This window comes from Diceros bicornis, chromosome 29 (assembly GCF_020826845.1).
Source record: "Diceros bicornis minor isolate mBicDic1 chromosome 29, mDicBic1.mat.cur, whole genome shotgun sequence".
In the NCBI taxonomy this organism is placed as follows: Eukaryota; Metazoa; Chordata; class Mammalia; order Perissodactyla; family Rhinocerotidae; genus Diceros; species Diceros bicornis.
Genome location: NC_080768.1, coordinates 28,396,976 through 28,541,154, shown reverse-complemented (window position 1 = coordinate 28,541,154; position 144,179 = coordinate 28,396,976). Strand labels below are relative to the sequence as shown.

Sequence of the window (144,179 nt, the reverse complement as noted above, 5' to 3'; positions counted from 1 at the left end):
TCGTCTTTGACCCATTGTTCAGGAATGTTGTTTAATTTCCTCATATTTTTGAATTTCTAAGTTTTCCTTTCTAAGTTTCCTGTTATTGATTTGTACTTTCATACCATTAAGGTCAGAAAAGACACTTGGTATAATTTCAGTCTTTTTAAATTTGCTGAGACTTGTTTCGTGACCTAACGTATAATTTATCCTGGAAAGTGTTCCAAGTGCGCTTGAGAAAAATGTGTACTCTGCTGCCGTTGGATAATGTGTTCTGTATATGTCTGTTAGGTACTTTTGGTCTAAAGTACAGTTCAAGTCCAATGTTTCCTTGTTGATTTTCTCTCTGAATGATTTATCCGTTGTTGAAATTGGGGTATTGACGCCCCCCACTATTATTGTATTGTTGTCTATTACTCCCTTCAGACCTGTTAGTATTTGCTTAATATATTTAGGTGCTCTGATTTTGTGTACATATATATTTATAGTTGTTATATTCTCTTGGCAAATTGACCCCTTTATCATTATGTAATGACCTTCTGTTCTCTTGTTCCGGTTTGGTTTTTTCTTTGTGTGTGTGTGAGGAAGATCAGCCCTGAGCTAACATCCATGCCAATCCTCCTCTTTTTTCTGAGGAAGACTGGCCCTGAGCTAACATCCATGCCTATCTTCCTCCACTCTATATGGGACGCCACCACAGCGTGGCCTGACAAGCGGTGCATCGATGCACGCCCGGGATCCGAACCTGGGCTGCCAGCAGCGGAGCATGTGCACTTAACCACTACGCCACAGGGCTGGCCCCCTCTTGTTACAGTTTTTTTGGCTTAGTCTGTTTTATCTGATTGTAAGTATAGCTACCCCTGCTCTCTTTTGGTTTCAATTTGTATGGAATGTGTTTTCATCTCTTCTCTTTGAGTGTGTGTGTGTCCTTGAAGCTAAAGTGAATCTCATATGCAGCATATAGTTGGGTTTTGCTTTTTTATCCATTCGCTCACTCAGCCTTTTGATTAGAGAATTTGGTCCATTTACATTTAAACTAGTTATTGATAGGTAAGGACTTACTATTGCCTTCTTGTTGATTATTTTCTAGCTGTTTTATAGTGGCTTTGTTCCTTTCTTCCTGTCTTCCTTTGTGAATTGGTGATTTTCTATAGTGATACACTTTGATTCCCTTCTCTGTATCTTGTGTGTACCTACTATAGTTTTTGTTTTGTGTACCCTGTGGCTTACTGGAAACATTACAGTAGTCCTCCTCTTATCCATGATTTCACTTTCGGTGGTTTCAGTTACCCACAGTCAACTGGTCCAAAATATTAAATGGAAAACTCAAGAAATAAACAATTTATAAGTTTTAAGTTGCACACCATTCTGAGTAGCATGATAAAATGTTATGCCATCCTGCTCCATCCTGCCTGGGACGTGAATCCATCCATTTGTCCAACATATCCATGCTGTACTATATAGGAAAAAACATAGTATATATAGAGTTCTGTACTGTCCATAGTTTCAGGCATCCACCAAGGGTTTTGGAACATAACCCCCATAGATAGGAGGAAAGTACTGTATATAGATATAGCAGTCTATTTTAAGCTTATGACAATTTAACTTTACATACAAAAACTCTGCCTTTTTATTCCCCCCACACACATTTTATCTTTTTATATCATACTTTACATCTTTTTATATTGTATATCCAATATAAAATACAATAATTAACAAATTATTGTAGCTATAGCTATTCTTAATACTTTTGTACTTTAGCCTTTATACTATAGTTGTGGTTAACACACTACCATATTACAGTGTAGAGTAATCCAAATCTGACTATATACTTACCTTTACCAGTGTGTTGTTTATTTTCATATGTTTTCATGTTACTTGTTACAGTCCTTTCATTTCAGCTTGAAGAACTCCTTTTAGCATTTCTTGTAAAGCAGATCTAGTGGTGATGAACTCCCTCAGCTTTTGTTTGTTTGGGAAAGTTTTCCTCTTGCCTTCATTTCTGAAGGACACCTTGGCTGGATAAAGTATTCTTGGTTGGCAGTTTCTTTCTTTCAGTACTTTGAATATATCATCCCATTCTCTCCTGGACTATAGGATCTCTGCTGAGAAATCTGCTTATAGCCTTGTATAAGAGGAAATTTTCTCTCACTGCTTTTAAAATTCTCTCTTTGTCTTTGATTTTAGACAGTTTTATTATGTCTTGGAGAAGATCATTTTACGTTGATATTCTGGGGTGACTTATTAGCTTCAAGCACTTGAGTGTCCAAATCTCTCCCCAGGTTTGGGAAGTGCTCAGCCATTATTTCTTTAAATACGCTTTCTACCTTTTCTCCCTCTCTCCCCCTTACAGCACTCCAATAATGTGTAGATTGTTTTCTTAATGGTGTCCCATAAGACCTGTAGGCTTTCTTCATTCCTTTTCATTCTTTTTTATTTTTGCTTTTCTGACTGTATAATTTCAAATGATCTGTCTTCAAGCTCACTTATTCTTCTGCTTGGTCTAGTCTGCTGTCAAAGCTCTCTATTGAATTCTTCAGTTCAGTCATTGTATTCTTCACCTCCGAAATTTGTGTTTTCATCTTTTTTCTGTTTTCTGCCTCTTTGTTGAAGTTATCATTTTGTTCTTGTGTTGTTTTTCTGATATCATTAAATTGTTTCTTTCCTTGTAGCTCCCTGAGCATCTTTAGAACAATTTTGAATTCTTAGTAGGGCAAATCCTGTATATCCATTTCTTTGGGGCCGGTTACTGGAAGTTTACTATACTCCTTTGGTGGAGTCATGTTTTCCTGATTCTTCATGATCATTGTAGCCTTGCATATGTGTCTATGCATTTGAAGAAGTAGTTACCTCTTCCAGTCTTTGTGGACTGACTTTGGTAAGGAAAGATCTTCACCTGCGATGGGGGCACACTGAAGTATGCTGTGATCCCTGGTTAGTGGTGCAGGACACCAAGTGCAGGGGCATGTGGTGGCTCTGGGTCTGGGGTGGGGTGTGGTGATTCATTGGATCAGGCCTTGGGGGGTGCACAGTGTTGACAATTGTGTGTTCTTTGATGAGCACTGCCAGCAGTCCACAGAAGCTTCAAAGGCTATAGAGATTCTTAGCAGCTCCTCCAGGTTTATCAGCTAGGGACCAGGGATTCAGCAGTAGTGGCCCAGGCTGGTGGTGTGCACACACTCGACTGTGGGGCCAGTTGCAGGTGCCTGTGTCAGGGGCCAGTTGCAAATATACATGTACTGGTGGGGGCCAGGGCAGACAGCAAGGGCTAGGTGCACTGGCAGCAGTGGGGGTCCTGGATGTTGGCGTGTGCTACTGTGGCTGCTAGATCTTGCCATGGACACATGGCAGTGAAGGCCAGTGACAGAGGTTAGGCTGGGGGTATGCAGGTGCATAGCTAGAGGGGCTAGCTGCAGGTGAGCCTAGTGGTGCAGGCCAGTGACAGAAGACAGGACCGGATCTGGGCCCACATGCAGCTGTGGAGGCTTGGCTATCATTGTGGTTTAACGTGGCTACAGGATCTTGCCATGGTGTACACACAGCAATTCAGGCCCATGACAGGCGTTAGGTTTACCTGGCAGTATGTCATTGCACAGCTGGCGGGGCTAGCCCTGAGCACTTGCAAGTTGGTGGGTGTCATCTGCAGGAGTCTAAGGTGATATGTTGCATTCGTGCAGCTGTAGAGGTATTAGCTGGCTGCTGGTGGGGGTCCCTGGCTCCCACAGGGGCCGAGTTGGGGGATAGGGAGTGGGGAGTGACTTCGGTGGCTGCTGTCAGCAAATGCAAATACATGTGGGGCAAAAGCTGGTGAAATTTCCAGGGATCTTCAGCAGCTGTGATGGCCATTAGTTTCTTCTGTGGTGAGAGCTACTAGAGTTGTTTGCAGAGCGAGTCACTGGGAACCATGGTTGTTCCTGCTGCATGGCTGATATTGGTAGCCCCTGCTTTTCTTCTTTGTTCTTAGCAGTCTTTATTTGTCAGCTTTGCTGGTCTCTGGATGTGGTGAAACCAAAGCAGGTCCTTCATGTGGTGCCCCTAAAGGCTGGGGAAGCTGCTCACTCACCCTGCTCTCACTTTCCCAGTGAGGGGAGATCTTTCTACCCTCTTGGTACTGAGCAGTGCCAACTTGGGGGGTAGGATGATGCAGGCAGATTGAAGTTGTTCATCCTTCCCTTTTTGTGTAGTTATTCTCAAATTTTTGGTGACACCATGTTGCTGAAGTTTCTTAAGTGGACTCCAGAGCTCTCCCAGAGCTGTTTTTGTTCATGGAGAGCTGTCTAATTGTTGATTTTTGTGAGGGGCCGGAGGCTGGGGTCTCCTACACCACCATCATTGTGATATCACTACCCTTGAATCAAAATTTTCTTTCTTATTTAAACTTTGTTGAATCCCAATTTCTCTGTCTATGCTTTATTTCATATATTGCACTTTCTGCCAGCTGAGCAATGATCACTTATCACCAGCAATCTGATGGACTTGAAAAGAGTTAGGTTCCCTTTCAAGCTCTCCAAAGCTAGTTGCTTCATTTTCTTTAACTATTTCCTAAAAAACATACTTAATTGGGTATTTTCATTCTCTCCTCTAGGCATCCCCAGTAGCTAAATAACCAGTAGCAGTACTAAATAGCATTCTTTTGTTTCTAGTTAAACTTTGAGATATGATACTTCCAGTGTTTCATGTACTCAACAAAAATTTATTCATTACATACTGTGTACACATTATCTTGGAACTTGTTCTGTATAATGTAATTAACTATGACATAGGCATTCTATTTGAGGCACTAACATGTAGTACTTGGTTTCAGTAGATAGACATGGTAGCACAGTTAAGTGTAAGTTTGTGCTCTTCCAAAAGATGTCCAAGACTCTGATCCTGTTTCTACCACTCATTCATTGTGCTATGTTAACATATATAACTTCTCTATCAATAAGAATTTTCTTCTCTAAGTCTTTTACATTTATTTACTTAATGTTTAATAAAATAGTGGTTAAAAAAATAATGACCAAATCACAACCAAGAGTATATCTACAAAAGTAACGAGTGCTGGATTGATTTTGAACTTTCCACTCCAGGTGTAAGGTTCAGGGGCTGACAAATTGTGACACTTATTTCTCAGTAGTATTGCTGCATTAAAAACATGAGAAAACATTTCTGGAAAATTATTTTTAACCCCTATGTAACTTGTATATTTAAGATAATATAAATGTCCCTTAGCATAGACTCTGATGGGTATTAATGTCTCTTGGTAATAGAGCACTTTGTATGTACTAGGTCTTCATATTCTTATCTGATTACATGTTACTATAAACACAAAAGACTATTTGGAGTCATGTTACATATTTTTTCTGAAATGGAAGTCTTGAGACTCAGAGCTTCTGTCATTTAACAACTTGACATAGATCCTAGTATCTGAATAACTTTCAAAAGTCAATCTTTTACAGAACTTTTTAGACCTAGAAATAGTTATAAAGGCTAATATTTTTATTGGTCATTTTTGTTATCTGAATCATATTTAATCCTAAATTTTTTTCAAATGTAATTCTGAAAACAAATATTTATCAGTATTATTACCAATATAAAACTTCAGAGAATATTCTCTACTTTAATTTATATAAGTTTTTGGAGCCCTGCATCAGATCTTTATTGTTACATTTTTTCGTTCTACTCAGTTCCTTAAGGGATATAATTAGCCAGTAAGATGACTAAGTAACACAAAGAATTATTTGGCCCAAGATGTCAGTACTGCCACTGTTGAGAAACCCTGCTGTCTAGGGTTTATATTATATATCTTTAATTTATCACAGTGTACCTTCACATAATGTTATATTCATGTGTAGCGTAAGAACCTTACAACAGCATACTTCGATTTCCTACCATCCTTTGTCCTGTGGTTGTTCGTGTTTGCGTGTGAGAATTCCTTCCAGGCATTGCTCAGAAAGTTAATGTTTTTTTAGATCTTAAGAAAAACCAATTGAGAAATTGGAACAACAGAAAAAAGTATTATAGTTCTTCTGTAAGAATTAAACCTTAACAATCAACATAGAGATCTTAGTGGTTCACAGAATCTGCTGATGTCAAGTTGAAAACAAGAGCAGGAAATGATGGCATGTGGAGTTGAAGGTTAAGGTTGACATTTCTGGGAACAGAGAGAAGTGGGTATGATCTAATCAGTTAGTCTTGCTTGTAACTGTTGCCATGTGTTTTGTGGCCCTGTCTACTGTTAATGGTGAGTCATTCTTGCAAATAAAATAAACATTAATATGCTGATGTGCATAGTATACTTATACAAATTCTATGAGTGGTGTTACAGGAAATAAAAAATAGTGATTTTTTTAGTGGTTTTCAAGAACAGTTTTCAAGAACAATTAATTTCTAGGTTATGTAGGCTCTCCATTGCTGATAATCGTTGGGAATCACACTTCTGTCCTAGTGACTGAACCTCTGTTGTATCGCCTGGGGTGGCAGTTGCTACTGTTGCTGCTACGGAGCAAGCCACCTAGAACTCCCTCTCTAATCTGCCAGTTTGGGGGTGAGAGGAATTTATGTTTTATATGTTTAAATGGTTATTTTTGTGGAATGTTGTTGACATTTCAAGAGTATCTCTACTTCAGATTATCTTTTCTAAGGATGATTCATAATTTTCTTACTGCTAAGATAGGAGTCTGTAATGAAATCCTAGCTTGCTTCTCCCAGCTGTTAAGGAGATGCATGAAAAATGAAGAATGTTCCTAATAATTGACCATATATGTGTGTATGTGTCTGTCTCTATATATATTTAAGAAAGATACATTCTTCCCTCCATAACACAAAGTAAGAACTTGTGCTCTGGAACCTAACAGATAAGAGTTGGCATATACAATTCCAACTCTATCACTTTACTACTTTGGCAAGTCTTCCCTTTCTGAACCTCATATTCTTCATTTTAAAAATATGTAAAACAACAGCAATAAGAAGAAGAATAGCAACTCAATTCTTGGGGAGTTGAGAACAAAATGACAAAATGCATTTAAGTCTTAACAATGCTGGGCACAATAGCAGCATTTGGGAGACGTTACCCCTTATCACTAGTCTATACAGAATGTAGTCCATAATCCTGGACGAGTGGTTATCTAACTACTTCTCACGTTCTTTCCTTTCCTTGAATGATTTTCAGCCTAACATGTTACCATAGGATAGTGACACCTCTAAATGTTGTCAATTCAGTCATGTGTCACTTAACAGGAATACATTCTGATAAATGCGTCATTAGGCGGTTTCGTCATTGTGTGAACATCATAGAGTGTACTTAAACAAACCTGTATGGTATTGCTTACTATACACCTCGGCTATGTGGTACTAATCTTGTGAGACCTCTGTCATATATGCAGTCCATCGTTGACCAAAATGTCATCATGCATTGCATGACTGTAATTGTCTTGTGTTCTAACTGTAGGAAGCTGAAATATTTATCTTCTCCTTGAAAATTCTGTTGATATTCTCATTTAACTACATGCTGTATGTTTTGCTTTAGGTCAGAGATGCGTGAGAGTGGAAGACATGGCAGAGAACTTGAAGAACATTTCTGCTTTTTAGCACTTCCTCAGAGACATGTGGCTGAGATATATCGGAATGGGATAAGTACCAAGGCATCTACATTGAAGATATTAGGAAATCCTCTTCTTGGAATTTATATATTTAGACATGTTGATGTTGCCTTGAATTATGCTCATAGTAGAAGCATTACTGTAGAAAGTATTATAATTTTTAAGGTAGGTAGCATAAAAAAATAACATATTCAGTTTGCTTTAAATTGACCTGAATATATTTTCTTTTCAGTAAGATTTATTAGTGTTTTTAAGTTGCAGTATATGAAATAAATGATAATTATCTATCCTCATTATCATCATTTGAAATTTCCCCATTTCTGACTCTACTTGGGTGTACAGCATAAAACAAGACTCCAAGTAAGCAAAGGCAGCCTTTATCATCCTTGTCTTCCCAATGTACATTTTTTTCTGTCCTAATTGACTGTCTTCTCTTTCTCTGTTTTATTCAGGCTGTGATTAATACCAGAGTGTTTTAAGTGTCTTTCTTCAAGTCATTGATTATAATAATTCCGGCTTAAGCTAAAGTTACTAAACTCTGTTTATTTTAGTTAATAGTATTATACAATGTTAATTTCTTAGTTTTCATAATTTTGCCTTGCTCTTATGTAAGATGTTAACATAAAGAAAAGCTGGGTACAGTTATACAGGACCTCTGAACTATTTTTATGACTTTTCTGAAACCTAAAATTACTCAAAATTGAAAAAAATAAGTCTTATACTTGAATGTTAAGCGTCAACAGATTTTTTGAGATATACTTTTTGGTTAATTGCAGCTTTGCCAGGACTACTGAAATCACGGTAGGCAGGATCCTCAGCTGTGTAACAGGATGTGTGTATATCCATGTAAAAACCAATGGTTCATTTGGTATAATTCCTTTATTTTTAGACTTCAAATATTATTAAATTCATAAAGCATAATTTATTTTAATATTAAAAAGTAATATATACTGATTTTAGAAAGTTTAAAACATAGTAAGAAGCTCCAAAAAGCCTATTAATAACCACAATTAAATTTTTTGTGTATCTATACTTAGTCTTCTGTTCATGTATATGGATATGCATGTATAACTATAATTAAAATATGTCCTTATTTTATATACTATATAACTTGCTTTTTTATTGATTATAAAATGAACATTGTCCATGTCATTAAATAAATATTCTTCTGTAATAACCTTTTGAATGACAGTATAGTATTCCACTATACAGCTCTACCATAAATTTGTATAACAAATTTTTTAATGTTGGGATATGTTATTTGGCTTTTTGTTTCTGTACTTTTAAATACTACTGTCATCATTCTTGTACGTATGTTTTTACACACACTTATGATTGTTTGCTAAGAATTAATTGGTTAATTCCTAGGTGTCAAATTAGGAATCAAAGGTATATACACTTTTACAACTTTTGATATGTAATGCCCACTTGTCCTGAGCAAAGTTATGCTATTTAACATTTCTATCCACAGCATGTGGGAATGTCTGTTCTCTCACACCCTCACTAACTCTGTATATTACACTTTTTTTTTTCAAATCTTTGCCAGTCTGGTAAGTGATAACTTCATTGTTGGTTCAGGGTTTTTTTGTTTGTTTTTTTTTTGGTTTTTTTGTGAGGAAGATCAGCCCTGAGCTAACATCCATGCTAATCCTCCTCTTTCTGCTGAGGAAGACCGGCCCTGAGCTAACATCTATTGCCAATCCTCCTCCTTTTTTTCCCCAAAGCCCCAGTAGATAGTTGTATGTCATAGTTGCACATCCTTCTAGTTGCTGTATGTGGGACGCGGCCTCAGCATGGCCAGAGAAGCGGTGCGTCGGTGTGCGCCCGGGATCCGAACCCCGGGCCGCCAGTAGCGGAGCACGCGCACTTAACTGCGAAGCCATGGGGCCAGCCCGTGTTGGTTCAGTTTTTTTTCCTTTTTCATAGCTGTTGCTGACTTGAAACATTCTGCATATATACATTGACAATATTTAGTGAATTGTGTATTAATATCCTTTGCCAGTTTCTTGTTTTTTTTTTCTTTTTTTTTCTAGTTGATTTTTGAGCATTATCAGTTCGTTAAAGCATATCTTGAGAGCTGGACTTTTCTCTGTATGGTGTTTCATCAATTAATGTTTTCATTTTTTTGAATAAACTTTTTATTTTGGAGTAAATTTAAATTTACAGAAAAGTTACAAAGATAGAATAGAAAGTTCCTATATTCAATTTATCCAGGTTTCCCCAGTGTTAACATTTCACATAACTGTAGCACATTTGTCAAAACTAAGTAACTAACATTGTATGTGTCAATTATATCTCAATAAAAAAATAAATAAAAATAAAAATAATAAAATGAAAAGAAACTAACATTGGTACAGTACTATTAACTAAACTACGAACTTTATTCAGCTTTTTACCAGTTTTTCCACTAATGTTTTTTCTCTTCCAGTATCCAAATGTAGGATACCAGATTACATTTAGTATTGTTTTTAATTTTGAATGAATGTATTAACATTTAAAAATTAACAGTATTAGAATTGCTGACTTGAAATAAAATGTGTACTTGTTTTCATAATTGCACTTTCTTCTACCTTGTCTTTTATCACTTAATTGTGTTCATGGTTTTCTTTTAATTTTATACTCACTTGTTTTTTTACAGAATATACATAATTTCTCTTATATACAGAAGTTTTGGAATATTTTACAGTGAAGTCTGTTTTTGGTTCATGGTTTCTTGGCACATATTTAGAAAAGAATTCTTTTTTTTTTTTTTTAAAGATTTTATTTATTTATTTATTTTCCCCCCAAAGCCCCAGTAGATAGTTGTATGTCGTAGCTGCACATCCTTCTAGTTGCTGTATGTGGGGCGCAGCCTCAGCATGGCCAGAGAAGCAGTGCATCGGTGCGCGCCTGGGATCCAAACCCGGGCCGCCAGCAGCGGAGCGCGTGCACTTAACCGCTAAGCCACGGGGCCGGCCCTAGAAAAGAATTCTCACTTTGAGATTAGATAAATATTTGCTGATATTTCTTTCTACAATGTTTGCATTACTTAAATATTTAACTTGTTTGGTATTTATTTTGTCTTATAGATTAAGAAAGGAATTTAATGTTTTTCAATTGTTCTGCACCATTTATTGAATAATCTGTTTTTCTTCACTTATTTCAAATGGTACTTTTAATATTATACTTTATTTTTATAGACACTTGGGCATATCTGTGCTTTTTATTTTGTTCAGATGTTTTCCCCCCCTCTGCCTTTTCTTGTGGAGGTACCATCCTTTTTAGAAGTATTTAGTATCTGGAAGTGTAACTCACCTGTCTTTCTCTATCCTTGACCCCAAATTTTTTTCAAAAATTTTTTTCAAAATTTTCTGGGCTATTCTTGTTTTGTTTAGCCTTCCAGGTAAATTTTTAGACTAAAGCTCATTTCTACAAATAGAGTTTCTGAAATTTTTATTGGAATTACTGTAATCTTCGAGTTTAATTTAGGGGTTTAGACTATAATTAAATCAATTTAGGAGTAGGACTGTGGTCTTAGAGTTTAATTTAATTAGACATAATTACAATAAGCCATCCCAGTCATTTATCTGGGACATGGATTATCTCTTCATTTGTATTTCTTCCTTTGAAAAAAGTTAGCCTTACTTTTCTGTTTGAGTATGAGAGTTTAAAGTGTTTTGGTGTATTTTTATATATCTTCTTTTTCCTTTTTTATTTTTTTAGGTTCTGTTTGGAAAAGTGAAGAAAATTCAGCCTTCAGTGGATAAAAACAAAGTTTCTTTGGATCCTTCTCCTAACTTTGATTGCCATATGTCAAGAAATATACCTTCTCTGAAAGATACTATTGAGCTACAAGCCTACAGTTCAGCAGTGTGTTAACTTTTTGGTTCATTTGACTACTTGAAGGTCACATGCTTCACATTGTATGATACAAGACATGCTTCACATTGTATGATGCAAGACTTAAAACAACTTCCCAAAATATTAAATGAAAGTCTTTTAATTCATTCAATATATGACCTTAAATAAATAATGAAAGCTGTTTTAATATTTTTGGGAATGTTAGTAAAAAAAAAGTTTCCAAATTTACATTTAACTTTGTTCAAGTACAGTGGCTGCTTTTATTTAGATGTTCCATAGATCAATTCCTCACTTGCAAAACATGCCAGCTTTTTTTTACACAAGGTTATTTTGAAATAATGTTGTTGACCCTTTCTACTTTGCAGGAGAAAAGGCTTATGTATTAGTCATTACCTGTGAAACAGTGATTTTCTGTCATATGTTGCTGAGACACTTAGTAGACCTTCAATCTTCTATAGGAGATTAAATTATATATAATACATATTATATATAATTATATATACAATTAAATGAAGATAAATCTAGATGTATATATGTGCTCCCACATGTAAAATGTGTTAAGCTATTGTTATTTTTCTAATTTTCCTACCAAATAAAATATAGTATAGTGCTTCACAGCATATGCAAAACATTGAACTTTTAATGGAAAAATACTTTTTTATTTAAAAACAAATTGTGTCTGCTTCTACTAATATTGGTAGCCTACCAAGGAAAAAATAAGTGGTGAGGAAAAAAAATTGCACACATCTTCAAAAACACAAGGGTTGTAGAAGGTGGGGAGAAGAGGGTATATGGAAGCAGGTGAATAAATAATATCATGCAGTTATATAGTTTTTTTAAAATATGAGTGTATTCAAGTCTGCTAGATGAATCACCATAAAAATATTCTGTTTCTTCTTCTTTATGTTTCAGGTATACTTCTATGAATACAATGTTCTTTCAAAGCCAGTAGATAAACCTAGGCAGTGTCTTCCATATGCAATAGTAACAGTAAAATTTATTGGTCAGAAAGTAGATAATGGACACTTTATGACGTCTTTGAGATTTCTCTCAACAGGATTTCCTAAGAGAGCTGGTAAGATACATATATTATGTATTCTACTTCAGTGGCATTTGTAGTGGTCTTATAACTTCTGAATGGTAATTACTAATACGTTAGGAATCTCTAAGCAAAATAGTTGTGCTTTACCTATTTTCGATTTTATCTATCTAGAATTATACTGCAGATATTTTTGTGACTTCTTTTGCTCAGTATTATGTTTGTGTGATTCTTCCATGTAGAGATGTATAACCATAGTTTCTTCATTTTAATTCATATATATACATACACACACACGTTATTCCATTTTGTGACTATACACTGTTTCTCTGGGGATATTTCGATACTTTCCAGTTTTCTTCATATTCCAACCCTTGCTGTTTTCAACATTCACGTAAGTTTCTTAGTGCCTATTTGCAAGAGTTTTTCTATAGGGTGTATATCTACATGAAAAATGTGCAACTTAATCCAAAGACAATGTCAAATAGTTTTCAAAAGTGGTTGTATCCAGTTACACAATTACTCTTTTTTTTTTTAATTTTTTGTTTATTGTGGTAACATTGGTTTATAAGATTACACAATTACTCTTCATCCTTGCCAACACATATACTTTTTTTTATTGAGGTCATAGTAGTTTATAACATTGTGAAATTTCAGTTGTACGTTATTATTTGTCAGTCGCCATATATATGTGCCCCTTTACCCGTTATGCCCACCCCCCCAATCCCCTTCCCCTCTGGTAACCACTAATCTGTTCTCTTTGTCCATGTGTTTGTTTATCTTCCACACATGAGGGAAGTTTGTCTTGTGGTGTTTGTGTTTCTCTTTCTGGCTTATTTCGCTTAATGTAATACCCTCAGGGTCCATCCATGTTGTTGCAAATGAGACGACTTTTTCTTTTTTATGGCTGAGTAGTACTCCATTGTATGTATATGTAGATATTGATATCGATATATACACCACATCTTCTTTATCCATTCATCAGTTGATGGGCACTTGAGTTGCTTCCACATCTTGGCTATTGTGAATAATGCTGCAGTGAACATAGGGATGCATAAATCTCTTTGAATTGTTGATTTCAAGTTCTTTGGATGAATACCCAGTAACGGAATAGCTGGGTCATATGGTATTTCTGTTTTTAATTTTTAGAGAAATCTCCATACTGCTTTCCATAGTGGCTGTACCAGTTTGCATTCCCACCAGCAGTGTAACAGGGTTCCGTTTTCTCCACATCCTCTCCAACATTTGTTATTTTTTGTCTTGGTAATTATAGCCATTCTAACAGGTATAAGGTGCTATCTCATTGTAGTTTTGATTTGGATTTCCCTGATGATTAGTGATGTTGAACATCTTTTCATGGCCATCTGTATATCTTATTTGGAAAAATGTCTGTTCATATTCTCTGCCCATTTTTTGATCAGGTTGTTTTTCTGTTGTTGAGTTCTATGAGTTCTTTATATATTTTGGAGATTAACCCCTTGTCAGACATATGATTTGCAAATATTTTCTCCCGGTTGGTGGGTTGTCTTTTCGTTTTGTTCCTGGTTTCCTTTGCCTTGCAGAAACTCTTTGGTCTGATGTAGTCCCATTTGTTCATTTTTTATTTGGTTTCCCTTGCCTTAGTAGACAAGGTATTTGAAAAGATGCTGCTAAGACTGACATCAAAGAGTGTACTGCCTATGTTTTCTTCTAGGAGTTTTATGGTATCACATCTTACCTTCAAGTGTTTAATCCATTTTGAGTTAATTTTTGTGTATGGCACAAGATAATGGTCTACTTTCGTTCTTTTGCATGTGGCTGTCCAGTATTCCCAACACCATTTATTGGAAAGACTTTTCTTTCTCCATTGTATGTTCTTAGCTCCTTTGTTGAAGATTAGCTGTCTGTAGATGTATGGTTTTGCTTCTGGGCTTTCAGTTTTGTTCCATTGATCTGTGTGTCTGTTTTTGTACCAGTACCATGTTGTTTTGATTACTATAGCTTTGTAGTATATGTTGAAGCCAGGGATTGTGATGCCTCCAGCTTTGTTCTTTTTTCTCAGGGTAGCTTTAGCAATTCGGAGTCTTTTGTTGCCACATATGAATTTTAGGATTCTTTGTTCTATTCCCATGAAGAATGTCATTGGGATTCTGATTAGGATTGCATTCAGTCTGTAGGTTGCTTTAGGTGGTATGGACATTTTAACTATGTTTGTTCTTCCAATCCATTTGCATGGAATATCATTCCATTTCTTTATGTCATCATCAATTTCTTTCAATAATGTCTTATAGTTTTCATTGTATAGGTCTTTCACCTCCTTGGTTAAATTTATTCCTAGGTATTTTATTCTTTTTGTTGCAGTTGTAAATAGGATCGTATTCTTGACTTCTCTTTCTGTTAGTTCATTATTAGAGTATAGTAATGCAGCTGATTTTTGTAAGTTGATTTTGGCCACTACAAGTTTGCTGTAGTTGTTGATTATTGCTAATAGTTTTCCAATGGATTCTTTAGAGTTTTCTATGTATAGAATCATGTCATCTGCAAATAGCGAGAGTTTCACTTCTTTCTTGCCAATTTGGATACCTTTTATTTCTTTTTCTTGCCTAATTGCTCTGGCCAAAACCTCCTGTACTATGTTGAATAAGATTGGTGAGAGTGGGCACCTTTGTCTTGTTCCTGTTCTCAGAGGGATGACTTTCAGTTTTTCCCCATTTAGTATGATGTTGGCTGTGGGTTTGTCATATATGGCCTTTATTATGTTGAGGTACTTTCCTTCTATACCCATTTTATTGAGAGTTTTTATCATAAATGGATGTTTGTGGATGTCAGATGCTTTCTCTTCATCTGTTGAGATGATCATGTCGTTTTTATTCCTCATTTTGTTAATGTGGCTTATCACATTGATTGATTTGCAGATGTTGAACCATCCCTGCATCCCTGGTATAAATCCCACTTGATCATGGTGTATGATCCTTTTAATATATTGCTGTATTCTGTTTGCCAATATTTTATTGAGGATTTTGCATATCGCCTCATCAGCGATATTGGCCTGTAATTTTCCTTCTTTATGTTGTCCTTGTTTGGGATGAGGGTGATGTTGGCCTCGTAGAATGAATTAGGAAGTGTTCTGTCTTCTTCAGTTTTTTTGGAATAGTTTGAGAAGGATAGGTATTAAATCTTCTTTGAATGTTTGGTAGAATTCTTCTGAGAAGCCATCTGATCCTAGACTTTTATTTTGTGGGAGGTTTTTGATTACTGGTTCAATCTCTTTACTTGTGATTGATCTATTCAGATTCTCTTCTTGATTCAGTTTTGGGAGGTTGTATGAGTCTAGGAATTTATCCATTTCTTCTAGATTGTCCAATTTGTTGGCATATAGTTTTTCATAGTATTCTCTTATATTCCTTTATATTTCTGTCATATCCCTTGTGATTTCTCCTCTTTCATTTCTGATTTTATTTATTTGAGCGTTCTCTCTTTTTTTCTTAGTGAGTCAGGCTAAGGCTTTGTCAATTTTGTTTATCTTCTCAAAGAATCAGCTCTTAGTTTCATTGATCTTTTCTATTGATTTTTTGGTTTCTACTTCGTTTATTTCTGCTCTAATTTTTATTATGTCTCTCCTTCTGACTTGGGGCTTTGTTATTCTTTTTCTATTTCTGTTAGGTGTAGTTTAAGATTACTTACTTGAGATTTTTCTTGTTCGTTAAGGTTGGCCTTTATTGCTATGAATTTCCCTCTTAGGACCACTTTTGCTGCATCCCATATGAGTTGGTATGGTGTGTTTTCATTTTCATTTGTCTCCAGATATTTTTTTATTTCTTCGTTAATTTCTTCATTGATCCATTGGTTGGTCAGTAGTGTGTTGTTTAGTCTCCACATATTTATCCCTTTCCCAGCTTTGTTCTTGAGGTTGATTTCTAGTTTCACAGCATTATGGTCAGAAAAGATGCTTGATATGATTTCAGTCTTCTTAAATTTATTGAGGCTTGCCTTGTTTGCCACCGTATGGTCTATCTTTGAGAATGTTCCATGTGCACTTGAGAAGAATGTGTATTCTGCTGATTTTGGATGGAGTGTTCTATGTATATCTATTAACATCTGGTCTAGTTTTTCATTTAATTCCACTATTTCCTTGTTGAGTTTCTGTCTGGATGAGTTATCCATTGACATAAGTGGGGTGTTGAGGTCCCCCACTATTATTGTGTTGCTGTTAATTTCTCCTTTTAGGTCTGTTAATAGTTGCTTTATGTACTTTGGTGCTCTTGTGTTAGGTGTGTATGTATTTATAAGTTTTCTCTTCTTGGAGTGTCCCTTTTATCATTATATACTGTCCCTCTTTATCTCTCGTTGTTTTTTTTATCTTGAAGTCTACTTTGTCTCATATAAGTATGGCAACACCTGCTTTCTTTTGTTTGCCATTAGCTTGGAGTATCATCTTCCATCCCTTCACTCTGAGCCTTTGTTTGTCTTTAGAGCTGAGATATGTTTGCTGGAGGCAGCATATTGTTGGGTCTTGTTTTTAATCCATCCACCCACTCAGTGTCTTTTGACTGGAGAATTCAGTCCATTTACACTTAGAGTGATTATTGATAGATGAGGGCTTAATACTGCCATTTTATGAATTTTTTTTACAGCTGTTCTGTATTTCCCTTGTTTCTTGTCATGTATATTTCTGACTGCCAGTTCAGTTTGATGGTTCTCTGTGATGATTTTCTCAGTTTTCTCTTTATTTATCATTTGTGTCTCTGTTCTGATTTTTTGTTTAGTGGTTACTGTGAGGTTTGTGTAAAAGATCTCATAGATGAAATAGTCCGTTTTCTGGTAGCCTCTTATCTCCTTAGTCTAAGCAAGTTTCATCCCTTTCTTCTTCTCCATCTAAGTTATTGTTCTCACAGCTTATTCCATTTTGTGTTGTGAGTTTGTGATTAAAATGACGAGATTATAGTTATTCTTGATGTTTTCCTTCCCTTTATCTTTAATGTTACAATTAAGTGTTTGCTAACCTGTTCTGATAGAGAGCTACAGTTTTCCGATTTTGTCCGCCTATTTATCTCCTTGCTCCAGGCTTTATAAACCCTTTCTTTTTTTTTCAGGTATGAGGGCCTTCTTGATCGTTTCTTGTCGAGGCGGTTCTTGTGGCAACAAACTCCCTCAGCTTTTGCTTGTTGGGAAAGTTTTTATTTCTCCATCGTATCTGAAGGATATTTTCGCTGGATAGAGTATTCTTGGCTGAAAGTTTTTGTCTTCCAGGATTTTGAATATATCATTCCACTCTCTCCTAGCCTGTAAGGTTTCTGCTGAGAAATCCTCTGAAAGCCAGATGGGGGTTCCTTTGTAGGTTATTTTCTTCTGCCTTGCTGCTGTTAATGTTTTTTCTTTGTCATTGACTTTTGCCAGTTTTATTAATATATGCTTTGGAGAAGGTCTTTTTACATTGATGTAATTAGGAGTTCTATTCGCTTCTTTTACTTGTAGTTCCAGCTCCTTTCTCAGGTTTGGGAAGTTCTCAGCTGTTATTTCTTTGAACAAGCTCTCTGCTGCTTTGTCCCTGTCTTCTCCCTTGGAATACCTATAATCCTTACATTGCATTTCCTAATTGAGTCAGATATTTCTTGGAAAATTTCTTCGTTTCTTTTTAGTCTTAGTGCTCTCTCTTCCTCCATCTGCAGCATTTCTGCATTTCTGTTCTCTAAATTACTGATGCTGTCCTCCATAGTATCAGCTCTATTTTTCAAGAACTCCAGATTTTCCTTTATTTCACTCATTGTTTTTTTCATCTCCAGCATTTTTGGTTGGTTTTCTTTCTTAAAGTTTCAATCTCTTTTGTGAAGAAATCCTTCTGTTCATTAATTTTATTCCTGAGGTCATTAAACTGCCTTTCTGAGTTTTCTTGTAACTTCTTGAGTTTCTTTATGATAGCTATTTTTAATTTTCTGTCATTTGGATTGTAAATTTCTGTGACTTCGGGATTAATTTCTGGGTACTTTTCATTTTCCTTCTGGTCTGGAGTGTTAATATACCTCCACAAGTTATTTCATGGGTTGGACTTTTGACATCGTGTAGTGGTAGTATCTGGTCACAGATTCCACCTGCCACTACTGACGGGGGCAAGAGCTGTATATTCTGAGCCCACCATGATCCCTGACAGCTGTGCCTGTCCTTTAGAAGCTGTGCCTGACCGGGGCCCATCTGCATTTGCCCTGTGGCCACTGCTGGTTTACATTCGTATGCACAGGCGCTCTGGCAGGAATCCCCTGTTCTGGCTGACTGGCCGAGCTGGTTTGCCAGGCGGTGGGGTGGAGAGGTGCTTTCTTTCACACCTGCACCCCAACTCTGCACTCACTGCCCACTTGGGCTGCTTGGCTTGGTGTGGACACCCCCACAATTGCTTAGCTGCCTTGGTGTGGAGCATTCCCCCAGGCTAGGAGGCAACTCTGAGAGTGCAAGTGTTCCTGTGGAGGGCTTCCCTCTCCTCCGCCCCCTCTCATAGTGGCGGTCCTGCCACCACACAAGGTCCTGTGCCCTAGATCGCTGCCGCTCAGGGAGGGAGAGGACATCCCCTTACCTCCTTCCACTGCCTCCCCAGGGGGATCCAGCAACCCCACCTTTGGACGTATGGCTGTGTGGATCTCTCAGATATCTGTTGTGTTGTGTGAACGTCCTCTGTTGGTTTATGAATGTCCTTTGTGTTGTATCTTAGGGCGCAGAGACTAAGGGAAGAGCTCACTCTGCCATGATGTTGACATCATTCCTCCACATATACTTTTTAAAAAATGTTTTTTTCTGCCAGCCTAGTGAGTGTGATATGTTATCATATCACCTCAAAAAGAAACTCTCTACCCCTGTAAAAGCTATTGTATCCCTTTCCCTTCGTGCCCTCCACCCCTAAGTAGTCGCTAATCTGTCTATATATTTGCCTATTCTAAGCATTTCATGTAAGTGAAGTCATAAATATGTGGCCTTTTGTGACCTGTGACTCACTTAACAGTGTTTTCAAGGTTCTGGCATGTTGTAGCATGCATCAATACCTCATTCTTTTTTATGAAACAATATCCTGTTGTTAGACAGTACTACATTATATTATTCCATTCATCAGTTGATGTACATTTGGGTTGTTTCCACCTTTTGACAATTATGAATAATTCTGCTGTGAACAATCTTGTACAAGTGTTGGTGTCAATGTATGTTTTCATTTCTCTTGAGTATATAGCTAAGAGTGCCATTGCTGGGTCATATGGTAACTCTGTGTTAACCATTTGAAGAGCTGCCAGACTGTTTTCCACAGTGGCTGCACCATTTACATTAATACCAGCAGAGTATGAGGATTAGGATTTCTCCACTTCTTTGTTAATACATGTTATTGTCTGACTTTTTGATTTTAGCCATCCTAGTGGGTGTGAAGTGAAGTTTTCAAGGTATAAGTTTTACACTTCTTTTGTTAAATTTATTCCTAAGTGTATTATTATTATGATCCTTTTGTAAATAGAATTATTTTCTCAATTTCATTTTTGTATTGTTCATTGCAAGTATATAGAAATACTGTTCATTTTTGTGTGTTGGTCTTGTATTCTGCAACCTTGCTGATCTCATTATTAGTTCTAGTAGCTTTTAGTGGTTTCCTTGGGATATTCTACATACAAGATCAGGTCACCTGCAAATAGAGATAGTTTTACATTTTCCTTTCCAATCTGGATCCCTTTTATTTCTTTTTCTCACCTAATTCACCTGGCTAGGACCTCTGGGAGAATGTTCAATAGAAGTGGTGAGAGTGGACATCCCTTGTCTTGTTCCTGAACTTAGGGGGAGAGCATCCAGTCTTTCACCAGTAAATATGAGGTTAGCTGTGGTGTTTTTTGATGTCCTTTATCATGTTGAGGAAGGTCCTTTCTCTTCCTAGTTTGTTGATTGTTTGTATCATGAAAAGGGTATTGTATTTTGTCAAATGCTTTTGCTGTGTCTTTTGAGATGATCATGTGATGTTTATTCTTCACTCGGTTACTGTGGTGTCTCATGCTCATTGATTTTCAGATATTAAGCAAACTGCATTCCTGTGATAAATCCTATTTGGTCCTAGTATATAAGTTATCTTATATGTTGCTGGAATCCGTTTGCTACTAATTTGTTAGGGATTTTTGTGTCTGTATTCATAAGAGATATTGATCTGTAGTTTTCTTGTGATGTCTTTGTCTGATTTTGATATCAGAGTAATACTAATCTCATAGAATGAGGGAAGTGTTCCCTCTTTTTCCATTTTTTGGGAAGAGTTTGTGAAGAATTGCATTAATTCTTCTTTAAACATTTGGTAGACTTCACTAGTAAAGCCATCTGGGCCTGGGCTTTTCTTTATAGGTAGTTTTTTAATTCACTAATTCAATTTCTTCACTTGTTGTGGGTCTATTCAGACTTTCTGTTTCTTTTTGCATCCGTTTTGGTGGTTTGTCTCTTTGTAGGAATTTGTCCACTTCATCTAACTTATATCTAATTTATTGGCATACTGTTATTCATAGTATATCTTTATAGTCCTTTTTATTTCTATAAGGTTGGTAGTAATATCCACTTTTTCATTTGTGATTCTACTAATTTGAGTCTTCCCTCTGTTTTTTCTTGTTCAGTCTGGCTAATTTTGTTGATCTTTTCAAAAAACCAACTTTTGGTTTCATTGATTTTTTTTTTCCTGTTGTTTTTCTATTCTCTGTTTTTTTAATTTCATCTCTAATCTTTATTTCATAACTTCTGTTTGCTTTAGGTTTAGTTTGCTCTTTTTCTGGTGTCTTAAGATTGAGGATTAGGGTAGTGGTTTGAGATCTTTCTTCTTTGATAATATATGTATTTACAGCTATAAATTTCCCTGTAAGTACTGTTTTAGCTGCATCCCTTAAGTTTTAGTACACTGTATCTTCATTTACATTCATCTCAAAGTATTTTCTCATTTCCTCTTTGATTTCTTATTTGACCCATTGGTTATTTAGAGATGTGTTATTTAACTTTCAGGTATATGTGAATTTCCCAAGTTTGTTTTTGTTATTGATCTCTAATTTCATTGCATTGTGATTACAGAATAAAATTTGTGTTATCTTTATCTTTTTATATTTATTGAGGTTTGTTTTATAGCCTAGCCTATGGTCTGTCCTGGAGAATGTTTCACGTGCACTTCAGAAGAATAGATACTTTGCTGTTGTTGGATAGAGTGTTCTACAGATGTCTGTTAGGTCCAGTTGGTTTACAGTTTGCTTAATTTTCAGTTTTCTTGATGATCTTCTGCGTAGTCATTCTATCCACATTATCCCTCAGCTAGAAGGCTTTAAATGGAGACAATAGATAAGAACCTTTCCCCACTCCTCCTACAGCCGACCCATAATCTTATAGCTTATTACTTTAATCAAAGGATGATGCCTTTCAGGATGATAAACTTTGAGGAATACCTATATTATGCCCAAAGTCAAGGCCACATGTGTTGGCTGTCAGCACGCTCATCTCCCTCTAGAGTACTCTGGACCTATGCTATGCAGGACAGTAGCTGTTAGTCACATGGGGCTATTTAAATTTAAATTAGTTTAAATTAAATTAAATTAAAAATTTAATTCCTCAGTCACACCAGGCACATTTTAAGTGCTCAGTAACCACATGTGGCTTTTGGCTACTGTATTGGATAGCACAGATAAAGAACATTTCCATCATCACAGAATATATGGTGCTAATAACTATTTGGTAGTTTGCTTCATTGATTGTAATTTCACTTTGTTACAGTTTCTTATATTATTGAAGATATTAAGTTTGTTCTCCATTTTTCATTTGTTATTTGGTGAGAATGCCAAAAATGGGAATAAATTTAAAATGCCTTTATTAAGTTTAAACAATAGCGTAACATAATGATTCAGGTTCTTCTGCTAATAAACTGTGACCCTGGGCAAATTACTCTTAATTTCACTTCCTCATTGATAAAATAGAAATGTTGGGAAAGTTAAATGAATTAATGTGCATAAGGCACTTAGAAAAACCATACCTGGCATCCACACTAAGCACTTTATAAGTTATTAACATTATGTATATGTTAATATGCATTTACCATACATTTATGAAATTGAGATCATTAAACTTAAATGATTAGGTTTCTTTTCCCATGTTGGTTTGTATTAATCTATCTTAATCTTTGTAATAGCTGCATAACATTCTGTTTCTAGGGCATTGTTACAGCATATGCACATAGTACTTTTACTATTATAATTATTGGTATGCCATATTTATTTAACCCATGTCACATTGATTGATAGGTTTCTAGCTTTCAGCCGTCTTGGATTATTGTGCTAAAAATCCTTGTACATATACCTTGGGTATTCATGCAAGTGTATTAGAATAATAAATGTGTAAAAGTAGATTTGCTGGGTATAGATGATTATACATTACATTTTAATGAATGCTATAGATTTACTTTCTAGGAAATTACCACCAGTTTATACTCCCATGAACAGTATAAAGAGTGCTTACATTTGCAGAGTATTAATTATCCTTCAAAATCTTTGCCACTCTAAAAACTTTTTTTAAATGAATCTTATTGTTTATTTAGTGGGGTTAGAGATCTTTCTGTGTTGAAAATTTTTATTTAATCTGTTATTTTCTTGTTCATACGTTTGCCCACTTTTCTATTGTGTTGTCTCTCTATTAATCTTTTGAAGATGTCTATGTACTCTTTATATATTCTAATATATATGTAATTATGTTGTAAACTTGTCTCATGCACAATATACTTTTTACTAGTTTAACCTTCTGAGTTTTGTTTATCACACATTCTGACCTATTAAAATATTTATTTTATATGTAATTGACATCATATTTTTATTTTTGGTTTTCTGATTTCCAGTCGTGCTTAAAAACTACTTTCCTACCTCGCAATTATAAAACTATCCTTCCACGTTTTCTTCCAATACATTTTTGGTTTTATTTTTTTTTACAATGAAATTTATTGTATTTTGGTATAAAGAGGTATAGGGATCCACCTTTCCTTTTTTCTGCTGTAGCTCTCACTTTTAAGAACTACATCTCTATTTGTGGTCATATTTCCACTATAGCTTACTGTAATTAAAAAGTATAATGACAAATGGTTATAGAATTTAGAAAACTTCAACAAAGGTATCTTTTAATGTATTGTGAAAAAGAACCTCATGGTACTTCCCAGTGATATGATTATAACTTCATATGTGTCATAAATCTCACAGGCAATTTCTCATCATTAATTTCTGTTTTAATGTAGGTATTTTTGTGGTATTACTCAGCTATGAATGCTTTGTGAACATTTTACTTGCTAAATACACACTGTTATAAGTTCCTTTGTTATTACATGAAGTTCTTTATGAAATTTTAGGAATAAGTTTCTGTAAGTTATAAAAGAAAATTTGCTTTTCTTGTCTAGGTTTTATTTGCATATATTATTTTCAAGAATACGTATTTCACTATGAAGCAGGGGTAGTGGTTTGCTTTGGCTCCTGGGAAGGATTTTGTGCAACCTTTTTGATCTTTTCCCCCCAAATTCTCCACCTCATTCCCCTTTCCTTTCATTTTTGTTGTTCTATGTTAGAGGGAAAAGAAGCAAGGTAACAGTAGATAGAGGGAGACAGTTTTGGCTATTAATATGTAAATTCTATTGTTAAATATCTGAATGTAGGAAATTAATATAAGAAATATGTAGTCTATGAACATGTTTTTATTTATATTTAATTTTTCTATTTCTTAGTATTTGTCAGAATTCCAGTTTTTTTATGGCAAATAGTTTTTTTGTAAGGTTCCTAGACTAGGACAGAATTTCAAGCTACATCATTTATACTTTATTGGTATGTTATTCATCCTCTTCTCTTTTTGCTTTTTCTGCTGAGAACATATTTTAATTATCATTAGGTTATTTTTTGTTTTTTTCCCCCAAAGCCCCAGTGGATAGTTGTATGTCATAGTTGCACAGCCTTCCAGTTGCTGTATGTGGGACGCGGCCTCAGCATGGCCGGAGAAGCGGTGCATCAGTGCGTGCCCGGGATCCGAACCCGGGCTGCCAGCAGCGGAGCACGCACCCAACCGCGAAGCCACGGGGCCGGCCCATTATTAGATTATTTGATGAACTTTCAGTTAAAATTGCTCATGACATTTTTGTATTAATACTTATATTAATAGAGTAGTCTGTAGAAACACTTTTTCCTTGTATTTTTCCTTATTGTCTTATTATTTCCACAGAAAGAACATGCTCTCTGAATAACTGTACAGTGGCTAAAAGAATTGGAAAAGGAAAAGATGCTACTGTCATCTTTGAGCATTTCAGGAAACCTGTAGATCCATTTGTTCAAGAAAACTGTTCATGCAATACACTAAATTCAGAGATAAATCCTCCCGACTCAAATATTTCTAATTCTTATGGAAATGTGCAGAATGGAAATATTTCTGTGCTTGAAACACACAGTGGACAGATGGAGCACAATGTAGCAGAATGTGGAGATACTTCTCAAGTACATGCGCAAGATTCAGCTCTTTCATTTATTCCCAGTGATACCAGAGAAAGTGTTAGTGGTGACCTCTTGTTAGATTTGACACAACTTAAAAATATTTTAAGTGGTCTTTCTGCTGCTTTTCCAGTTCATAACAATATTGATTCGAGCACAGTTATTACTTCAAAACTCATCAAAGACCCAAGACTGATGAGGAGAGAAGAAAGCGTGGAAAAACATAATAATATTACAGGTTTAAATGAGATTTTGCCATTTCAGAAGAGTTTAGATGTTGTTAATTCAGAAATAAACCTAACATCTATGCCAATTAATTCTGTCTCCTCATCTAAAGTCATGCCTGGTGATCATGCTATTCTTACTAATTGTTTGGATGCCCCTGGCTTTGCAGTTTCTTTTGATGATTCACAGTCTCAGGCTCACACCATGGGCTCTAACAGCTGTAATTATACACCTTCTAATATAATTACCTTGGCAGGACAACATGAGGGCCAAGACAATTTTTCCTTCCCAATGTGTTTGTCAAATGTAGTTGCAGAAGTTGAGAACCAAAACCACAGCGAGGAAAAAGCCCAGAGATCCCAACAGAGAAGCAACATCCCACTTTTAATTGAACAAAACAGTGAGCCACACAACTCTTATGAATCAGTGAATACTTCCAACAAAGGGTACAATAGTCACGTCTCTCGGGAATCACAGTCCTCTAATTTAGAAACTAACTATCAGACTGGTCACCAGATGGCGACAGTTCTTCCACTCCAAAGCAAAGAAAGCATACATGAGTACATTCAAAATACTAGAAAGATGAGACACTTCACTGGCCCAGAAGACAATTTGAAACAAAGAGAAAAGCAAAATTGGTGGAAAGAAACTGATAATTATTTTACTAATGAAACAAAAATCAGTCCAGTAGATAATTACATTTCTTTGCACGAAGAATTCAAAGAGGTTGAGAGTCCTGATTCTTCTGGAAAAAATTGTGATCAAATATTAATTACACAAGAGTTAGAAATACCAAAATCTTCCACATCTACCACAAAGCGTAAGTATGAGCTAGATCATCTAGCTTTGGAGTTACAAAACAGTCTTACTCCAAGAGGAGGGAACCTTTCACAAAAGCATCCTCAATACTCTTTGGAATATGAAGATAACATTCATACAAGTTTTGGGATTTATCAAAACCTAATGGAACTGAAATTGGAAAAACCAAATCAGAATTGTGTTAGCATTATGACTGATGCTTTCCAGGAAGCAAAAGACATTCCTCCAGCCAAAGAACTGCCAATTGATACAGTTATTTCGTCTCATGACACTAAGACAGCTCGTGACAATTCAGTTTGCAACATAGCTAGAGAACATATATGTGTCCGTGGAGAAAATCAAAATGATCCATTGTCATTAGAGAACATTCAAAGAGACTGCAAAGAAACTTCTCAAATTGACGATAAAGGTCAAGATTATACTCAGTTCTGTAATGCTCAGTTGAACAATGATATACACCTGAATATTGATTTCAAAGAACAAAGAGATAAAGCAAACCAAAATGAGGCTAAAGAAGAAGACATTGCTTCATCTGCAGAAAACAGCATAGAGGATATATATGGAGATGAGAAGCAGAGTTTTCATACAAACAAAAATTTCACCAATATGGGTGAAAGGAGGAAGAATAAAAATTACAATAGTGTAGAAATTCTGAGTTCCGAAGGTTTTTGTACTACGTTAAATTTGACTTGGGGAAAAAAGTGTGTATCAACAGAAACTGCATTGTTAGAAAGTGGAGATAGTGTCAGTGTCATAAAACAAAAAGATATTCAAAATACTGGAAGGAGTGTAGAACATTTAGCTTCCACAACATTTCCTGTGATTTCAGATTCTTCAGTGCATGTAGCCTCAAATGCGGCAGTACAGATAGCTGATACTGTGATGCCTGCGTTAGGCACAAATCATGAGTATCACCAGAGATACCAGTTTAAAGAAACTTGTTCTTCTGAGAGTCCAGATTTTGGTTTGTTAGTAACACATAGGGTTTCTGATTGTGAAATGGATGTGGGTAAAAATAAATTACACGACTCGTGTCATCAATCAATAAGTGACAACCCAGTTCTTCTAAGTTTTGAAAATGAGATTGAAGTTGGATCAGAACAGTGTGATTATGCTTTTCTATTTCAACAAGATACTCATAGCCATGGAAGTGTACTGTGTGAAGAATTTGGGGCCTCATATGAGGCTCTGAAGTCTCGTATAGATTGGGAAGGTCTGTCGACAAGCAGTAATGGGGAGACAGAAGTTTTAAAAAGCACCACAAGAAGAGAGAACAGTGATCAGCATTACTCTGAGGAAAGTAATTCTCTTTATTCCACTACACAAAAAATCAAAGCACAGCTCTTCAACCCAGTTTTACTTCCAGATCTTCAAGTTAGCATTACTAATATATTTATGCCAGGAGACAGTCCCACTGTTGAATCCCTTGCATTGAAAGATAATTTTTGCAAATATATAACTGAAGCCACAAAACCAGAAATAAATGAGGAAGAGGGAGAAGTTCCAAAGTTTAGAATTTACTCCCAGTGTTCTGGTGAAAATTTAGATTATTCACGTGAAGATGAATTTGGTAACATGAGGCATGACTCAGAACCAGTGAGTAAATCTGAAATCTCACTTTCTTTTAACTTGAGTCGTAATACACATGTGAATCAGATGTCTGAAGAACAAAACAGTGAACCTTTGCTTACTGAACCTTCTAATGTCACAACAATAAATAACGAAAGCAGATGTTCCTTGACAAGGTCAAAAACTGATTGTATTGATGCTAGAAGTAAGAAGGACACAGAAGCAAGAATTAGCAAAAGAAAGCCACATACACTTTTTAGGGACCAGAACATACCACGTAAAGATTTAAGACATCACGAAATTAGTGAGAAGCAGCAGCAGCTAACCAGTCAAGGCTCATCTGAATGTTTTTCTGCGTTATCCCAAGGACGAATTAAGACCTTTTCACTGTCAGAAAAACACATTAGGAGTGTCCTGGATATTCTAAATAGTGAAGCATCTTTATGCAAAAGCAAACGTCTTTCCAGAAGACTTGACAGAGCTGTTCTTCACTTAAAAAAAGCTCATAGAAGAGTTCACACATCTTTGCAGCTTATAGCTAAAGTGGGAGAAAAGAGAAAAGGCCCATTACCAAAATCATATGCAATAATATGCAATAATTTCTGGGAAAGTTGTGACCTTCATGGTTATAGTTCTATGTCTGAAAGAAGATATTATTCTCCTAAGCATTTCTTGTCAAAAAGAAAATACGACAAACCAGGAGAGAAAAGAGCTTTGGGATTTGAAGTTGATAAATCATTAACTCCTGTATCAAAACACAAGTCTTATAAAACAAGTGGAGAGAGAAGTACAGAGTGCCTTTCTAAGAAAAATGTGGCCAGCAGTGTCTCTAGAAGTCATACCACTATTCACATGAGAGAATTTTGTGATCAAGAGTATCCTGAATCACAGTTACCCCTGTGTTCCACCTCCCAAAGTACAAGTCAGTCAACTTATAACAATAGCAGTATGAGAAATCCAAGATCATCAGAACTTCAACCCTTTTCTGGAAAAACTGGGTGTTTGTTTTCCCTAGGATGCCCAGATGCGAAACTAACTAAAAAAGAAAATCAAACTGACAAAAAGTTTTTATCTAACATTAGTAAATATGAAGAGCTTGAGAACCATTCAGCACATAATATTAAAGATGCAACAAAGGAAAACAATTCTGAGGCTAATGAAGTAATAAACAAAAGTAATTCAGTATCTGTAAGTTGCATAAAAGAAAACAATGTAAGTTTTAGCACAGACAAAAATTATGATGCAACTTGTATGGCTGACGCAAAGGTGAAAACTGACATAGTTATTTCAGTCTTAGAATCAAATGTGAAGCACTTTTTAGATGTTGATATCTACAAACCAGATAACCTTATTTTATCTGGTTATAAAGGCAACCTGGAAGTAAATTTTCCTGTAGAGAAATGGATAGCTCCTAATGAGAACTCCGAACCAGGCATTATTACAGGAAACTTCTTTATGAACCCGTTAAATCTAACTCTGATATCAAGTAAGAAGTCTAACAGTATTCCTCAGTTATCAACCACTTTAGTGACAGATAGTGAGGGAGAATCTCACTATTTGGATAAACAGAGAATTTTTCCTATCGATTCTTTTGCAACATCCACCAGTGTACCGCCCTATCAGCAAGAATGTGGTGGAAAAGAACTTCTAAAGACAGAACAGTGCTCTTCAAGTAATTGCTTCCATATAGATGGAAATGAAACAAATGTTATTGAGAATTCTGAGTTGGGTCTCACATCAGTAAATGAAGAAAATAAATGTCATGGGGAAAATACAATGAAGAAACTGTTCTCCAGTGATAGTTCTCTGCCCTTAAAAGACAATATAAAGGATTCTTCTTCCAAAAAATGTATTTCCAAGAAAAACATTCAGGACAGAAAAATGTGGAAAGTTAAACAAGCAGAACAAGGAAAAGATTTAATTCACAAAAAAAGTGTGCCTGAAGGATCAACTGTTAAGACTGAGCACAAAAATCAAAAGAATAAGATCTTAGAAGAATCCTCCTGCTTAAGTGAGAAAACAATTAAAAATAACTTGATTGATTCTCATCTAAGCATTAAAAATGCTACTGAGGCAGTCTCTTTGAATAACACAATTTCTAATCAGCCTAACAAAAGAGAGAAAGAACGGGGAGTTAAAGTGAATAATGACTCTCATTCTGACTCTATATTGCATTCAGAAATAGCCTGTAATTCCATACCAGGCGTTATAGGAATGAATCATATGCCTGTTTTACATGCCCACTCTGCAACTTCCAAAATCACTACTCCTCAGAAGAAGCCTACATCATATGTGAATGAATTAAAAGAAAAACATTGCTCAGCTAATCATTCGGCTCTTACAGTTAGGCTTACTCAAATTTTGAGGAGGGCAGATGAAGCATCCTCTTTGCAGACTCTACAGGAAGAAAGGAATGTTTGTCGAAATATTCTCCCTTTATTTGTTGAAGCATTTGAAAGAAAGCAGGAATGTTCAGTTGAACAAATCCTGATTTCAAGAGAACTATTGGTAGAGCAAAACCTGTGGAATAATTGCAAACACAAATTAAAACCGTGTGCTATTGACTCCCTGGTAGAACTCCAAATGATGATGGAAACTATTCAATTCATTGAAAACAAAAAAAGGCTCTTAGGAGGTGAACCCACATTTCGAAGCTTGCTTTGGTATGATGAGTCGTTGTACAGCGAGCTGCTTGGCAGACCACGTGGATTTCAACAACAATCCAATTTCTATCCTGCTTTTCAAGGAAGGTTAAAATATAATGCGTTCTGTGAGTTGCAGAACTATCTTGATCAATTAATTGAATTGTTTGAAGAAACTAAAAGAGAAAACAATTCATACTACGCGTTCTTAAACTACAAACGGCAGATTAATGAGTGTGAAGCAATAATGAAGCATTGTTCTGATTGCTTTGACTTTTCTCTTTCTGTTCCATTTACCTGTGGAGTTAACTTTGGAGATAGTTTAGGAGACCTAGAAACATTAAGAAAAAGTACTTTAAAACTGATAAGTATGTATGGAGACTCTCCTAAAGTTGATTCCTATCCGGGAAAACAAGACCATCTGTGGATTATCATAGAAATGATTGCCTCAAAAGTTAATTTTATCAAGAGCAATGAGGCACTAAGTATTAAAATATCTCTTTATGGTCTGGAACATATCTTTTTTGATGCTGCAAAAAGTCTTGTTTGGAAAGAGAGGAGACGATCTTTCAGCAAAAAATACTCGGGAAAGAAGAACAAAGAAATGCTACTCAGAATGAATCAATATGCTTTTTCTAAGTTGCAGAAAATATATGATACGTTGTCTAAAGATTTAAGCAGTGAACAAAATTCCAATATTGGGTTTGAGGAGAATACTATAATTGCTTCCAGAAAGTCAGATGATCTAGTAAACAAAGCAGCAATTAGCATAGGAAACTGTAGGTTTAACAGTACTTTGCTTTCACACCCAGATATCTGTTTTATTAGTGAAATATTGGATCAGGCTGAATTTGCAGACTTGAAAAAATTACAGGAACTCACCTTGAGGTGTACTGATCACTTAGAAATTTTAAAAAAATCCTTTCAGAGGCTGCAAGAAGATAACATAGATAATATTTTCATCACTGAAGAAAACGTTGTGGACATGTTGAAAAACCATAACCACGAGGCTGTAATTTTAAAACCTGCAGCCATTGAAACCTATATTGACATTGTCATGCTCTCTGAAACAGTTCATTTTCTTAAAAACTCAATGGCAAAAAAACTAGACAAACAGAGGTTTCGAGGTATGCTTTGGTTTGATTTGTCACTTCTTCCTGAGCTGGTTTGCTGCCAAGAAAAAATGGCTTCTTTTTCATTTCTTAAAGATAACTCAACAGATTGCCTTTGGAGAGTGATAGAGACTTCTATTTCTGAACTTAAAAAAGATCTGGATATTATCTACAAATATAATGAAGCTGTTAATTGCTCTTATGCTCTTCATTTGTTTTCAAGAGAACTTGAAGAACTTTCAGAAATAAAAAAACTTCTAAAGAAATCTAAGTATTCCATTTCCACATATATTGACTTTGTGCCTTATATAGCATCCATAAATTATGGAAGCACTCTGACAGAGTTAGAATACAACTACAATCAGTTTTCTACACTGCTCAAAAATATAATGGCTGCCCCTCGGAAAGATTTAGGGAAAATGGCCCATATTATGAAAGTCATGAAAACTATTGAACATATGAAGATAATATGTGCTAAAAATGCTACATTAACCATTTCCTTTATCCTATGCCAAATGCTACATAACAGAAAGAAGACTTTCCAACTGAAGAGAAAAGAAAAAATGAATATTCATGTAAAACCTAGAAAGAGTATCAATAAATCCAGTACTTGTATGAAGGTGCCTTCAGTTTCAGAGTGCATAATGAAAAACGTTTCAAATTCCTCTAAAAAACGACCTTTAGCTGTAGACAAATGGGAAGACTCTCAGGAACAAGAGAAAAATACTACTGTTTCCAGTTGTAAAAAACAAAAGGTAACAAATATTTTAAAACAAATGCTATGTAAGTATTCTTTTTGAGAACAAGTCTACTCTTTAAGTAAGCATACAAACACGTAGTTTGCAGAATTGTAAAAATTGAGAATGCTTTAAATATTGCCTTGCAAAATGAATTTACTAACTAAAATATTGGATTAAACAATTCTTATTATCCATAAAATTATATAAATGATTCTATATATGAGAGATACCTTGCAAATGTTTACTTTTTTTTTTTTTTTCTTTTTTATTTTTCCCCCGAAGCCCCAGCAGATAGTTGTATGTCATAGCTGCACTTCCTTCTAGTTGCTGTATGTGGGACACGGCCTCAGCATGGCCGGAGAAGCGGTGTCGGTGCGCGCCCGGGATCCGAACCCGGGCCGCCAGTAGCGGAGTGCACACACTTAACTGCTAAGCCAAGGGGCCGGCCCACAAATGTTTACTTTTAAACTTACAAGTTAAATAAATTATTTAATTTAGAAAACATTTCTTGGAAGAATGTGAATTTTAATAACTTGTAAAGGGAAAGTCCAATATTATGAATGTGAGTTAAGTGAGTGACCACGTATTTATTGAGTTGCTTCTATATAACAAGGCTATACCCAATGCAGTGAATATTAAAAACTGGCTAATGGAGCCTGTGTTCTTAACCATTATCCAAATGGAGAAATAGGACACATATTTTTAAATAGATGATTATGAAGGAGTTGAAAGTCCTACATAAATATATTTTATTTAACAAATTTCATGCAGCATTTATTATGTACTTGGCACAGTTCTAACAACTGTCAAATATTAACTCTTTATTTCTCACAAAATCTATATGATGTAGGCACTATTATTATCTTATTTAAAGGTATGGAAATTGAGGCATAGAAAGGTTAAGTAACTTTCCCAAGGTCACAGAGTTAGTGAGTGGGAGAGCCCAGATGTAAAACAGGCAGTCTAGCTCCAGAGCCCATACCAACAGTTGCCCTACTCTACTCTCAGAGGCTTCTCTTAAAATTTTTCGAGAATTTCTCCTTTCACTGTATGCAAAATGAAAAGTAAAATTCTTTCTCAGCTTACCCTAATTGTATTCATTAAACAAGTTTCGAGATTAAGAAACAGATCATTTATTGCACTGTTTATATCAAAATGCTTAATAAACAACCAGTTTATAAACATACTTTTAAAACACAACAGGAACACAAGTTTTGTACTCTACATTGAGTAAAGTGCTTTTTCTTAAGAAGAAAAGCAAAAAAAAAAATTAGACTGTTAGAGAACGTTTATTAATTTCATGGAAGAACACAGACCAAAGCTTTGCCTTAAAGGAAAAAATGTTATCAGATGAAGGTGAAAATGAAGAGGGTAAGTTATGGAAAATAGGAGCAGACACAATGCTTATTGACATTGTTTGAGAAATGAGTTTAAAATTAAGTCTAGAACAAAAAATTTAACTTAGTGGACAAGACTAAGCTACGGATGGAGAAGAATAATGTTTTAAATTATAGAATGTCTTAAATATAGGGCTAAGGAGTATGAACTTCATTCCATGTGTATTGAAGGGTAGTGTCCTGTGAAATATGTTTTTTCAGTGATTTAAAGATTAGAGATTCTGAGTACAGTTAGAAGTAGTGAGTCATCCAGGTCTTAGAAAAGGGGCTGTTTTACAGAATAAGAAAGGAAAATTCATATTTGACAGACATTACTTCCAGTGGGGCTTAGTGACTGGTTTACTGAAAAGAGTATAAAAGAGGGAGCAGTTATCAATGGACTCCGAGATTTGTTGTAAGGTGTGGAGACAAAAAGAATGTTGCAAATTGCTTTTTAAAAAAGTTTCTCAAAACATTTATGAAATATGGGAAGTCCAGCAGAGTCACTGGTTTCTTTTGAAGGAGAAGATCATTAATGAATGTACTTTTAGACAATGTGTTTTAGATGATGACAGAACAAGCAATTGCAAATATCTGATGTTAAATAATAAATATTTATATGATATTTTAAACCATCACCAATGTAGGGTTTTTTTTGTATCTTTTAAACATAGATTAACATGAAAGATGTCACAGAAATCAACAGAGAAATAGCAGCATTCAAGCATCCGAGGTAGGAGTTGCCATCAGCCCTGTCTGCAGAAAAACTAAACAGAATTGAGTACATATTAAGGAACAAGACTAAAACATTTATTTATATACCTCTATTGGATCATACATGTAACTTAGGGGACAAGAGTAAGCTAAGGAGGGAGAAGGTTGTTTCAGATTATGCAGTGTGTTAAGTGAGGCCTAAGGAGTTTGAACTTTATTCTGTAAGTATTGAAGAGTAATGTCCTGTGAAATGTGTGTTTTCAGTGATTTAAAGGTAAGGAGATTCTGAGTACAGTTAGAAGTGGTAAGTCAGCCAGGGCTTAGAAAAGAGTGATGTTTTACAAGATAAGAGAGTAAAATTCATAGTTTACAGACATTATTTAAAGAATTGATGGGGCTTAGTGACTGGCTTACTAAAAAGGGCATAAAAGAATAGGACAGGTGATTAGATTGAATTTGAAACTTAGGATTTTATATATGAGTCACATTTCAAAATTGATTAAAAAGATATAAATTGCCAACTTATATAACTAAGTGGAAACTTAGTCATAGACACGCACACACATTATAAATACACTATGTTTCGTGAAAGGATGTTTTAACACCATAATATAGGAAGAACACGATTTCAAAATAAAAGCTAATTCTTTAAACTGAATTAAGTATTTTTATGAAAAACTCCCTACATTATTTATATGTTTCTCATTTTGACATGAAGTGGCACCACTGGACTTGTTGACCCGTCTCTTGTTTAATTCAGCTCTGTAAGATTTTCAATTTATGACAAGCTTCATTTTTTTCCATCTTTTTTTCCATCTTATGAAGGAGAATGAGTAATAGGTAATAAGATAAGCATCTTCATTTCTATCTTATTTGGTTTTGCTTCTTTAAATACAATATTTTATTTACTGCATTTCTAGAATCCTTTTCCAGGCGCACATGACTCTTGGAATGTTGTCTAGTGGCGTAAGATGTATATTTCCAAATGTATTGGAAGTATATTTGAAATGTGGAGTATATCACCTTCAGCAGGAAAAGTATCTAAATTCAAACCAAGGGAGTAAAACTGGGGAAATACATTACTTTTGTATACGGCCAATAGAAAGAGAAAATGTAAATCAAGAACTCTTCTGAATAAAAGTTTTAAATATATATTTATATTAAAATTTTGTGACTCTGTATATTTAAAGTTTTTTGTATTTATGTGTTACATTTAATAGGACTACAAGATCTCATCCTGAAACTGAAAATGAAATAGCACCAAGTTCATCTGACAATCTGAAAAGAAATGATGTATCTCCAAAAAAGGTGGAAATGCACAGATCACTACCCGGCTCACTTTTACCTTTAAAGAACCTAAAAGATACTTGCACGTCCAAGTCAGAGGGCAAAATAGATTTAGCTAATATTTCATCTGATACTTCAGAAGATCTTACTGGAAAACAGGGAGACTTAAGTAGCATGAAGAAAAGAGATGTGAATTTTAGTGCTGCTGAAACCGAGAGTCATGAGCAAGATTGTTCTTTTGCAATTTGTGACCAGAAAAGTGTGGAAGGCACATTTTCAAAAGACCGTGAGACACTTTTACAGAAATTTCTTAAGAATTCCCCAGATCCTCCAGAACAATCTTGTCCCTCACACGTAAAACCAGGAACTGATGCTTCCCTTCTGCCTGATGCATCAGTGCTCTCAAAGCCTATTTTTCGTTTTGTGAGGGATATCCATGCCAATTTAGAAATGAATGACACTGTCTTTGAACTTCAAGATAATGAAATATTAAATTCATCTGTTAAAAATTGTACATGTACAAGTTCTCCAGAGCCCATATTTGTCCAGAACAAAATTCCTGTTCTGCACATAAGTAAAACACAGCCTGCAAAAATTGAATCAAAAGAAAAATATATAAAGGATACTTTGAATCCCAGTACTATACCTGTTGAAGCATCTGGGAACATAACCCTTAATGTGAATCAAACAGCAGAGTGTTCTTTTTCTGAACAACAGAATAATGAAAATTCAAAAGTCCTAACTCAGAATGCTGCAGCGTATTGGAATGAACTTCCACAGTCTGCATGTACCCCAATATATAATTCTTCCGAGCACTCATTTGGAACTTCATATCCTTACTATGCTTGGTGTGTCTATCATTACAGCAGCAGTAATGGCAATTCCATTACCCAGACATACCAGGGGATAACGTCGTATGAAGTACAGCCATCTCCTTCTGGGATGTTGACTGCAGTTGCAAGTACTGTCCAAAATACACATTCTAATCTTTTGTACTCTCAATATTTTGGTTACTTTGCAGGGGAGCCACAAGCAAATGACTTTGTGCCAGTGACTGGGTATTTTCCATCTCAAATGCCTATTTCTTACAATTTTCAGCAGCCGATTTTTTCACAGTATGCCTCCTATCAACCATTACCACAAGATGCATACCCTTATCCTCCTGATTCAGGTGTGCTTCCAGAAGTTCCTTGGACTTCTGGTGAGTTTCACAAGTTTTAATGCTTGCTTCACTGAGTCTTGACTTTTATCTTTGTACATTTATGTAAATGAAATTTACAACAAGTGATAATATATAGCAGTCGTTTTTCTGTGCACGTTTGTAGAATTGTTCAAATATCAGGCAGAGTTGAATTATGTTGTCAGGTGGAAATCTAGTTGTCAAAGATTGAAAAAAAAAAAAGAATTGGTAATGTCACTAATCTGTCCTTCAGTAAAACCCAACCTTAGGGGATAGTTAAGTAAATTATAGTTAATCTATACTGTGAAATATGATGCAACCATTAAAGGGTTTATAAAAGTTTTCAATGACAGTTTTTAAAACTGTATCATATAAATTTACCTATGTAAATAAAGAAATGCATAGGAATACAGAAATGAAATACACCAACATTTAACTTGTCTGCCTCTGGGTGATAAATTTTGGGGTGTGTGGAGAGTGTTTTTCTGTATTTTCTAGATTTCCTACTGTGAACATACATTATTTTGATAAGTGGAGAAAAAAGAGTAAAAAACCAAGGTAGGAAAAAAACTTCAATCAGATAAAGCAACCTTTCTCTTTCTGTCAGTATTCTAATATAATATCTCGGTGTAAATGAATGGAATTAATTGAAATGTGTTGGTAGAACAACTTGGTAGTTCGCCACTGGAACTTAAAAATTTTTCTATTAAACGTAATTCTATTTGTAAAATATAATGATTAGAATATAGATTTTTAAAATTAAATGTATATTTACCAGAGGTAAAGGAAAATTTTAAGAAGTTAGTAATTCTGCAAAAACTGCAGTTATCCATTAACACCCAACTATTCTACCATCAGAGGTAAAATATACTGTAAGTAAAATTAGAGAATTTCTTTTAAATTAAAAGTTGTTTCCCAATCCTGGGTTCTCTTACAAATAATTAGAAAAAATTAATTCAAGTAATTGATTCATTCATTTATCTGAATTGTACAAGAAGTAGCCTGTTAACAAAGTTCTATTTCTAATTCAGAAATCTGATCACAGCAGTTGGGGCTGGCCCGGTGGCGCAAGCTGTTGAGTGCGCGCACACTGCTGCGGTGGCCTGGGGTTTGCTGGTTCGGATCCCAGGCACACACCGACGCACCGCTTGTTAAGCCATGCTGTGGCGGCGTCCCATATAAAGTGGAGGAGGATGGGCACGGATGTTAGCCCAGGGCCAGTCTTCCTCAGCAAAAAAAGAGGAGGATTGGCAGATGTTAGCACAGGGCTGATCTTCCTCACACACAAAAAAAAGAAAGAAATCTGATCACAGCAGCACCTCTACATTGGAGTTGCCTCTGGTGCCCTATAACCAATAGGATAAAATTCAAGTATTTTAGCTTGGAATGCAGGGCCCTTCACAGTCCTATGTATACAGCCTCATCTCCCACCACTTCCACCTCTGTATTCAAGCCACATTGAACTTCTTACTGGTCTCCCAGGTGACAGTTCCTCTTGTACTTCCATAGTACTTTGTGTGTGTGTTTCTCACATAATAAGGCATGTGAGTAATACGTGGTGTGGTAATTATCTGTGTATCTTTCCCTTCCTCCCCTGCCCCACCCAAGAGTTTAAACAAGACGGGAAATTTTTCACTTAAAACAGAACCTGAAGAAAAATTATAGAGGGGAGAAAGAAACAGGGGTGGCGGTGGAAGAGTATATGACTTTCTGATTAATTTGATACATTGCTGCTGCTGCTGTGATAAACACACCAAGCATAGTAGATGGGTCAAACTTATGAATTAAAGTAGACTTTAATTTCTAAAACAGGAAATCTTGAATGTAATTGTTTCTTTTTTTTTTTGTGAGGAAGATTAGCCCTTAGCTAACATCTGATGTCAATCCTCCTCTTTTTTGCTGAGGAAGACTGGCCCTGTGCTAACATCCATGCCCACCTTCCTCTACTTTATATGGGATGCCGCCACAGCATGGCTTGACAAGCGGTGCATCGGTGCGCGCCCGGCATCCGAACCTGAGAGCCCCGGGCTGCTGCAGCAGAGCACTCGCACTTAACTGCTGCACCACCGAGCCGGCCCCCAATTGTTTCTTAAAGGTTCTCATAGTTTGAGCTTTCTTCTGTTCTTAATAATTAAACTATTCTGATGATAAAGATATCTCTCAATCTATCAAGTCCAGCTTTGATTCCCAAAAATTGTAATTGTTACCTCCTTGGTTATATTAGTCAAATGAAAATAAAAGGAAAAGAAACAATTATCTACTTATTGTAGTATCCAAAAATAACTCTAAAAAAATTAGGAGGCAATAAGCACATCTTTTAGTTTTCATAAATGCAAATAATCCATAGAGAGCGCCTCTCACACTTTTAGGAACTACGTCTTCTAAAGATATGAAAATCCCTATGACCCATCTATTGCCATTTTGCTCATGATGCTTGTGTTCAGCACCATAAATGGAACTAAACAAAGGGGCTAAATGAGCCCTATGTGCCGGATACGTTACATCCTTTTTTCCATTTAATTCTCACAAGATACCTGAGAGAGATGTAGAGATATTATTGTTCTTTTACAGATGAGGAAATTACTCCTTGGAGAGCCTTAAATAACTTTCGCAGGATTCCATGGCTAGTGAAGGGCAGATGTGCAATGTGAACTCTGGCTCTAGCTTAACTCGGGTCTTTCCACTATAGTATTATGTACCATTAGTTTGCATCATTAATTTGTCTCAAATCTTTGTGGTTTTTTTCTTCCAGTTCCATGGCAACAAGAACCCTTTCAGCCAGGACGTTGAAAATAGTCTTCTGTCTACTGAAATAAAGGAGATTTAACAAGTTTTTCCAAGTATCTTTTACTTACGTATTTTTTTATTTTAACATTTTTAAATATATAATTTTTACTTATAAAATATATTTTGATAGAGAACTTTATTTGCATATTTTTAGTGTTGGTCCTTGAGTAGAGATTTTTAAAGTTTTATATTTGAAGCAGTTTTGGTTCATTATGTTGAAATTAAAGCACATTTTAGCACCTTTTTCCATAAGAGCCCTTCCACAAGATTATTTCTTTTGTATTTGTATTTCACGATTTAAATGGTTCTTTTAATGATTTTATAGCAAATAATAAGAAATAATGTCTTTAGCTTATGCTGTTAGTTTAGTTATATTTCAGTAATTTAAATAATGCAGCAAAAATACAAGTTTTTTAATGCTGTGGGCATAGATTTCTTTTTCCTTTGCAACATTCCACAAAAGTAAAAAATGTCTTTGTAATAAACATCATAGAACAACAGAGGTGTAGTGTGTAACTATTGTCTTCAGCAGCCTCTCTGCTCACCGACAGCCATTCCTGTTTTCCGTAAGATCCCAGTCAGAAAGATCCCACACCACTAGGTAGACCTTTCTCCACTGCTCGTGGGCACTAAAATATGACAAGAGACTTGTATTGGCTGAGTCTAAACAGATAGCAAAGCTTCAGTGTTTTCTCAAACTTTTTATGCTAGCAAACTTTTTATATTATCTAGCATAGGCTTCCAAAGAGAGTGTAATTCAGCCCAATTTATTGTACAGTTCGTAATTTTTCAATTTAGAAAAACACTAAGAACCCCCAGCTTGAGCCTTTTTAGTCACATTAACCAAATAGGATGGAATTCAGAATACTTAGAGTTCTTCTCTAACAAACAGATCTTTAAAAGGGGAAAGTCAAGCAAAGAACTGCAACTAAAAGAAATAGGGAATTTGAAAGAGACTACAGAATTAAAGCAGTATGGAAATAACGTATATTTTTTTGTCCATATGGTTGTTTTGTTTGAAAATAGTCTGTAAGAGTCAGAACTCCTGAACAGGTATAAAGCAGTAATATCAACTGTTATTCAAAACAGTGACTTTGACGCAGCCATTTGGTTTATGTTTGATTATGGAAAGATGTTACAGATTTATAATTAAAAATGTTTTTAGGTAAACCAAAAGTTAAATATTCTAATTAAGGACACTTTCTTCAAACAACTTTCAGATTCTGTTGATACTGTCTTTGTGATATTTTTATTTCATGAGGTTTAATTTCTTCAAAAAAAAATGAAAAAAACCTCATATAAATATTGTTACATTTAAAAATCTGCACTTTGAAACAGAACATGAAAAAATGGAGCATTTTCGTTTCTTGCCCTTCACATATGTGTTTTGGTTCTAAAAGTAAAAATAAAATTTGAGCAAACATAAACAAAACTGCTTGTTTGTAAACATTATTGTTTTGGAACCTAAAGGAGAATTATCTGAATAAACTGAATTCTTTCTAGTTTCAGGAGGTTTTTTCCTTTTATGTTTCTTGACTAGTAAGCAAATACATGGGTAGTCCTTGGTTTACACATACACATTACGTGAAAAACAGCCCACAGAGAACTGACTGAATTAGGTGACCCAATAAACTGCCGGAGCGCTCCTTCCACTGCAGCCGCTTTTGCCGCCTTCTCCCTCCCTCCTTGCCTCTCGCTCCTACCAACCTCATGACTGCCTGGAGTTTCATAGAACGAGCCAGAGTCTCTGCCCTCATGCAATTGTCATTCCAGTCAAGAGAGACAAGTAATAAACATGTAAGTAATTCGTTTCACATCATAAGAAGTGATGTGTGAAAAACAAAGTAATGGAATAGAGAATGACTGCATGATATACAAGCTGAGATGTTCAGGGAAGGCCTCTTTGAGGAGGTAAACTAACTTTCACATTCTTATATTTTAATTGTATCGCTCTGCCTTTTGTTAATATACATAATGTAAAAGTACCTCTAAAACTTGAGTTCTGAAGCTAGCCAAATAGAAGGCTATGCCTCCATTTTCCCAATGAGAAGATTCCCCAAAAAACAGTTTTTTGGTAAATTTCAATATATAGGGCCAGCCCGGTGGCGTAGCGGTTAAGTGCTCGTGCTCCGCTGCTGGCGGCCTGGGTTCGGATCCCAGGCACGCAGCAACGCACCGCTTCTCTGGCCATGCTGAGGCCGCGTCCCACATACAGCAACTAGAGGGATGTGCAACTATGACGTACAACTATCTACTAGGGCTTTGGGGAGAAAAGAGGAGGATTGGCAGTAGATGTTAGCTCAAGGCCGATCTTCCTCAGCAAAAAGAGGAGGATTGGCATGGATGTTAGCTCAGGGCTGATCTTCCTCACACACACACACACACAAAAGTGTATATATAAAAAGGGATATAGATGAAATGTTTAAATGTCAATCATATGTTATATAAATATTTTAAATTATTTTTTACCTCATTTTGTAGAACAGTTTCATTCAGTGTCCTCTCATGCCTCATTGACATCACTGTCTTGGTTATCATTAGAGACTTTTTGAGCCCCGGGAAAAAGTTTTCCAAAGCATATCATCCTCACTTCTAAGTTGTTTGAGATATATGCTTTTTATACTTTTGATTGAAGTCATTTTAGGCTAATTTCTTCCCCAAAAACATTCCTTAAAGTAATAACTTAAGTCTTCAAAATATAGTAAAGCTCCATATTCTTTTCAATGGGGATAATGTTAGGGGAAAAAAAACTTATAAAAAAACTTAGGCATATGTGGTATTTTAAAACTACTAAATCTTTTTTTACAGGCATAGTTTGATTTCAAGTCATACAATATTGATATTGCTTATTATGATGAACTCCCAGTTATCTGTGCAGTTTGAAAAATAGAATTGTGGAGGAAGAAAATTATTCTATAAGACAAACATTTTTTAAATTAGTTCTGATTAATACAATTCTAAGAGCAGTGACTGCAGATTCCTAGTTGGCAGTTGCTAATGAAAAGAAACTGAGAAGGTAAGAGGTTGTTGATTGCTAATGCAATGTGGAAATAAAATTTAAAAGAACTTGTTAGATAGAGATTATGAATTTTGTGAGGATATTAATCCTACTCATTTCTTGGGGTGTAAACTCTGCTGTCTGCTTTGTTGTTACCCTCGTATTTCTGAATCATACAAGCATTAAAGAATCCCTTTGGTATTTGTAGGAAGTCTCCTTTGAAATATCCTATGGAACTCTTAATATACACTGCATTCTAGTTTGTTGTCACAGGAAACTGTGTTTATCTTAGGATTTGTAACTCCTTTCATTTTAAAGTCTAGTTTCCTTTATTGTCTATGACAGATTCATTTCTTTTTTTAAAATATGAGAATCTGTTTTGAGAAGGCTGGTCTAGTCAGTTGAGCATGTTTGGTTAGTTACAGATTGTGTTTACACTCAGCAATTATTGCACATCTGACTTGTGCTAAAAGTATGCTATTCTGTTTATATGTGTGTGCATCAACTAATCTTTATTATCAATTCCGTAAAGGGAACTATTGGTTTATTTTATAAATGAATTCATTCAGAAGGCCCTTCAAGATATTTTTGCACCTCATATCATCTTTGTGAACATCAGTTAATAGTTTCCAGTATTGTTAGTTTGCAAAAAATATAAGATCTTTCTTAAATCTCTCTCCTTTGACATATTACTTCCTTTTCTAATTCCAGACATCAGCTTGTGTACCTGATACATAATCCCTTCATTTAAAATTTGAGTGTAGACTGTACAGTGTGAATGTTCACTGTAGAGTAATTTGAGATTCTTGTATGTGTGATTAAGAAACAAGTGCTCTATGTGCATACAAATAATTCTAGTCCTTTGGCTAAAATTATTTTAATTATATTAATAAGTGAATGTGTTTTGCATATTGGGAGTTATGCTAAATCAAGTAATTAATGACTGATAACCCACTGATTCCCAACCAAGGTGTTTTGAAACCATGTCTGAATATTAATGAAAACATCACTTTCCTCAAAATTGACTCTGTCCCCACTTTATCTCTTCAAATGTTATCCTGAAGCTTATTCTGCTCCGTATCCCTTATGAGAGGCAGGCTCTCTACCTTCCTTCCTTCCCTCCCTCAGTATTTTCAGAACTATCCCAAGACCATTCACTTCAGTCACAGTTTCTTAGAGCTGTGCCTACCTCTTAACTTTTCTTACAGATCAACTATACAAAATAAAACAAAGTGATGTTTTAGATATGCCATCTATTGAAAATGCACACATAGAACCTGCTGAGTCAGCTATGTTACTTTTGTGGTCTTTCAGCAATTTTTCAGGGCAAAATATTAGGACAAACTAAAAACTAACTTTCTTACCCTGCTTTCTGGGTTCTTGATCCAGGAACCTGTAATAATGAAAAAGTTTCTCCTATAACCTTCTGCTGGTACCCATCAAATGGCAAAGTAAAAATAATCTGTTAGTGAATGATACTTCATCATGAGTGTTTCTTTTGGACATAAGTCAGAGTGAAAAAAAATTCAAAGAAGATTTGAGGGTGGGAATGACAATAATTCGCTTGCTTTCATAAAGACAAAATGAAAATCATTCCATTCAATGTAAGTACACTACCAAGTTACAAACAAGAAATGTTTATTGAAACACCTCCTCTTGCTGAGCTCAGCAGTATGGTGGACATTTGGGACTGAAAAATCAACGAGACATTTCTGGCTGGAAAGGAGCTTACAGTCTGTTAGAGTGGGAGAGGCATGCGAGAAACCAACCATTGAAATCAAGTGAGGTAAATAGTGTGATAGATGTTTGTGCTTGGTGCTATAGGTCTTAAGAGGAAGACAGTATAATCATCCTACTGGATTTAGGAATACTTACAAGACAACCACAAGCTGAATCTTGAACAGTCTTTTTGAGTTATACATGCTGAAAAGGTGAGATTAAGGTCTTTAGATGGAGGAGACACATATGATTATAACTTAAAAGCATTCCACTGACATTGTATTTGTGGATGTATGTACTATGGGGTAGTAAAAGAGACACACATCACACCCCACCTCCTATGGAATGTTTTAGGTTGATAAAGAGAAACAATAGGCTTCACATTCTTGACAAGATATCCATTTAGCATGGTGACTACATTATCTCTTGGCCCAACCCTGGGTTTGCCACAGGAGTGAAAGGAAGTACAGGCATATCTCACAAAACATATCGCTGGTTCAAGTTTTCCCAGTAGAACTTTTCTTTCTATTTTTTTTTAATTGTGATTACACATAAGAGAACTTACTGTCTTAATCATCTTTCAGTGTCCAGTAGTGTTAAGTGTATTCGCATTGTTGTGCTGATCTCTCCAGAACTTTTACATTTTGCAAAACTGAAACTCTAAACCCCTTAAACAACTCCCCTTTTGCCCTTCCCCCAGTCCCTGGCAACCACCCTTCTACTGTCTCTGTGATTTTGACTACTCCGGATACCTCATAAATGAAGTCATAGGGTATTCGTCTTTTTGTGACTGACTTATTTCAGTTAGCATAATGGCTTCAAGGTCCATCCATGTTGTAGCATGTGTCAGGATTTCTCTCCTTTTTAAGGCTGCACAATATTCCATTGTATATACAGTCATGTGCCGCATAATGATGTTTCAGTCAACGTCAGTCCACGTAGATGACAGTGGTCCCATAAGATTAATACCATATAGCCTAGGTGTGTAGTAGGCTATACCATCTAGGTCTGTGTTAAGTACACTGTATGATGATGGCACAACAACGAAATTGCCTAATGACGCATTTCTCAGAACCTATCCCCATCAAGTGATGCATGAATGTGCCACATTTTGTTTATCCATTCGTCCCTTGATGGACATTTGGGTTGCTTCCACATTTTGGCTTTTGTGAATAATGCTGCTATGAACATTGGTGCACAAATATCTCTTCAAGACCCGGTCTGCAATGCTTTTGGATATATACCCAGAAATGATATTGCTGATTCATATGGTAATTCTACTTTTAATTTTTTGAGGAACTACCATACTTTTTTGTAGTGGCTCCACTGTTATACATTCCCACCACCAGTACACAAGGGATCCAATTTCTCCACATCCTCATGAACGCTTGTTATTGCCGTTTTTTCTTATAGTAGCCATCCTAATGGATGTGAGATGATAATTCATTGTGGTTTTGATTTTCATTTCCCTAATGATTCTTCTTGACTTTATTACCCAAAGTTCGTATATATTCCTTGATGTAGTTTCAGCCAGTTTAATACTGGAAAAAATATTGAAGTTCCCCAAACTTGATGTAACATTTTAACAACATGATGTACAGGAAAAGTCTTGTTACATTCCAAATTCATAGAATGTGAAAATGACAGACATTTTTTAAAATGCCCGAGTGTCAAAAACAGGATAGGTGGCTTGATATCACAGCTAATACTCAATGTGAACCTTTCTCAACTATCGTATGTTTGTCTTAAAGGCTTTGTTCCACATTTAACCTTTCACGTGTAGCCCTTAGTTTGCCTGGTATATTATGAATCCCACACCAGATGAGAACACATTGAAGACAATTGTGGAGAAGGAGGCAAAGCCAGTGAGACAGTGATTATGATAGACAAGAAGATACCTCTATGTATAAAGCTACTATTTATAAAACCATATTGTTTGGTGATCAGAAAGCTATGCTTTAAGGATTTTATATTCAAACATGATAGCTAGTTACTTGTACATGGATGATTTATCATGTTTTTGTTACATTTTAGGAAATTGGTTGGAAATTTGGGGTTGACGTGTGCATTGTAGTTTTTCCTATTTAAAAAATTGGGAAGTGGGCTCCTGTTCATGCAGAATGACTAGTATTCAGGAAAGGCTTACTGATTTATCCTATTTGTTTTTTATCTTATCCAAGTTATCTATTTGGATCGTAAGAACTAAAAAAAATATTTTTGAAACAATCATAAATTTACAGCAAAGGTCGAAAAACTTTTACTCTTGAACCATGTAAGAGTAAGTTGCTGATTTGATGCCTCCCCACTCCTGAATACTTGGGTGTGCATTTCCTACAAAGAAGGAAATTCTCCTCCATAACAATATAATCATCAAACTCAGGAAATTAACACCAATACATTACCACCATCTAATCCTCAGATCCCATATAATTGTCACCATTTGTCCCAATAATGAGTCTTACAGCAAAAGGACCCAGGTTAGAATCACATGTTGCATTTCATTTCAGAAGTTTCCAGTCTTTCCTTGATTTTTATACCTTGACCCTTTTGAAAATTACAAGTTAATTTATACATTGTCTCTCAGTTTGGGGTTGTGTGATGTTTCCTCATGATTACATCTTTGACTTTCCCCCTGCTTTTCACAGTGAATGAATATATATACTAAGAGCTAATAAACTGAAATGTAGACTTGGGAGTAGGAAATGATTTAAGATCCAAAAAGGAAAATAAAATGGATTTGAGAACAAAAGTTTCTAATCAAAGAACTCCACAGAGAGATGGCAGACTGAGAGACGTTCTTTGCCACAAATAAAACTGACTAGGGATTAATATAAAGAACATACTCCTGGAAACCAACAAACAAAACAAAAATAGTAGGCATCCTGTGATTTGAAGAGGCAAATCACAGAAGAGAAAGCCCAAATGGCCAACAAATGTATAAGGAGATCTTCAAACTAACTAGTGCAAGGGAAACGCAAATTATAATGAGATACCACTGTACACTCGTCAGAACAGCAAAAAATTAGAAAGGTGGAAAACATCATTAGGGAAAGGGACAAAAGATTCATACCCAATACTATACATTAAAAGTTAGTTACAAATTAAATACAGTAATGATCACCATTTAGTGAAAGAAGTTAGGAACAAAGAAATGTGTAGCACAGTACCAATATATTTATATGCATATGAAACATACTATATATTTTGTGTGTGTGTGTGAGGAAGACCAGCCCTGAGCTAACATCCATGCTAATCCTCCTTTTCTTGCTGAGGAAGACCGGCTCTGAGCTAACATCTATTGCCAATCCTCCTCCTTTTTTTCCCCAAAGCCGCAGTAGATAGTTGTATGTCATAGTTGCACATCCTTCTAGCTGCTGTATGTGGGACGTGGCCTCAGCATGGCTGGAGAAGCGGTGCGTCGGTGCGCGCCAGGGATCTGAACTCGGGCCGCCGGTAGTGGAGTGCACGCACTTAACTGCTAAGCCACAGTGCCGGCCCCATGCTGTATATTTTACATGGATTATTTTTAAAATTATCATGTGACTACAGCAACTTAAAATTTAACTTTTTGAAAGCGTTTCTATGACAATAAGCTAAATATAGTTGTAACCAAGACCGTAAATGTCATAAGTTCAACTGTCAAAAGATGTATTAAAATAAAAACTTAGTGTTACACTATTCTGTCACTAATTCCATGACACTAACTGGGTGTCTTGCAATTCATTTCAATTCTGACACTACATGGAGTTAGCACAGACCCCACAAGTGAGTGCAGAGTCCTCCACAAGACTGTCCCCACGTCAGGCTCCAGCCCCGAGCTTCAGGTGTACCCCAAGTAGGCTACAAATTCAGGGGTTCCCACAACCCTTTTAGGTTCAATAATTTGCTTGAACAACTCACAGAATTCACTGAAACACTACATTTACAATTATAGTTTTATAAAGTTACACAAGTCAGGAACAACGAAACTAAGAAACACATAGAGCAAGTTCTTTGGGAGTGGAGGGATATGCAGAGCTTCTATGCCCCCTCTTCTTCTGGGATCCAGGCGCCTCACCCTCCCAGCACATCAACGTGTTCACCATCTTGGAAGCTCCATAGAGCTTTGGTGCCCAGAGTTTCTACTGGGGTTTCATTACATAGGCATGTTTAATTAAATCATTGATTACATGATTCAACTCAATCTCCAGCCCCATCCCCTCCCCTGAGGTCAGGCTGGCCCAAAGTTGGCTGACTTGTCATATAGTTGGTCTTTCTGGTGACTAGCCCCCATCCTGAAGTTTTCTAGGGGCCCACCGTGAGTCACCTCATTAGTATAGCAAAGACACTCCTATCTCTCAGGAAATTCCAAGGGTTTTGGAAGTTCTGTGCCGGGAACTAGGGACAAAGACCAAATATATTCTTTATTATACCACTGTTGCTTATAAAAGACATTGTAAGTGGAAAAATAAACCTTACGGTTTAATATTGGACAAAGATTTACCAATTGTCCGGTAGAAAAGAAAACTAGTGATAATAAGTAAAGTTACATTAAGGTAAAACTTGAGAGTAGTAAGTTATAAAGTTAATATTATGAATACATAAAATATTAATATATTAACAATAATATTGTGTAGTTAAAAAACTAGAAAAATTTTTAGCAAAAAAATTTTAGAAACTCAGAAATAGACTTATTATGGGATATTTTTCACTTTATTGGCCTGTGACAGATTTAGTAGATTTAAATAAGGCCATAGAAGTGAAACCAGGGACCAGCTTGCTTTAGCTATACTCAGTTGGTTGTCTGTTTGCAAAAGTAGTTAGATAATGCATTAGTAAAGCCCATCCTATAGATAACATCTCTGATTCTTGGGTCACCATGGTAACAGGTGCTTACGTTTTTCAGGAATGAGAGTCGACTCCTTGTTCAGTTCGGGTGGATACAACCACTGACTCATCAACTGGGCCTGTGTGAATGCCCCATAGGTGATCCTTTGACATCAGGGGGCTGGAAATTCCACCCTCAGATCATGCTAACACCACCATTTTGTGAACATGCCTCCTATGGAGAACCATGAAGCTTGACTATGCTTGTGCAGAACATCAGTTACCTCACTCATCCTCACCTCCAATCACCTATCCCCACACTTCAGACCACCTTGCCCCTTTATCCCATAAATATCCCTAATCCCCATTGTCAGGAAGGCAGATTTGAGACTTGTTCTCCTGACTCCTCACTTGGCTGCCTTGTGAATAAACCCTTTCTCTGCTGCAAAAGTCATCATCTTGGTGATTGGCTTACAATGCAGCTGGCAAAATGAGGCCGGTTCAGTAACAAGAAATGACAATATATAAAAATAGATAAACCCAAAGTAACTTTTGCTTTTCTAGCATTTCAGTGTTATTATCAAGGGCTTTGTGTGCAGAAACAGGGAACATTTTCAGGTGATTTAATCTCAGTATCCAGTGACTCACAGATGATTGCTGAATATTCCTCTCAAATGTTCTCCATGTTTTTGTTTTACATGTATCCCCAAAAGCAGCTGTCAGAATCAGGATCTCAAGCAATGCATCAAGTGAAATCTTTTGCTTCTATCAATATTTTATATATTTATTTACTATATTTGATTCTTAACCACAATATCTTCTTGTACCATGCTCACAGTTGTAAAACATAATCCCCATGTTATTCTCTCCCTATTTGATTACCACTTTTTCATTATTTGTATCCAGTACTTCTGTTTGATTACTCTTGAGGCACTTCTAGTTTTCAATTTCCAGTCACTCTTAGCTTCCAGATCTTGACTTTCAGAGATTATCTCAAGCCTAACTTTTAAATAATAATTTTATTTTTAAATAAATAATAACCCATCCAATTCTTGACATTTACGACCCAGCTTGCCAGTCCGTGTCAGCATTAATAAATGTACCAGTGTGTTTCTTAATTACCCACTAGGTTTTTGCATCTTAATTTCCGTGAAGGATCCTGTGAGAAAACGTGCATAGGTGAACTCTGAGTAGATACACGTGTATATTTGTGACACACTCTTCTTTGTCTCCCCAACAGCCAGTATCCCTAGTCATAAATGCATTTCTTTGCTGTTAACCAAACCCCAATTTTGTTCAGATACTTGGAAGGAGATCCCTTGAAATTGGGGGACAATACATCCCTGCTCCACACCTAGGAGAGTATTCATAATTAAGCCAATCATAATAATCTAGTTCTGGAGAAAAATGAAAAAAGGAGAAATGCAAAATAAAATGTTGAGATATTTCTCGCCTAACATATTAGCACAATTTTATTTTATTTTTTATTTTTTTATTTTTTTTGTGAGGAAGATCAGCCCTGAGCTAATATGCATGCCAATCCTCCTCTTTTTGCTGAGGAAGACCAGCTCTGAGCTAACATCTATTGCCAATCCTCCTCCTGTTTTTCCCCTAAAGCCCCAGTAGATAGTTGTATGTCATAGTTGCACATCCTTCTAGTTGCTGTATGTGGGATGCAGCCTCAGCATGGCCAGACAAGTGGTGCGTCGGTGCGCGCCCGGGATCCGAACCCCGGGCCGCCAGTAGCGGAGCGCGTGCACTTAACCGCTAAGCCACGGGGCCGGCCCCCGGCACAATTTTAAAAGCTTGACCATGTACTCTGTTGGAGAAGCTGTGAGGAAACAGGCGCCCGCATACAATGCTTGTAGGAATGTTAAATTGTACAACATCTACAGAGCAGGAGTTGTCAATATCCAATGCAACTATGTATGCCTTTCCTCTCTGACCCAGTAACCCTACTTCCAGGAATTTATCCTAATGATAACTCTCCAATTATATAGAAATATAAATGTATTATTTGTAATTGCAAAATCTTGGAAATTATCTAAATGCCCAAACATTTAGGCATAGTTGAATAAACTATGTTACATACACCAGTGGAGGACTATGCAGTTGTAAACAGAACGAGGACAATCTATATGAACCAATAAGGAGTGTTTTCTGTGAAATATTTAATTGAAAAAAGCAGAGTACATATGTTACCTTTTGCGTGAGAAAGAAGGGGAACTATATAGCATATTTTTGCATAAAAGAACACAAGAAAAACCAGAAAACAATCAAGTTGGTTACCTACAAAGAGTAGAGGAGAACAGAGTGAGTGAAAGGGCTAAAGAAATAATGACATTTTTCTGAATTCACCTTTTTGGATAAACTTTACTTTTAGAAGCTCATGTAATGTTCTACATATCAGACAGAAAATTAAATCGATAAGGATGGAAGTCACTGAAACTATATGCAAGCAAAAACAAAATTAACCATAAAATGAATACTATAAACCACACTAAAATGAAGGGAGGGGAGAGACCAAACTAAAGTAAATTGAACACAGCACTTTGGCTATAAACCCTCATTTTAATGGGATTTGATTGAATCTAAGATGTCATTGGTTGTAAAATGGGACTCAATGTCAGAGCTGTTAAGCTGTGGAAAAAAATGGTATCTTAGAATTAATGGAATATGATATAATATGGGAAAATGCAAATTAGAATTAAGTGAATAATCCAGATAACTCTAGAGTATTAGAATAAGCACCAGAAAGCTTCTTTAAGGTGTCGGGGTAAGGGCTCTTCAAAGGCTCATGATAAATAATATATAAAGGTATATATATGGGCTGGCCCCGTGGCTTAGCGGTTAAGTGCACACACTCCGCTGCTGGCGGCCCGGGTTCAGATCCCAGGTGCGCACCGACGCACCACTTCTCCGGCCATGCTGAGGCCGCGTCCCACATACAGCAACTAGAAGGATGTGCAGCTATAACACACAACTATCTACTGGAGCTTTGGGGGGAAAATTAATAAATCAAAAAAAATAAATAAAAAATAAAGGTATATATATATTAGGGAGGATGGCAATTATTGTTTTATTGGTACAGAGTTTCTGTTTGGGATGATGAAAAAGTTCTGGAAATGATAGTGGTGAGGGTTGCTCAACATTGTGAATGTTCCTAATGCCATTGGATCGTATGGTTAAAATGGTAAATTTTATATTTTATCACAATAACAAAAATTGCCAAAAAAATGGATTGCAAGGTTTTAGTAGAAAATCTAGTCAATTCTATACTTTTTATATATGTATATAAAATACATAATAAAATATTCATGCGATCTTGGGGCAGAGGAGCCTTTTTAAACAGCCTTAAGCAAAATGATTGATAGGATTGGTGACAGAGTACAACACAGAGATTGGAGAGCATAGGCTCTGGCTACCTGGGTTCAGTTCACAGGTCCAACTGAGTGACCTCAGGCCACTTATCTTCTCTACCTCAGTATCCTCATTTGGTTAATTGGACCAATGACAATAGCACCCACTTCATAGGGTTGTAATGAAGGGAATAAATGAGACAATAATCTAAGTACTTAGAATACTGCCTGACATAATAAATACTCTTATTATGACAAAAAAATCAAAAACTTTTGTATGGCAAGACACTTATAAACAAATATAAAATCCAAGTAACACACTGTCAAATATTTGAAACATGTATATCAAGGAGCCTATAAATTGGGGGCCGGCCCAGGGGTGTAGTGGTTAAATTCATGCACTCCACTTTGGTGGCCTGGGGTTCACAGGTTTGGATCCTGGGGGCAGACCTACGCACCAGTCATGAAGCCATGCTGTGGCAGCATCCCATATACAAAATAGAGGAAGATTGGCAACAGATGTTAGCTCAGGGCCGATCTTCGTCAAAATAAAAAAGAAGAAGCCACCTATAAATAATAAGGAAGTGAAAACCCCAATAAAATGAACAGTTAGTTCACATACCCAATATAAATGTCAAAAAAATTTGAAAAATTACTCAACCTCACTAATTGTCAAAATTGTATGATTTTTCAGCTATCATTTAGTCAAAGCTTAAAATGAATAGTATCTGGATGTATCACTCAGGCTTAAGTTTAGATGTAAGTAACAAAACCCCCAAATGTAGCTAAACAAATATGAGTTTTCTTCTTCACTCCTAAGTCTGGAGTAGGCAAGCAGAGCGGCTATCCTGGTTTCACATTGCCCTTAGGGACCCAAGTTCGTTTTTCTTTCTTTTTAGCCATCCCTAACATGTGGCCTGTAGCCTCTTGCTTTTTTTCTAGTGGCCTCAAAATGGCTGTTCCATCTCCAGCAATGAGTCCCAGGCAGGAGCATTCTGAGTTTACTCCCTTTAACAAGCTTTCCCGTAGAGCCGCACTCAGCTAGTTCTCCTTACGGTGCGTTTGCCAGAATAACACCACACGGCCACTCCTAGGTATTCTTTAAGCAGGGCATTTTTCACTACAAACAGAATTGTTAAGAAAGGTACCGTGGGTACTGGCTAGACTGCTAACAATCCCTGCTCTACCAGTGTTGGCTAGAATGAAAAATATGGCATCAAAACCATAACAAAAGCAAAAATGTACCTTTTAAAAGAAAGAAGATGAAACAAATATTGAGGCTTTCCATAGTGGTGGATCAATCCTAAATACTGAAACTAATCCTTTTAGTCAGACCAGCAGTTTACTTTCATTCTTGCTACTTTCCTCAAATTCACTCACAAATATTTACTGAGCACCTACTCTCTAAAGGGCTTGTCCTACGTTTTTGGTATCACAAATGTAATATACATGGATCGTGCGGTCAAGTAATTTATATTCTAATAAGAAAGAAGAAATTCATATAAACAACATGATCTAGAAAGTATGTGGTATGGAAAAAGGACAGACCCAAAGGTATGAATTTTTAAAGAGAGATGAATTCCTTTTGGTGTCAGTAAGAGAAAGGACTTCATGGAAAAAGATAATCCTGACACTTGTCCTTGATGATAGAGGCAGGTTTATGCATGCATGGAGGAGGAAAAAAAGTACTTCCTGTAGATGTAAAGCATGAATTAAGGCATGGAGCCAAGAAAGTGTGTGGCAAGTGAGAACAGTAACTAATTGAATAGAATAGATTAAAGCCATTGCCAGAAGTTATGATGATGGGGCAATTAAGCGGCTCTCAGAATTGAAGTGACCACAGCTTCTTCTCCAGTAGTTATTTTTGGAAGTATCCCAGGTTTCAGAGGAGGGATGGAAGCTCCACGGTGACAGAGAAATCAACTTCTGAGCTGTGTCAGTCTTGAGAATATTGTAGGCCTCAGCTTTTAAAAGCCCACAGCGGGAGATTACAAAAAATTCTATTACATAGAGGAAAAAGCATCAACATGGCTGTACAAATTTTTAAATATTTAAAACATAGATTTTCACTTTCAGTGTTATAAATGTCCAGGAGCTCTACAGGAACTGCCTGCTCCAAAACAACTAGACCCAGAACAGGACACCTTTTTTTTTTTTTTTTTTTTTTTGAGGCTTCATTGGTCTTACAAATTAGGATAGATCTCCATGGATTTCCCAAAAATAAACGAGCATGAATTTAGCCCAGAATGGGTAGACATGGGCTGGAGTGGAAAGGATCTTGGGCTTGAGCCATCTGAAGATTTGAGAAGAACTAGATGCTTGGGACAGAACAGCTGGAAACTAAGCCCACAGGGCCAAGAGCCATGGCCTGACTAAATCAGCAGGGAGCTCACCTGAACAACACGGCTGCCAGAAGGAATGACATTGCTCTGAGGCTGGATTCCCAAAGACACTGCTACAGGGACACTGAGGTGGGGGAGCTGACACTCCTATTCTGAGCCAAAACTCTTGCTGAAGTGGTGTTGGCTTAGGAATATTTCCTGGATATTTCTGCAGATACAGAAGCAAACTTTCTAGAGGAAAGTCTTCCCAAGGTAGGCCCACAGTACTGTCACAATCCATTCAAGCTGTGAATGCATACACACTAGAAGGCAAGCCACTATGAGTAAGAGTCAGCAGAAACAAGAAAAACATCTTTAGTCACTTAAGAACTGGCAGTGTGGGAATTGTCAGATACACAATATAGAATAGCTAGGTATAAAATGTTTATAAAGGACTCCACTTCCACAGTGGTATGCTAGGGAATTTGAACCAAGCCTCCAACTGAGGTCAACAAAGAAGGACAAAATATTAAACACAGCATCTGTTCTGATTCCTTTATCTTCAAATAATTCCATCTCTTCCTCAATAAATTTGAAGGGAGTTTTTAGAACCAAGTTTTTTGGGTGGTAGAGTGATAAGAGGAGAAAAGAACTGTGGTCTTTTTATTAACAGTGATTTATAGTTTTTAAATTCAAAGAAAGCATTTCCAATTTGACTTTGTCTTTTTAGTCTCATCATTATTGATGGGGATTCTGATGCAGAATTCCCTGTAGCAATTTCAATAATACCGTATTCACATTCCCATTGTCAAAGTTTTTGAACTAGAAATAAAGATATTTATTTAGTCTTTTGAGAATATGGTGGTATAGAAGAATCATTTTTAAACCAATACAACATATAATTTTAAATGTAGCATATAACTCTCTGGATATGTTACAAAATATAAATGATTCATATTTCATACTTTTAAATGGCATAATACCATTTAAATCAAGAAAAATATCAATGTTTATATATTTTAAAAGAACTTAGTCAATTATGTAGGAACAAAATCTAACATGTAATTTTAAGGCAAAGGATCTGCTGAAGTCAACGATTTTAAAATTCTTTGACCAAAAGGAAAGAGGTAAACAAAGTAAAAATGAGAACACTTCTGGTAAACAAAGAACTTTAGAACTGGCCTGCAAACCTAAGATTAAATGCAGTTTTGCATGACATGCTTAGCAAGGATTGGAGATTGATGGTTATGTTCCACAGGAGAAAACACACAACATATTCATACATAATACATACATACATACATGACAGAAGCAAAGAGCAAAGAAAGAAAGAAGTTTAAGAATTATAGTTTTTATTTTTAATTAAGATGGCTTCACAACCGAAATACCAAAAACTGATATTACAATCACCAAGCCCTTTGGCTGGTCTACCAATCTCCAGCTTTCCCTACTCCCGTCAGACTGTAGAGCTCATATAACATAAAACACAGAGTAGAAGTCAGACAAACTTGGGTGTTAATCCTTACTCCACCAGTTACTATCTGTGTGACTTGAGTGTGCTTTTAAACTTCTGTGTGTCTCTTTCTTCATCTGTAAAGTGGAGAGCAATAATGGCACCTGTCTCATAGGATTACTGGAGGATTAAATGAGAAGACAAATGTAAAACGCTTAGCACATAGGAAGCACTCAAAAAAGCATCCCGGGGCCCACCCCGTGGCCAAGTGGTTAAAGTTCTGCGTGCTCCCCTTTGGCGGGCCTGGGTTTGCAGGTTCGGATCCCAGGCGCAGACCTACTGCACTCATCAGCCATGCTGCGGAGGCATCCCACATACAAAATTGGCACAGATGTTAGCTCAGGGCTAATCTTCCTCAAGCAAAAAAAAAGAGGAAGATTGCCAAAGGATGTTAGCTCAGGGCAAATCTTCCTCACCAAAAAAAAAAAAAAAAAGCATCTTTATTTGCTCTACAGTGTAAGTTGACTAAGCTTTTCAGAAGCACTATTTTCACAAGCTTGCCTACCTATCTTCCACTCTAAGAACATCCGCTCTTGTTATTCCGAACACATTTGCTTTTATTTCAAGGACCTCCCTCCCTAACCACTATAACATAGAGTTCCCATTTCTCCTCAAGGTATATTTTCTGTTCTCAGTCCATCTTCTCTAGGAACTCTGAAAACGCCCTTCTCATTCTCATTTTCATTCTGAGCTTTCCAGGGTTAGCTGAAATCCAGCCCCCTTTAAACCTTTATAGACTAACCTCAGAGACTGCAATGTCTATTGCAATTATACAGGTGCCCCTTCTCTTCAGTGTTGTTTCGTTACCTCTTCATGTTTTCTTCTTCAATTGGTTAGCTACTATTTACAAGTCCGTTGAGAGCAGGAGCTCTTCCAGCCTTATTTCCCTATTTCTGTTGATAGGAATATGTATAGCTTTCCAAACGGACCGTGATCACACATTTGTCCTCTGCCTCACACACAAAAAAAATTCCTTGGAACTTCTTTCCTCTTCTCCAGGCAACTTCAAAGTTTTGCCTTGGGGAAAGGTTCAAAATTCAGTTCAAATGGCACCTTTCTAAAGCTTTCTGTAACTGTGGCTTAGGAGGGATAAGGCAACTAACACATTGCTCCCGTACTGTACTTACTGGGTGGGTACTTGTAAAATTTAATCTTCACAACATGAAAAGGTAAGCCTTACTGAGCCCTGTTAGACGGAGAAGCTGAGGCTTGGAGAAATTCGGTGATTGCCCAAGGACACAGCTAAGAAGTTGGCACAACACAGCTTCATATTATACAGAACAATCATTTCATCTTTCTGATGCTGAAAGCGGGGATTCGAGATGTTAGGGCCCCACAGCTAGCTAGTAGCAGAGATAAGGCTAGAAAGAATTCATTGATTCACTCAATAAATATTGAATGCTTGCTATGGGAAAGGGCTAGACTCCGGCGAGACAATGTTGTCGAGGAAAGGCACAAGCTTCCTAATTCCCTCTCCAGAGCGCTGAAAAAGCACTGCAGAAGACTAAGGTGGGGGCGAAGTTCCCAGAGAAAAGGATGTGAGGAAAGAACCAGGAGAGCTTGGTCCGGACCCGAAGCGGGAACCGGGCATAGAGAAGGGAAGGGGGAGAAAGCGGGGCGACCCTCGGCTCGTTTCTCCGCCGAGCCACACGGGGGCGCTGCAGCCCTGCTCGCATCCCGCTCCCTGGCGGCGCCGCCTGCTCCCCTTTTCCCGGCGGAAATGCCCGGGCGATGACGGAAACCCGGAGGGAGGGAAGAGAAAGAGCGAGAGCGAAGGGGTGAGAGAGCCGGGAGTGGCCGGCGGGTGGCCATCGTCCGGCGGGAGCTGCGCCGAAGCCCCGCGCCGCGCTGCCCCCCACCGCCCCGCGTCCTTCAGCGACTCGCGGGGCGCGCGGCCGGCCGGGGGGCTCCTCGGGGCCGCGCTCCCGGCGCCGCCCGCTGCCTTAGGCGGGGCGTGGGGCCCGCGGCCGCGCGCCCCGGCTCCTTCCTCTCCCGCCGGGAGCTGGCGGCGGCGGCCGGAGCGGCGAGCGGGAGCGGGAGCGGGAGCGGGGAGCGGCGCCGGGGCGGGGGGAGGGCCGCGGGCCGCCATGGACGACAAGGCGTTCACCAAGGAGCTGGACCAGTGGGTCGAGCAGCTGAACGAGTGTAAACAGCTCAACGAGAACCAAGTGCGGACCCTGTGCGAGAAGGTAGGAGAGGAAGGAGGGCTGCGCGGGGGCGGCCGCCCTGCCCCGGGCCCGTGCTCCCGGCGGCGGCGGTGGCCGTTCCGGGGCCCGGGGCGCTGCGCTCACGTTACTGGCCCAGGGGTCCGCTGTGGGTGGCCGGGGGAGACCTGGCACCCGCGCGTGAGCTCGAATGGGGTCACCGACGCTCTTCTGGGGGTTCCTGACCCTCCAGGTCAGCGTGGACTAGCGAGCGCGGCCCTGTGGAATGCGGCCACTTAGTCTGATGCGACCTCCTGTCTGAAAATGCACCGAAAATTAACCTGGATGTTGCTCATATTAACGAACCTGTTCATAAACGTAGGATTTTTTTCAGGTGAATCGGGCCCTTCAAAAATCGCGACCTTGGAATGCGTCAGGCATTTGTTTGTGGAGAGGTGGGTGTGATGGCAGGCTGTGGTTTTTAAAATAGAGGTTGACTTTGGTTGAAACAGATGGTAACTGGTCTTCGCGTTGAGTGGCTCTTGGAAGCAAAATGTTGATTTTCAGAAATAAAACAGCAAGTCTAAAGTTTGGCAACAGTGCTTGCTTGAAATGATAAATGGGGTATGTATTTTTCGTGCAGAGCAGCACTTTTTAGAAAGTCTTTTCCATCTTTATTACATGTAAAGCTTTCTTTTCCGAAGAAAAAGGAGTTTTTATTTGTTTTAGTTGTTTACAGTCGTTCTTGGTTGTATGATCTTAAACAACATTCTGAATTCTGTATCGACTGTTCTTAACCACTGGAATTATTTCAGACGGTCTATCTTATTTACGTTAAAGTCTAGAGTTTTTCTCATTCATCTTTTATAATCTGGACTAAATAATTTTCATACATTTATATGTTAAAAGACCTCATTTGAAGTCCAGGAAGGAGTAACGAGTTTAATCTTTAATGCTGTTGGGTTTGTTTGTATTTTTAAGCCATAATCTATAAAACTTTCTTGATCATAGTGTTCGGAAGTCAGGATGCCCCAGAAATGTTGTTAGTATTATTAATAGGGCACTCTTAAAATAAAGCATCTTAGGGTTGGAGGAGTAATAGCTAATATTAAGTTAAAATAGTGTTTTTAACAAGTAAATGTCGCCTAGGGCCTTTGTATATTAAATAACTATTTGTTAACACAGGAAAATTTATTTCTGTAAATAGAATTGCTGAACAACTGGTATTTTTCTGAAAAAACTGTTTGCTTATAGCTTCAAGTAGACATTCAGTTTCCTTGAGTCATAACCTATAATTTCATGTCTTAAAATTTACGTTTTAAATCTCTCTCTCTCAAGCTCCAGTGTCGAGTGAAATATCCAGTTTTGACATTAGCTGAGTCAGTTAACCTCACTATGAACATAGACATGCACTTCACCAAGTTAATGGACACAGTCAGTAGCTGAGTCAGCTTTTCCCTTTGACGCTCTAATCATTTGGAGATGTATTTCTAGAGAGGAATGTTGTACCACTACTCAGTCACACTTGAGTCTTAATCACTTGAGGAAGCTTTCTGTGTTTGTCGAGAGTATTTTTTACTTCAGCTCCTAAATAATTGAACTACCAATCCCTAGGACTTTATAGGTATGTTTAAGCTTATGTCTTACCCACTTTTTTCTTTGAATATTTGTACTTATCCACTAAACATGAGTTTTTACGTGAAAATCCACAATCATTTATCTTTCTCCTCCACCCCTTTGATGGAGTTGCTGGTGGGTGGAGAAGTGTGATAGGATTCCTTGCTCTCTACCTTTTTAAGCAGTGCTTGGTTTTGCAGCCCTCTTCTAGCAACTGTGGCGTCCCTTTGTGGTATATATGTTCTGTCTTCTAACCTTAGGCTCTAGTTCCATTTTACGTCCCTACCCTGATCCTCCATGTTCCTGAGGAGTGTCCTGTTTGCTTGCAGTGAGCTCTGGTGGTCAGCCCATCTGAGTTCACACCCTGGCCCTGCAGCTCGGCAGCTGCCAGTCTCCCTGCACCTCTGATTCCTCATCTGTAAGACAGAGGTGATAAAATTTCCTGATCTTCTGTGTTGGTTGTGAGTATTAAGATACCACCCCTGTTAAGTCCTGACAAGAAATAAGCACGCAATGAATATTAAATGAAGAAAAGCTAAATAAAAATAGCTATTTCATTTTGTTTTAAATCTGTCCCCTCATTTTCTTTTGCAAAAAGATGCAAAGAAATAGATGTGATGATGTGACTTCTCTGTGGAGAATGTACTTTAAAAAAAGATTTTATATGTAGTGGCTCTAGAATTGTTAAAAATACAGTTTCACTCACTATTTCTTGTGATCCTTGTTACCTGAAGCACAAAGTACTGGGATTAGTAGCAATTTTGTGAAGTAACCTTACCATCACTTGGTCTACTTGATACCTGCTCTACCCTTCCAGGTCAAGAATGGCAGGCGCGTAGAAAGAATATAAGAGAAAAGTGAAAAGTCAAACCTGATTATGTAGATCACCTTATTGTTTAATTCTTTGTGACTAGGTTTTAGTTCTTTTTTTTTTAATAACATGATTTTTTGGAGTCTGTCGGAAATACTACTCTATAGAAAGTTACATTATATGGTGGTGATTTTTCCCTCAAAATTAAATTCCTATTTTAACTCAGATTGCCTAAAAACTAAAGGAGTCAGCTGAAATTAAGATCAAAGTGGTACTGGTAAAAGCCCTATTTTGAGCTAGTGGCAAAAGTAAAATCCATCCTAATGCTAATTGGGGAATAACTACAGAAAATATAGGTATGAGTGGTACGGTATGTTTGGCCTTGGAGGTTAATTTCTGTCTAGAGAAAAATTGCGTAAAGTAGTAAGGCATACCTTCTGAGAAGACTAGCTCTTAACATGACTTAAATTAGCAGTCCAGCTTTTGAAGCAAATTGTGAATTTGACTCCTCTTATGTGCCTAGAAAAATTGCTTCTGCAGTTCATTCCTGCAACAGCAGTACGCACAGTAATTTTAAAAGATAGTGCCTAGAGAGCCAGTCTGGCACTGTTTGGGACATTCTGTGACTAGAGCTATATTTAACTCTTGGTAGAGTCTCAGGAAGAGGAATTTTTTAGTTCTTTGACCTGATAAACTTTATTTTATACTGAAGAATCTTGGTGATAATACTCTAAGTGGAGAGCGAAATTTGGCCTATTTGTGTGCTAGCTTTATTTGGCCTATTTGTGTGCTAGCTTTATTTGGATGATTATAAAGTGCCTACTTAGAAAAATTTTGAGGCTTGCGTAGGAGTATAAATATGTAACTTTTGTATTGGACTAATGGATCTGTTTCTGGGTCCTGGCCTCAGCCTTGAAGTAAGCAGAAATATCTTTAGGATATTACTTACTTCATTAATGTGAAATAGCATGCTTAAATTTCTGAATGCCTAAAACCGTTTTAATGAAGATTAGATCCTGGTAATAATGAATGATTTTTGTGACTCAAAAAAAACCTCTTGGATTACTTTTTTTTGATAGGTTATAGCTAAAAAAATAGTGGTCTTAACAGCCAAAAAGCCTAACTGGTACTTTCATTTTAACTTTCTGAGCGAGGATTAGTGCCAGCTCTGGTGGTCCATTGATACAGTCTAAAATGCAGTGGTGTAGAAAGTAGCTCCTTTCTTTCTTGCTGTAACAAAGAATGACATGATTACAGTGGAATAGGAGGTTAAAAGCAATTCTGCTGACTGAACAGATCATCGTTGTCCGTGCTTATCTAAGCCAAACCTTTTGTAGCAGCCTGGTAAAGAAACTAGACTAGACTAGCATGAGCTACTGCTGATGGCTAGAAAGCAGAGCTGTTCAAATCAGTTCATTTCTCAGTTGTGTATATGATGTGTAAGATCATATCCGTAGATAGATAAAGTGAAGACATTTACAGTATAAACTTTATTTTCACATGGAGTAGTTTTGTTTACAGCATATGCCTTTTATTCTAATTTGAAGATCTTGCAGAAATTTTTCCTTCACAGTCTTCTTCTGGGTAAATGCTAGGAAGGACTTGGTGGATGAAGTCCTTCTTTTGTGAAAGGAAACCAAAATGCCAGAAATTGAGGATAATCTTAATGCCAAAACAATCACTGCATTTTAAACTATATCTATTTTCTGAATTTAGCTTTTCTAAGAAGAATGGCATTAAAATCACAGATACAATCTAATATGTATGAAAAATTTGAGTCTACTTGAGATTAAATAGGAATTTTGAATTGTTTTGAACTGATTTCCTTATAATTCTCCTTTGTGTAAATATAGTGAAATGTGAAACTAATCTTGGTCCTTTAAATAACTTGCATGAAGAAATCTTTTCTTCCATACTGTCCCTTTGTTAATGACCAAACGTTGTCTGATACTTCTTATATGTTGCTTTTCAAGTCTGAATTTCTTTAATAATTGTATTAAACCGGAGAACCAGGTCTGTGCATGACAGATGCAGTTTCCTTTCTAGGGAATGGGGGCGCTCCGGCTTGTACTTGGTTTGCTGTCTCTTGTAGTCTGGGACAGTTTGTTGTCCCCTGCAAGCTGTCCTTTGACTGAATTAATGACAATCTTGTGATCAAGAGTTAAATGACAATCTTGAGGTGCAACCTGAGATTGCTGACTTTTACTATAATAGCACTATGATATAGTACAACAAAAATGTGCAGAATTCCCTCAAAGATCTAAGTGATATTTTATACAAAGACAATCATTTTGTTTTGAGAATGGGATGAGGAGTTGAAATTAAGTATCCTTGCCTATTCACTCTTAAATGCAACTTTATTTGAACTGACTTTTTGCATTGAATTGGATTTTTTTAATGTATAAAATATAGTGTGTAGGCTACAGTTTAATTTTGCTCTTCCCATTTTGTAGAGAGGAAAATAATGATAAAGTTTCCCCTACCTTTGAAAGATTTCCACCTGATATTTACATCCTTGATGAGGAGCACTGAGAAGGGGTTCAGTGCAGTCTCGCCTTTGCTTCAGTAGCAGAAGAGGCACTTGTTGTGTGGGAAGTGAGAGAGAAGAGAGGCATGGTTGAGTAAGTGCTGCCACTATGTATTTACACCATACGGTCAGCAGAGTTAGTTGTGCTGCTCGGTGCCAGACCCTGTTCAGAGTGCTGGAGATTCAGCTGTGAACAGAAGAGGGGACAGATGATAAACAGATTTAATAGAATATCAGGCAATGGTTCTTGCCAGGAAGAAGCAGCAGGATAGGGGAGAGTGATGGGCTTGAGTTCAGGAGGCTCTTCTAATAGAGTGGTCTTTTAATAGAGAAAGCCTTTCAAATTCTTCATAATATGATTTACTTTTGTGATCAAAAAGGATATTGCAGGAGTTAGAGGGCACAGTTGCCAAGATTGCCCTCACTTTTGACACCACTTGCAAGTTCAATGGGTTCCACAAACCATTCCCAGGTTCAGCAGTTCAGAGAGGGACTCATAGAACTCACTGAAAGCTGTTAAACTCACGATTACGGTTTATTACAGGGAAGGAATGGCTGATTTTAATTTGTAAAGGCAGAGTTCAGGAGGGACAGATATCATTAATCTCCATTTCCTCCAGAGGCTGAACTGATACCACGTCACCCAAAGCGCCCATCATAAATCACGTTGTTAGACTGTCCAGTGGTCAGAGCTGTCAGGCAAAGACACTCTTATCAAGCAGGACATTCCAGGGCCTAGCCATCATCTCCCAGTAGCCAAGGGCAAAGGCCAGAGCTTTGTGGGTAAGGTTAATTCTTCACTACACAGGTTTTTACTCCATAACATATTTCAGGTGACAAGAACTTTAATATGCAATTTAAAAATGTATAAAAATAAAACCAAAATACATGAAGAAAACATGGGTGGATTTATCAGAATCATAGAGTGGGTGGGGTGTGAGGTTTTCCCCTGTGAATTGAGTTGGCATATTCTTTTTTTGTTTTAATTTCATAACATTTTATCTTTTCTTAATTCTGTAAGCTCTTTGAAAATGAAGAAAGTTATTTCTTTATTTGGAATGTTTTTTTAAATTTGTAAATGTTTTAAAATATTTTTTCCCAGCTTTTTAAAAAAAATTTTTACGACACAAGTTTTAGCATTTTTGTGTAGTCAAAATTGTCCAGCTTTTCCTTAAACTTTAAGTGTGCATAAGAATCACTTGGAAAGCAAATAAAAATTCAAGTTCTTTGACTCCATCCCACAGGCTGATTGATTATGTCTTGGGCAGGTGCACGAATCAGCATTTTTAAAGAGCATCCCCAGGTATTGTGATGTGGAAAGTCCAGATTGCATTTTGAGAAATGCTACTTGGTGGTATATGTGAAGATTCTGATAAGTTTACTTTTTCTGAGTTTGAATTGGCCTCCAGCATTTTCTCCTTCATGCTTTTAATGTCATGAAATGTCTCTGAGAGTTCCTTTAATGAGATTTTTGCCAGCGTCACTTCCTCTGGGATATCTTCATCCTTTTTGTCATGGCCACTTTCCTCATTTATGTCAGCAAGTATGTTTGTTTATTTCCTGCCTGCATATCTAGAGTCTCTCCATCAGCAGCGGTGTCCGCATTCCCACAGTCAGCTATTTCTTCTGTGTACTTTTTATTTGAATTCATTTCTAGCATTATCACCTTTCATTTCTTTGCTGCAATTTCATCATTGTTGACCAAATCCCTGTTTTGAGTATCCATTTTTATAAATGTCACATGAGTTTATTGCTAGAAGATAAGGAGGCAACACAGCTATACACTTTGCTGTCTGGGTTGAACCTAGTAACTGATGTGCTATGACCAGTCACTAAAAGACTTCGAAAGAAGTGATGTGATTGGTCACAGATCATGACTGATCATGATGCTGCTGCACCTGTTGTTTATGTAGTGATTTGTATACTAGCAGCAAAATTTTTACTTTATGTAATTACAGTAAATATACTGTGGTAACTTAGATTTGAAGCATGTTGTTGGGGGCCTGATGTTATTAAAATAAACTGTGGTAACTGAAATTCATGCATATAGGAACTATGCAAAGTGAGAACTGCCTATGTGAAAGAGAAGTGACTGGGTAGAATTCAAATCCACTGGATAATTCTGTTCTAACTCCATTAGTTTTAGTTTTTTTCCCTTATGCAATTTCTTTATTGAGCTATAATTCACATTATAAAAGTCGCCCTTTTAAAGTGTACAATTCAGTGGTTTTAGTGTAGTCATAAAGTTTTGCAGCCATCGCCACCATCTAATTCCAGAACAGTTTCATTTTCCCAGAAAAGAAACCCTGTACTCGTTAGCAGTCACTCCCATTCCCCCCTCCCCGTCTCTTGGCAACCACTAATCTCCGTTCTGTCTCTATGGACTCGCCGCTTCTAGACATTTTATATGAATGGAATCATGCAATATGTAGTCTTTTGTGTTTGGCTTCTTTCACTTAGCATATTTTCAGGAGTCTTTCCTGTTGTAGCGTGTATCAGTACTTGATTCTTTTTTATGCCTGAATAAAATTCTGTTATACAGATACAGCACTGTGGTGGTTTTTATAAATTATTGCTATCTGGAATTTGTTTTGAAGTTTGAAAAGTTATGTTTTCAGATTTAAAAAGTAGTGTGTGTGTGTGTGTGTGTATGTATATATATATATATTTTTTTTTTAATTTAAGCATTTCAGAAATGTAGGGAAAAGAACAAATACTCTCCGCTGTTACACCTACCTTCCCCATCCGCTGTCCTCAGAGACAAACCTTATATAGTCTTCCAGGCCTTGTTCTCTATGTGCAAAAAAAATGTGTGTTGGGGAGGGGATGAGTGTTTGTGGTGTATTGTTTTTATTAAAATGGGATCATAGGTATAACCTCCTAAAACTTGTTTCACTGAGCAATATATCTTGGCCTGTGTACATACACATACCTCATTCTTTTCTAATTTTGACAGAGTATATGACTTATTTTTGTGTTTCCAAGCTTGACATTGCTTGGCATACAGATATTTGACTGTTGTTGAACTGAAAGGAAAAGTTATTTCCTTGTATTAAAAAAAAGAAAAAAAAGATCAGCTGTCCTTTATGGAAGAACCTTGTAAATATAGGAGGACAGGCACCCGAGCCCTGTAGGATTTTTAACTTTATTTAATTGTATCTGTTTGAGAGATCAATGTTCTATGGCTTTCTTTAGATGAATTTGCTTAGAGAGTAAGAGATAACCTATAGTACATTATAGCAGATAAATATGTGCTAAATAGATATGGAAAGAAAAGAATTTGTATATTGCCTCTGCCAAAACCAAATATAGTGCTTTTTGTTAATATGGCTCTGGCAATGGGCATCAACACGAAAATAGAAACAGAATGTCACCTGTTGGGAGGCGGGGGAGACTTGAGTACATTTACATATTTTGCAGTCTTAAAACATGGGTAGAAGGGAAAATAAAATATTTTCTTCATCCTATTTATGTGAATGTTATTCCCAAATCTTCATTTTCTCAGTTCTCTTCCTAAGATAGATTTGATTTATAGCAGCAAGAAAGAATATGTCTTAAATGGGTGAGAAAGGAGACAAATTTGAAAGGACAGGTATACAGCAATGCGCGCAACAGTAACAGCTTTCTGCCTGGGTGTATCTCTGCCAGGTGGCATTTGCCATCACCACAGCCCTTCGCTTTACAGGTTTAAACTTGGTCTTATCTGTGTCCTAGAGATAGTTAAACTTTGGGTGCTAAGTCACATTAAAAAACACTCATGAGAATTACACATAGAATCACAAGGTGTACAGAAAGGAGTTAACATAGCAATCCTGAGACCACTATCTGTAGAAAAGCCTCATTTCGAGGTTGCCCTTGGCTCATGTCTGGAAACTTGGATTTGGGGAGGGTTCCCACCACTTCCTTTAAGAATGGCTTGCTGTACCTGAACTGTTTATGCAAACAGTATGCTTTATGCTGAACACGTGCTTTCCTTCTGACGGTCTGGAATTTTGGTACGTGCTCAGTGGAGGGTACCTACATGACCAGCTCCCAATTACAGATCCTGGGCACTGAGTCTCTGATGAGCTTCCTTGGTAGACAGCATTTCATGTGTGGTGTCACAACTCGTGGCTGCAGGCATTCAGTGCACTCTGTGCAGATCCCCTGGGAGAGCACTCTTGGAAGCTTGCATCCGATTTACTCAGGGCTTCGTCCCCTGTGCCTTTTCCTTTGCTGTCCTTTTGCTGTAATAAATCATAGCCCTGAGTATGACTGTATGCTGAGTTCTATGGATCTTCTTTGTGGTTTACCACCAGACCTGGGGACTCCTGGCACAAAGGTTTTTACATTTTTACAGTGACTTACACTGGCCTGACAAGTACTTTCTTCACTGCTATGTGGATAAGAGCTCAGGAAGTATTATTGTAAAGCACACACACACTCTATATCATGTAGCTTAACCCATCCACGTAGTTTTGTAAAACCTGTGCTAGGTTAAGATAACCATATATCCTTAAAAGAACAATTAAATTGGATAATATTTACATTTTGGTGCTTTTTATTTCTGTATTTAAAGTAAGACAGTAAATGATAGTGGTTGTATATGAAGCAGATTTCCTTTTTAGAGTTGGAACCATCAGCCAAATGTTGATTTTTTTGAACAAAAATAATAGTAAATAGAAGACATCAGCCCCGATTGAACTTTCTAATGATTTGTGCTATTGTTTTATTTTTTTCCTAAACAAAATTGGGAATCTGTCTTATGGAATAAACTTGGCAAAAATATTGTTTCATTTCTGATCTTAGGCGTTTCTGAGCCATTTGTCAGACTCTGTAGGAGATGCCTGATAATCTCTAAAATTCCCTGCAGCTCTGATTGGAATTACACCTTGTAGCGACTCTCCCTTCATTCTAGTCACAGCCCAGTGATTGACTAGGGCAGCAGGAAGCATGTGTCTTAGCTGGGCAGCGAGTGGCTGAGTGAGACTCCTGGGAAAGCTTTGTAAGATGGTTGGATGAGGCTGGCATATACCCTTTGCCCCTTCTGCCTTCTTGCTGAGTAGGGTACCAGATACAGTGCCTAGAGATGCACCACCATTTTGTGACCATGAGATGGCAATTGTGTTTGCTAAGGGTGGTGAAGAAGGTAGGTGGAAAGAGTCTGTGGCCGTAATGATGGCCCTTGAGAAGCTGCACCAATCCAGGGCTGCCCACCTCCAGGCTTCTTGTTATGTGAGAAAAGTAAACCCACAGTTTGTCTTCTCTCCTCCCGAGAAAGGTACTTTCAGTAACATGATGATAATAAAATAATGTATTTTGCCATGAAGCTAAGAATCAACCCTAAAAGAATTTCAGTTTGGAAAAGAATAACTATTTCAGGATTATACGTGTGGAAGATAAGACTTCGTATTTAAGAGATGCAGACTCACGGATACCTAATCTAAATAAAGAAACTGAAGGGTCTATAGGTCTTAAGGTTACACAATTAGGTTTGAACTGGGAGGAGAACCCATATTTTCTGGAAGGCTTCTGTACATACAATCTCATTCTAACTAATTATAGGCAAAGAGGAAAAAAATGTTCAGGCTACATTGTTCATAACTCTTGGGAAGTCTACCAGGCTAATTTAAGCAGAAATACCATTTGTTGGAAGAATATTTGGTAGCCTAGAATCAAAAGGAAAGCTGGAGAACCAGGCTTGGAAATTTTGCAGAATTTAAGAGAGATTGGAGCCACCAAGTCATACCATAGAAATGTTTTATTTTTTATTGTGGCAACATTGGTTTATAACATTACATAAATTTCAGGTGTACATCGTTATATTTCAGTTTCTGTGTAGATTACATCATGTTCACAGTCCAAAGACTGATTACAATCCATCACCATACACGTGTGCCTAATCACCCCTTTCACTCTCTTCTTTCTCTCCTTCCCCTCTGGTAACCACCAATCCAATCTCTGTCTCTATGTGATTGTTGTTGTTTTTATCTTCTATTTATGAGTGAGATCATACAGTATTTGACTTTCTCCCTCTGACTTTTGCTTAGTATAATACCTTCAGGGTCCATCCGTGTTGTCACAAATGGCCAGATTTCATCATTTTTTATGGCTGAGTAGTATTCCATTGTGTATATATACTACATCTTCTTTATCCATTAGTCCCTTGATGGGCACCTAGGTTGCTTCCAAGTCTCGGCTATTGTGAATAATGCTGCAATGAACATAGGGGTGCATGTATCCTTATGCATTCGTGGTTTCATCTTCTTTGGATAAATACCCAGCAGTGGAATAGGTGGATCATATGGTAGTTCTATCCTTAATTTTTTGAGGAATCTCCATACTGTTTTCCACAGTGGGTATGCCAGTTTGCACTCCCATCAGCATTGTATGCGAGTTCCTTTCTCTCCACATCCTCTCCAACACTTGTTATTTGTCTTGTTAATTATAGCCATTCTGATGGGAATGAAGTGATATCTCATCGTAGTTTTGATTTGCATTTCCCTGACAGTTAATGATGTTGAACATCTTTTCATGTGTCTGTTGGCCATCTGTATATCTTCTTTGGAGAAATGTTTGTTCAGATCTTTTGCCCATTTTTTGTGTTGTCAGTTTTTTTGTTGTTGAGATGTATGAGTTCTTTATATATTTTGGAGATTAACCCTTTATCAGATATATGGTTTGCAAATTATCTTCTGCCAATTGTTAGGTTGTCTTTTTGTTTTGTTGATGGTTTCCTTTGCTGAGCAGAAGCTTTTTAGTTTGATGTAGTCCCATTTGTTTATTTTTTCTAATGTTTCCCTTGGCCCGTCAGACATGGTACTTGAAAATATGCTGCTAAGACCTGTGTCGAAGAGTGTACTGCCTATGTTTTCTTCTAGAAGTTTCATGGTTTCAGGTCTTACATTCAAGTCTTTAATCCATTTTGAGTTAATTTTTGTGTGTGGTGTAAGATAATGGTCTACTTTCATTCTGCTACATGTGGCTGTCCAGTTTTCCCAACACCATTTATTGAAGAGACTTTCCTTTCTCCATTGTATGTCCTTGGCTCCCTTGTCGAAAATTAGCTGTCCCTAGATGTAGAAATGTTTTAGAACACAGGAGAGAACACCTCTGCTGGAATAGGACTTGCCATTGTCCCTACTGCTTAGAGTTGCTTCAAATAAAAGTCTGGGCTAGGGGCATCCAATTGGCATAGATGAGTCTGGAGATAGACTTTCTTTGTGATTCCTACAGTGTGTATACAAATTTTCATTGTGATTTTGTTTTACATATTCTAACACCAGTACTTCGGATTGGTGTAATAGGACACTAATAGTCACTGCAAAACAAGTTGAAGTGAATAGGATACATGTCTGTGTAGAAATGTGAACCCTCTTACCCTTTACCTGGTCTCTGTTTCTTTCATGTTACTTGTAGGTCAACAGAGCAGATGCATTAACATAGCGATTTTTAAGTTTTTTAGTCTCATGACCCCTTTATACTCTTAAAACGTAAGGACTGTGAAGAACTTTTGTTTATGTGGGTTGTATTATTGATACTTACTGTATTGGCAATTAAAGCAAATTTCAAAAAATACTTATTCTTTAAAACAATAGTAAATCCATTACATCTGAACGTGCCCTTGGGTCACACTTTGAGAACGGCTACATTTGTTTATCTGTGTATTAAGGGAATGAACAGTTTTTTCAACAAAACTTCATAGTCTCAATATTATAAGTCTTAGAGCTATTAAAGCCATCAATATTAGAGAAAATTTTCTTACCTAGACTTAAAAATTAACTTTCTGATGTTAAAATACAGAAAGATATGGGGCCAGCCCAGTGGCACAAGCGGTTAAGTGCGCGCACTCTGCGGCGGCCCGGGGTTTGCCAGTGTGGATCCTGGGGGCGCACCGACGTGCCGCTTGTCAAGCCATGCTGTGGCGGCGTCCCATATAAAGTAGAGGAAGATGGGCATGGATGTTAGCCCAGGGCCAGTCTTCCTCAGCAAAAAAAAAAAAAAAAAAAAAAAAAGAGGAGGGTTGGCAGATGTTAGCTCAGGGCCGATCTTCCTCACCAAAAAAAAAAAAAAATATAGAAAGATGTAACTTCAAATTACATTTTAAGTTAACTGGTATAAAAATAGTTGCAAGCCTTCTTCCATTTAACAGTTTAAAGATGGCTAATTCAGAGCTTTATATTCTCAAACGCTCTTGTATAAATAGTTTCTTACAGCTTCTAAAAAATATGAAATTTTAAGATTGAATCAATGATTTTTGAGACATTGTAATGTATTCTACAAATATCTTTGTATGACATATGTCAACATGTTTCTGTTGTGTGCTATAAATATTCTCCCAGGCTTCTCCTTTTATCTCTTCTTATAGACACAAGTTTTTATTTTATTTGGCTGAGCCCATTGAAGCCAGCGTGTTGAGGCTAGAGAGTTCCCATGTTCCTCTTTATCTCTGGTACCTGCCCTACCACAGACACTTGACAAATGAATATTTGTTGTGTTCATGTATTACATGAATACATGAACCTTATTCTTAGGGAATATTTTGATGTGTCAAGTGATTGCTGTGTATGGAGTACATCAGAGTGAATGGTCTATCACCCTGATGACTGTTGTCCTGTACAGGTACTGTGTATTAAATAATTTTTCCTCTGTTTTTTGGTGATGTTGCCTTTAATGGATTTTTAAGTAGGGTTAGCTTATAAAATTCTTAATGTTATATGACTTGAGGATTCTGTTTTACTATTTCAGCAAAACGGTTATTTGCTCCTATTTGACTTGAAAAACAAATTACTTGATGCTTGCTAAGCAGATGACATAATGATTTTAGTCATTTTTAAGCTTATTGTCATTGACTTTTTTTTTCCAGTTAATAGATCCATTGCGGGAGGTTATGTTGCTCTTGAAAGACCTCTGCTAATTGTTTTCTCAATCTTCAGCTATTTTATTAGGATCCTTTTGACTTTGGGATTTGGCTTCTGTAAATTGATTCTTATATTAAGGACTTTTTTCTTTACCCTCTGATGCATTTTCTTTGGCTGAACTTAGCTGACTTTGCTGTATTTTGCCCCTGTGATCTAAACCAGCTATTTGATAGAACCTAACATGATCATATCTAAAAATTGTTAGAGCAGCTTCTTGATTTGGAACTCCTAGACAGTTTTCCTTACTAAACAGGTGATTGTATAGTTTTGTGACTTGCCTTTTTCATTTATATATCAAATACCCTTTATATCAAATATACTTCTATAAGATTCTTAATGTCTGCTTAGTATTCCATTCTATAGATGTACCATATTTGTTTCCTTAACTATCCGTTTCCTTAAATATCCATATAAATGGACATTTATAGTTTCCAGTATTTTCTCTTCAAAGCAAGAACTATATCCCTACATATTTATCTGATTTTATTCATAGTATGGTTGTCTAGAAGTGGAGTTGCTTGGTCCAGTATTATAACCATGTGTCAGTATTAGGTTTAGTATATGTAACAGAAAACCCAAAAGAATAAAAGCTTAACCCAGTAGCCATTTCTGTTTCTCTTATGTAGTGGAAAATTCAGAGATAAGCAGTCCAGGGGTGATATGGCAGCTCTACAAAGTTATCAGGAAACCAGACATCTTGCTGTATTAGTTTTTTGTGGCTGATGTAACAAATTACTACAAACTGGGTGGCTTAAAACAACAGAAATATAGTCTCACAGCTCTGGAGGCCAGAAGTCCAAAATCAAGTCAGCAGGGCCACACACCCTCTGGAGGTTCTAAGAGAGAATCCGCTCCTTGCCTCTTCCAGCTTCTGGTGGCTGCTGGCATTCCTTGACTGCATCACTTCAATCTCCCTTGTCTTCCACATGGCCTTCTCTTCTGTGTGTGTGTCTCTCTCTTATAAGGGTACATGCAATTACATTTAGGTCCCATCAGGATAAGCTCCCTGTGTCAAGATCCTTAATCACATCTTTTTCATATGAGGTAATATTCACAGATTCTGGTGATTAGGAAGTGAGTATATCTTTGCGGGGAGTTTTTTCAGCCTGCCACATCTTCCAGCACTCTGTTCTGCTGTTACTAGAGAGCAACCCCTGTCTTTATGGTCTGAAGTGGCTCCTGGAGGTCCAGCCATCACGTATGTATACATTCCAGGAAACGCAGTGGAGCGTGATGAAGGGCACACCCCCTCCTTAAGGAAACTTTGTAGTTACCACATAACACTCCTCACATCTCACCAACTAGAACTTAGTCTCATGGCCATTTGTAGCTGCATGAGAGGCTGGTGCTATGGACTGAATATGTGTCCTCCCACAGTTCGTATGTGAAGCCTAATCCCCAGTGTGATGGTATTTGGAGGTGGGGCCTTTGGGAGGTAATTGGACCATGAGGGTAAAGCCCTCATGAGTGGGATTAGTGCTCATCTCAGAAGAGACGCTAGAGAGATGATCTCTCTCTCTCTCCCCTCCATGTGAGGATACAGCAAGAAGTCATCCCTCTGCAAACCAAGGTGAGGGTCCTCACCAGGAGCTTAATCAGCTGGCACCTTGATCTGGGACTTTTCAAACCTTCAGAACTATTAGAATAAATGTCTGTTGTTTAAGCCACCTAGTCTGTGGTCTGTGGTATTTGTTATCGCAGCCTGAACTGACTAAAACAGCTGGGAGCTGTTGTCTTTTAGCCAGGAGCATGGCTCCCATGAGTACAATCAGTTTAATTATTGAGAAGGCGGGGGAGTGGATTTTTGAGTCTTTGCCTCACATCACTTTACATTTTGTTAGCCACTGTCACTTGCTTTCCAAAGAAGATGTATAAATGTGCATTGCTGCCGGTAGCGTGTGAGAATAGCCTTGCTAACGATGGGTAATTTTCATTTTTGCCAGTCTCATAGATGGAAAAGAAGCATATTTGTGGGCCCTGCCCCTCTTTTTTCACCACAGAATGGATCAGGTTACTCCAAATGTGGTCTGGCCAATGCCAAGGAAAATGGATAATTACCTGCTTCCTTTTCTGACTAGTACTAATATTGATGTGAACAACAAACACGTATACACAGGGAAAATTTAGAAGACAGGAAATAATCAGTAACCAAACAAGGAAAGAGGCACCACCCAGGGCTGTGGTCACCTAGTGGCACAATGAGGCACCGCTCCTCACTGTCCCCCACCACTGCAGGCTGCGTGAGTGAGCCCCCAAGACCCAGAGGGTTTTCATTAATTTCTCCATATCTCTGGAGAGAGATGGCCAAGTGGGATCTTTCTCTCCTTTTGTCTGAGAAACAGTGGAAATAGCTTTTGGAGAGAAATGGGGACTGAGCAGTGGACCTGACAGTGAGAATTGAATGCATCAGGGCTGCACACTGATTGGGGAGCATGTCCAGAGACTGAGAGTAGTCAGTCCCCTAAGGGAACAGAGTGAACCTTAACAAACCTCAGAAGTGAATGCAGTTTGTAGGCATTCTAGACCCCATAGTGCCTCTCATGAGCCCTCCCACCTCCTATCTTGGCTGCCAAAAAAAGAATGAATGTGAACTACTTTGACTGTAAACCTGTGGCTCATTGGGAAAAACAAACCAGTCTCAGATGTGGTAGAGTGGGAGTTAATAAATGACCCACAATGTGTTGGAGTAAAGAGGAGGTTTAGACTGATAGCTCAGCAACAAAGTGAGAAGGGACAGCATGGCAGACAAATTACAGCAAGAAAGGAACATAGCCTGAGGAATGATGTACAAAGAACCCAAAATAAACCCAAGGAACAGGAAGAAATTACCCACTGGTGCTCAAGTTACAGAACAACTCACTATGATGTGGATTAAATACAAGAAGCTCAAAAACAAGAACATAGCACGAGATGAATATAGACTTAGGAAACAAATTGAGGGCAAAACCAGTAGTGATAATTAATAACAAGAGAAACAGAACGGACATGGCAGAAAAAAATCTAACTGCCTCCAGAAAGGAAAGACTTAAGATAATCACAAGGAATGCACATGAAAACGAAAAAGAACAAACATGATTTAAAAAAACAAGTAATTAAAGTTTCTAAAATGGGAAATTCAACAAATAGAACACAAAAAGTATTCCATCCCATGACAAGAAAATTTCTCTGAATTTAGGAAATTCTGGTTGGTTGGTTGTTTGTGAGGAAGATCGGCCCTGAGCTAACATCTGCCAATCCTCCTCTTTTTGCTGAGGAAGACTGGCCCTGAGCTAACATCCATGCCCATCTTCCTCCACTTTATATGGGACACCGCCACAGCATGGCCTGACAAGTGGTGTGTCGGTGCACGCCCAGGATCCGAACCGGCGAACCCCAGGCCGCATCAGCGGAGTGTGCGCACTTAACCGCTTGTGCCACCGGGCCGGCCCCAGGAAATTCTGGAATTTTTGATCGAAGGAGCTTACTTCTGGAAATCTTGATCCTAGGCTTCCAGCCTCTAGAACTGTGAAAAATAAATTTTCTTTGTTCTGAGCCACTCAGTCTATGGTATTTTTGTTATAGCAGCCCAAATAGACTAAGACACTAGTGGTTATAAGATTTATAAAAGAAAAAACAAAATCATTTTACAGTCTATATGGAAAATCCAAGAAAATCTATAAACTATTAAAACTAAATAAACAGTTTTCAAGTACAAGAGTATTATGGAAATCTCTGACATTAAGAAATATTTTTTAGGGCCGGCCCCACGGCTTAGCGGTTAAGTGCGCACGCTCCGCTGGTGGCGGCCCGGGTTCGGATCCCGGGTGCGCACCGACGCACCGCTTCTCCGGCCATGCTGAGGCCGCGTCCCACATGCAGCAACTAGAAGGATGTGCAGCTATGACATACAGCTATCTACTGGGGCTTTGGGGGGAAAAAATAAATAAATAAAATCTTTAAAAATATATATATATATATGTTTTTTAGGGCCGGCCCCACAGCTTAGCGGTTGGGTGCGTGCGCTCCACTGCTGGCGGCCTGGGTTCGGATCCCCGGTGCACACCAACGCACCGCTTCTCTGGCCATGCTGAGGCCGTGTCCCACATACAGCAACTAGAAGGATGTGCAACTATGACATACAACTATCTACTGGGGCTTTGGGGGGAAAATAAATAAATTAAAAAAAATTAGAAATATTTTTTAAAATCCCAGATAGTATCAAGTATAAATTACTTTGGAGTATATCCAACAAGTAGACATTATTAAAGAGACAATTATGAAACTTGATTGAAGAATAAAGGAAATCTTAAATGATGATCAGTACCATATTCATCAGTGGAAAGACTTGTTATTTTATAATTTTATTTATTTATTTTTTTCCCCAAAGCCCCAGTAGATAGTTGTATGGCCCTAGACTTGTTATTTTAAATATGTCCATTTGCTCCAAATATATAAATTTAATGTAATTTGAGTCAAATCTCAATAAGATTTTCATAGGATTTGACAAGTTAGTTCTAAAATTCATATGGCAGGCTTAATGAAAAGGGCCCAAAATAGCCAGATAGTTTAATAAAAGGAATAAGGAAGGGAGCCTGTCTTCCCAGTTATATGATTTCTAATAGTAATTAAATCAGTCTGTTATTGACACAGGAGTGGTAGACCAATAAGAACGGAGCCTGAGGCAAAGGTTGAAGTGCTGACACTTTGTGTGGGGCTGCAAACCCAAGGATATAAGGTGGAGGAAGAAAATAAGGTGGGAAAAGCTGTGAAGCAGTGCGATATGATACATTATCTTGGGAGATGGGACTTCTGCCGAATCCAGAAAAATCACGAGGAGAAATCATACCTCAGAGAAGTGCATGGAAGGAACAACAGAAGTGGCAGTTTATTTCCCTGCCTCCTTCCTTTCTCTCTCTTCCCACTAGTCAAGGTTTACCCCATGGGGAGATGACTCCCACATATTTCCAAATTGTGCTATCCAGCCCTCAGCACCTGCTCGAGAAGCCAGATCCCACCTCCCGCCATGTGGCATTCCATCCATGTCTGGAAGTGGAGGAGCGCCTCAGCATAGGTAGGGTTCAGAGTGAGGGCCAAGCAAGTCTATAGCTTCAGCTCAGCTGGGCAAGGGTGCCATCAGTGATGACAGCAGTGCGGTTCCAGAGGCAGGCAGCTCAGAAAAAGAATGTTAAGGCATCTGAGAGAGTGTACAAGGTTGTGTCCAGTACAAATAAGAAATCAGGAAACAGACATAGGTCTTGACGAAACCTTGGCAGTGGTGGCATTACAAATTAGGAAAGGATGGCACTACCTGATAAATAATGCTGGGCCGGTTGGCTAACCATTAGGAATAACAAAATGAATTCCTACATTATACCAAATAACAAATTCCAGCGCTGGATTAAGGACTTGTTAAATGTAAAAGCAAAAACTCCTGGGATAAAAATACAAAAGTGCCTTTTTGCCCTCTCTGTAGGGAACAGTTTCTGAAACAAGACCCAAACAGCACACACCGTGAAGGGGAAAGAGTGATAAATTTGGCTGTCTTAAAGTTCAGAAACAACAACAACAAAAACTTCAGTGGCACTATAAGCAAAATGAAAATACTAGCCCCTGGCAGAAGGTATTTAAAATGCATAAAACCAATAAGAGGTAAATATTCATAATACTAAAAAAAATACCTAGTATAAATCAATAGGAAAAATACAACCAAATAGAAAAATTAGGTTAATTTTGTGAGTAGGCATTTCAAAAAAAAAAGAGAGAGAAAGAAATTCAATGACCAGTAAATATGAAAAGCTTTTTTAGAGAAGTATTAAGTATCAGAGGTGAAAATTAAAAGATACTATTTCACACCTGCTAATTGGCAAGAATGTTAGTCTGTTGACAGAGATGCCGAGCAGCAAGAACTTACATTATGGAGAGAGAAGCTCAAAATCCGTGGGGTTTTTTTTTTTTTTTTTTTTTTTTTTGTGACGAAGATCAGCCCTGAGCTAACATCTGCCAATCCTTCTCTTTTTGCTGAGGAAGACTGGCCCTTGGCTAACATCCGTGCCATCTTCCTCCACTTTATATGGGAGGCCGCCACAGCATGGCCTGACAAGAGGTGTGTCAGTGCGCGCCCAGCATCCGAACCCAGGCCGCCAGCAGCAGAGCACGCTCACTTAAGCACTGTGCCACAAGGCCAGCCCATAAATCCATGTTCTTAAATGCTCTTTAGACGATCAGATCCCTGGAGAGGCAGAGAAGTGTCTGTCCCTAAAATTCCACTCTCCCTCTAGTCTTAGCTCTCCTCTGCCTCTGCCGGGTCCTGCTGTAAGCTTCCTCCTGAGCAGTTGACTGTGTTATTTTCACAACCATCACCCTCACTGTGGGGTTGTTTCTTACTCTTTGTATGTATATGTCAGTCCCAGGTCTTATCTCCTGTTCTTCCTGGTTTTCTGTTAATCTCTCATTGACCTTGAAATGTGATAAGTAGCTTATTAAAATTTTGTGCATAACAAGTAAATAGGCCCAGAATAAGGCCTACTAGACTCCTCTGGCAGGTTGATGGAAAGGTACATATACTTGTATCATATCTGTTTTATTACAGACCTCAGAGACCTTTTTAATCTTCTCTCTGATTCTGGGATCTTTTTTCTATTAGGCAAAGTTGCTAAATAGAGGAAGCGTGATGAACTTGAATTTAGTCAGTACATTTAATCTGTCATTGTTTATATGTCAACTCTGTACTTCAGGGCCTCCTAATGGTATATTCTAACTTAACTCATTAAATATACAATAATTGGAATAAAGAAGTTGAAGATTGGCTTATGAATTGGTGTAAGAATGTGTTTGTTTATAAAAGAATTTGAATAATTAATTTGTGATTTTTTTTCTTTATTGATCTGTTTTAACCTGTAAATAAGATTATTCTTTTTGAAAAACACCTTTATTGAGATATAATTCCTGTACCATCCAGTTCATTCATTTAGAATGTACAGTTAGTAGCTTTTAGTACATTCCCAGATGTGTGTATTTATCACCACAATATTAGAACATTTTCATGATCCCCCAAAGAAACCCTGTACCCCTTAGCCATTACCCCCCAGTCCCTCCAGTCCTAGGCAGCCACTGGTCTACTTTCTATCTCTGTAGATTTGCCTATTGTGGATATTTCGTGTAGATAGAGTCATACGATCTATGACCATTTGTGACTGCCTTCTTTCACTTAATATAATGTTTTCAAAGCTGTAGCATGTATCAGTACTTCATGTCTTTTTATTGCGGAATAATATTCCATTGAGTGGATGTACCACATTTTAGGTATCCATTCAAAAGTTAGTGGACATTTGAGTGGTTTCAGCTTTTTGGCTATTGTGCCAGGAATAATGCTGCCAGGAACATGTGTAAACATAATTCTCTTAAGTATATATCTAAGTGGAATTGCTGGATCACATGGTAATTCTGTTTAACTTTTTGAAGAACTGCCAGACTGTTTTCCACAGCAGCTGCACCACTTACATTCCCACCAGCAGTGTATGCGAGTTTCAGTTTCTCCAGATCCTTGCAAACACTTGCTATTATCTGTCTTTTTTATTTGCCATCTTAGTAGATATAAAGTGGTATCTCATTGTGGTTTTAGTTTTATGATTTTATAAGGCACATTTCAGGTGTTTTTTTCCGCCAGATTTTCTTTTAATACACAAAGAATGACACCTTTAAATTTGTGATAGAATCTTTTTTTAATTGTTGATTTCATTTTTCTGACAGGCTAAGGAAATTTTAACAAAAGAATCAAATGTGCAAGAGGTTCGTTGTCCTGTTACCGTCTGTGGAGATGTGCACGGTCAATTCCATGATCTCATGGAGCTCTTTAGAATTGGTGGAAAATCACCAGACACGAACTATCTATTCATGGGCGACTATGTAGACAGAGGTTATTATTCAGTGGAGACTGTGACTCTTCTTGTGGCATTAAAGGTATGATTAATGAAATTCAATTTTCTTTTTTTCTTGGTATTAAAGGTATGGTTAATGCAATTCAGTTTTCTTTTTTTCAAGCTTTAAACCAGCAAAAGGCAAGAATGGCAGTATTGCCTCTCATCTGTTCTATTTTATGATCCATTCAGTTTATAAACCCTTAAAATAATAGTAGATTTTACATCTTTTAAAAGAGAGGGAGATGAGCATGATACCTTAAACCTCTCTTGCCTACTTCTGTTAAATCATTCTCTTAGGTAATCCATAGCTGAAGTCTTAAGAATCGTTTTTGACTTAGTCACTTATTTCTTATATTTAGTCAGTTAACAAGTCTTGTTAAATTCTTGCCTTGCAAAGTCTGTCATACCTGTGTCTTTCTGTTTTTACTATCACCACACAGTTCGTATTTTTACCACTTCACACTTCGATTATTGGAATAGCGTGGTAACTAATATTTCTGCTTCCGGGATCTCACCCCTCCAGATCTACCTTGCACCTTGCATATGCTGCCAGACTAAATCTCTTTTATTTAACACTTTCTTATTGGTACTTCCCTGCTCCCAAATTCTTCAGTGATTCCATGTTGCCTGTAGAATGGAGCTCAAACTCCTTGGCTGACCCTCTGTAGTCTAGCCTGAATTTGCCTGCCAGTAGTTGGCCGCATAAACTCTTTGACTCAATTCAAAGAGTTTCAGTGCTCAGCCTCTCTCCATATATTTCCTTAACCGATTTGCCCAGGAGATTCCTCCATCTGTGATTTGTTGCCCCTTCTGCCAAGACTCAAGTCAAGTCCTGCTTCTTCCATGAAGCCTTCAACAGTTTTAGCCTTACTCCTCCTCCTCTGAATTACGATGAAACGTATTCTCTCACCCCTTATTTATGTTGCGTAGTGGTTTATTGCCTTATATTATTTATTTCACATACCTCTTTAGTGAGATTAGTCCCTAGAGAGAAGAAGTCATACATTATACTTGTGTGGACCTGCCTCCTAACTTTAAGCACTAAGTTTAATGTTGGACATATAATGGATGCTTAGTGAATGTCTATGAATTGAAGTATGCATTTGCAGCTTTTGGTTAATTTGGTTTACAGAATCTAATGCCTTTTCATACTTCTTCTCAGACACATTCCTAACTATAAATAGTATGTTATAAGGTATGTCTCTATATTTTGTTAGGGGAAAGAGACTATTAATACATTTGAAAGCCTGCCTGGATTTGGCAAGGGCCTGTTTTTGTTGGCAAAGGCAATCTTCCTGTGGGAAATAAAAGTTGAAAAGGAAAGGAGAAGTTAAGTCTATAGAGGAGTTTGTCTCAGGTCTAAATCTCTGATCTTCGGTATCCATTCAGCAGTAAGAAGTAATAGTATTCTGGAAAGATTTAGAAGACTAGTGATAGTTTGAGGATGAAGAAGGTATTTGAGACAATGAATCAGATACTAGTTTATTACAGTAATATAGGTATCAGTCAATAAGGATTTCAGTGAAGGTGGTATAAATAGTAATGAAGAAGGATGACTACCTGTATAAAAAATATTTCGAAGTTTAATCAGTAGGACCCGGTTATGAATGAGAACATTTTTACTCTGAAAAAGAATTAACATTTAATTTACTAGCAGAAAAAAGAGCCATTTAAAGAAATGGGTCACTGGTTAATGTGCTTAACATGACACTAGTAAAAATATGGTTTGTACAGCATGGGTTTCTTTTGCTTTTCCTCCAGGTGCGTTATCCAGAACGCATTACAATATTGAGAGGAAACCACGAAAGCAGACAAATTACCCAAGTATATGGCTTTTATGATGAATGTCTACGAAAGTATGGAAATGCCAATGTTTGGAAATATTTTACAGATCTATTTGATTATCTTCCACTTACAGCTTTAGTAGATGGACAGGTGTGTATGTATGTACTTACATGGGGGCGGGGATAAAAGTAAGAAAAGTAATTCCTACTAGTAACTGAGAATCTAGATTTACATGACGTGTGTTTCTGTATCCCCTTGGGCCTTTTCTGCCTCTTTCCCTTATACTTAAGATTTCACAACAGGGAATTCAATAAATTGTATGTACTTTGAGACCAGCAAATTTCCATGTTGTTCTGAGATATGTGTGTAAAGCTTTTGGCCAAAGAATATGCCAATATGCTTTTTTATTATAGATAAATATTGTAAATAAATGCTTAAGGCCCTGATGTACAATACTAGTAAAGCAAAGCTGATTTTTAAAGCTACCTGCACACATATACAGTGTCTGCTGGTTACCATTAATAACTTTTTATTCCTATTTTCATGGTAATTGCAAGCACTAATATTGTGTATTACACCTTCTTCACTAAGAAGTGAATGCTTTGTTTCCACCTGTGACAAGTATTAACAGACATAGTTATAAAACATTCAAAAGTATAAGAAAAAATTGTGCCCGTTTCCTGTTATTCTAATTTCTAGAGGTCATCACTGTGATCATGAGCTGATTTAAATTTAAATATAAGACATACTGTATAACTCTATAATTCTTAAACTATAAAAGCCGAGAGTTGTCAAGGGTACAGTAGATCCTCTCTTTGACCACTGGTGGGAATACACTTTGGTTATCACCTTTTCTCTGTGACCCTGACAGTCCATGTCTTCCCAGCTGTGCTTTTGGACATCACAATAATTAATTTAAAAGGACAGTATTTTGCCTAGACTTGCTAAAATGAAAGAAAACAATTAAACGATGTTAAATTTTAATTAAGGTTTTTTATTTTAAAAAGCAAGATAATCTTCATTAACATAACACTGGACACAATTATTTTAGAAGGATGGCCTATCAGTGTTATGGTAAATTTAGTTTTTTAAATGGGTGCATTAGTAGAGCTTTTATTTATTGAATATGTTCAAGTTAAATTATATATTTCTCCCCCTCCCCCCCAACCTCTTACTTTCAATGGACCATTGATCTTTCTTATTATAGTGCTTTTAAGGAACAAAACAGCCAGTACACACACAGACAGTAACCTGGTGACAGGTTATTGTTTATAAAATTTTGTTGTGGAAAGACTTTATACACCTCAGAAATCAAGTGGATAAAAAATAAATAAGTGTATAGAGTATTGGAACAATGGGACAAGCTAACCTAGCAGATATAGACAGTATATAGACTTTGGTATATTGGTACCCAACAAACAGAAACCAGTTAGTCTTTCCACATATTTATTTATTCTTTCTTTCCTGCTTTACTCCCTTTCATCTATCCATCCATCTTTCCATCCATCATTTATTTATATATCATATGTTAAATGACAGTCTCCAATTCTAAGTAGTAGAACAAAACTCAAACTAGAAATGAAATAGAAAAAGATAAAAGAAAAATCTACTTGCTTGGGAACTTTTACCATCTTTTGTTAACACTCAGAAAATAAAAGGTAAGAATCCACATCATTTCTAAATGACAGTGAAAGTATGGTGTAGACCAAAACTTGGGGATGTAAACAAGGGAGGAAATGCAAGAAAATACGTAGTCTTACATTTGTTTTGTAGAAAAATAGAAAGGAAATAATGTTATATAAACATTTAGCTCAAAGAATGAAACAGTAAAATAAAGGATTAATTAAAGATAAAAGCAGAAATGGATACCAATCAATATGGCCAAAAGCAGTCTTTGAAAAGTCTGCAAAAGAAATATAATAGTCAAAACTGATCTAGAAAACAAAGAGGGAGATCACATAAAACACTAGGAATGAGAAATAAGGCAGTACTATAAATATGGAGGCGCTTACATTTCACAATAACAGGTACAGCTTTATTACAATAAACTTGAAAAGATGGATGACATTTATTATAGCAAAATATTGTTAAATTGATTTTGAAGAAACTAACTAATGTAAATAGACTACCAAACTTAGAAGAAATCGGAAAAGTAACCAGGTCTAGATAGATCTATAGGCTAATTCTACCAGGCCTTTAAGGAACATATAATTCCTGTGTCCAAAGCTTAGGAAGAAGATGGAGAGCTTCAAAACTCACTCTATGGCTAGTATAACCCCAATACCAAACTAGACGTGGCAAGCACAGAAAAATAAAATCAGACCAAAACCATTTAAGAAAAGTTCTATATCTTATTCATTATTTAAAACTCAGTTATTAAGGAGTAAAATAAAATAACATTAATTGGATAAATAAACTTGATCCTGACTATACTTTTCAGCAGAACATCAGAAACCTCATAAAAATCAGGAGAAAAATGCCCTCTAAAACTTGTATTTTATTCTCTCTGATTTGGAATCCCTAGAGGATGGGCCTGGGAATAAGTCTTTTACAAAAAAAAAAAAATCAACTTGTATTATTCAATTTTGTTTTGGAAATCCTAGCTAGTGCACTGAGAATTAAAAAGAATAAAGAATATAAAAGAATTAAAAAATATAAACCTTGAGAAGAAAAAATATATTTGCAAACAACATGATTATGTACTCAAAAAAATCTAAAAAACTGAAAAACTGTTGGAACCAATAATGGGAATCAGTAGAGTCTTTGCTGTAAGAGAAACAGAAGAATTTTATACATCAGCAGTAACCAGCAGCAAGTGTAATGGCAGCACAAGGATGGAGATCTCATTCACCAGAGAAGGGGAAAAAACATATACCTAGGATTATAAAGAAAAAAGAGAGAAGAAATATATTTAAATATTAACAGCTCTCTCTGATCATGTGAATTTTGTTCTTTTCCATTGTATTTTATATATTTCCTCAGTGAATATTTTTAAACTTTATTTTGAAAAGAAGAGCTATTAGGATTGAGTTGCAACCATTATTTACTCTCTATTAACTTTTAGCAGGTAATAAAACAAATTCCTTTTCTTTTTAAATTCGTGAACAGATCTTCTGCCTCCACGGTGGCCTCTCTCCATCCATAGATACACTGGATCATATAAGAGCCCTGGATCGTTTACAAGAAGTTCCACATGAGGTAAACTTAGTTTTAATAAAAAAGGAAAGAAATATAGCCACATTGTGGTAAAGCTAAATTAGTTAAATATGACTGCTAATAATTTATAACATGTACTTAATTTTTTTGGCCAGGGCCCAATGTGTGATCTGTTATGGTCAGATCCAGATGATCGTGGTGGGTGGGGAATTTCACCACGCGGTGCTGGCTACACATTTGGACAAGACATTTCTGAAACATTTAACCATGCCAATGGTCTCACACTGGTTTCTCGTGCTCACCAACTTGTAATGGAGGTATGTCCTTTTCCTACAGGATGATGATCTTTATTTCAAATAAATATATGTGTCTGTAATAAAGCTTCATGACTTAGAATATCAGAAACATTTGAGAAAGGAGAAAAATCTTGGCTGGTTTTAGCAAGTAGGGAAAGTACTAGTTGGCCAGAGCAAAATTATAACTCACTTTTTAAATTAATTTAGACTTAGAGAAGAGTTGCAAAAATAGTACTAAAAAAACTCCCTTGTATCCTACAGTCAGATTCCTCAGATATAAATATTTGCTTTATCATTATCGTTCTCTCTCCCTCTCTGTCCGCCTTCCCCTACAAATATTAAACTTCGTTTTAAACTGTTTGAATGTCAGTTGCAGACATAATGCTCCTTTACTCCCAAATTTCCATGTATATTTTATAAAAATAAAGACTCTCTCTTACATAGCCACAGTATAGTTATCACAGTCAGGAAATTTGCATTGATATAGCACTATTATCTAATCTAAACACTTTATTCAAATCTTGATTATCTCACTAAAATCCTTTATAGCAAAATTTGATAGTGTGTTTGTGCATTTGTAATCTAATCCAGGGTCATGCTGCATTCAGTCTCCTTTGATGTGGAAATAATTCCTCAGATTTTCTTTGTTTTGCATAATCTTGACATTTTTGAAGAGTACAAGCAATTTTACTTTGTAGAAATATCCTTCGTTTGTGGTTTGACTGATGTTTCCTTGTGATTATAGATTGAGGAGATACATTTTTGGCAGGCATACCACAGAATGATTCTCAGTGTGTATCAGGGCTTATGAAATCTGTTTATCCCACTGCTGGTGGTGGTAACTTGGATTACTTAGTTAAGGTGGTGCCTGCCAGATTTCTCTACTAGGGTGTTAGTATTTTGTAAATACTAAAAAAATATAAATAGAATATAGTCCTTCCAAACCAATAGGAAATGGCTTCAAGATGTTAGAGAAAACGTCACAAACCCAATAGAGGCAAGAGGAGGAGTGAAAGCGTGGTCAAGAAAGAACATACCTTCTTACGGTGAAGATAAGTAGTTCTATCAGTAGTCATAAGAAATGGAAATGGAGAAAATTTTTACTTCCCTCAGAGACTGAGACTCTCAAATTGGATAAATAGTCAAAATTCAGCTATTATTTGGGATGTATCTAAAACGAGACACCAGAGACTAGAAGTAGAGGAATGGAAAATGGTGTATTGGTATATCAACTAGATAATCATTCAAAATATAGCGAATAATATGAATCAGAAAAGGCTGTAAGACAACAAGTATAATTAGAAATAAAAAGAGGTCATTATTGATGAAAACCGGCCCAGTTCTCTAGGAAGAATAATTGTAAATTTGTATTTACCTAATAATAGATTCAAAATATATAAAGCAGAAATTGACACAATTTACAAGGACAAATTGAGGAATCTACCATCATTGTGGGAGAAATTTGAATACACATCCTATTTGAGATCTCAAGCATAGATTAAGCAGAACAACACAATTGCTGACCTCAGTGTAACAAAACCCTGTGCCCAACAGTTGTGTTTGATGCTGATGCACAATACTCAAGATTGATACCATATAAGGTGACATAGAAGATTCCATTTCCACAGAAAATATTTGTAACTCTTAAATTTTCTAAATTTATCTATACTGAGATTGTAATTTTATAGTGAAATGTTGAGATTTTTTTTTTTAATGCTGCAGGGATACAATTGGTGTCATGATCGGAACGTGGTTACCATTTTCAGTGCACCCAATTACTGTTATCGTTGTGGGAACCAGGCTGCTATCATGGAATTAGATGACACTTTAAAATATTCCTTGTAAGTAACTTTAAATTTTAATTGTATATAATGACTTTTAGAAGGAAGATTTTAAATGTAGAATATTAAAATTAGAGGTAGAGGATTTCTGCTTCTAGAATAATGGGGTGAAGAACATGGCAAACTCTCTCCCCAACAAAAAAAACCATTTAACTGGAGAAAATTATTTTAAACAAGTATTTCAAGTTTTTGGAAGTTGTCCTAAGGACATGCAGCAAATAGAGAAACACTTGTTCTAGAAGATCTACTAAATCTCAGTGATAGCAGCCAGGATCTGTGGATTTGAACCACAACATGCTCCCTCCGCCTCCCCCAGATCCCTTGTACAGAAGCTACTCCATGCACCACTTCTCTGGGTAGATGTGGTCAAGAAGGTGGGAGCTTTTCCCCTTCCCCAGCTCCCAGTCTGGGGCTATGGTTTCAGCCCTATGGGGGCAGGTGCCAGCATATCTCACCTATCCCAGTCCTGGGTTACAGAAGCCCTGTTCCTGGTGGGTGCAGTTAAGCAGGCTGAGACTCCCTTCCCCACCTAGCTTCTGGGGTGGAAGCTCTACTCTAGACGTGCATGGCAGGCAGAGAATGCTGGGTCCTCAGTTGTTCTTGCCCCAACACCTGCTCACAACAGGGCTGTCACTAAGAAGTGGGCCAAATAAGTGGGTGAAGATACAGACTTCCATTTACAAAATAAATAAGTCATGGGGGTGTAATGTACAGCATGGTGACTATAGTTAATACTGTATTGTATATTTGAAAGTTGCTAAGAGAATAGATCTTAAAAGTTCTCATCACAAGAAAAAGAATTTGTAACTGTGTGGAGATGTATAACTAGATATATTGTAGTGATCATTTTGCAATATATACGTCATCAAATCATTACGTTGTATACCTGAAAATAATATAATATTGTATGTTAGTTATAGCCCAATTAAAAAAAAAGTGGGCCACCATACTTGCCCACAGCTCCAAAGCAGTGGCATAGAAGTTCTGCTCAGAGTGAGAGGCAGAACAAACAGTTCCTCAGCTCTGCCTGAGGGGACTGACCTTACTTAGAACAGAGGGTAGAGAATTCCAAGCCTAAGTATTTTGTTGAAAACAACGGGTATCGTGGAGGAGACCAACTAAGAGGGCTCTCATACCTCCCATGATGCTCAAAGCAACAAGCAAAGGAGAAAAGCAAGGAGAATTTTAACAGATAAAAACAATGAAGAAAAATGAACAGAGCCTCAAGAAATGTGGGAGACCTCGAAGCACACATTGGTAAGTGTAATGGGAGCTCCAGAAGGAGAGGTGGGAGAGAAAGGGACAGAAAGAATATTTGAAGAAATCATGGCTGAAAACTTCTCAGATTTGATGATAAACATTGATAAACACATTGATAAACACAAGAAGCTCAACAAACTAATCTGGATAAATTCAAAGACATTCAGAACCAGAGACATCATAGTCAAATGCTGAAAGTCTAAAAGAAAAAATCTTGAAAGCGGTAAGAGAAAAGTGACTTACAAAAGTGAATCTCTAGGATAATCAGCTGACATTTCATCAGAAAGGCAATGGGACAGCATATTCACAGTGCTGAAAAGAAAAAACTCAGCCAAGAATCTTATATCCAGCAAAACTTCAAAATGAATGCAAAAGAAAGATGTTCCCAGATAACAAAACTGAGAAAATTCAGTGCTAGCAGACCTGCCGTACAAGAAATACTACAGGGAGTACTTCAGTCTGAAAGCACATGACACCAGAAAGTTAATCAATATATTGCACACAAGGTAGTAATTGTGAAAGACAGTACAATTGCATCTTCTTAACTGATTTAAAAATAAGTTGCATAACACAATATGGATATATTTGTAGTGTAGTTGAACTTAAAAGGAAATTAAAAGGAACTAGATAGAAACATAGTATATATGACTGTAACAGCACAGAGGAGGTGGATGGGAACAAAGCTGTACTGAAAAGGAAGTGACCCCAGATGGTAACTCAAATCCTAAGGACGAATATGAAGAAAATAAAAATGAGAAGGTTAATATAAGAAAATCTATCAATATGTACTCACTTTCCTTTCTCAACTTCTTTAAGGTCATAAGATTATGTAAGATAATAAATAGGTATTTTGGGAGGTGTAACATATGTAGAAATACTATGTATAACATCAGTAGCAGAAAAAGGGAGGAGAACAGAAAGGGGCTATACTATATAGGAGTAAATTTCTATAATTCACTAGAATTAAGTTAGTATAAACCTGAAGTAGAATTCTGTAAAGTAAGTTGTGTATTGTAAGCTGTAGAACAACCGCTAATAAAATAATTTAAGAAAAATAATTTTGAAGTTAAAGGAATTTAAATGATACACTACAAAATATCTTCTTAAAAAAAAAGAAATCAGGGGCCGGCCCCGTGGCTTAGTGGTTAAGTGCGCGGCCTCCGCTGCTGGCGGCCCGGGTTCGGATCCTGGGCGTGCACGGACGCACCACTTCTCCGGCCATGCTGAGGCCGCGTCCCACATACAGCAACTAGAAGGATGTGCAGCTATGACATACAACAATCTACTGGGGCTTTGGAGGGAAAAAATAAATAAATAAAATCTTTAAAAAAAAAAAAAAGAAATCAGTTAAAGCAGGAACCAAGAAACAAAGAAGACAAACATATTTAAAAAAAAGAAAATGGCAAGTATTAATCCAGTCATATCAATGATACTAAATTTGAATGGTTTTAGCAATGCAATGAAAAGGCAGAGATTATCAGTATGTTTTTTAAAGATCCAGCTTTATGATGTATACAGGAAACATAATTTAGATTCAGAAACACAAATAGATTAAAAGTAAAATGGTGGAAAAACATATACCATGCAGGGGCCAGCCTGGTGGCATAGTGGTTAAGTTCGTGTGCTCGACTTCAGCAGCCTGGGGTTCACTGGTTCAGATCCCAGGCACGGACCGACACCCTGCTCATCAAGCCATGCTGTGGCAGCATTCCATATACAAAATAGAGGAGGATGGGCACAGATGTTAGCTCAGAGTCAGTCTTCCTCAACGATTGGCAACAGATGTTAGCTCAGGGCTGATCTTCCTCACCAAAAAAAAAAAAAAAAAGATACACCATGCAAACAGCAACCACAAGAGCCCTGGACTGGATATACTAATATCAGACAAAATAGATTTCAAAACGAAAATTGTTACTAGACATAAAGAACATTTCATAATGTTTAACGAGCCACACCATTAGGAAGATACGTCAGTTATAAGCGTATGCAGTTAACAGTGGAGCCCTAGAATTTATGGAGCAAAAACGAACAGAAGTGAAGGGAGACACAGACAATTCAGCAATAATAGTTGGAGACTTTATTATGCCACTTTCAATAACAGAACTAGGCAGAAGATTAGCAAGGAAATAGAAGACTTGAGAAACACTGTAACTGTACCTAACATCCACAGAACACTTCACCCAACAACAGCAGAATACATTCTCTCCAAATGCACATGGAACATTCTCCAAGGTTGACCATATGCTAAGCTGTAAACCGAGCTTCCATAAATTTTAAAAGATTGGGATCATACAAACTATCTTCTCCAAACACAGTGGAATGAAGTTAGAAATCAGTAACAAAAGGAAAACTGGAAGATTTATAAATATGTGGAAATTAACAAACTCCTAACTAACCTGTGGGTCAAAGAAGAAATCACAAGGGAAATTAGAAAATACTTTGAGATGAATAAAAACAAAAACACAGTGTACCAAAACATGGGATACAGTGAAAGCAGTGTTTTCAGGGAAATGTATAGCTGTAAATGCCTATATTAGAAATCAAGAAAGCTCTCAAATCAGTAACCTAACTTTACACTATAAGGACCTAGAAAAAGAGCAAACTAAACCAAATGTAAGCAGTGAAAGGAAATAGAGTGGAAATAAAATAAAATAGTAGAAAAACAATAGAGAAAATCAATGAAACCAAAAGTTGATTCTCTTAAAAGATCAACAAAATTGAAAAGACTTAACTAGACTGGCCAAAAAAAAAGAATGAAGACACGTTACCAAAATCACTATACACGTTACTGAAATAAAAGAATTATAAGAGTATATAATGAATATCTGTATGGCAACAAATTAGGTAACTTGGATGAAATGGACAAATTCCTAGCAAGACAAAAACTACCAAAACCAACTCTAGAAATACAAGTGAAGAAATTGAATTACTAATTTTATAACTTCCTACAAAGAAAAGCCCAGGCCCACTTGGCTTCCCTGGTGAATTGACCAATTGTTTAAAAAGGAATTAACACCAAACCTTCACAAATACCTGCAAAAAACAGGAGGAGGAGGATCACTTCTCAACTCATTCTTTGAGGCCTGTATTACTCCAATACCAAAATCAAGGACATTTTAAGAAAATTACAGACCAATACTCTTTATGCATATAGATGCAAAAATCTGCAACAAAATACTAGCAAGCCAAATCCAGCAATAGATAAAAAGGATTATACTCCGTGACCAAATGGGATTTATTCCAGGAATGCAAGGTTGGTTCAAAATATAAAAATCAAGATAATAAGCCATATTAAGAGAATAAAGGACAAAAACCGCATGATCATCTCAGTAAAGCCAGAAAAAGCATTTGTCACAATCTAACACCCTTTCATAATAAAAATGCTCAACTAGTCAAAGAAGGGGACTTCCTCATCCTGATAAAGATCATCTACAAAAACCCACAGCTAGCATCATTCTTAATAGTGAAAGACTGGATACTCTCTCCCTAAAATCTAGAACAAAACAAGCCTGTCCACCCTGACTGCTTCCATTCAACTGATCATAATATTAAACTTTTTATGCCAGGCACCAACCAGACATTTTGTCTGCTTAAATTTTCACCATGACTCTGGGGTAGTTTTACGGACGAGAACACCTGCAGTGACTTGCCAGGGTCATTGCAGTCCTAAACAACACAGTAAAGGTGGGAAACCAGGACTGCTTTTTCTACTACAATGTCTTTTTCTTTATTAATTTGTTTGGTTGCAAATTCAAATCCTTTAACTATTTGCTTTCCTTTTTGTCCTTTATAGCCTTCAGTTTGATCCCGCACCTCGTCGTGGAGAGCCTCATGTTACCCGGCGCACCCCAGACTACTTCCTGTAAATTCCTCCTGGGAAAACCTGCCTTTGTATGTGGAAGTATACCTGGCTTTTTAAATATATATATATATTTAGAAACAAAACAAAAAAAGCAACAGTAATCTATGTGTTTCTGTAACGAATTGGGATCTGTCTTGGTATTAAACCATATCATGGACCAAAATGTGCCATACTAATGGTGAGCATTTAGCACAATTTGAGATTGAAATTTAGTACAACACTATGTTCTAGATCGGTCAGTCTTAACAGTTTGCCTGCTGTATTTGTAGTAACCATTTTCCTCTGGACTGTTCAAGCAAAAAAGGTAACTAACTCCTTCATCTCCTTTTGCACTTACTTGGAAATTTTAGTTATAGTGTTAACTGGCATGGATTAATAGAGTTGGAGTTTTATTTTTAAGAAAAATTCACAAGCTAACTTCCATTTAATCCATCACCCTTTATTTTATTAAAATGTATAATTAACTTAACTGAAGAAAAGATTCTTGGGAGTATGTTGTCATAACATTTAAAGAGATTTCCATTCATTTAAACTAAATTACTGTTTATGTTGATCTGCGTCTTTCTGTATGTCTGTCATGACAGTGCTTGCATCCTATTTGATGTACTGAGCAAATAAACTTTCCATTTTAGACAAAAACATTGATTTACTGTGCTATGCTTTAAATGAAAGTTTTACTATTTTGAAACGATATAAAATATCTTGACCTTCAATAAACAGTTATGTTGAAGTAATTTAAATGTAATGTTCTTTGTATGGGGCTTATTTTCAGAAGAAAAAAATTTCAAATAGTAGCTGATAACTCTTAGACCATAAAAATAGCCATTTTTATTTCTAAACATCATTTTATAGGTAAATTTGTATTAATGTATTCACATTTTTAAGTACGGATTGTACTGGAATATTACATAGCTGGGAAGAATCTTTTAAAAACTAAAATGTGTTATTTTATCTTTACCTTTTGATCTAGGAATGAGAATAAATCTCCACAAGCGAGTTTAGTAGAAATAGTAGTAATAGTACTATTGAGATGTATAATATAAATTCCAAATAGTAGAGGGGAAAACGTGGGTGGGAAGTGAGAGTGGGAGTGGAAGACACAAGGAAAAAACTCACTTTTTTAAATCTTTATTAAAAAAAACAAGATGGCAGAAATAAGTATAAATATCTCAAAATCGTAATCAGTTAAATGGCCCAAATTCTCTAGTTAAAAGACAAAAGGTCAAGTTTTATTTTAAAAAAAATCCAGCTAGGATTTTTTAAAAATATGACCCATTTTTAAAATCCTAATGGGGGGCTGGCCTGGTGGCGTAGTGGTTAAGTTCATGTGCTCTGCTTTGGTGGCCCAGGGTTCGCAAGTTCAGATCCCGGGCGAGGACCTACACACTGCTCATCAAGCTATGCTGTGGCGGTGTCCCACGTACAAAATAGAGGAAGATTGGCACAGGTGTTAGCTCAGGGCAACTCTTAGCACGAAAAAAAGTAAAATGGTACAGCCACTTTGGGAAACTGTTGGCAACTTCTTAAACATAAAATTTCCTTATGACCCAGCCATTCCACTCCTACGTATCTACCCAAGAGAAATTAAAATACATGTTCACACAAAGACGTGCATGCATATGTCCATCAAGTGTTGAATGGATAGGCAAAATATACTCATACAATGGTAAACAGACATTAATAAAAAGGAATGAATGGAAACATTACAACATGAATGAACTTCAAAACATGCTAGTGAAAGAAGCCAGATGTGAGAAAATACATATTATATGATTCTATTTATATGAAATGTCCATAAAAGGTAAATTATAGAGACAGAAGTAGATTGCTGGTTGCCTGGGGCTGGCCAGTGGGAATGGGAATTAACTGTAAATGGGCATGAGCGATCTTACTGGAATGATGAAAATGTTCCAAAATTGATTTATGGTCACGGTTGCTCCATTTGGTAAATTCACGAAAAATCTTTGAATTGTACCTTTTAAATGCAAAAATTTTAGGGGCCAGCCCCATAGCCTAGTGGTTAAGTTCGGGGCACTCTGCCTTGGCAGCCTGGGTTCGTGGGTTCAGATGCCAGGCGCGGACCTACACCACTTGTCAGCCATGCTGTGGCCCCGACCCACATACAAAATGGAGGAAGATTGGCACAGATGTTAGCTCAGGGCAAATCTTCCTCAAGCGCAAAGAGGAAGATTGGCAATGGATGTTAGCTCAGAGCAAGTCTTCCTCAGCAAAAAATATGTATGTAAAATATACCTCAATGAAGCTGTTTACAGAACAAAATAAAACTTGTGCAATGCAACCAAACCAGTCTTTAGGGGAAATTTAACGACTGCTTGTATTGTAACAGAGGAAAAGCTGAAAACTAATGAGCTAAGTGTTTACTAGTCCATAAAAGTTAAAAGATTAAGAGCCAATATCAAAAGAAATAAAAGATTCAAAAGATCAACAGAACCAAAGTTGGTACTTGAAAAGACTAATAAAACATTCAGAAGGCACAAATAAAAGCATGAATTCGCAAAATAAAAGATAACAGAAGTGATTAAAAAGTTAAGAGGGTACTATGAATAATATTTGACAATAAATTTGAAAACAGAAGTGATGAGCAGTTACCAGAGTATTGTGACCACATCAAACTGGCTCAAGAATAGAGTCTAAAATACTTCTGTTACTCTTAAAGAAATTGAATAACTCATTTAAATCTTATAAAGAATACACTAGATACCATGCTGTTCATAGCAGCATTATTCACAATAACCAAAAGGTAGAAACAACCCAATGTCCATGAGTAGACAAATGGATAAACAAAATGTGTATATAGACAGTGGAGTAGTATTCAGCCATAAAAAGGAAGGAAATTCTGATACGTTACAACATGGATGGATCTTGAAAACATGCTAAGTGCAATGAACCAGACACAAAAATGTATATTTCCACTCATACGAGGTACCTCGAATAGGCAAATTCACAGAGACAGACAGTAGAATAGCGATTGCCAGAGGCTCGGGGGAGGAGAGGAATGAGGCAATGGGGAGTTATTATTCAATGGGTACAGAGTTTGGGATGATGAAAAAGCTCTAGAAATTGTGATGATGGTTGCACGATATTGTGAACATCCTTAATGCCACTGAATTGTACAGTTTAAAATGGTTAAAATGGTAGATTTTGTTATGTATATTGTACCACAATAAAAAAAATCAGCTTGTTATATTCACACACCTTTCGGGGGGTGGGGGGAGCAACCTGCTAGGAGTTTGACCAGGATTGTATTGAGTCTCTATCACTTTGGGGAGAATAAACATTTTTTACATGAAGTCTACCAGTCCATGGAGATGGCATACACCTCCTTTAAGTCTCCCTTAATTTCTCTCAACAGTGTATTACAATATTTGGTGTCTCGGTGTCTAACCATATATGATGTTTAAATACCGTTGTAAATGATACCTTTCTTTCAATTTTATTTTCTAATTGTTTATTGATGATAAATAGAAATAAAAGTGATTTTTAAAAATATTTTCTTGGGGCCAGCTCTGTGGCTTAGCAGTTAAGTGCGCACGCTCTGCTGCTGGCAGCCCGGGTTTGGATCCCGGGCACGCACCGACGCACTGCTTCTCCGGCCATGCTGAGGCCGTGTCCCACATACAGCAACTAGAGGGATGTGCAGCTATGACATACGGCTATCTACTGGGGCTTTGGGGGGAAAAATAAATAAATAAATAAAAATCTTTCAAAAAAAAGAAAAGTCTCCCTTAATTTCTCTCAACAGTGTATTACAATATTTGGTGTCTTGGCGTCTAACCATATTTGATGTTTAAATACTGTTGTAAATGATACATTTCTTACAATTTTATTTTCTAATTGTTTATTGATGATAAATAGAAATGAGTGATTTTTAAAAATATTTTCTTGGGGCTGGATCCATGGCTTAGCAGTTAAGTGCGTGTGCTCCGCTGCTGGCGGCCTGGGTTCGGATCCCAGGCGCGCACCGATGCACTGCTTCTCCGGCCATGCTGAGGCCGCGTCCCACATACAGCAACTAGAAGGCTGTGCAACTATGACATACAACTATCTACTGGGGCTTTGGGGGGAAAAATAAAGTTTTAAAAATATTTTCTTGTATCCAGTTGCCGTACTAAATACACTTAATACTTATCAGAAATTACTTTGGATTTTTTAATTACAAAATCATGTTGTCTGTGAATACAAGGCTTCTTCCTTCCTAATCTTTGACATTTCTTATATGTTGCATATTGATTAGCTAAGACAACCAGTATTTCATGTTAGCTGTAGGTTTTTTGGAAGTATTTATGCCTTACTACTGTTTCTTGTAGGCAGCGTATAGTTGGGCATTTTTTTTTCTTGAAACAATCCAACACTGTCTTTAACTGGGGGTATTTAGACCATTTACATTTAATGTGATTATTGGCATAGGTTAGGTTTAAATCTATCATTCTGCTATTTGTTTTCTATTTGTCTCATACGTTCTTTTTCTCGTTTTCTTAATTCTTTTGGATTAATTGAATATTTTTTATTACATTTATCCCTTTAGTGGCTTATCTGCTGTACATCTTTGTTTTGTTACTTTACTGGTTGCTTTAGGATTTATGGTACATTTTTAATGTACAGTCTACCTTCCAGTGATGTTATTCCACTTCACATAAACTCTAAGAACCTTATAATAGTGTTCTTCCACTTACCCCCTCTCAAACTTTGTGCTATTTTTGTTATACATTTTGCTTTTACATGTATTTAAAATCCTATATAACATTATTACTTTTGATTAAACAGTAGATTATCATTTAAAGGGATTTAAATAATAAGAAAAAAACTTTTATGTGTTTACTCATGTAAATAAATATTATTTCCAGTGCTCTTCATTCCTTTGTCTAAATTCATATTTTTGGTATAATTTTTCTTCTGCCTTAAAGACTTACTTGAATATTTTTTTTATAGTGCAAGTCTGCTGGTGATGAATTCCTTCAACTTCTGTATGCATTAAAAACTATTCATTTCATGTTCATTTTTGAAAGATGTTTTCACGAGGTATAGAATTCTATCATTACTCATAGACCCGAGTCCATAGGCCACAAATTCCACTAACGGGGGGCTGGCTGTGTTACCTTGTGCTTAGGGTAGGGGTTGGGGTGCTAGGTTCTCCTGTGTTCCTGCTCCCCCCTTAGCTCTCCCTTGTCCCTGCATACCTGTATCTGAGAGGGTCTGTCCGCATGCTCTCACCCCTTCCCCTGTTGTAGACTGCTGTTGCTTGTGAGTCGGTGCTGAGCTCATGGTAGGAGTAGGTGAGATTCCCTCTTGTCCCGTTCAGACTCCAGCTCAGGCAGGTCCTTTGTGCTTTGGCTTCAGAGATGAGGTTTTCTTAGCATTCCTGCTTCTCCTACCTGTGGTAGCCAAACTCTACCTTACATTCTGGTTGGTCTAGGGTGGTGGTTTTCCGCGCCACCCCCAGCAGTAGCAAATGTGTTTGGTGTCTGTATCTGCCCCTCCCCCAGGAGTAGAGAATTTTTTCTTCTCCCCTTCCCCTGGAAGCAATAAATCTTCACCTGTGTCCTGGGAGAAGCAGATGGATTTTGCTTCTACTGCTTCTCCAGAAACAGTAAATCTTTGCCCCTGTCCTGTGGCCATAGTACTGGGTGTTCCTACCGCCCCCAGCAGGTTAAGACTTTGGCTTCGTAGGGGAGAAGGATCCCGGGAAGCTAGTGGGGCTTTGAGCTTGTTCCTCCACAGCCACCTATCACCTCCTGGTTTGCACCGAGGTCGGCTGTCTCGAGTCTTCTGCGCTGCCCTCACGCCTTCTGCTGAAGGCCGATGGAGAAGAGCTTTCAGGTGAGCGGGAACTCCCTTTGTGTCTGAGGCCCCAGCCAGGACTGGCTTCATGGAGGGGGACCTGTGCAGTCACATACAGCCCCACACTTAGACGGGCCTTGTGCTTGTTTAATGCTCTGCTGTCACCATCTTGAATTCTTCGTTTTTGAGCAAGTGTTCCTGCATTTTCATTCCACACTAAAGACTCACAAATTAAATACCCAGTCCTGTTCCAGAGGGATGCAGGTGCCCACGCCTGGCCTTTAAAAATGTCTTAGCTGAGTTTTTCTGATCTGCTTGTATAGCAGCCCCCTTTTTCCCCATGCTCTGCCAAAGGGAAGAGTCTAGTATCCCGTCTCTCCTGGAGCGGATCATCCCTGTCCGGGGTTCAGTTTCTGTGATTGCTTGCAGCCTCGGTGATCTGAGGGCTCAAAAATGTTATGATTTTACATCATCCAGCTGTTTCTTGTTGTTAGGGTGGGAGAAACATTCTCCTACATCCGAAGTGGAAGTCCAAAACTGCTGTATGGTTTAGAACTTATTTTTAGGATCTCAATTTCAGCTAGCAGAACAATTAACTGATTAAGGCTGGTTCCCTCCCTTTTAAAGGGTAATGTCACATTTCCTTCAAAATTTCCTTCAGAAAAAGATGGCTTTGTGTTTTTTATTTTCTTTTCTCCCCACATCAGAATACCTCTTAGTGTCACTGTCAAAATAGTAGGACAACCTACAATGACATTTATAGGTTGTTTTGATAACAGGGGCTATTGTATTTATTAAACTCAAATGAGTAGATCTCCCACATCAGTCCATTACAGCGAGGGAGAGAGTTTACAAAGTGAAACATAAACAGAGATGAGGATTAATAAAATCAGGAGAAATTCTCTAAATAAGCATATGTGGCTTGCATGCTAGAGATATATAGGTTATACAGTTCACTCATCATTTTGACTGCATACTATTTTTAAATACTCGGAATGTTCTTTAGTCTACTTAAGAGGTAAGTCTTTTAAATTCTTCAATTTCACTCCACTGAAGTATATTATTAAAAACAAAATAAATAGGCTAAGTTGAAAGAAGACTCAAATTAGTTTTCCCTGGGGCAATTTTTTTTTTCAATCTAAACCTGTCTTAAGTCACAGCTTTCTCATATGTCACCTGAGAAATTTACGTCTGTTACTTTTTTATCTTAAACCTGTTGATATCCTTAAACATCTTATCATGGAAAATTATACAAAAGTAGAAAGAGGACTATAAGGTACCCCAATATACCTTTTACTTAGCTTTAATATTTATTCATCTATATCCCCACCTACTGTTCCCCAATCCCGATTATTTTGAAGGAAATTTTGACCGTAATTCCTATCATATTGTAGTATGTATCTTTAGACATAAGGATTCTCTTTCTCTCTTTCTCTCTCCACTTTCTCTCTCCAGCTTAACCACAATACCATCTTCACACTTAGGAAAAATATTTCCTTAATCGTGTTTCTAATTTTTCCAACTCATTGCAAGAGGACTACAGTATAAAAGAATAGTATTATTAACTAAGAATCTAAAGATTTAAGGCATCTGTAGTTCCTTTCCCTAAATTCAGAGGAAGGATTAGCTTTTGTAACCAAGGAAACAATTAACCCTCTCTATTTTTAGCCCCTTAGTTGTACATGCAACTGATAGTGTTTTCTCTTTGTGTCAAAGAAAAATATATTGCCACGCAAGAAATGGCCCTAATGATTTTTGTGTTAGAAATTGGGGGGACGAGAGAAATCTTTATACCACAAATTTTAGGAACTATTTGTTCATTGCTGAAATTTTGGCTTTTTAAAAGATAAAGATCTTTTTTTAATGGTAATAATCATTTTCTGTAGTCAATATCCTTGGAAATAGTTGTGGATTGACAATTGAAAATAGAGCCTGTGAAAGTCTGTGATCGGAACAGGAAAATATGGAAATGTTCATTCTTTTTCTTTTGCATTTGAGTCTATTTCGAAGAATAATGGAAGCTTACTGAATCTTTGAAAGAAACCCTGATAAAGAGATAGCAGCAGCTAGAGAAACCAAAGACTCCACCCAGAAAAGTATAAGTCATTCCTAAAGATGTCTTTATATTGTTGGGAAAAATGCTCTGCATATTTCTTGTACTGGTTATTGCCACTTAACAAAGTCCTCCCAAATGTTGTAGCTTAAAACAGCATTTATCATCTCCTGCTGTTTCTGTGGGTCGGGAATCCAGAAGTGGCTTAGTTGTGTGGTCCTGGCTCGAAGTCTCTCATTAGGTTGCATCAAGGTGTGAGCCAGGCCTGCAGTCTCGGGTATGATTGAGGCTGGAGTATTCACCCCAAGCTCACTTATGCAGCTACTGGCAGGAGGCTTCACTACCTTGACATGTGGTCCTCTCCACTGGGCTGCTAACAACACATTTCCATCAGCCTAATTGATGAGACAGAGAGAGAACCAAGACAGGAGCACAGTCCTTTATAATCTAGTCTAAGGGACATATCGTTACATCTGGTTAATTCTATTGGTCATCATACTGATCAACTCTGGTATGCTGTGGGAGGGAACAGCACAAAAGTGTGACTACCAGGACAGAGGGATCACTGGGGGCCATCTTGGAGGCTGGCTCCCACAGCCAGCCTCAACCCCCCAGTGATTCATTCCCTCCCAAGGAATACAAAAGTCTCAACCCATTACCGCATCAGCTCAAAACCCAGAATCTTAGCATCTAAATCAGGTCCAGGTGCAGAGGAGCCTACTAGGGTGTATGCAGTTCTTAAGTACAGCTCTCAAGCACAGGTCCTCCTGATCTGTAGGCCTGTGAACTAGAGACCCGTTATTGCTTCTCCCCACACCCAGCATACAATGGTGAGAGAGACAGGGTGATGCCTGCTCACAAAGACTGAAAATGAAAGACACAGAAGTTACTGATCTATGAGCAGTTCTGAAATCCCGCTCGGCAAGTGATAGAAACTCCTTGACTAGAACTCAGTCCTATTCCTGCCAGGAAGTGACCTTCCAACGGCTCTTGACTCGGCCCTCAGAGACCTTGGTTTCACCTTCTGTCATTCTTTTCATGAGAGGTGGCACAGGTTTACAGCAGAGCCATTTTCTCAGCTTGCTTTCTGCCAGTCGAATTTTGAGGGTCCAAAGGCCGCTTTTAATTTTTACTTCTTTCGGTCCAAGCTGTCCAGGTTACTGCTGATAGAATTATTTTTAAAACTTTTGAGTCTTCTGTGATTCTTATTCCTGAGGCATCACCTTTGGTCTTTCTCAGGTCTTAACAAAGGATTTTACAGCTACACTCGTGGCTTAATCTTTATACCACGCTCTCCTGAGAGTACCCTTGATGTGATCTTTGCTCTGAAGCCGTTTCTTAATTTTAGCATTATTTGCCGCCTGGAGAGGCTGGGAATCTTCTAAACCAATGAGCCCTGGTTTCTTTTTAAGTCCTTTCTTTAGGTTAGCTCTTTCCTCTCACATTTTACTTTAAGCAGCAAGAAGACACCAGGAGGCATTTTCAATACTCTGGTTGGAAATATACTTAGCTAGATCGCTTAATTCACTCGCTATATTTTCCACTTCCCACATAACTGCCGGTGATAGTGTTGCTAAACTTTCTGTCCCTATGTAACAAGGATTTTCCTTCCTCCAGTTTCCAGTAACATTTACCTCACTTTCCTGCAAGTCCCCACCTGCAGCTTTATCAAAGTCTACAAGCCTTTTATCAACAATTTCAAGGCCCTTTTAGGCTTTCAATGACTCTCCTCAAAGCCACTCCCACAGTTTAGGTTTTTGTTAAGGTAGCACCACACTGACAGGTTCCAAAATCTGTATGTTCTATTATTGCTCTGTAATAAATTAACTCAAAACTTGCCTGGCTACAACAGTATTTGTTATCTCACTAATCATGAGGGTCAAGAATCTGGGAGCATTTTAGCTAGGTGGTTCTGGCCCAGGGCTCTCATGAAGCTGTAATCAAGCCGTTGGCCAGATCTGCAGTCTCTGAAGACTTGACCGGGGCTGCAGGTCCGGCTCTAGGCTTCCTCTCATTGATGCTGGCAGGCGTGGACCTCTCCAGGAGGCCGCTCACGACACTGGTCACACAGACCAATCCTGATACAGTGTGGGAGAGGACTACACACGTGCGTGACTCCCAGGAGGCAGGGATCCTGGGGGCCATCTGGGAGCCTGCCACTACATTTCCTAAGTAGCATAATTACTTGATAGCTTACACAATAATCAATTTCTTGAAAGTTTCTAAAAATGTGGGGTCTTTTTTTTGTACTTTTTAATCGGTGGTTCATAAGCATAGAAAAGTCTGACAGGACATAGAGAAAACCATGATGTTAGTTATGTTTATTTCTAGGTATTGGGATTATGGGTGATTTTAATGTTGTTTTTGTAACTTTGTAAAGTTTTGAAACACTTTCACAATTAACTTAGAATCAGAAAAAACGATGAATATTTTTCAACGTGTGATATTCCAGAGATGAAAAAAACTTAAAAGTTGAGACAACTTATTCATTTTCAAACACGTATTAAGCACTGACCATATACTAGGTACTTTTTTGTGTGTGTGAGGAAGATTAGCCCAGAGCTAACATCCGACGCCAACCCTCCTCTTTTTTTTTGCTGAGAAAGACTGGCCCTGGGCTAACCTTTGTGCCCATCTTCCTCCACTTTATATGGGACGCCGCCACAGCATGGCTTGATGAGCGGTGCGTCGGTGCGTGCCGGGGATCTGAACCTGCGAACCCCGGGCTGCCACCGAAGTGGAGCACGCACTTAACCACTACGCCACCAGGCCGGCCCCATACTAGGTACTTCTGAGGGAAAAAAAGACATAACCCTTGCCTTTAAGGAAGTATGTATTTGGGAAAACAAAAACATAGCTATAATCCAGTGTAATAAATTGTACAGAGGAGGTATAAAGCAGCATTAAGTAGAGGGAATACACAGAGGAGTCAAGCTAACTGACTTTCGAGACAGAGCAGGGGAAAAGAAGAAGGGAGTGACTAGAACCAAGAGCCTTTTGTACCACACTTGGAGCCTGCACTTGGCATTCGAGTCCACGTATACACCATTACAGGTTTGTAAGCAGGAACATGAAACGACCACAGGTATATTAAAAAAAATTCACCTACATTTTTAATGTTTTATTTTAAAAAATACTGATCCATTTGGAACTTTAAATGTTACAATTTAATGCAAGGCAAAATTATATAAATCTCGAACATTAGTTAATTAAACATTAATACATACCTATCAAAAAGAACTTTAAAGACCTTTGAAACGTCTTTAAAGTATAATTTCTAGAAATATAGCAGGATAAACATTCCTCCTTATAAGGCTTTAAAGAGTTTGACTGAATTGTGAAATGTTCAGTGTGGCAAGATAGATTGAAGAGGCAGGAAACCAAGCTATATGACTTTGTCTCAACGTACTGATAAATGTCAGCTAGGAAAAATATAAATTATTGAGTGCCTGATGGTGTACAGTTTTACCAAGTTCTCAGTTGGTACATTATAAAATGGCGCATTCCAAAAATTATTATATGCAGAGAGCAATCCTTTTCTAATCCTTTATGTCCATCAACATTAAAGTGTTTACTGCCCTGAGCTCAATCAAGGTACGGCATGATTTCTACATGAATCATTTATTGTCCTCTAAGGCCATGGCGTAACTGATTTTATGTAGAACAGGTGGTTCTCATTTGAACCAGTGGCTCTGCTCTCTCTCTTCCACATTGAGTACAGTATCCACAGTTATTCCTACGTCCTGCAGTGAGCAGCCTCCCTCCACTTCCAGAGGCCTTCTGGGAAAGGAAGTAGAAAGGCTGTATAGGGATGTGTGGTACCCAATTTTCATCATCCAGTCAAATAAGACCTAAAAGATAAAAAGCTTAGTTACCAAATACTGTACAGAGTTGTGTTCCTCCAGATCACCACGATATTTTACAATTCGTTCACTGTTAAATCATTCCCCCAGAAGTAATGAAACAGGACTTTCACGTCTTTCAGAGGAACTTTCCAGAGTATAAAGGAAAATAGCATGCCATGAATTTTGAGATGTGAACAACCTTTAATATTTAATAGCTTTTGTTTCGGAGAAGGCTTAGGGACTACTAGCACCTACAGATAGCAGAAGCATTTAACAATTAGGAAAGCCCCAACCATAGGGAATAGAAAGATTATTTAATAAAAAGATGGAGAACAAAAGGTTAGCACTTGGGAAAAAAAATTATTTACATCAAAATCTAAGCCAATAGTCCACATCAAAATCACTCAGGAAGTTTGTCACAATAGACATGTCCAGGCCCCAGAGACTCTGCCTTATGACAGCCCAATTTTCAATGGGCCATCCCTAGAAATTTATAACAGTCCCTGTCATGAAGATTCCCATAGTAACTGTCCAAATTTCCACTTACTACTGCCTAAAAACAATGCCTGCAAAGGATGGTCTGTTGCTTTAGGAAGAAAGCTGGATGAAAGAAGGGTTCTCGGGGATAGCTGGAGTATCAGTTATGGGTAATGGCAGACTTCTACTGCTAACCACCATCCACGAACCTACTGATGTTCCATGTAATAAATGTACATCTATGTCTAAAGCTCCGTAATTTTCCACTATATGGATATGCCTCAAGTTAACCAATCCCTACACAGACACTTATACGTTTGGTCACTTGTCTTATTTCCATAGAATAAATTCTCATAAATGAAATTACTGGACCAAAAGATATATTTTTAAATATTTTAAAGATATACACTGGTAAATTATCCCACAGGAACGCTGATGAGTGATTAACAAGAATCCCTGATTTCCCCAAACACTGGCCAAAACTGAGTACTCTTCTTTTTAATCTTTGACAATCTGATAGGTAGAAAATGGTGTCCCATTTAAATTTGCACTTCTTTGATTCTAAGTGAGGCCAAACATTTTTTTCATATTTTTATCTGTCACTTGGTTGCTCTTCTTTACAAAATCCTTCATGTTTTTTATCTGAGATTCTACTGAGGTGTTTATCTTTTCGTTGATTTGTATCGCTCCTTATAAAGAAATGACTATCATACATAGATAATAAAATATTTCTTCCAAATTTTTAACTTTATGAACTTTTCTTTATAGAATTTTAAATTTTCACGTAGTCAAATCCATCAATATTTTCCATTATGGTTTAGAGCATTCTTGTCATAGGTTAAATACAACAATCAGGATAGAAAATTATTTAGATATATTTTTAATGCATGCATAATTATATGTTTAAATGCACTTAATAGAAATATATAAAAATATTAGTAATTGGCTTTGGTGTCAGACTACAGATCAAAATTTTTTTCTCTGTATTTTTCTGTTTTCCAAATTACTGCTAATGAACACAGTACTGGTTTTTTTTTTTTTTTGAGGAAGATCGGCCCTGAGCTAACATCTGCCAACCCTCCTCTTTTTTGCTGAGCAAGACTGGCCCTGGGCTAACATCCGTGCCCATCTTCCTCCACTTTATATGGGATGCTGCCACAGCATGGCTCGACAAGCAGTGCATCGGTGCACGCCCGGGATCCGAACCAGCGAACCCTGGGATGCCAAAGTGGAGCACGTGCACTTAACCACTTGCGCCACCGGGCCGGCCCCCACAGTACTGTTTTTAAAAGGAAAAAAATCTATTAGAACAAAAGGAAACAAGCCCTAAAGAATGATCTGAAAATTACATACAGATAATGAGGCTTAGGTTAATACTCCATCAGAGATCATTGGAGTAAAGTTAATACTGGCTGCTTCCTAAGCATTTGAAAGTATCTTACCCACCGAGCTGTGAAAAGGTAATCACAACAAAAAACAACAAATAAAAAAAAAATAGGAAAAGGAAGAACTTAAAAAATTTGAATTCAGAAATCACAGTTCAAAAAAGCCCAGGGGCCGGCCCCATGGTGCAGCAGTTAAGTTCACGCGTTCCCCTTCAGTGGCCCAGGGTTCGCGGTTTTGGAACCCTGGGTGCAGACCTAACGCACCGCTTATCAAGCCATGCTGTGGCGGCATCCCACATATAAAGTAGAGGAAGATGGGCATGGATGTCAGCCCAGTGCCAATCTTCCTCAGCAAAAGAAAAAAAGAGGAGGATTGGCAACAGATGTTAGCTCAGGGCTGATCTTCCTCACAAAAAAAAAAAAAAAAAAGCCCAGCATGCCTAATGATTCAAATTTCTGCAACACTGAGTTCACATAAACGCTCTTTATCCTCACCTGATGGGAATACCAGACAATAAAGTGACTATACCTTGCCTACTGCATGGGAATAAACAATTGCCAAATTCAACAAAAATACTTCTCAAAATAAGAATTTCCTTACCTGTGAACTGCAAGATTTAAAAAACCTTCTCCTCAGGACCTTCCCACTTGGACATCGGAGAGCAACAGTAACTACCTGAGGAATAGAAACGTTCAAATAAGAATTCCAACCCACTGCTCTTTGCAATTCCAAAATTACTACTCCTACGAAACATCTGTAGTTATAAAAGCTCACGTTGGGTTTTGTAGGAATTTATCTCTGAGAGTTGTAGACCAACATAAAGATCCAGATAAAATTCACTCTAAACATAGAAATAATTCTTCTGACACTGAAAAACATCTTCCTACTGACTGAGGAGATCAGTGACAGAGCCTTCCAGAAAGGACACCAGAGACTAAGTGCTTCTGTCTGCCTAGATAATATCAAGATTGCAGGGCAGGCCCCGTGGCTTAGCGGTTAAGTGCGTGCACTCCGCTGCTGGCGGCCCGGGTTTGGGTCCTGAGTGCACACTGCTTCTCCGGCCATGCTGAGGCCGCGTCCCACATACAGCAACTAGACAGATGTGCAGCTACGACATACAACTATCTACTGGGGCCTTGGGGGGAAATTAATAAATAAAATTATAGCAAGATTGCAGCTGGGCTTAAAAAGTGACCTACCAAACCAAGAAGACCAGTGCCACCTCAGCGTCTACACACAAGAAAAACACCAGGTTGGAAGGAAACAAGAAGTCTCCCAGTCCACTCTATCACTGGAGGCTGTGCACCAGGCCTACGCCATCCAAGGGAGGAGACGAGCCTGGAGCTGGTCCTGCCTGCCGGGCTCTAAGAGACCTCCTCTCCCGGGAGCAGCTCCTGCTTCATCTGCTGCATGTATCAAGTGTCCCCATATTCCTTCCTCTGATAAAACAGTTAAACAGCTAAAAAGGGCTTGCAAACTGCTAGTATATTGAGGCACATTCTAAAAAGAAAAGATGATGAATTAGTAATTTATTCTGATCTTCATTATTTACCTGCCAGGAAACCCTTTCTTAGGGTTAACATTATCATACTCTCCTGGGAGCCTCGTAGGCATCACAGTATGTAAAAATGGTGGTTTTACAGCAGCACCTCCCCCTTCAGGAAAGCCATGTTAGAAAATATTTCCATTCAAGGAGGTAAGGTATTTGATTCACATCCAATCAGTGCCATGTTGAGCTCCGTTATTACTTCTACTAAAGAAAATTTTATAATAAAACAAAGAAATCACAAAATAACTGAAGCACATATTAAAAAACAATTTTCCTTATTTTTAGAAACAAGAAAATTTAACTTTTACAGTGAGGTTTTGTTCAAACTCTAGTCATCTGATGGAATTAAGGCCAAATGCTTTATGAGAAACTAGGGGTAAAATATAACAAATTAATGTTTTCCATTACAATCAGATAAATACTTGAGGGAAACAAACTATCATTGTTTGAAATCTAGCAATTGTTCTGTTATTACAATCACTGTCAAAGTTGGCTGTGCAGTTCCTCCTGATATTACTGACAGTGCTGTGGACTGACACAGAATGGGTAAAAAGCCTGGGACACAATCCAAATTAGAAAATAAATCACTGTCCCAAACGCAGATTGTTAAATGGAATCTAAATTAAAAGTAGCAGCACTAATTAAAATTTGGTTCCCAGGTACTCCTTAAAATGAAATAAAATGGCACACAATAATGCAAATAGTCGCTATGGTAATATGGTAACATTATATGATGATCTACAAAATTATTTTCAAATTACCTTAAATTCCAGCTACTGTCTTATCAATTTAAAAGTAGAACAGTAACATATGGTGAATACTCTATTGTGAATTCTAGACTACCATGAGTTATTTCCTCCTCTCATTTTTAAAATCTTACCGTATTATTATAAAACTCTACGGAGAGTTGCAATACTAAATACATAACAGGCACAAAAAAAACCAGGCATACTGCTTAAGTAAGAAACGCAGTAATTAGGTTTCAGATCCCTCTCTCCCCTGTCAGAAAGCCATGTTAGTCATTAGTTCACTCATCTATTAGTCTGCTCCTAAATCCCAGCAGGCTTCCATTATAACAGGAATTTTCTCGTAAGGCTCATTGTTGCAGAGTCACAGTTACTACACATACAGAAACATACAGATAGATAGCGACACCTTCATCCGGTTGTAGTAACCTTTAAATGGATGTTAGTCCCTTCCCCAGCAACACAGAATTATAAAGACGTCCCTCTATTCTGTGGGTGACACCAGACACTTAATGGGACCTAACTTAAGAAAATAGAGAATTTCCTGAAAATTATTATTTCCAGTATTCCTAAAAGTGAAATTATTCTTTTACATAGGTACTCATAAAACAGTTATGTAGCTTAGGGATTAAAATATATTTGTTATGGGGCTGGCCTGGTGGTGCAGTGGTTAAGTTCACGAGCTCCGCTTTGGCAGCCGGGGTTCAGGAGTTCAGATGCTGGGCACAGACCTACACTGCTCATCAAGCCATGCTGTGGCAGCAACCCACATACAAAACAGAGGAAGATGAGCAGAGGTGTTAGCTCAGGGCCACTGTTTCTCAGCAAAAAAAAAAAATATATATATATATATTTGTTATGACAGGGGTAGGCTTTATGTATGATGATATGTCGTGATTATGTAATATGATATGTGATGATTATGATACCAGCACAAACCTGTTAAGTTAACAAAATAGGAAATAGTATTTTGTAGAAAGGCAGAAACAATGTAACTATATAACAACAAAGACAAATATCCTAAAATCACAGGTAACTTTGGTATCGCTCTCATTCCCTACTCCAGGCGTGCCGTTTTCACTTTGAAAACACTTTATCAGGGTGATAGGGTGGAGGATGGGTTGGAAGAGCACACTCCCCAAAACAGAATGCTTTCTTTTTCTTACTTTTAACTTTTATGATGATAATGACACTCCATGCTTAAGGTCTATTTTCATTATTCTGAAAAAGTTGACTAAACAGAAAGGCAGAGAAGTCTGGGGGTGGGCAGGCTAACTGCCCAGAAATAGGTCATTAGCCCAAGACTAGGAACACCAAGATGTAGGTCAATGAGAACAGGAGAATTACTGAAAGATGGAATGGGACATTTGAAGTCATCCAGGGAAGTAATGGCTTGCGAATGGTTAGTGGAGAATTAAAGATTTTTGCATTGAATTCTTAGAAATCTATGAGCAGTAGCACCTGCAGATGGAAAATTCCTTGCCCAATGATGATTCTGATAGAATCAGAACATTCCAATATTGATTAGCTTTTCTTGATTAGTGTAGACTAGAACACACTATAAAAGTATCAAGTAGTATCAACTATACATTAGTGATATTCTTAGTAAAACTTCATTATGTAATATAAAAGTTGCTTGTACCGATTAATACAGTATCTAGAGGGTGCACACATTTTACATGTGATTTTCAGGCAACAACTATTTACCATAATTTTGTTGACTTGATTAACCAAAAGCAGAGCAAAGAGGAGCAAAAATCCGAGCAGGGCCAGAACAGGGGGAAGAAAACAGGGACAGCGTTGCTTATAGAGGGAATAAGGGCTGAGTGCTAGCTGCAGCCAGGAGGCCTGCGTTCTCCCAGCAGGTACCTCGGAAACTTCCACCTGTGGCTTCAGCTCCAAGTGAAGAGCTGGGATGAGACAGGTATTTAGGTTCATTCCAGCCCTAAAATAACATTACTCTGACATACACTTTAATGAGCGTAACACAAAGTGTCACCTGTCAAGTACTGGAAGAGGCAGAGGAGAAATAAAAGGGAACGACTATGAAGGCCTCTTACAGAGGAGAGCAGCATCGACCGCCTCTGTGGCAGAGGTTTCTTAAGCTTTGTAGGGTCACAGACGTGAGATTCAGAAGAAAAACACTGTCCTCCTACCTATAATCACAAAAAGCTTCAATTTCAAAGGATTCACTGACAACCTGATGTCTATAATCCATGCACCTTTGGTGACAAACTGCTGTTCTGTAGAAATAATGCCATGTTTTAAAGCTAGAGTAAATTCATAAAAGGCATTTCCTGTCAAACCTGAGCTCGATTTAATTACTCCTGTATTATAAATGGTTGTCACCCAGAGCTTGAGGAGAAGTGAGGATGCAGAATGGTCAGGACAGACATATCACGGGCGTGAATTTGTTGGGTGTAACAAGGAGGAATCAGAAGTTTGTTTGTTTTAATTGTGTTTCTCCTAGGGGTTCAGTATCTGGATTGCACACTTCACTGTCTCTATTTTTGCATGACTTTTGGGTTTTCCTTCAGACGTCTAAAGTACTAAATTTAAATGTTGCCAATGTGTTGACAAAAATGAAACCCTCCCAATGGCTTTCACGGCTGCCTCAAAAATGGTTTTCAAGGAGTAAAACAGTTGCTGAGCTCTAGGAAATGGAAAATCCTCAGGGCTCTCCTTTGCCTCAGTGACTTAAAGGCTGTAAAGACACAGGCTCCCCATACCCTAGAGCCGTACCTGAAACTAAGCTGGGCAACGGCAGACAGGCAGCGTGGATTATAACAGAAGAGGTGGGCAGGAGGCAGCTCAATGCAGAGTGGGGTTCAGTCTGACCCTACCCCCAAAACAGCAAACCATCCTTCAATTCACACATCTACAAAGCAGCTGCATTCTTCGTTTCAGCTTTTTTAAGGGGAAAAACACAATTTGAAGTCATCTGCCTATTTTGACTCTGTTTTAATAAGTAACTCATTTGCTGACCTGAAGTTCTGGAAAAGCCCATGTATCCTATCTTGGCCTGATGAAGTGGGACGGCTCTAAAAAACAAACTCAGCAGACGGCAGGCTTCCAAAATAGGACTCGACTGAGGAGTCTGATATGACACCATATTCAAAGCAAGACCTAACGACAGTGCAATCACACAAACACTTATGCTATCTTGTCCTTCTAAACCCAAATTTAGATAAGACACCTCACTTGACGTTAAAGAAAACATACGTAATTTTTGAAGGAAAAAAATAAGCTTACTTCTTCAGCTGTTTCAGGAGGTTCTTCAGGTAAATCAAGAACCTAAAGAAAAGTAACTATTAGTAACAGGAATGTAAGCACTCCAAAGAAGAAAATGATAATCTTTACAGGCGTAATTTCCTCCCCCCCCCAAAGCCCCAGTAGATAGTTGTATGTCATAGTTGCACAGCCTTCTAGTTGCTGTATGTGGGACTCGGCCTCAGCATGGCCGGAGAAGCGGTGCGTCGGTGCATGCCTGGGATCCGCACCCAGGCCGCCAGCAGCAGAGCACGCACTTAACCGCTAAGCCACGGGGCCAGCCCAAAAATGATAATCTTAACAAGAAGAGTTCCTTTCAATACAGAGTTCAGACACATCTAAGCTTAACGAAATCTTTTCTTTTAATATACAAAAAATATGTTTATAAAAAGTACACAATTAGAATGAGAGCTCAATTAATAAACATTTCTGGGTAAGCAACTTTGTACTAACAACAGATCCTAAAAATAGGATTTAAGAAGACAGCTACTAGGGCCGGTCCGTGGCTTAGCAGTTAAGTGTGCGCGCTCCGCTGCTGGCGGCCCGGGTTCCGATCCCGGGCTCGCACCGACGCACTGCTTCTCCGGCCATGCTGAGGCCGTGTCCCACATACAGCAACTAGAAGGATGTGCAGCTATGACATACAACTATCTACTGGGGCTTTGGGGGAAAAATAAATAAATAAAAAAATTAAAAAAAAAAAGAAGACAGCTACAAATCTATACATAAAGAATTTTGTTTTTATGATGATCCAAGATACTATATAAAAATGTCCTATTTAAGGAAACAGAGGACAAATATTAACATGAATTAAGTTCAATAAGAACCCAAAATTATTTAGGTTCATACATATATACGTTTTAAGTGCATATTTTGAGTGCATATTTTTCTTCTTGGGGACTGGATAACAGCCACTTTGTTTTCATGATTTACTCACATTTTCCTATTTCTGTTACTCTATTAACAAACCAGATGTTCAGACCATTTTCTCTCATTAAAACACTTGTTGCCAACAATTTCACCTTCAGGGATGCTTTTTATTTTTTAATACCATGGACTCCATGTTTTACAACATTTTATCTAGCAAACATTAATTGCATTTATTAAATAAACCATTTGTTTTCCCTTGTTATCAAAAGCATTATGACAATCAACCAAAATTTACCATTAGAGGGCCGGCCCCATGGCTTAGCGGTTAAGTGCGCGCGCTCTGCTGCTGGCGGCCCAGGTTCGGATCCCAGGCGCGCACCAACACACTGCTTCTCCGGCCATGCTGAGGCCGCGTCCCACATACAGCAACTAGAAGGATGTGCAGCTATGACATACAACTATCTACTGGGGCTTTGGGGGGAAAATAAATAAATAAATAAAATCTTTAAAAAAAAAAAATTTTACCATTAGCAGGAGATAATTCATGTCATTAGCAAAAAGCAAAGAATCTTGAATTTTTAATTAGTGCATACAGTTCATCAGATCTTTTTGAAATGTTAGAAATAGTTCGATGACCTGATTCTCACCCTTGAGCTCCATTAAAGGACCAGGAAACCTCAGAGTGAGAAGCAGTACACTAGAAACGACTTTCAGGGAGTAGATGGCCTACAGGCTCTCCCTACAGGTCAGTAAAAACAGACTTCTAATTTCCAACCTTTGTCAGCTCCAAATCAGAGTCAACTTAGGGATCAAAGATTTGAAAGAAAAAAAGGAATAATAAATCTGGGCACTGTTCTAAAGTCAGTGGTTGCTAACCCATTCCCTAGAAGGACCACTGAGAGAAATGATAAACCCATATTAATAATATCAGCAACAGGGGCCAGCCCAGTGGCGTAGTGGTTGAGTTCATGCGCTCTACTTCGGCAGCCCACAGGTTCGCAGGTTCGGATCCCAGGCACAGACCTATGCATGGCTTATCAAGCCATGCTGTGGCAGGCGTCCCACATATAAAGTAGAGGAAGATGGGCACGAATGTTAGCCCAGGGCCAATCTTCCTCAGTAAAAAGAGGAGGATTGGCAACAGATGTTAGTTCAGGGCTAATCTTCCTTACCAAAAAAAATATATATAATATTAGCCACTCAGTAAATATGGCTTAATCATGTCTTAGCTACCCATAGATATATTTCCCTTAGTAAACAGTACATTTTTCATTTTTACACAATCAAATTGCTTCCTCAAGAAGAACTGAGTATTTTCTAAACCTATTATCATTTATCTTCATAGCTTCCTTCTAAGTTTGGTTCAGAACATTAACATTAATATTAAACCGGAAGTGATTTTTTGTGTGTGTGTGAGGAAGATTAGCCCTGAGCTAACGTCTGTTGCCAATGCTCCTCTTTTTGCTGAGGAAGATTGGCCCTGGCCTAACATCCGTGCCCATCTTCCTCTACTTTATATGTGGGACGCCTGCCACAGCATGGCTTGATAAGTGGTGTGTAGGTCCGTGCCCAGGATCCAAACCTGCGAACCCCAGGCCACCAAAGTGGAGCACGTGAACTTAACCCCTATACCACCAAGCCGGCCCCAGGAAAAGTGATTCTTAATGAAGTTGATCACTTTGTAAGGTAGTAGGAAGACACCATGTGGATTAAAAGCCAGTCCTAATCTTCACTCAGTACACCAACACCCACAGAATAATACTCCTCCTGCACACTGATACACTGCAGTGAGTAGGCATTAAGTAATGCACCTTCTTCTGCATGGGCTGTTCAGCAGGTGGTGAAACTTTGGTTAAAGGCTCAGGCAAGTTCCGTCTCTTTGCTGCTTCTCTGTTTGATGTTTCAAAAGATGTCTGACTCTCATTTTCAAGCACCAAATCTTCACCACCCTGGTCAAACACAACAGAGAATTTCTAAGGAGATGCTCTCTATCGACTCTATTCTGTTCACAATGACTATTTCTTTTCCCCTGATAGCATTTCAGTAAAAAATATAATTAAGTCATTATTAGACCCATAAAATTAAAGAATTATCTCCTTAAACAAGAAAACATGGAGCTTAACGTCTTATACAAACTACCCTTATCCAGCTCTGAGGTTCCCTCTGATAGATACAAGGCTGAGAGGGACCTTTCCCCCAAGTTTTTCAGTAGGATGTAAGAAAGAAGAAAACCTAAATGAGACCATTTCCTCCAAGGGATTATGCCTTAAAAAGCTGTGAAAATAGACCACGTATGTAAAAACATGTGTCTATGTATGTGACCACGCAAAACTTCCATAGCCGAATGTGGCTCTAGTATCTTGTTATATATAAACATAGTTTAGTTCTCAAATTCAAACTTTGATCTTCCACTTGAATTAATCGCTTTAGGAGGCAAAAAATTTTATTCCAGAAATCATAAAGATTACTCTTCTGTGTGAGTGTGTGAGGAAGACTAGCCCTGAGCTAACATCTGTCACCAATCATCCTCTTTTTGCTGAGGAAGACTGGCCCTCGGCTAACATCCGTGCCCATCTTCCTCCACTTTATATGCGACGCCGCCACAGCATGGCTTGACAAGCAGTGCCTCCGTGTGTGTGCGGGATCCGAACCTGTGAACCCTGGGCGGCCGCAGAGGAGCGAGCACACTTAGCTGCTACGCCACCGGGCTGGCCCCCATAAAGATTACTTTTTATTAATATTATCTATTAAAACTTTTTCCTTAGCAAGATAAATCACTTAAAATTCAAATTCTCAAATATATACTACTTTTTAGTTCACTAATGCCTTTCTTCCATATCTACTGACCTTCTAAAAGTTCTCTTTATCAGACTAAAATGGCCACCATTTTGGTGGGCTGTTTTCCCCATTCCTTTATCTTAAGAGAATCTGGTGGAAGGAGCATGGGGAATGGGAGTCAAGAGATCTTGATGCTGAACACTTAACTGGCCAAACTTGGGCTGCCTCCCTGCAAACCACAGGGCTGGATCAGCCGACGGATACACTTCCCTTTAGCTCTAACATTCCGATGCTCATGCTCTTTGATAGTCCTAAGAGCCTTAAGTCATAACAACTCCAATGGTCTACCCTGTCCCTGACTTTTTGTTGTCCCCACTAATTAGGTTAAAACATATACTAGTAGTGCTGTGAAGGCATAGCCTAAAAGCAAGGGGCAGAATCACTAATTCACAGTGTGACCATTTCAGAAAGAGCTGTAGAAGCTAAAATCAGGCTCTCAATGTCTAACACCACAAAACTGAACAGAAGACAAACTCAACTCAGAAGGGAAATCACTACATAGAGCAGCTGCATTTTATGTTGCCTGTCTTTCACATTAATTTTATTACCCGCTCTTGATTGTTTTATGACATGTTTACTATCATGAAATGAATAAAAACTGATTCACTTCACCATAAGAATTCTGTTTACTGGATCATTTTCTTTATAAGATGGTGAAAGGTACAGTATAAACAGAAAGCAAAAAAAACAAAAAAGTATTTGGGACAGAAATGATCTTACACATAAAATCTGTGTCCAGTTACTCTAAAATTTAATTCCTTTATGAGTATCCTTTTTCCTCTATAAGAAAACTAAAAATTGTAAACTTCCATGAGCAAAGGACAAAATTGATACTCAGTGCCAGAGGAAAAGAGTCAAAGGTTAACTGGCTTTACAAAAACAGAGCCAAATATAATGTGAGCTTAAAGACCCTGGAGATCTTACTTCAGGAAAGATCGAATTCTCTTATATAAAACATAGTGATTTAGTCAATAGTTTTCTCAACGACCACCTTATGTTAGAGCTTTTCAAGTATCTATGCTCTTTAGGCATTAAAAACCACTTAACCTTTTGACACACAAATATGCTGAAAAAAACTGATATACAATCATTACTATTATTACTCCAAAAAAAAAAGACTATAGTACAGTTTAACATCATTTGCAACTTTAAAAAATCAATACATGGAAAAGGAAACATGAGTAAGAGCAAAACTCAAAATATAAAAAGAGAACATTTTCTAACCCCAAGTTTATGACCATTGCTTAACTTCCAGGTTTCACCCGTCATCTGATAAAAGCGCTCTTCTAGTTTTTTCAATTTCATTTCCTGGTGAGGTTTTAGAACATTCTCTATGTATCTGCTGGCCTGTTCAAAAATAAAAAATTAGGTGTTGTTACTATACATTAACCTTCCTAAGATTTTACAATGTCTATAAAGTTGTAAATAAGAACCAAGTAAGACTGGGGCTCGCCCGGTGGCAGAGTGGTTAAGTTTGCATGTTCTGCTTCAGCAGCATGGGGTTCGCGGGTTCGGACGCCGGGCATGGACCCACGCACCACTCATCAGGCCGTGCTGTGGCAGCGTCCCATATACAAACTAGAGGGAGATGGGCACAGATGTTAGCTCAGGGCTAATCTTCCTCAGCAAAAAGAGGAAGATTGGCAACAGATATTAGCTCAGAGCCGATCTTCCCCACCAAAAAAAAAAAAAGAACCACGTAAGAAATTGTGTTTTTACATGAACTGAATTTTGCCAAAAAAGCAAAATACTAGCAAACTAAATCCAACAGCTTATTGAAAAGATTGTATACCAATGCCAAGTGTGATTTATCCCAAGAATTCAAGATGGTTCAACATAAGAAAAATCAACGTAATACATATTAATAAAACAAATAGGAAAACCCCACATGATCATCTCAATTGATGAGGAAAAAGCATTTGACAAACTTCAACATTCTTTCATGATAAAAATACTCAGAACTAGGAACAGAAGGGAACTTGTTCAACATAACAAGCATCTAGAAAAAATCCATAGCTAACATCACATTCCATGGTGAGAGACTAAAAGCTTTCTAAGATCAGGAACAAGATAAGGAAGCTTGCTCTCACCACTGCTATTCAACATTGTTAAGAAGTTTTAGCCAGAGCAACAAGGCAAGAAAAAGAAATAAACAACATGAATTTTGGAAAGGAGGAAGTAAAACTATCCCTAGTCTCAAATGACATGATCTTATATATAGAAAATCCCAAAGAATCCACACACAAAACCCACTAGAGCTAATAAACAACAGGCAAAGTTGCAGGGTCCAGGATCAACACACAAAAATCATTTGTGCTTCTACATGCTAGTAATGAAAAAAATCAAAAAAGAAAATTAAGAAAATAATTCCATTTATAATAGCATCCAAAAGAATAAAATATTTAGGAATAAATTCAGCCAAGAGGGCGAAAGCTCTATACCCTGAAAACTACAAAACATGGCTGGAAGAAATTAAAGACATAAATAAATGGAAAGACATTGCATGTTTATGGACTGGAAGACTTAATATCATTCAGATGTCAATACTACCCAAAGCAATCCACAGATTTCAATGCTATCTTTCTCAAAATTCCAAACACTTTTTTTTGCAGAAATGGAAAAGGCAATCCTCAAATTCTATGGAATTGCAAGAAGCCCTGAATAGCCAAAACAATAGTGAAAAAGAACAAAGTTGGAGGACTCACACTTCCTAATTTCAAAACTTACTAAAAAGCTACAGTAATCAAAACCACATGGTATTGGTACAAAAACAGATATAGAAATCAACAGAATAGAAGTGAGAGCCCAGAAATAAACTCATACATCTATGGCCAATTGATTTTCAACAAGAGTGCCAAGACCATTCAATGGGGAAAGAAATAGTCTCTTCAACAAACGCTGCTGAGACAACTGGATATCCACATGCAAAAGAATGAAGTTGGACCCTCACCTCACACCATATACAAAAATTAACTCAAAGTAGGTTAATAACCTAAATATAAAAGCTAAAACTATTCAACTCTTAGAAGAAAATATAGGGGTAAATCTTCACGGATTTGGATTTGGCAGTGGATTCTTAGATATGACACCAAAAGCATGAGCAACAAAAGAAATAATAGATGATTGGACTTCATCAAAATTTTAAAATTTTGTGCATCAAAGGACACTATCAAGAGTGAAAAGACAATCCACAGAACGGGAGAAAATACTTGCACACATATATCTGGTAAGAGTCTAGTATCCAGAATATATATAAAGAATTCCTATAATTCAACAACAAAAAGACGACCCAATTTAAAAACGGGCAAAGGACTTGAATAGACGTTCCAGAAAAGATATACAAATGTCCAAAAAGCACATGAAAAGACACTCAATATCACTAGTCATTAGGGAAATGCAAATCAAAACCACAACGTAATACCACTTCATACGCATTATGATGGGTATTTAAAAGGGAAGGGGGTGGTGGGAATAACAAATTTTGGTGAAGATGTGGAGAAACGCGGACCCTCAGAAATTGCTGGTGGGAATATAAAATAGTATAGCCAGTGTGGAAAATAGTTTGGCAGTTCCTCAAAAAGTTAAACACAGAATTACCATATGACCCAGCAATTCCATTCCTATGTATATACCCAAAAGAATTGAAAAATAGGTACTCAAACAAATACTTGTGCACAAATATTCACAGCAACACTATTCACAATAGCCAAAGGTGGGAAAAAACCTAAATGTCCATCAGCAAATAAATGAATAAACAAATGCTGATATATCCATAAAATGGAACATTATTCAGCCATAAAAAGGAATGAAGTACTGGTATATGCTATATGGGTGAACCCCAGAAAACATCATGCTAAGTGAAAGAAGCCAGACTCAAAAGGTCCCATGTTGTATGATTCCATTTATATGAAATATCCAGAAGAGATAAATCCATACAGACAGAAAGCAGACTGGCAGTTGCCAGAGAACGGAAGGAGGGGAAAATGGGGACGTGACTGTTTAACGGGTATGGGGTTTTCTTTGCGGGTGAAGAAAATCTTTTGGAACTAGACAGAGGTAGTGGTTGCACAACATTGTGAATGTTCTAAATGTCACTGAATTGTACACTTTAAAATGGCTAATTTTTATGTCATGTGAATTAGACCTCAGTAATAAAAAAATCTGAGCATGAACACAGAGAGCAACAGATATTTAAATGCCCCAGATATTTCTGTATTCTCTCTCTATATATAAACTCTCTAAAAATTATGCTTTACCTTTTCTCCCTGGGCCTCTTGTTGTTTTTTTCTCACAAGTTTTTGCCTTTTCTCATTTTCCTCTTCTTCTTCTAAGACATCAAAACATAAAAGGGCTTTTTAATCACAAGTACCAATAAGTTGAATATTTTCTCTGAAAATAGTTTGTGGATCTTAACATTTTGGGAGAGACAAACCTTCAAAAAACATTATATTTTTCAAATAATGAAAATGAGATACACGCAGACGGTTGAAAGAAAGAAATCTGCAAGTAAAATCTACAACAAAAGGTCTGTTCAGAAACAAAAGTTCTCTGACATGCGTTAACACTGTATGTTATAGTTTTGGTGAGGAGGCTGATGGTGGGTGTGAAGAATGATGATGGTAGGTTTTTCTCTGCAGGCCCCTGACAGAGCTTCAGCAGCTCCAACGCATAGACAGCATGGAGCCCATTAGTGCACACGAGTGTGGAACGCTGCACTGCAGGCATGAGAGGCGCCGTTCGGTCACCTTGGACATGACAGTAACAGCAACACGCCTAGATCCCAAAGGTCGGGTGTGCTTGGCAACTCCTATAGTGACTGAACCAATATTAGGATATAATCCACTGAATGTCAAGAGAAAGGATTTCTGCTGTTGTACAGAACTCTTTCATTCCAAGCACAATAAATTTCATTTCAGTTAATTTCATTTAACTGTAATCTCTTGAGGAATTATCCATCTTTTCAGAACACATATCCTTTAAATTGCCTGGCTCCTTAAATAGGAGCATTCTTTTCTGTCAACAACTTTATCTCTATGGCAGTAAATACTTCCTCAAGTTTATTAAGGAAAGATTAGGGCAGTAAAGCGCACAGGAAATCAGAAGGCCCAGTTTGGCTACTAACTTGCTATGTGATCAGTCAAACTTAGTGATCTTAAGACTCCTTCCAAACTCTGAATCAAAGAATATAGTTTTAAAATAAATCAATAGCAGGGGGTTAAGCGGCATTAATCCTCAAAGCCACTGAGAACTGACTACTTCTGAACTTTTGATATACCTCATCTTGCAAACCTTTACAAAATAGTGCAAATTAAAGTATTGGATAAATCTGGAGTCTTGTATCCCAATATCTGATGACAGAAGGGAAGATAGAAAGTGTGTGAGCAAGCTGATTTTTTTTTTTTTTTTTTGGTGAGGAAGATCAGCCTTGAGCTAACATCCATGCTAATCCTCCTCTTTTTGCTGAGGAAGACCGGCTCTGAGCTAACATCTATTGCCAATCCTCCTCCTTTTTTTTTTTTTCCTTCCCCAAAGCCCCAGTAGATTTGTACGTCATAGTTGCACATCCTTCTAGTTGCTGTATGTGGGACGTGGCCTCAGCATGGCCAGAGAAGCAGTGTGTCTGTGCGCACCCGGGATCCGAACCCGGGCTGCCAGTAGCACAGCGCGTGCACTTAACCGCTAAGCCACGGGGCCGGCCCCCAAGCTGATTTTTTAACTTGTTTGAAGATAACCTGACAATAATTAGGCACTATACACAGTCTCAATTACTTATTAGACAGTTTTAGACAGTTTTAGTCTTCAGTGATGATTATGTCTCAAAATTGTCAACCCATAAATGTACCAAAATGACTTGCACTCCAACAACATAAAGGTACAACTTAAAGCACATAAACAGTGTCAAGTGCACGTTTCCCTTACTTATAAAACAGAATATTTGACCTGATAGTTTAACGTATACAGCAAATATCCTCCTGACATCAAAAGGTATTTAATACAAAATTTCTAAGAGAAACTACAATGAGTAATTTTAATTTTCCAATGGAGTAATTTTGAAGGATAAGAGATCAAATGATTTACCAAAAGAAGAAAGAAAAAAATTTCCAAAATCTGTGATTGGGAGACCCTGAAATATCCCCATTTTCTTTTATGTTTGGGTTGAATAGTGTAATCTTTTAAGATATGGTTTTATTCACAGTTAATTTGAAAGGGCTATAAATTAAACACTGCTCATTTTCCTTTTATTTATTTACATTTAAATAAACAGCAAAACAGAACATAATGCACCAAATTCACTATTGGCAAGCTTCCTTTTAATAGGATACAAGACTGTAGGCATTAGTTTTAGGATTCATCTGTTCTGAGGTAAACTACAATATTGTCTTAAAAGATTTCTAACACTCACAAATGTTTACTTATCAAAAAAAAACAAAACAAAAATAAGAACAAGCATGGTTTCCTAAAATTAAGCTCACTTAACTGTACTTAAGAGACAAGTTTGTAAATAAAAACTGCCAGAATGGAATGAAAAATAAATTAGGTTAAAAAGCCTTTAGAGATGAATGGTGGATACATTTACCATTTGTAGAACAGTTTATAAGCTGTTCATATCAAATAGCAGTTAAGCTGTACAAACAATTTAAAATTAGAGAATTTGCATTGTCTCAACTTAGAAACAATATAGTTTCAAATACATATATGAAGAAAATGTACACGTTCTCACAAAAATGTTGGGATTTATAGTCCATTCAAAATCATGACTAAAGTTGTAATGATTACTCTACCTTGAAATTACATAGCACAAACTAATGGTAAAATGGTTCTTATTGTGCAAAGTTCTAGAATAAAAAAAGGAAAGAAATTTCAGTAGGAAAGTATAAAAGGGTAGCATAAACAATAAACTTACCTTTCAGATAAACTGGGGAAGATTTAAATGAGTTAAGCCATGAGGTAGTCAGAGAAATAATTAAAGTAAGAAGAGCAAGCAGTAAGAAAATCCGGCCACACAGCAAAATTAGATCTTTAATTCCTGATAAAGGTAAAAAAATAAAAATTACAATTAAAATTCAAAACACTCTTCTTGATACTAATAATAAACACATTAGAAGATTATTTGTACTAGAAAAGTACAGTTAAAAGTTGAGTCATGCAACTGTATTACTATTTTTCATATAGGCTCCTTTGGGTGCCAAAATTCATCTTGGTTGTCATTACCAGAACAAGTTTTCAGAAATTCTAGAACATCTTCTGTCTCACGTACATAGATAAAATTCAAGTGCCTGGCTACATTATAAATATTATGACTGTCAATAATGCATAAATTCTGGTTTCCCTTCTGCCCAGATAAGGAAATAAAATTATCCACATAATTAGGAATTAAATTGTGACGGTATCATCTTGTCAAATTCTAATTCTATTTAAAAACAGTCATTCCCACTGAAACACTAAATTCTTACTTCTCACAGTTAAATTATGCAACTGTATACTTCTCTATTTCTCAATATTTATTTGGTCATTTGTAAGTAAAATTACTATATACATGTTTGCCTAGGAAAAAAGTAAAAATTCAGTATTTGGTTTTATATTAAGAACAAAGATGAAAATTAAATCAGCAAAAACGTAACAAGTACCTGCTTTGTGCAATACAATTTGCTAAATGGTGAAGGAGGGGATATACAAGTTCAATTAAAAATGGTTTCTATCAGGAATTTTTACTCTTGCTTTGTAATTCTCAAAAGTTACGAGGCAGAGGTGCACAGGAACCATCTTACCAATGTGATTGGGGCTGGTACTTAGTCAATTAACTAAAAATTAAAGAAGGAATTATATATACAGACTTAAATATTTCATTTTTAACTGAAAACTGATAAGTATGCTATCCTTTTTTTAAAGCAATTTAAAGTTGTTTAGAGAAGAAATGCCAGCCCTGGTGGTCTAGTGGTTAAGACTGGTCCTCTCACCACTTTAGCCTGGGTTCGTTTCCTGGTCAGGGAACCACCTCACCCATCTGTCATTTGCCATACTGTGGTGGCTGTGTGTTGCTGTGATGCTGAAAGCTATGCCACTGGGATTTCAAATACCAGCAGGGTCACCCATGGTGGACAGGTTTCCGCGGAGCTTCCAGACTAAGACAGACTAGGAAGAAGGATCTGGCCACCCATGGCCATGAAAACCCTAAGGATAGCAGCGGAGCATTGTCTGATACAGTGCCGGAAGGTGAGAGGATGGTGCAAAAAGACAGGACAGGGTTCAGCTCTGCTGTATAGACTTACTAGGAGTCAGAATCGATTCGACGGCACTAACAACAAAAAGAGAAGGAATGATGTTTTTTTTGTGTTACAGCCCCTCTAATTTTTGCCAGCATTAACTACTGATTCAGGTGTTGTTCAATACAACACAATTAAATCTAGAGTTACTCTGGCCATTACAAAGGTAATTTTAATACCTGGAGTACTGGTATTTAGAGAAACCATTGAGTTATGGGATTCATGTTCCATAATATTGCTTTTTGTTCTAACAAACAAGCAATTTGCAAATGTCAGATGGGAATATAAAAGAACTAGATTTGTGTGTACACCTTTCAAATACAGTCATGTGCTGCATACGATGTTTTGGTCAACAACCGATCACATATATGACAGTAGTCCCATAAGACTAGTACCATATAGCCTAGATGTGTAGAGGCTATACCACCTAGGTTTGTGTAAGTACACTCTGTGATGTTGGCACAACAACAAAATCGCCTAACGACACATTTCTCAGAACGTATCCCTGCCGTTAAGCAATGCATGACTGTAAAAAATTTTTAAGTTGACTTGTGTGTGTGTGTGTGTGTGTGAGAGGAAGATTAGCCCTGAGCTAACATCCGTTGCCAATCCTCCTCTTTTTTGCTGAGGAAGACTGGCCCTGGGCTAACATCCATGTCCATCCTCCTCTACTTTATAGAGGAGGCCGCCACAGCATGGCTTGACAAGCGGTGCATTGGTGCGCACCCAAGATCCGAACCTGTGAACCCCGGGCCGCCGAAGCAGAGCGCGTGAACTTAACTGCTATGCCACTGGGCCGGCCCCTTAAGTTTTTTTTTGTACCTATTCTCAAGAGCCCACGTGCAGGGTTCTTCAAAGGATAACAAATGTTGAGGAACCAGCATTAAAATATTTAGCTTAAGTACGAGTAAAAATGTATTGGCAATGAAGGCTTTTACACAGCAGAAAAATATAGCGATTATTTTTCAATATATGTCCAAAAACACAGCCCAGGTGAAAGAACAGGTCTGGGAATTCCATTTTCCCCTCTGGGAATTCAATTAGCAGCTCTAGCTGAGAATATTAGTATCTATAAATACTGTTCCACACAAAACTAGCCCTGCAGCTGTTGCACTGGAATGTATGATTTGTAAAATAGACTTAAATACTGTTACCAGATATTTGCAGCACCAACATCAAGAAACCACAGTAAATAACCACCAGTTACAACTGAGAGACAATTCTAGGAGAAAGGAGTTAACTAAGTGAAAATTTCAGGAACTAGATGGAGATGCTGCCAGGAGCCCAGTTCCATTTTCTAGAATTTTTGGCCTACTTTTATTAAATTAAACATTGTGATAAGTGATGGGAATACAAAAACAAACTAGATGTGGTCTCTGCTCTCAAGAAGCGTATTTCCCTGTGGTCAGAGCTGATCGTGGTAACAGATCTCCTTCCTCAACCTTCAGTAACCACCTTCTCATTGACTAGTGACTCAAATATTAGTGCAAAGTAGAAGATTCTCGATGAGCAGAGTAAGGGTGGATGCCATAAAGGCAGGAGAGCAGGTAAATTCTGGAATAAGTGTGAAATTAACATTTCTGTATATCATTTGGATAAAGGTCTTGTTAGATTCCAATACAGCTTGAGTAAGTAGGAGGCTTCTGGAGGGTCTTTGTAGATTTTTTAAAAAGCATTTTATTTTAGTTTCTTATTTCAAGCAACATTTCTGGGTACCTGACTTCTTGGGTGTGGGGAGGGAGGTGGAGAGAGAAAGAGAGGAAATATACAAAACTAAGTTTCATCATGGTCTCTAACTTGAGAACTGAGCTCAATGAGGGAGACAAACATGTAAACTGATCCCTAGTATGTCCAATAACGAACTGATTCTCCACAGGTCCACCATTTTCCTTTAGTTTTCCCCTTATCACTGGCACTACCAACTACTTAGGGTTGTTCAACCCCACATGTAGGAGTCATCCTTGAATGCCTCTTTTCCCTCACCCCAAACATTAATCCATCAAAAAATCCTGTTGATTCTACTTTGTAAATATCCCAAACCTGTGCACATTTCATCTCCTCTGATATCATCCTAGTCTAGCCATCATCATTACTTGCCTACTTCAAAGCCTAACTTGCCTCATTGCTTCCACTATAGCTTCCTTCCAAAACATTCTCCACACCCATTCCGGTGACCTCTTTAAACCTTAGGTAAGTCACTTCACCTCCCTATGTCTCAGCTTCCTCAACTGTAAAATGGGGATTATAACAGTACCCACCCCGATGGTTGTAACGCAGATTAGATGAGATAATGAATAAACAGCACTTAAGAGTTTGGCTTATAATAGGTGCTCAATGAATGTTATTATCTTGAGCCACTCTCCCTCTAAATCTCCTTGGTCCAGTCACAACGGTCTTCATCTTTTTCCTCCAACATGTCATAATTCCTTTTGTCTGTCATGTCCCCCTCCCCATCCCGCTTTTCAAAGGGGTGGCTCTTTTTCATCATTTGAATCTTTGCTTAAATTCCTCAGAAGGCCTACATCACATCACTCTGTTGGTTTCCTTTTGAGCTCTCAACACAAGTAGTGGCTATGTTTGTTCCTCCGCTTTCTGCCTCTGTCCCCTTACACGCAACACTTCACCAGGTCAGGAGGCACACTTTCTCCGCCGAGTGGAGTCGGCCTCCGCGAGGCTGCGGGAGACTCGCTCCCGGAGGGACCCGGAAGCCGGCAGAGGGAGACAGCGCGACGCAGCCTGGGAATCGTAGTCACAGCCGCCCAGAGGCGACGCGGCTGGGAGACGGCAATTCCTCGCAACCGTCATCGGACAGTTACTCGATGCTGAGCGCCAAGAGGAGAAAGCCAACACTTACCGAGATCCGGGATCCCACGCCGCAGCTCCAGACACAAGAGCGGGAGAGCAGAGAGGAGAACAACACCAACAACCCCCCGAAACGCCATGGTGGCGGGAGCCCCGCCCCCGGGCGGAAAGCCCGCCTCTTCCGGTGGCACCTTCCCTTGGACGGTGGAGTGGAACCCTTCCTGAGGGAGGAATGTGGAGACCGACCCTGAGGTTGGGTCGTTGGTCGGCCCTGCCTGTTTGTGAACTCATCCACAGCCTTATGTCAGAAGAAGCACACGTCACATGGTGTCCAGGGGAGACGGCCCCACTGGCGCCCGCCTGGCCCAGTCCTCTGACAGCGAAGCGCGGGCTCTAGCGAGGCGGCTCCCTGAGGCAAGGCCGGCAGCGCCTGCCCCTTCGGCCGTGAGACTGTTGGAGGCTGTGCGAAAGCTCTCAAGAGTAAAATGAACTGGAAGAGAAAGTGTACGGGCAGTTGACGCTGTGAGGAGGCAGCCTGGCCTCTTGGCCTTGTGTCCGTAGAGGGTGATTGTGGGCTTTGGGGTCCGATCTACTAAGCACCACTCTTCTGAAGCACCTTATCTCCCTCACGGTTCCTGGCCCCTTCCAGGGTCTCTGGTTCCTGTGGGAAGACGATTCAAAAGTGAGCCCTGGCACCCAGTTCCAGATCCTGGAGACCCGCCACCCCTTGCTCCGCTCCTTGTCAGTTTTGCCAACAGGTGTTATTCTGTGACGTCATTGCCATCCCCTGACTCACCTCTATGGCGCTTCTGCCAACCCGCAACTCAATTAAGCTACGGAAGTCCTCGCAATTTATAAGATTTCATGCTTTGAAATCTTGTTTTCTGACCCATCCTTCAATCCTCCCACCTCATGCTTCAATTTAGTTCAACTAACATTTATTGAGCCTCACAATTTGCCTGGTACTGCAGAACTCATGGAGATTCAAGTACGTGTGAGTTACTGAATTTGTCCTCAGGAAACTCAGTTTAGTGGGAAAGACAGCCCTGTAAACAGATAAATACAGTGTCTGAGTGCTATGACAGGGATACGCACAGGGTGCTACCCAATCCTACCCTGAGGACATGGCGGAAGGCTTTCCCAAAGGAAATCATGCCTAAATGGTGTTGTAGAGGTGAGGAAGGGGGGTGGGGGGAGAGGACAATAGGAAGAGTGGGATTTTAAGTTTAGGAAACAATGCAGAGGAACTACCAGCCGTTCAAATATTGCAGTTTAAAGTTTGAATGGAGGCCCCCAGAAGTAGGTTGGAGCTAGCACGACAGAAGACTGTGCTTTGTATATAGGCTAAGAACTTTATTCTGGGAGTGAAGGTGCAAAATATGAGGGCACAATCTCAAAATCAATCGGGATGAAGTAATATAAATTATAATATGACATACCAATTAAATAATTAGCTATGTTGACTCATTCAGAGGTTCTCATTTGTTGCCTGCATGAACACAGGAAAGAAAGGAAGTTCTACAGCTCTCACTGTCCTCATGTTGGTATGATTTCCTCCTTTAGGTATTTCTTCCTCTCTGGCTTTCTATATTCCTAATTTAATCTGTCAATGGCACCAGTGAAATCTCTGTCAGAACAATAAAGTGGAGACTCCCAAGTACTCTAGATTTGCTTGGAGTCTTACACATTTCCCAAACTTTGTTGATGGTGAAATCTCTTCACTGCAATTGTGTACTGCTCACTCCTCCCAAAAGATCACTAGAATAACCTGTTCTGAGTTGTTGACCTTAAAAATAAGTCAGTTATTTTACCAGCAAAAGTGGGTTTATTATGGAACAGCAAAGAATTGCAATTCTAGCTGGGCAATCTACAGTGAACCACAAGCAAGTCTGGAGAACAAAGGAGAGGAACATTCTATTATAGAGGAGAAGGTGGCTTTTGATTGGCTGAGTCGTGACAATCTCTCATTGGCTGAGCTGTTGCTGGGCAAGGAGAGAATCTTCCTTCCTCCTTCTAGTAGAGTAGAGTAGTATCACTTCCTGCAGGAGATGCAAGGTACCTATCTTCCTGTTGGGGTCTGTACTGATGATGAGTCGTAAATGTGTGAGAGCTTTCCTTGATCCATTTTATTTATTTATTTATTCATTCATTCATTCATTCATTCATTCATTGGTGAGGAAGATTGGCCCTAAACTAACTTCTATTGCCAATCTTCCTCTTTTTGCTTGAGGAAGAGTGGCCCTGAACTAACATCTGTGCCAATCTTCCTCTACTTTATATATAGGATGCCACCACAGCATGGCTTGATGAGCAGTGTGTAGGTCCACACCTGGGATCTGAACCGGTGAACCCTGGGCCACTGAAGCAGAGCACAGGAACTTAACCACTATGCCACTGGGCTGGCACCATCCTCACTCCATTTTAAATGAGGTTTCTGTTTATTATTTTTCACAGAGTAAAACCAAGTTTCTCACTTACTGCATTTAGGGAGAACACTATTTTGAGATAATCTTAGTCGTGTTTCACAGGGGTGGTCAAGGGTGATTTTTATAGGGTTTTTGGAGTCTAGATTGGAGTAGTTTAAGGTGGCCTTTTCCATGCAGGGATCTCATTGGGATTGGATATGGTGCATGGTCTAGTAGTTTAGGACTGGTGCACCCAGCAAGATGAGAGACTTGAAGGCAGATTTGCCCCCTTTTTTGATAAGGAAGGGGATTTGTCCAGTTGAGTGATCAATGCAATTTCTCAGTCTCTGAGAGGGAAGCTTTTTACCCAGATGAGCAACCTATTGTTCAAATAAATGGATTTTCAGGGAGTTTCTAAAGCTAACAGTGAAATTATGTACTGATTTACAGCCTATCTTTGTGGGCAAGAATTTTTCTGGAACAAATAGTCAAGTCATGTTGACTGATGTAAGGTCTTAGTTCTTAGCAGTGCTAATTAAGCTATGGGCTACAGATGTCTCAGTTCTCACAATAAAATCTTATGAACACCGTTGAGTACGGTATAAGACAGGGGTTTTTATATCTAGATAGTTTATATTAAACCATTCTCTATTAACATTCTTTTTTGTGTGTGTGTGAGGAAGATCAGCCCTGTGCTAACATCTGCCAATCCCCCTCTTTTTTTGCTGAGGAAGACTGGCCCTGAGCTAACATCCGTGCTGATCTTCCTCCACTTTATGTGGGATGCCGCCACAGCATGGCCTGACAAGCGGTGCATCAGTGCGTGATGGGCATCCGAACCTGGGCCGCCAGCAGTGGAGTGCGCGCACTTAACTGCTACGCCACAGGGCCGGCCCCCTATTAACATTCTTAAAACACAAATGTCACATTTTTCTTATTTAACAAGTGATGCAACCTGTTTTCTTTATGTGTAAAAAAATAGGATTGTCAACACATTTTAAAATTACTTATAATCATATTTGGTTGGGGAGGGGCAAATGTTTATTAAAATGTAGCCTCAATTGTAAGTATTAAGTGTATCCAAGCTGCTTTTGTGACCTAACATTTGGAATTTTTGCATTTAAAAAAATCAACTAGTTAATTTTTGTCAATATTTTATTATGAAATTTTTCAGACATAAAAGTTGAAAAAATTTTACAGTGGGTATCCATATACCCACCATATTTTATTATATTTAATCACATATCTATCAATCTATCCATTCATCAATCTATCTTTTTTTGATGGATTACAAAGCTGCAGACATTAGTACACTTCTCCCAAATACTTCAGCATGCATATCATTAACTATATCATATGCATATGCATACTTCTTACGATATGCATACTTCAGCATGCATATCATTAACCACAATGAAATACACATCTTAACTGTACCATTCCTTGAGTTCCAATATAAGCATTGTTGAAAGATAAACTGAGGCATATTAAAAGTGTTAAAAGTTTATTTGAGCAAAAATCAGTTCAAATCAGGCAGCATCCAATCTAGCAGATAGAAAGGAGCTTTGTGGAGCTGTACAAATGAAAGACTTTTATAGCCAGAAGGGAGCAGGAACAAGGAAGTTATATTAGCCCAAAAAGCGGGTTGGTTATTGCACGATTACTTTCCTTTAGGCGATGGCAGGGGTCTATCAGACAGATTACCTAACTAGTGCTGATCAGGTGGTTCCATTTCTGGGAGAGCTGAAACTGTATTGTCTCGGTTTGATGACACGGGGCTTAGCATAAGTGACTCCATTTTGGGCCTGTTGTCTTGTTTTTCTAACAGCATACACTAGTGCAACACATTTCACTATCAAAATACAAAACTTTGCCCAGAAGGTAACCATTGTTTACTTTGATTAGCTTTGCCTCTTCTAGGACTTCTATATAAAAGGAATTATACAAAATCTACCCTTTGGATTTGATTTTGTTCACACAGCATTTTTTTAAACTTTTATTTTGAGATAATTATAGGTTCACATAGAGTTATAAGAAATATGACAGAAAGATCACATACATTTTTTACCCAGTTTCCCCCAATGGTAAATTTGAGCATGACCAAAGTACAATATCATAAACAGAAAATTCATATTGACACAATCCACCAAACTTATTCAGATTTTACCTGTTTACTTATATTCATTTGTATGTGTGTATTTAGTTCTATGCAATAGTATCACCTGGGTTGATTTGAGTGACCATTACCAGTCAAGGTACAGAAGAGTTCCATCACAAGAGCCTCTCGTTCTACCCTTTTATAGCCATGGTCGCCTCACTTTCTGTCCTTCACCACCACCAAACCCCAGGCAACCACTAATCTGTTCTCTATCTATTTAATTTTGTCATTTCAAGAATATTATGTAAGTGGGATCATACAGCATGTAACCTTTTGAGATTGGCTTTTTTTTTACTCAGTATAGTCTCCTTGAGATCCAAACAAGTTGTGTATATCAGTATTCATTCCTTTTTAATGCTGGATAATATTCCTTGGTATGAATGTATCATAGTTAGACTAACCATTCACCTGTGAAGGACATCAGGTTTCGCTATTATGAATAAAGCTGTGATGAACATTTGTTTATACGTTTTTTTTTAAAGCTTCAGTGCATGGTTGTGTATCCTAGTTGTTAGTTTAGTTCTCTATGTGAGCCACAGGATGACAACTGACAGATGGGTGGTGTGGTTCCATGACCGGGAAATGAACCCAGGCTTCAGCAGTGAGAGCACTGAATCTTAACCATTAGACCACCAGGGCTGGCTCTACAAGTCCTTGTGTGAACTTAAGTTTTCATTTAACTTAACTTCATTTAACTAGGATAAAATGCCCAAGAGTGCAATTGCTGAGTCATCTGCTAAACACACCTTTAGTTTTGTAAGAAAATGCCATATTTATTTTTCAGAGTGGCTATATCATCTTATATTCCCACCAGCAATGTATGAGTGATTCAGTTTCTCCACATCCTTGCCCACATTTGGTATTGTCACTATATTTCATTTTAGCTATTCTGGTGGATATGTAGTGATTTCTCATAGTAGCTTTAATTTGTGTTTCCCTGGTGACTAATGACATTGAGGACTTTTTTGTGTGCTTATTGACCATTTATTTATCTTCCTTTTCAAAGTGTCTATTCAAATCTTTTTAATTGTGTTGTTTCTCTTTCGCATTAATGAGTTGTAGGAGCCTTGATACTGATATCAAACCTGAAGTGAGTTTGCTCACCTGTCACGCAGCAAGCCAACCTCTGACAATGGGTGTAGTCTAAGAAAGTAGGAATTTTATTGCAAAGCGCTGAGCAAGGAGAATGGGCAGCTAATGCTGTAATCCCGAACTCCTCGAAAAGCTACAAGCAAGGGTTTTTATTTGGGGCTTTACGTAGGGGAGGAGCAGCATGTGGCTAAAGTTTACAATCAGTCATTGTAGCTTCTCAGTGCTCCAGTGAGATGCTTAGTCAGTGAGATGCTTAGTCAGGCGGGGAGCTGCCAGCAAGTTCCTGTCTTAGCAGCAGCCCTTCTGCTCTTCTGCAAGTCAAGCTCAGAAACTTTGGTTACTCTGTTTCCCACGTTAACCTTGTGGGTACAGGCACAGTTTCACCCTAATCCAGGGAAATTTTAACTCCTTCATCCTCAGTTTCAATACCAGTCAGATCTAAGTTTTGTGACTATTTCTCTCAGTCTGTAACTTACCTATTCCCTGTGTGTGTGTGTGTGTGTGTGTGTGTGTGTGTGTGTGTGTGGAAGATCAGCCCTGAGCTAACCTCTGATGCCAATCCTCCTCTTTTCTTTTTTTTTCTGAGGAAGACTGGCCCTGAGCTAACATCCGTGCCCATCTTCCTCTACTTTATACGGGACTCCACCACAGCATGGCTAGACAAGCAGTGCATCGGTGCGCGTCCGGGATCCGAACCAGCGAACCTCTGGCCCCCTCAGTGGAGCACGTGCACTTAACCGCTTGCGCCACCAGACCAGCCCCCTATTTATTTTCTTAATAATGATTTTTTGATGAGAAGTTTTTAAGTTTGAAGACCAATTTATCAGATTTTTCTTTTATGGTTATTCCTTTCTATGTCCTGTCCAACCCTCTGCCTACCCTGAAGTTGAAGGATTCTCCTTTGTTTTCTTCTAAAAGCTTTATGTTTTAGCTTTTATATTTAGGTTTATGAAATTAATTTATTTTTGTAGTTTATTTTTTTCCTAAATAATGGGAAAGATGGCTACTTTTGAAAGCACTTCTTCCCTTAGGCTTTATTCCCAACAACTGCAAACTCAAATTGCAAAAAAAAAACACTTAATTTTCCCTTCTCAACTTTGTTTTAGAGACACCCTGATGTACTCTATAAGAATTTTGATCAGTTGAACATAATTTAGTGATCTGATAGAAAATATTTTGTGCTGAATTTGTAGATTAATATTTTTATGTCCCTTATTTACTTGTATTTAAACATCAATATTCTTTAGCTTCCTATCTTTATCCAGTGGTCAATTATGCATATGTTAAAATATATAACCAAAAATGTAGACTATTTAAAACTATAAACTAGTCAAAACCTCCACAGTGGCATCAGTGTTCAGCAACCACAGTGATCTCTCCTTCCTCTGACTTCATAGCACTCATTGCCTTTTCCATTTATTTGGAATTCTATATTGTTCTTATATTGTTATTGGATTAATATATTCGATATCTTAAATTCTCTTTAGAAGAAGCAGAGTATAAATGGTAAATACATTTTTAGGACATTCATTATTGAACTTTTCATGTGTATATGGACTTCTTCCCCAGAGATTCTGATTTAGGAACTATTATTCAAAGCTCCACAGGTAAATTTGATAAGCCATGTTTAGATATCATTGAGGAGGGGAGGGAGGGTGAATTTAGGCAAGCAATGTAATTGTTATATAAGGAACCATGATTCAAATCTTGCAGACTTGATTCATTCAATCAACAACAAATATGAAGCAACTACTATGCCCCAAGTATTGTTACAGATGCTGGGAACACAACCAGAAATGGGAGAGACGAGATTTCTGCTCACCATGGAGTTTGTACTCCAGTGTGTGACGGTTAATTTTATGTGTCAACCTGAAGGGTATTTTGGATGAGATTAACATATAAATCAGTGAATTCTGAGTAAGTAGATTACCTTTACAATGTGGGTGGGAGCAAGGGGGAATTCTCCAACAGATTGCTTTCAGACTGGAACTGCACATTGGCTCTTCTGGGTCTCTGCCTGGTGGACTTTGGACTGGATCTATGACATCAGTTCTCCTGAGTCTCCAGCCTACTGGCCCACACTGCAGATTTTGTACTCACCAGGCTTCATAATCATATGAGCCAACCGCTTAAAATAAATTTCTTTATATAAATAAATAAAATATCTTATATATAAAAATATATTTATATAAATGAACACACATACACACACATATATTCTATTAGTTCTGTTTCTCTGGAGAACCCAGACTAATACATAGTAGTAGAGACAGACAGAGAAGAAAAGCAACATATTTTTAGGTGGTGATATGAAGTATGAAGACAACAAAACAGGGTAATATAATAAAGGATGGGAATTGAAGGGAACAGTTGGAGACACCTTAAATCAGTGGTTCTCAAAGTGTGGCCCCTGGGTCAGTTGCATCACCTAGGAACCAGACAGAAATTCAAATTCTCAGGCACCACCCCAGACCAGTAAATGAGAAATTATGGGGATGGGGCAAACTGTTTTAACAGGCCCTCTAGGTGTTTCTGATGCAAGCAAAAGTTTAAAAACTACTGCCTTAGATAATAATCAGCAAAAGCCTCTCTGAGAAACTGATATTTGGCCTGAAGCCTGAATGACAAGAAAGAAGCAATCTTGTAAAGAGCCAAGAAAAGATTTGCCAGACAGAAGGAACAGCAATTACAAAGGCAGAAATAAGCAGAAGACCAGTGTTTGGAGCATAGTAATCAGGAGTTTTGACTCAAGAGGAAGAAGAGATTGAAAAATTTGGCAGAGACTAAAAAAAAGTACGTTCTCCATAAGGTTGTTTTGAGGATCCATTGAGAAAACTCCTGTTAAAGTGCTTAGGACACTGTGATACATGTAAGTGCCTAAGAAGTGTTAACTATCATTGCCCTAATGTAACAAATGAGTAATAGAAGCTCAGGTTAACTGAGCTCCTCAGACGTATATCTAGCAAGTGGTAAAGTTGAGATTAGAACCAAAGTTTATCTAAAGCCCACCACTTTCCACCATACCACACTTCTCACAAAAAGATAAATAAAATAGCCACAAACATGGGATTTTTTTTTAAAGTATCCACTTATTTATAGATGTAGGATCATCTATAAATGTTTCGATTGGATTGAACATTGCAACATATCACTCAAGTTGATGATTCCATTGTACATTTTGAGGATGACACTGTACCAGATGGTCATTTTTATATGTTCCAGTATGAGAAATGGATTGTCTTCAAAGAAAATACAATATACTATTATGTGAAAAAACAAATATATTTACATAGACATAAAACATTAACAGGGCTTTTCTTTGGTAAGGAAATTATGGATAATTTGCACAATAACAGTAATAAAGTCTTACATTGAGAACTCATTATATGCCAGGCATTTTCTCACTTAGTATTTTTGTTTTATTACTTATATATTCTCCATTTGACTAAATTTTCCAAGTTTTCTACAAGGAACTTTTTTTTTTTTTTTTAGTGAGAAAAAGTTACTGACTTTTGGGTAAGGTTAGAGGGACAAACACATGAATCAACCTTTGCTTCCTTTGGAAATCCCACTAAAATGACCATAAAGAGATGTCATTAAAAGGCCCAAATGCACAAGAATACAGAGAATAAGAGAGTATGATCAGCATAAAAATATTTGAAGATAGAAAGCATATGGAAAAGTGGTAAAAGACTTATCAGACCTAAGAAAACAAATTCCCAAACTAGCAGTAGGTAAATGCCAAGCACTAAGCTGATTACGATGCAAAATCTCCAAAATGCCAAGGAATTTGAAGTACCAGATATCTCTGGAAGTGAGACTGGGTGAAGGTAGAGCTAAAACAAAGAACACTGGTTGAAAGTCCATTTAAGATGCAGTAAACCTCTCCTACTCTGTATGACTGCTTCTCTAGAACCCCAGCAAAATATCTGAGATTTATCATCTAGAAAAGGGAAAACAGAGGTCTCTACACTGCAGTCCATCCAGCACAGTTAAGAGCCTGACTACTGTACCTGGTTTTGCTCTTTCATAGTTCCCTGTACTTTTCCTTGAGAGCACTTACCACCATCACACATAATAGTTAAGCAATTATTTAAGTGTTGCTCCACTACACTGTTAGCCTCATGAGGGCAAAAATGTGTTTATTTCACCACTATATTTCCAGTGCCTACCACAGTCAATGGAATAAAATGAGTAAGCAGTGGATATCTGTTGAGTGAGTGAACAGATACATATTAACCTAGAAATTATGACCTCCATTTTTAAGTTGGGATTATTGCATTTTTAATCACTATTGAACAATTATCCCCACAGTCTTTAAGAGAAAACTGATCCAACATAGGTCATTTAAAACTTTTGGCATTTTGGGCCGGCCCCATGGCTTGGCGGTTACGTGCACGCGCTCCGCTGCTGGCGGCCTAGGTTCGGATCCCCGGCACGCACCGACGCACCACTTCTCCGGCCATGCTGAGGCCGCGTCCCACATGCAGCAACTAGAAGGATGTGCAGCTATGACATACAACTATCTACTGCGGCTTTGGGGGAAAAATAAATAAATAAAAAATAAATAAAAATAAAACTTTTGGCATTTTATAAATAGTTTTTGTTTTGTTTTGTTTTGTTTGAGGAAGATTGGCCCTGAAGTAACATCTGTTGCCAATCTTCCTCTTTTATTTTTTCTCCCCAAAGCCCCCCGTACATAGTTGTATATCCTAGTTGTAGGTCCTTCTAGTTCTTCTATGTGGGACGCCACCTCAGCATGGCTTGATGAGCGGTGAGTAGGTCAGCACACAGGATCCAAACCCACAAACCCTGGGCTGCCAAAGCAGAACGCGCAAACTTAACTGCTGCACCACCGGGTTGGCCCCTATAAATAGTTTAAAAGAGGAGATATTGAAACCAACGTTCCTTCAAAGTTGTACTCCTTCTCTATCTCTAATATTTTCACTTTATCAGTAATCCATATTTGGTCCATGACAGACGAGGTGAGTCCAAAGGACATTTTACTGTGAAACCTAGATCTACATCATTAACAAGGTTTCATTGATCAGAAGATTGTCCAAAGGCCACTTTGAACAAAGGCCCACATTTTTCACTTTTGGCCATTATGGAATAATAGGGACCAAATCTATAGCTAGGAAACTCAACAAGAATACGAAACAACTATTTTTCAGATACTGGACAACAGGTAGCATAGGATTATGATACTTAAAAGAAGGAAAACAAATGAGGTGAACCCAATGATCCCCTCAGCTTTCTGGCTGGAGGCACATTACATACCATGGTACCAGAGCGGGACCTCAAGCAGAGAATATGGTCTCATTGAGTTGAGGAGACAGCGATCAGAGTTTAGTGAGGCTAAGGCAGCTATAAGTTGTGGTGCAGAGTTCTAGAGGGGAGGGAGCTAGGAAAAAAAGCTCCAGAAATCCACTTGGGGTCCTAAGCTGCACATGTGAAGACAGCAACTCCATAAAACCCAGGCAAAGACAGATCAGGGTGCTGTAAGATGAATGAATCACACAGCTCAAGTAGGTAAGGAGACATTCATATTTCAAATAGCCAGAGTAGAGTTCTTCTTGATCATCTAGGGAAGGAGTCAACAAACATTTTCTGTAAATGACCAGATAATGAATATTTTAGGCTTTGCAGACCGTACAGTCTTTATCTCAACTATTTTCAACTCTGCTGTTGTAGCATGAAAGCAGCCATAGACGATAAATAAACAAATGATTGTGGCTGTGTTCCATTAAAACTTTGTTTATGAAAACAGTTCATGGGCTGGATTTGGCCTGCAGACTATAGTTTTCTGACCCCTTAACTGAGGCATTTAAGGGACCACAAAAGAGTCATACCTCATTAGTGGGGCTAAGCTATCCCTAGAGTAAAGGCGACTTTCAACCTGTTCTAACAAAGCTTTAGAAAACAGGTCACAAAACGATCAAGCTGATCCATAAATAACAACTTCCTGCAAAAACAAAGCCCAACACTTTTTGAAGGAAAAAAACAAAATTCAGATATTCACTATCATGATGTCCACCATTAGATAAAAAATTACTAGACATGCCAAGAAGCAGGAGAAAGTGACACATAAGCAGAAGAAAACTCAATCAATAGAAACAGACCCTAAAATGACAGAGATGATGGAATTAGCAGACATGACTTTAAATACACCAACAAGGAAAAATGGTTATGTCAGAGTGGTGAAATTATTATGTATGAGTTTTTTCTTATTTTTCTAAACATATGTATAAATCAAATTTTTAAATGTTAGTATATTATGTATCTCTAAGTAATGTAATATTGTTTAGCATATTTTTAAATGTCATATAAATATATAATATTCTTTTCTCATTTACCATTATGTTTGTTAGATTATTCCAAGTAGATATGTGTAGTTCTAGTTTGTTTATTTTCCCTTCTGCATAACTTTCCATTATAAGAACATGAATATCTATTTTTCTGATGATGGACTTTTAAGTTATTTCCAAGAATAGAGAAGTGATAAACACCAAATTTAGGTTACTGATTACCTATTAGGGGAGGGAGAAAGGAAGGAGGATGCAACTAGGATAGCTATATAGAGCTAAACAGTGTGGTAGTGCTTCATTTCTCAAGCTGAGAGGTGTGGATGTTCACCATATTGTTCTTTATATTTTGTTTATCTTAAATATTGCAAATACATTTTAAAAGTAAATCATTACAGAAATAATAGTACAGATTTAGATTCCAAATAGGAATATTAGTGTTATTTCCAAGGCTCTTTATGATTGCTCCATCTTCTAATTTCAAAATACATTTGTAAAACAATTTGAGATCAAAGGGGTGAAAGAGCTGTTCAGCACGTATGTGATTTCTCTCCAGATGTGTCTTCTGAGGTAGTGTCCGGTTTCCCAACAAACTAGATTTGCTGTTCCGCCTCAGACAGATTCCTTCTCCTTATCATAAAATTTACTATTGGTTAAGCTCACATTTATAATTTTATTTATTTATTTATTTTTTTCCCCCAAAGCCCCAGTAGATAGTTGTATGTCATAGCTGCACATCCTTCTAGTTGCTGTATGTGGGACGCGGCCTCAGCATGGCCGGACAAGAGGTGCGTCGGTGCGCGCCCGGGATCCGAAACCAGGCCGCTAGCAGCGGGGCACGCGCACCTAACCGCCAAGCCACAGGCCGGCCCTGTTAAGCTCACATTTAGTTATAGTAGTTATTATTCTGTCTCTTCAGTGTTTATCCTTTGCCTCAATATTAAACACTGAAATTGTGTAATTGAGTAATATTTGTTTTACTCCTTTCCTCATATTATTTTTATCCTTCTCATAAAACTGTAATTATCTTCATACAGTCATGCACCCCGTGACAACATTTCGGTCAATGACGGACTGCATATATGATGGTGGTTGCCTAAGATTAGTATCATATAGCCTAGGTGTGTAGGTGCTATACCATCTAGGTTTATGTAACTACACTCTGATATTTGCACGACGACAAATCACCTAGTGACGCATTTCTCAGAACATATCTCCATCGTTAGCGACGCATGACTCTGTATGCTTCAAGAGAAATACGTTTCATGGAGCAACCCCTTATGTGCAAGGTTCTTTGTATACTACTATTTCCTGTACAGACTTCTCCGATTGTTTATAGAAGAACCATTACTACCTTCTTTCTAACATAATAGCTCTTGACCTGTAACCTCAAATAACACAAAGTTATTATATAAATTAGTCACTCATCAGGTTGGGAGTGGTGGTGCTGGAATTAGAGAGAGGCAGGAGTGGAGGAGGGAGGATTACCAAGGGGCACCAGAAAACTTTGGGAGGTGATGGATATACTTATTATCATGATGGGGGTGATGATTCCATGGGTGTACACATATGTCAAAACTAAATTTTACACTTTAAAAAAACCAATAAACACATTAGTCACTTATGAGTCATGAATATATTTCCTACAAATTATACTATAGAAAAAATGCAGAAGGAGAGCGAGCTACATTTAATAAAAAGTGATACTTAACATTTTCTCCTACAAAAAAAATATCATTAAAAAAAATCTTAGATCTTGTATTTTCACCATAGGACATTATCTATGATGGCTTCTTTCCAGTAATGGTTAAGAGAACAGGCTTCAGAGTTAAGCCTCCAGGATCTGAATCCCTGCTCTGCCATTCACCAACTGTGTAATCTTGTACAAGTTATTTACCCTCTTTGAGCCTCAGTCTCCTCGTCTATAAAATGGAGATAATAATAGTATTTATTTCTTGGGCTGAGAAGGGGATAACATGTAAAACTCTTAGCAGCAGCCTAACAAAGCTCATAAACACAATGCTTAGGGCCGGCCCTGTGGCTTAGTGGTTAAGTGCGCACGCTCTGCTGCTGGCGGCCCAGGGTTCGGATCCCGGGCGTGCACCGACCCACTGCTTCTCTGGCCATGCTGAGGCCGCATCCCACATACAGCAACTAGAGGGATGTGCAGCTATGACATACAACTATCTACTGGGGCTTTGGGGGGAAAATAAATAAATAAATCTTAAAAATAAATAAATAAAATATATAAAAAAAACAAAAAAACACAATGTTTAGCTCAATACCTATTAATTACTTATTATTTTGACAGATACTTCAGTGTCTTGGTGGAAATCACCTTGGTCTAGTGTTCAAAAGAAAACAGTTAATGAGGAAATAATTAAAACGTGAAATAATTGTTTGGGGGTCTGCTGTTTCTCACAAATCATGCTAGTTTATAATGATATCATAAGACTGCCACATTTGAATGATAACTTAGTTGATTTTTATTCCCAGCATTTAATATCATCCTGAAACTCTTATTAACTTATTATCTCTTACATTAACTAAATTTTTACGTTAGCTGACATTTGTTTGCTTGATGAAAAGAAAGCTTAGACATGGTCTGAAGTCTTCAAGTGCTTGGGATATGGCTACCTTTCCCCTTCCCACCTAAGTCTGAAGCAAAAAGGAAAGACGCTTACATGAAAAGAAAATATTTTAGTCTCAAATAACACCTTATGAATCTTTAGTTACAACATATTGTATGGGATTATGTAATTAAATCATTAAAAAGTTCTTTTCTCTTTTCAAACTAGCAGAGACATAGACCTTTACTTCCTTTCATCTTTATGTTTGCTTTACAGCATCATTTTTCTCCCATATTTCCTGGTTCAAGACTTGTCATCTTTGATTCTTGTCCCCTCCCTGCAACTTATCAATTTCACTTCTTTATGTCTGTTCATTCTGTTCCTTCCTGTCTGTTCTCAATACTGCTACCTATTACCTTTCCTTCCCATACTGCCAGTTCCACTGTCTTCATTTTATATATTTCCAGGGAAAGACATCTCTGAGAAATCTCCAGTGACTCCCTACTGCTTGTCAAGTCCAAACACCTTAGCCTGGTTATTTCTTACCAAGGATTTCTAGGACTCCACACATCTCCCATTACCCTCTTCAAGCTGCCTACGGTCCAGCCAATCTGCACTGCTCTACTTACTATTTCCAGTTTCCGCCCTCTCATTTCCTCCACTCTAAGTTACTCTCTTTGTTTGACATGTTTATTTCCTTTTTTTAAAACAGTTTTATTTATTTATTTATTTATTATTATTATTTTTGTGTGAGGAAGATCAGCCCTGAGCTAACATCCGTGCTAATCCTCCTCTTTTTCCTGAGGAAGACCGGCTCTGAGCTAACATCTATTGCCAATCCTCCTCCTTCCCCCCGCCCCACCAAAGCCCCAGTAGATAGTTGTATGTCATAGCTGCACATCCTTCTAGTTGCTGCATGTGGGACGTGGCCTCTGCATGGCTGGACAAGCGGTGCATTGGTGCGTGCCCGGGATCTGAACCCGGGCTGCCAGTAGCTGAGTGCGAGCACTTAACCACTAAGCCACGGGGCTGGCCCCGACATGTTTATTTCCTTTTTGTCAGCCTCCCCATTTCTCGGATGAAGAAACTGACACTCAGGTTAAGTGACTATGACAGCACCTGTGGTGGAATATGAATCCAAGTTTCTCTAACTCAGACTCTTTACTCCTAAATACTTCATGTGCATCTCTTAAAAACAAGGATATTCTCTCATACAACCACAGTACAATGATCAAACTCTGGAAATTTAACACTGATGTAGTACCATTATATATTACACCTGCCATATTCAAATTTCATCAATTGTCCTTTATAGTGATTTTCCCCAATCCAGAATCCCAACCAGGATCAAGCCTTGCCTTTAATTCTCATATTTCCTCAATCTTCTTTAACCTAGAATAGTTCCTTAGCCTTGCTTTGTTTTTAAGACATTGATAGTTTTTTTTTTTGTTGTTGTTGTTGTTTTATGAGGAAGATCAGCCCTGAGCTAACATCTGCCAATCCTCCTCTTTTGCTGAGGAAGACTGGCCTGGACTAACATCCATGCCCATCTTCCTCTACTTTATATGGGATGCCGCCACAGCATGGCATGACAAGCGTCAGTGAGCGCCTGGGATCCAAACCGGCGAACCCCGGGCTGCATAGCGGAGCGCACGCACTTAACTGCTTGTGCCACCAGGCCGGCCCCAAGACATTGATAGTTTTTAAAGAGTACAGGCTAGTTGTAAAATTCCTCTCATTGTGGGTTTTTCTGAGTGTTACCTCATGATTAGATTCAGGTTACGGATTTTTAGCAGGAACACTATGTAAGTGAAGTTGTGTACTTCTTACTTCACATCATGAGGCACACAATGACAACTGTCTCATTACTGGCAATATTTGACCTTGATCACTTGGATAAGCTGGTGTCTGGCCCACTCAAAAGTTACCATTTTTTCCCTTTGTGATCAATTAGCAATCTTTGGGGACATATTCTGAGACTGTATAAATAACCTTTTCCCATCAAACTTTCACTCAGTGGTTTTAACAGTCATTGATGTTTAATGACACAATTATCACTATGATAGTGTTACCCTGGCCCCTGACCCCATTAAGACATTAACCACAACTCTGCTCAGAACAAGTCTAATGTATTGTCTTTGGCTTGCAAGAGACCACAAAGAAAGGCAGAAGATGGCTGAACAAAACCAGTCAAAATCAGTTGAAGGCAACATGGCAGTCTGACTTGACCTGACATAGACCCTGCAGCTCATTATACACTCATAATACACTCCCATATTATAGAACACACCCACCGATGCCATGACAGTTTGCAATTGCAAGACATAACCAAACAAGGAAAGAAAAGAGGTGGCACCCTTGCTCCCCAGAAAAGCCTGCCTATTTCCCCAAATAACTATGAATAATCTCCCCTTCATTACCTAGACCCCTTATAACAGCTGCTTAATCACCCCAGGAGCTGAGAATTTGATCTGTGAACATAGTTCCCACTTCTCCATTCGGTGGCCATTGACTAAAGCTTGTGCTGTTGAACGCTCAGCTTGTTTCATTTCACATCCATGACACCAAACAGAAAAGAACCTCCAAGGAAGAAAAAGGCTGATTGTGGGTTTGAGGCCCACTGGCCCTGGGCTCTTCCTCAGGTCCCCTTTGCTTATGGGTTCAAGTCCCACTGGAGGCAAGCAAAATTGGTAACAGAATTTGACTTTGATCACTTGGATAAGGTGGTGTCTGACCCACTGTAAAGTTACCATTTTTCCCTTTGTGATCAATAAGCAATCTGTGGGGACATTTTCTGAGACTGTGTAAATAAGCTTTTCCCCATCAAACTTTCACTCAGTGGTTTTAACATTCATTGATGTTTAATGACACAATTATTGCTATATTAGGTCACTATGATAGTTGCAAAACGGTGATTTTTCTAACTGTTGTTCCTTCTACATTTATATAAATACATGGCATTCTGCTGGAAGAAACAACTTTCCCTTCTTCCCTTATTTTACTTTTTAATCAGAAAAAAAAAAAGCTGAAAAAAAAAATTGGCTATCATTCTAAGTGGAGTGTGGTTGGTTCCCATTCCCTTTCAGGGTGCTGAGCTTAGCTTCTCCGTGACCCAGACCTTCATTCCTCTGCCTACAGAGCTCTCAGCCTCGTGGCTGATAGGCACACGCCATAGACGGTGGACTATCACCACACAAATTCAAAGCCCACGTACTAATTTGTTGTGCAGTTGGTAGTTCCAGATACTCTAAAACGACACCCCAGTCTTTACAGCTTGGGAGGAAAATGCTTTTGTCTCCATCTTTACCCTATCTTTATGCTTCATCTGTGGATCACAAAAACATTTACTCCAATGTTTCCCAAACTAAACGTGCTTAAGAATCATCTGAAAGCTGGAGAGGGTGTTGTTTCAAGTCTGCATTGCTGAGGTCCCTGCCCCAAGGTTCCGATTTAGTAAATCTAGGTTACGGCCCAAGAATCAGCGCTCCAGGTGGTCTGTGGATCAAACTCGGAGAAGCATCATCCTCCAAACTAATGAAGGCAAATCTCCCTTCCTCGAGGAAAAGTAGGCGCCACTGGCAATTGCT

The 144,179-nt window shown here is 37.8% G+C and overlaps 3 protein-coding genes across 5 annotated transcripts in view; 2 read left to right on the top strand and 1 right to left on the bottom strand.

The window, feature by feature from the left end:
- TEX15 (testis expressed 15, meiosis and synapsis associated) overlaps positions 1–40,842 on the top strand; it is a 98,707-nt gene extending 57,865 nt beyond the window's left edge. Inside the window, exons 5-11 of the mRNA XM_058525161.1 lie at positions 7,490–7,727; positions 11,265–11,411; positions 12,315–12,477; positions 24,637–32,021; positions 34,057–34,115; positions 35,317–36,584; positions 39,316–40,842. Coding sequence (XP_058381144.1) covers positions 7,490–7,727; positions 11,265–11,411; positions 12,315–12,477; positions 24,637–32,021; positions 34,057–34,115; positions 35,317–36,584; positions 39,316–39,353 — 9,298 coding nt within the window. The 3' untranslated portion in view covers positions 39,354–40,842. The remainder of the gene's footprint in view (positions 1–7,489; positions 7,728–11,264; positions 11,412–12,314; positions 12,478–24,636; positions 32,022–34,056; positions 34,116–35,316; positions 36,585–39,315) is intronic.
- A 17,013-nt stretch (positions 40,843–57,855) lies between these two features.
- PPP2CB (protein phosphatase 2 catalytic subunit beta) lies at positions 57,856–92,688 on the top strand. Its single transcript, XM_058525160.1, has 7 exons — positions 57,856–58,255; positions 79,794–80,003; positions 81,725–81,898; positions 84,857–84,946; positions 85,060–85,221; positions 86,923–87,041; positions 92,095–92,688. The coding sequence occupies exons 1-7, from the start codon at positions 58,154–58,156 to the stop codon at positions 92,165–92,167; spliced, it is 930 nt and encodes a 309-aa protein (XP_058381143.1). The 5' UTR covers positions 57,856–58,153; the 3' UTR covers positions 92,168–92,688.
- A 10,415-nt stretch (positions 92,689–103,103) lies between these two features.
- UBXN8 (UBX domain protein 8) lies at positions 103,104–126,242 on the bottom strand. 3 transcript variants are annotated; one of them, XM_058525156.1, is made up of 8 exons: positions 126,115–126,240; positions 121,901–122,023; positions 119,253–119,323; positions 116,221–116,343; positions 113,970–114,107; positions 111,271–111,312; positions 106,324–106,398; positions 103,104–103,866 (listed from the first exon to the last, which is right to left on the bottom strand). In XM_058525156.1, exons 1-8 carry the CDS (start codon positions 126,200–126,202, stop codon positions 103,690–103,692), a joined length of 837 nt encoding a protein of 278 aa, XP_058381139.1. In that variant the 5' UTR covers positions 126,203–126,240; the 3' UTR covers positions 103,104–103,689. The 3 variants fall into 3 exon arrangements, with proteins under 3 accessions (XP_058381139.1, XP_058381141.1, XP_058381140.1); XM_058525158.1 differs by lacking the exon at positions 113,970–114,107 and having other exon boundaries at positions 126,115–126,242; XM_058525157.1 differs by lacking the exon at positions 121,901–122,023.
- Between the last annotated feature and the right edge of the window lie 17,937 nt (positions 126,243–144,179).

What these genes read in the sequence shown, in the direction of transcription:
- PPP2CB (XM_058525160.1), top strand. Translation starts at nt 58,154, where the DNA reads ATGGACGACAAGGCGTTCACCAAGGAGCTGGACCAGTGGGTCGAGCAG. An exon ending in CTCTTCTTGTGGCATTAAAG is followed by an intron (nt 80,004 to 81,724) that starts GTATGATTAATG and finishes CTTTTCCTCCAG; the next exon opens with GTGCGTTATCCAGAACGCAT. An exon ending in TACAAGAAGTTCCACATGAG is followed by an intron (nt 84,947 to 85,059) that starts GTAAACTTAGTT and finishes TTTTTTGGCCAG; the next exon opens with GGCCCAATGTGTGATCTGTT.
- UBXN8 (XM_058525156.1), bottom strand. Translation starts at nt 126,202, where the DNA reads ATGGCGTTTCGGGGGGTTGTTGGTGTTGTTCTCCTCTCTGCTCTCCCG. An exon ending in AACAGCCCATGCAGAAGAAG is followed by an intron (nt 111,313 to 113,969) that starts GTGCATTACTTA and finishes ACTTTTCTTTAG; the next exon opens with GTTCTTGATTTACCTGAAGA. An exon ending in TTAAATCTTGCAGTTCACAG is followed by an intron (nt 103,867 to 106,323) that starts GTAAGGAAATTC and finishes TTTATCTTTTAG; the next exon opens with GTCTTATTTGACTGGATGAT.